The sequence below is a fragment of the Mobula hypostoma genome, unplaced genomic scaffold (genome assembly GCF_963921235.1).
Source record: "Mobula hypostoma unplaced genomic scaffold, sMobHyp1.1 scaffold_60, whole genome shotgun sequence".
Taxonomy (NCBI): Eukaryota; Metazoa; Chordata; class Chondrichthyes; order Myliobatiformes; family Myliobatidae; genus Mobula; species Mobula hypostoma.
The window spans coordinates 164,633-270,377 of record NW_026948213.1 but is presented as its reverse complement, the minus strand read 5'-3'; the positions used below and the strand labels follow the sequence as shown (position 1 = coordinate 270,377).

General features: G+C 46.8%; 2 protein-coding genes across 10 annotated transcripts; one reads left to right on the top strand and one right to left on the bottom strand.

Moving 5' to 3' along the window:
* Positions 1-32,635: 32,635 nt before the first annotated feature.
* On the bottom strand, positions 32,636-46,839 carry LOC134341888 (zinc finger protein 239-like). Of its 5 annotated transcripts, none has more exons than XM_063039826.1 (3): positions 46,417-46,839; positions 43,826-43,994; positions 32,636-36,248 (listed from the first exon to the last, which is right to left on the bottom strand). In XM_063039826.1, the coding sequence occupies exon 3, from the start codon at positions 35,846-35,848 to the stop codon at positions 34,976-34,978; it is 873 nt and encodes a 290-aa protein (XP_062895896.1). In that variant the 5' UTR covers positions 35,849-36,248; positions 43,826-43,994; positions 46,417-46,839; the 3' UTR covers positions 32,636-34,975. The 5 variants fall into 5 exon arrangements, with proteins under 5 accessions (XP_062895896.1, XP_062895898.1, XP_062895897.1 ...); XM_063039828.1 differs by having other exon boundaries at positions 43,826-43,990; XM_063039827.1 differs by having other exon boundaries at positions 46,437-46,839.
* Positions 46,840-47,917: 1,078 nt separating this feature from the next.
* LOC134341883 (zinc finger protein 239-like) lies at positions 47,918-85,977 on the top strand. Of its 5 annotated transcripts, XR_010016898.1 has the most exons (6): positions 47,918-48,204; positions 50,808-50,955; positions 57,816-57,911; positions 69,269-69,415; positions 83,276-83,332; positions 85,537-85,977. XR_010016898.1 is itself a non-coding variant. In XM_063039822.1 (4 exons), the coding sequence occupies exon 4, from the start codon at positions 62,208-62,210 to the stop codon at positions 63,009-63,011; it is 804 nt and encodes a 267-aa protein (XP_062895892.1). In that variant the 5' UTR covers positions 47,918-48,204; positions 50,808-50,955; positions 57,827-57,911; positions 61,801-62,207; the 3' UTR covers positions 63,012-65,046. The 5 variants fall into 5 exon arrangements, 3 of the variants coding, with proteins under 3 accessions (XP_062895892.1, XP_062895891.1, XP_062895893.1); XR_010016899.1 differs by lacking the exons at positions 69,269-69,415; positions 83,276-83,332; positions 85,537-85,977 and adding an exon at positions 67,875-69,254; XM_063039822.1 differs by lacking the exons at positions 69,269-69,415; positions 83,276-83,332; positions 85,537-85,977 and adding an exon at positions 61,801-65,046 and having other exon boundaries at positions 57,827-57,911.
* Positions 85,978-105,745: the final 19,768 nt, after the last annotated feature.

The window sequence follows — 105,745 nt, the reverse complement described above, 5'->3', positions numbered from 1 at the left end:
CCCTACAACTTATGTTAACCACATCACCCCTCCTCCCACACTAGCACTAGCAAGCCTTACCACTAGGATATTAGTCCCGTCTTGTTCTGTTTCCCTAACTAACAAATCCCCTGTCACCCCTTTGACTTTCCTCTGCCAGGTAATCCCCCCAACAGTTTCTAAAGTGGTCCACCTTTTGTTGTGCGGGATGACCACAAGAGTACTCTGCAATGGCTATTTAAACTCATTCCACTTCCTGACACTCACCCAGTTTCCTGTGTCCTGCACCTTGGGTGAAAATCACCTCTCTTCATGTCATAGCTATCACCCAACCCCCCAAACTCCCGGATGATCCAGAATTCATTCATTTCCAGCTCCAACTCCTTAGAGTGAAGGGTTACAAGCTGCAGCAGGATGCACATCTTGTAGGTGAGGGCATCAGGGACACTGGAGGTCTCCCCACCTTCCCACCAATGTCACCTGTAATTTGTAACAACTAGTGTGCACATAAATCTTGTACTGTGCATTTTTCACCCAGTGACAACATGTGCACAGTGAATTTTATATAGAGAGGTATTTATTTTAGCAGCTGGCAAATCACTGTTGATAGGAACTTTGATCTCCTCTGGGTTTGATCAAGTTCATCTGCACTCTCAGACAACCTATGTAGCAGGCCTGTAATGAGTAATGAAGGATTTTCTCACCAGAGCTTTTGCACATTGTCCATATGTGGTTTGCTTGCTAAAATACGCTTCAAAAAGTTAGATTTCCACATATCACTACACTTCTTCCCAGCTGCAAATTGTCCAGCAACTTTTGCATCACCGCAATACACACAGGTAACAGCAGTTTCTGTATTGTACATAAATATTTCCCCTGAACCCTCCCCCAAATATGGTGAACTCATTAATGGTAATGCCAATGAATATAAAGGGAGGCGCAGTAGTCTGTCTCATTGGAGTCTGGCACATTTGTGATGTGAAAGCTATTTGTTGCCCAGGACAAAGGTGTTTGATATCATTATGTACCCAGAGAGAATGGGTCAAAACATGCTCTCACGGGTAGAAAGGTCCAGAACAAGAGGAGGTAGAACAAGCAACACACACAGAATGATGGAGGAACTCAGCAGGCCAGGCAGCATCTGTGGAAAAGTGTACTAATGCTGAATTCCGGCATTTTGTGTGTGTTGCTTGGATTTCCAGCATCTGCAGATTTTCTCTTGTTTGTGATTGGAGGTAGAAGAAAGGTGATTTTCCCAACAGCTGATGTAAAAGATTTTGTTCCCTTTCTCCGAGTTCCCAAACCTTGCATTTAGACAGCTGGAGCTCAGCTCTGTCTGAGAGATCCATCGGTTCCCATTCCCTCATCAGCCAGAAGCTCCCCGGGGTCCGTGTAGGGATCGTGGGGCTGAGAGACAGGGAAGAGAACAGGACTATCCCGGGATTGCGGGTCACAGTTTCCGGAGTCACAGCAATTGCCCCGCAGTCGGTAGTGAAAACGGTCTCACGGAGAAACACTCACCGGCAGCGATATCCGAGGCCTCTTGTGTACTGCGCATGCGTGATATTCGGGACCAGCCGCAACCCTGACGCCTGCGCATTCGGTCGGTGCTTCAGCGACGGTGAAATTTGTTGAAGAGCTTTCAAATTAATCTCGGTGCCATTGAAAGTTTCTGCAAGCACCGGTTCAAGTACATACCTCAGTTTCTTTTTGTGTAGAAAACTCAGCACCTCTTTTAAAGCAGAAAGCACTCCCTTAAAACAATACAATTAATATCAGCAAAGTTTCCGCGTGTTTAATGCCAAAGCAGAACGTTCTTACAAATGCAGATATAAAACACAAGAGATTCTGCTGTTGCTGGAAATGTAGACACATACATATAAAATGCTGGAGGAACTCTGCAGTTCAGGCAGCAACTAAGCAGAGGAGTACACAGTCAATGCATGCTGAAGGGGCTCGGCCTGAACGCTGCCCATTTGTTCTTCTCCGCATTGGCTGCCTGATCTGTTGATTTCCACCAGTATTTTGCAGACATTAACCACATTTTTTCGATCAACCAGTTTCCAAATGTTTCTGATCTTTCATTTTTAGCCGCATCCTGCTGATCTGATTCCTCTTCCTCCTCCTCCTTGTAAACTCTAGTTCCCATCTCTTCCTGGAGCCCCAAAGTCCTGACTCAGGCTGGTAACTCTTTGGTTTCTGACTCTGCTCCATCGAAGATTCACTCGTTAGTCTGCTGTCAGACTTTAGCAGTGCATTGCAACAACCCAGCTGTCTGAGGCACAGTCCTTTGAAATTAGTGAAAATGACACCAAAAGTTGAAAAGAGCAGGGAAGAAGGAGTTTAACCACCTTAGTCCGGAGCCCTGAAGAACGTGAAAACCACAGTGAGCTCATCGTCTAATTCCGTCTGGAGAAAATCATGCAGGAAATTCATGCAGGTTGTACAAGATGATGAGAGGCATTGGTCGTGTGGATAGCCAGAGGCTTTTCCCAGGGCTGAACTTCCTCCCTGATGTGAAGTTGCTGGTGCTACAGCAGCTGGGATGGTTTAGTAAAACTCTTTGCTCACTCCGGACAGAAGTGTGGCCTCTATTTATTGTGAACTCACCGGAGCATCACAAGGTGGGTTAACTGAATGAGTCTCTTCACACACACGGAGCAGGTGAACGGCCGCTTCCCAGTGCGAAGCTGTTGGTGTATCTGCGATGGCGACTGAATCCCTTCCAAAATGAGAGCCAGTGAATGACATCACACTGCTATCAACGTCATGGCGATGTATCCAATCAGATCACGGACATGGACACGTGATCGGGCTCTCCTTGTAGCGAGTGGGACGCTGTCTTCTCCAGCATCTCCACCTCCACATTCAAGGATCGGCGGCATTCAAGCGCTGGTGAACTGACAGATACAGCGGAACTAACGTGCTGTAGTGTTTGTGATCCCATACACAAATCCTTTGACTTTTCTACACTGTTAAAAGTTTACAAAGCACGTCAGTGGGTGAAGGACAACATTTCAACTTAGAAAGTTTCAGTCTGCATGGTTATTTCTGATAAAAACAATTTCACAGCTCAAAACAATTCGGAGGAACAAGAAACACACACAAAAATGCTGGATGAACGCAGCAGGCCAGGCAGCATCTCTAGGAAGAGGTACAGTCTCGTTTCGGGTCGAGACCCTTTGTCAGAACTAACTGAAAGAAGAGATAGTAAGAAATTTGAAATTGGAGGGGGAGGGGGAGATCCGAAATGACAGGAGAAGACAGGAGGGAGGGGTGGATCAAAGAGCTGGAAAGTTGAATGGCAAAAGGGATACGAGGCTGGAGAAGGGAGAGGATCAGGGGACGGGAAGCCTGGGGAGAGAGAAGCGGGAGGGGAGCCCGGAGGGTGGAGAGCAGGCAAGGAGTTATAGTGAGAGAGACAGAGGGAGAAAAAAGAGAGAGAGAACAATGGGGGAAAATAACAAATATATTTTAAAAATAAATAAGGGATGGGGTATGAAACGGAAGAGGAGCATAAGTTAGAGGGGTCAATATTAATGCCATAGGGTTGGAGGCTACCCAGACGGAATATAAGGTGTTGTTCCTCCAACCTGAGTGTGGCTTCATCTTTACAGTAGAGGAGGCCGTGGATAGACATGTCAGAATGGGAATGGGAAGTGGAATTAAAATGTGTGGCCACTGGAATAACAAGACCCTCCTTGGGCCTGCAGGATGTCCCAGTCGGTGTTGTAAGAACAGGTGATCGGAGCCCAGTTGTTCCCAAACTGTGTCAACAATTTGGCTGAGGGACCAAATCAATATTCCTCAGTATACTATTGACAAAAAAAATGTATATTTATATCCTGAAAATGACACCAACTGTATATTTGATCCCGAGAGTTTCGGGAGTTTGGATAAATTAAATGAGGGTGTCTGTGGGTTTTTGTTTCCCGGGGTTTGTTTCCACGCCCTGATATCGATGGAGTGAAGCGGGAGTTCAGAGCCGACACAGCGGGGTCCGATACCGGTCAGACGGGGTAAGTTACAGGCGACACTCCGCTCCGGGACAATCAACACCGGAGCATTTAGAGTAACGCCGCAGTAATTCGGAGCAGGTCAGGGAGAATATTAAATAAAACCAACACGGGAACTTTCTGATCCGATCCCCTGACAGAGTGTGAAGGAACCGCGGCGAAGAGTAGTTGCGGAATTTAAAATAAGCGAGCCGAGCCGGGCCCGTGTGGGCGGAAGCCGAGGAGGAGATCGATGCCTGCGAACGGGGGAAGTAAATCTGCAACGAGTTTTGGAAACTGTCCGTGGACAAAGTCGGAGACAGCGGGGCTGAGCGGTCCCGGACAGTGTGAACAGATGTGACCCGATCGCGGGAATCACTGTTGCTGAGAAAGTTGCCGAGGCTTTCTCGGCTTTGCATATCAGTCAGAAACCTGATTGACAGAGATTTACACTGATTTTCCAAAGCGTTCCCGGCCTCCTTCCCGAACCCTGCTCTCCGTGCAGTCAGCGCCCCGGACCGTAACGTTTCTCCCGGCATCGGCACCTTTGAGGCGCCGGCGATCACCGCCTTCCGCGTTTTAAACCTCCGGGAATGAGCTGCTCTCCATTTCCAGCATTTCCCTGCCCCGGGGACCCACGGAGCCGACAGACAGTAACTCACTCGCTCTCTCTGTTGTTTTCCAGTGAATTTAGTGGCGATGGTGATCCTGTCCCGGGGAAAGTGCGGCCTCTCCACCCGCACCACTCGCTACCTGGTGGCCACGGCAGCGGCGGATCTGCTGACCATTGTGTTTGCGGTGATATTGTGGCGGGTCGGTTATTATTACTTCCCCGGGACTTTCCTGGACATCACCCCCGTCTGCAGTGTGATCTCTGTCCCGGGAGAGGCAGTCACAGACTGTCCTGTCTGGTTCACCGTCACTTTTATTTTTCATCGGTTTGTCGCCATTTGTTGTCAGAAGTGGAAATAAAATATTGCACCGGGAAAACTGCGGCTGTGGTTCTGACAACAACCGGCGTTCTGCTCTATTTTAGTAATATGCCCGAATTCTTTATATATCGTCCTGTGAGAGTGGTTGACAATATATCCTGGGACTGTATTGAAATACCGGGCTACTATACGGATCCCGGGTGGGTGGGATATGACCGGCTTTCTACCGTCCTAACGCCATCACTCCCATTCGTGTTAATACTACTGTTCAACGCTCTGACAGTCAGACACATTTTAGTGACTAGTCGCGTCCGTAAGGGGCTGATGGGTCAGAGCAAGGCGGAGAACCGCAGTGACCCGGAGATGGAGAACAGGAGGAGGTCTGTGATCTTACTTCTCACCGTCTCCGGAAGCTTCATCACCCTGTGGTCGGTGAGTGTTGCCGAATTCCTTTATAAGACCATTGCTGGCTTGGATCAGAATAATTACAACGATTCTGAATACATTTTTTCAACACACAGGAGACATGCTGATGATATTAAGTTGCTGCACAAACACGTTTATTTATGGGGTAACTCAGTCCAAGTTCAGAGAGCAGTTCATCAGCGCAGCGAAATATCCGCTCACGTCAATTATTCAACGAATTAATGAACAAAATATCTAAGCTCTTCTCGGCGGCGGTTGCAATGTTTTCGATTTTAACTCTACAGAACCAATGATCATCGGAGAACGTGGCAGCGGGGAGAGTAAATCTGGTTTCGAGCCCGAGAGAAACACAGCCCAGGAACAGACTCTCCGACACCCGCACCCCGCCACCTCCACTCCTACCAATTATTAAACTCATCCTCCCTTTTATTTTCAGTTTTCCACCATATTTTCGCTCTTGTCACCGCCAGACCCCTTTCGGTCTAAGAAAGCAGGTCAAATTCTGGGGACATTCAAGACCAAATCGGCAAAAATGCAACTCATTTGTTACCTTAATTTTTTGCACAAGAATGAAATGAAAAAAAAAGTCGACACGAACTTACAGTAAAGCTTGCACTTGTCAGTCACATTAGACAACGATGTTACAGAGAAATGTTTAACACCACAGCACTCATGCATCATAGCGCAAATTGTTCCGGAAACCTCCGGTGCCTACTCTGCTTCAAGGAAAATAATGACATCTCACTTCCTGATTTCTAATAAATTTCCATCCGATCAAATTGCGTGTTGACTCTCCTCTGCATTCACTCCAGTACTATCGCATGTTGATTATTTTTTATCTCGGCTAAAACTGATAAAAATTCCGTTCTAGACGCCGACGAGCACACTCATTTCTCAATTGGTTGGAAAAGGCAATGGGCTGAAAAGTAGGAATCTGACAGCATGGGAGAGTGGATCACGGGAGAAAGGGCAGGAGAGGAGGCACCAGAGAGAAATATGAGGCAGTGGAGGAGAAGCGAGGAGGGAGGACAGAATGGGAGAGGGAAAGGAGAAGGGTGAGGTGGAAGTTAAAGAAATGGATGCTCATGACGTCAAGTTGGAGGTGACTCAGATGCAATATAAGGTGTTGATCCTCCAACCAGAGAGTGGCCTCATCTTGTTAGTGGAACAATGAACCGGCATGTCACATTGGGATGAAGCGTGGATTTTAAATGGTTGGTCATCGGGAAATACAGTTCGTTGCGGACGGAACGAATGTGCTTGATAAAGCCGTCTCCCAATCTACATCGGGTCTCACTGATGAACGGGAGGCCGCACTGGGAGCACCGGATACAGTAGATGAACCCAACAGACCCGCAGGTGAAGTGTTGCCTCACCTGGAAGGGCTGATGGTGATCCTGAATGGAGCTGAGGGAGGAGGTAAATAGGAAGGTGTAGCACTTCCCTCGCTTGGGAGGACATGTTCCAAGAAAGGGATTAGTAGGGAGGAGAGAATGGACAGGGAAATCTCTCTGGAAAGCAGCGTGTTGGCGGGGGGCGGTGGAATAAAGGAGTGTTTGGTGGTTGGAGATGACAGAAGTTGTGGATGATGATGCCTTGGATGGAGGCTCAGGGGCTGCAGGTGAGGACAAGAGGGACTCTGTCAATGTTAAGGTGACTGAAAGCTGGCGTGAAGGCAGATTTTCAGGAAATAGAATCGACTGGACTGAGATCAGCATCAATGCTGGAGGAAGGGAAACCCATTCTGTTCAGGAGGAGACCATCTCTGATGCCGTGGAAAGGAAAATCTCATCCTGTGAACAGATCTGGTGGAGATAAAGGAACTGAGAAAAGGGAATAGCTTTTTTTTACAGGAGTGAAGTGGGAAGAGATTCAGTCAAAACAGCCATGCAGATCGTTAAGTTTACCAAGAGAAAGTGTTAGGGTGTTTTATGGGCTCTGCCATCTGCCATGGGTAGTGTCTTCCTCGGGTCTGCTGTCGCCTGAATGCACCAGGGTGGACGGTGGTGGGCTTTACTGAGATGGCGAGTGCTGTCGGGGTCGGATATGTTTACAGAAACGGGGAGTGATGTAGGGGTTGGAAGGGTTTTCACAGATGACGAGTGCTGTCGGGGTCGGAGATGTTTACAGAAACGGGGAGTGATGTAAGGGTTAGAAGGGTTTTCACAGATGGCGAGTGCTGTCGGGGTCGGAGATGTTTACAGAAACGGGGGGTTTTCACAGATGGCGAGTGCTGTGGGGTCGGAGTGATGTAGGGGTTGGAAGGGTTTTCACAGATGGCGAGTGCTGTTGGGGTCGGAGATGTTTACAGAAACGGGGAGTGATGTAGGGGTTGAAGGGTTTTCACAGATGGCGAGTGCTGTGGGGTCTGTCGGGGTCGGAGATGTTTACAGAAACGGGGAGTGATGTAGGGGTTGGAAGGGTTTTCACAGATGGCGAGTGCTGTTGGGGTCGGAGATGTTTACAGAAACGGGGAGTGATGTAGGGGTTGGAAGGGTTTTCACAGATGGCGAGTGCTGTCGGGGTCGGAGATGTTTACAGAAACGGGGAGTGATGTAGGGGTTGGAAGGGTTTTCACAGATGGCGAGTGCTGTCGGGGTCGGAGATGTTTACAGAAACGGGGAGTGATGTAGGGGTTGGAAGGGTTTTCACAGATGGCGAGTGCTGTCGGGGTCGGAGATGTTTACAGAAACGGGGAGTGATGTAGGGGTTGGAAGGGTTTTCACAGATGGCGAGTGCTGTCGGGGTCGGAGATGTTTACAGAAACGGGGAGTGATGTAGGGGTTGGAAGGGTTTTCACAGATGGCGAGTGCTGTTGGGGTCGGAGATGTTTACAGAAACGGGGAGTGATGTAGGGGTTGGAAGGGTTTTCACAGATGGCGAGTGCTGTTGGGGTCGGAGATGTTTACAGAAACGGGGAGTGATGTAGGGGTTGGAAGGGTTTTCACAGATGGCGAGTGCTGTTGGGGTCGGAGATGTTTACAGAAACGGGGAGTGATGTAGGGGTTGGAAGGGTTTTCACAGATGGCGAGTGCTGTTGGGGTCGGAGATGTTTACAGAAACGGGGAGTGATGTAGGGGTTGGAAGGGTTTTCACAGATGGCGAGTGCTGTCGGGGTCGGAGATGTTTACAGAAACGGGGAGTGATGTAGGGGTTGGAAGGGTTTTCACAGATGGCGAGTGCTGTCGGGGTCGGAGATGTTTACAGAAACGGGGAGTGATGTAGGGGTTGGAAGGGTTTTCACAGATGGCGAGTGCTGTCGGGGTCGGAGATGTTTACAGAAACGGGGAGTGATGTAGGGGTTGGAAGGGTTTTCACAGATGGCGAGTGCTGTCGGGGTCGGAGATGTTTACAGAAACGGGGAGTGATGTAGGGGTTGGAAGGGTTTTCACAGATGGCGAGTGCTGTCGGGGTCGGAGATGTTTACAGAAACGGGGAGTGATGTAGGGGTTGGAAGGGTTTTCACAGATGGCGAGTGCTGTGGGGTCGGAGATGTTTACAGAAACGGGGAGTGATGTAGGGGTTGGAAGGGTTTTCACAGATGGCGAGTGCTGTTGGGGTCGGAGATGTTTACAGAAACGGGGAGTGATGTAGGGGTTGGAAGGGTTTTCACAGATGGCGAGTGCTGTCGGGGTCGGAGATGTTTACAGAAACGGGGAGTGATGTAGGGGTTGGAAGGGTTTTCACAGATGGCGAGTGCTGTCGGGGTCGGAGATGTTTACAGAAACGGGGAGTGATGTAGGGGTTGGAAGGGTTTTCACAGATGGCGAGTGCTGTTGGGGTCGGAGATGTTTACAGAAACGGGGAGTGATGTAGGGGTTGGAAGGGTTTTCACAGATGGCGAGTGCTGTCGGGGTCGGAGATGTTTACAGAAACGGGGAGTGATGTAGGGGTTGGAAGGGTTTTCACAGATGGCGAGTGCTGTCGGGGTCGGAGATGTTTACAGAAACGGGGAGTGATGTAGGGGTTGGAAGGGTTTTCACAGATGGCGAGTGCTGTCGGGGTCGGAGATGTTTACAGAAACGGGGAGTGATGTAGGGGTTGGAAGGGTTTTCACAGATGGCGAGTGCTGTCGGGGTCGGAGATGTTTACAGAAACGGGGAGTGATGTAGGGGTTGGAAGGGTTTTCACAGATGGCGAGTGCTGTTGGGGTCGGAGATGTTTACAGAAACGGGGAGTGATGTAGGGGTTGGAAGGGTTTTCACAGATGGCGAGTGCTGTCGGGGTCGGAGATGTTTACAGAAACGGGGAGTGATGTAGGGGTTGGAAGGGTTTTCACAGATGGCGAGTGCTGTCGGGGTCGGAGATGTTTACAGAAACGGGGAGTGATGTAGGGGTTGGAAGGGTTTTCACAGATGGCGAGTGCTGTTGGGGTCGGAGATGTTTACAGAAACGGGGAGTGATGTAGGGGTTGGAAGGGTTTTCACAGATGGCGAGTGCTGTCGGGGTCGGAGATGTTTACAGAAACGGGGAGTGATGTAGGGGTTGGAAGGGTTTTCACAGATGGCGAGTGCTGTTGGGGTCGGAGATGTTTACAGAAACGGGGAGTGATGTAGGGGTTGGAAGGGTTTTCACAGATGGCGAGTGCTGTCGGGGTCGGAGATGTTTACAGAAACGGGGAGTGATGTAGGGGTTGGAAGGGTTTTCACAGATGGCGAGTGCTGTCGGGGTCGGAGATGTTTACAGAAACGGGGAGTGATGTAGGGGTTGGAAGGGTTTTCACAGATGGCGAGTGCTGTCGGGGTCGGAGATGTTTACAGAAACGGGGAGTGATGTAGGGGTTGGAAGGGTTTTCACAGATGGCGAGTGCTGTCGGGGTCGGAGATGTTTACAGAAACGGGGAGTGATGTAGGGGTTGGAAGGGTTTTCACAGATGGCGAGTGCTGTCGGGGTCGGAGATGTTTACAGAAACGGGGAGTGATGTAGGGGTTGGAAGGGTTTTCACAGATGGCGAGTGCTGTCGGGGTCGGAGATGTTTACAGAAACGGGGAGTGATGTAGGGGTTGGAAGGGTTTTCACAGATGGCGAGTGCTGTCGGGGTCGGAGATGTTTACAGAAACGGGGAGTGATGTAGGGGTTGGAAGGGTTTTCACAGATGGCGAGTGCTGTTGGGGTCGGAGATGTTTACAGAAACGGGGAGTGATGTAGGGGTTGGAAGGGTTTTCACAGATGGCGAGTGCTGTCGGGGTCGGAGATGTTTACAGAAACGGGGAGTGATGTAGGGGTTGGAAGGGTTTTCACAGATGGCGAGTGCTGTCGGGGTCGGAGATGTTTACAGAAACGGGGAGTGATGTAGGGGTTGGAAGGGTTTTCACAGATGGCGAGTGCTGTCGGGGTCGGAGATGTTTACAGAAACGGGGAGTGATGTAGGGGTTGGAAGGGTTTTCACAGATGGCGAGTGCTGTCGGGGTCGGAGATGTTTACAGAAACGGGGAGTGATGTAGGGGTTGGAAGGGTTTTCACAGATGGCGAGTGCTGTCGGGGTCGGAGATGTTTACAGAAACGGGGAGTGATGTAGGGGTTGGAAGGGTTTTCACAGATGGCGAGTGCTGTTGGGGTCGGAGATGTTTACAGAAACGGGGAGTGATGTAGGGGTTGGAAGGGTTTTCACAGATGGCGAGTGCTGTCGGGGTCGGAGATGTTTACAGAAACGGGGAGTGATGTAGGGGTTGGAAGGGTTTTCACAGATGGCGAGTGCTGTCGGGGTCGGAGATGTTTACAGAAACGGGGAGTGATGTAGGGGTTGGAAGGGTTTTCACAGATGGCGAGTGCTGTTGGGGTCGGAGATGTTTACAGAAACGGGGAGTGATGTAGGGGTTGGAAGGGTTTTCACAGATGGCGAGTGCTGTCGGGGTCGGAGATGTTTACAGAAACGGGGAGTGATGTAGGGGTTGGAAGGGTTTTCACAGATGGCGAGTGCTGTCGGGGTCGGAGATGTTTACAGAAACGGGGAGTGATGTAGGGGTTGGAAGGGTTTTCACAGATGGCGAGTGCTGTCGGGGTCGGAGATGTTTACAGAAACGGGGAGTGATGTAGGGGTTGGAAGGGTTTTCACAGATGGCGAGTGCTGTCGGGGTCGGAGATGTTTACAGAAACGGGGAGTGATGTAGGGGTTGGAAGGGTTTTCACAGATGGCGAGTGCTGTCGGGGTCGGAGATGTTTACAGAAACGGGGAGTGATGTAGGGGTTGGAAGGGTTTTCACAGATGGCGAGTGCTGTTGGGGTCGGAGATGTTTACAGAAACGGGGAGTGATGTAGGGGTTGGAAGGGTTTTCACAGATGGCGAGTGCTGTCGGGGTCGGAGATGTTTACAGAAACGGGGAGTGATGTAGGGGTTGGAAGGGTTTTCACAGATGGCGAGTGCTGTGGGGTCGGAGATGTTTACAGAAACGGGGAGTGATGTAGGGGTTGGAAGGGTTTTCACAGATGGCGAGTGCTGTCGGGGTCGGAGATGTTTACAGAAACGGGGAGTGATGTAGGGGTTGGAAGGGTTTTCACAGATGGCGAGTGCTGTCGGGGTCGGAGATGTTTACAGAAACGGGGAGTGATGTAGGGGTTGGAAGGGTTTTCACAGATGGCGAGTGCTGTCGGGGTCGGAGATGTTTACAGAAACGGGGAGTGATGTAGGGGTTGGAAGGGTTTTCACAGATGGCGAGTGCTGTCGGGGTCGGAGATGTTTACAGAAACGGGGAGTGATGTAGGGGTTGGAAGGGTTTTCACAGATGGCGAGTGCTGTCGGGGTCGGAGATGTTTACAGAAACGGGGAGTGATGTAGGGGTTGGAAGGGTTTTCACAGATGGCGAGTGCTGTCGGGGTCGGAGATGTTTACAGAAACGGGGAGTGATGTAGGGGTTGGAAGGGTTTTCACAGATGGCGAGTGCTGTTCGGAGATGTTTACAGAAACGGGGAGTGATGTAGGGGTTGGAAGGGTTTTCACAGATGGCGAGTGCTGTTGGGGTCGGAGATGTTTACAGAAACGGGGAGTGATGTAGGGGTTGGAAGGGTTTTCACAGATGGCGAGTGCTGTCGGGGTCGGAGATGTTTACAGAAACGGGGAGTGATGTAGGGGTTGGAAGGGTTTTCACAGATGGCGAGTGCTGTCGGGGTCGGAGATGTTTACAGAAACGGGGAGTGATGTAGGGGTTGGAAGGGTTTTCACAGATGGCGAGTGCTGTCGGGGTCGGAGATGTTTACAGAAACGGGGAGTGATGTAGGGGTTGGAAGGGTTTTCACAGATGGCGAGTGCTGTCGGGGTCGGAGATGTTTACAGAAACGGGGAGTGATGTAGGGGTTGGAAGGGTTTTCACAGATGGCGAGTGCTGTCGGGGTCGGAGATGTTTACAGAAACGGGGAGTGATGTAGGGGTTGGAAGGGTTTTCACAGATGGCGAGTGCTGTCGGGGTCGGAGATGTTTACAGAAACGGGGAGTGATGTAGGGGTTGGAAGGGTTTTCACAGATGGCGAGTGCTGTCGGGGTCGGAGATGTTTACAGAAACGGGGAGTGATGTAGGGGTTGGAAGGGTTTTCACAGATGGCGAGTGCTGTCGGGGTCGGAGATGTTTACAGAAACGGGGAGTGATGTAGGGGTTGGAAGGGTTTTCACAGATGGCGAGTGCTGTCGGGGTCGGAGATGTTTACAGAAACGGGGAGTGATGTAGGGGTTGGAAGGGTTTTCACAGATGGCGAGTGCTGTTGGGGTCGGAGATGTTTACAGAAACGGGGAGTGATGTAGGGGTTGGAAGGGTTTTCACAGATGGCGAGTGCTGTCGGGGTCGGAGATGTTTACAGAAACGGGGAGTGATGTAGGGGTTGGAAGGGTTTTCACAGATGGCGAGTGCTGTTGGGGTCGGAGATGTTTACAGAAACGGGGAGTGATGTAGGGGTTGGAAGGGTTTTCACAGATGGCGAGTGCTGTCGGGGTCGGAGATGTTTACAGAAACGGGGAGTGATGTAGGGGTTGGAAGGGTTTTCACAGATGGCGAGTGCTGTCGGGGTCGGAGATGTTTACAGAAACGGGGAGTGATGTAGGGGTTGGAAGGGTTTTCACAGATGGCGAGTGCTGTCGGGGTCGGAGATGTTTACAGAAACGGGGAGTGATGTAGGGGTTGGAAGGGTTTTCACAGATGGCGAGTGCTGTCGGGGTCGGAGATGTTTACAGAAACGGGGAGTGATGTAGGGGTTGGAAGGGTTTTCACAGATGGCGAGTGCTGTCGGGGTCGGAGATGTTTACAGAAACGGGGAGTGATGTAGGGGTTGGAAGGGTTTTCACAGATGACGAGTGCTGTCGGGGTCGGAGATGTTTACAGAAACGGGGAGTGATGTAGGGGTTGGAAGGGTTTTCACAGATGGCGAGTGCTGTTGGGGTCGGAGATGTTTACAGAAACGGGGAGTGATGTAGGGGTTGGAAGGGTTTTCACAGATGGCGAGTGCTGTTGGGGTCGGAGATGTTTACAGAAACGGGGAGTGATGTAGGGGTTGGAAGGGTTTTCACAGATGGCGAGTGCTGTCGGGGTCGGAGATGTTTACAGAAACGGGGAGTGATGTAGGGGTTGGAAGGGTTTTCACAGATGACGAGTGCTGTTGGGGTCGGAGATGTTTACAGAAACGGGGAGTGATGTAGGGGTTGGAAGGGTTTTCACAGATGGCGAGTGCTGTTGGGGTCGGAGATGTTTACAGAAACGGGGAGTGATGTAGGGGTTGGAAGGGTTTTCACAGATGGCGAGTGCTGTCGGGGTCGGAGATGTTTACAGAAACGGGGAGTGATGTAGGGGTTGGAAGGGTTTTCACAGATGGCGAGTGCTGTCGGGGTCGGAGATGTTTACAGAAACGGGGAGTGATGTAGGGGTTGGAAGGGTTTTCACAGATGGCGAGTCCTGTCGGGGTCGGAGATGTTTACAGAAACGGGGAGTGATGTAGGGGTTGGAAGGGTTTTCACAGATGACGAGTGCTGTCGGGGTCGGAGATGTTTACAGAAACGGGGAGTGATGTAGGGGTTGGAACGGTTTTCACAGATGGCGAGTGCTGTCGGGGTCGGAGATGTTTACAGAAACGGGGAGTGATGTAGGGGTTGGAAGGGTTTTCACAGATGGCGAGTGCTGTTGGGGTCGGAGATGTTTACAGAAACGGGGAGTGATGTAGGGGTTGGAAGGGTTTTCACAGATGGCGAGTGCTGTCGGGGTCGGAGATGTTTACAGAAACGGGGAGTGATGTAGGGGTTGGAAGGGTTTTCACAGATGGCGAGTGCTGTCGGGGTCGGAGATGTTTACAGAAACGGGGAGTGATGTAGGGGTTGGAAGGGTTTTCACAGATAGCGAGTGCTGTTGGGGTCGGAGATGTTTACAGAAACGGGGAGTGATGTAGGGGTTGGAAGGGTTTTCACAGATGGCGAGTGCTGTCGGGGTCGGAGATGTTTACAGAAACGGGGAGTGATGTAGGGGTTGGAAGGGTTTTCACAGATGGCGAGTGCTGTCGGGGTCGGAGATGTTTACAGAAACGGGGAGTGATGTAGGGGTTGGAAGGGTTTTCACAGATGGCGAGTGCTGTCGGGGTCGGGGATGTTTACAGAAACGGGGAGTGATGTAGGGGTTGGAAGGGTTTTCACAGATGGCGAGTGCTGTCGGGGTCGGAGATGTTTACAGAAACGGGGAGTGATGTAGGGGTTGGAAGGGTTTTCACAGATGGCGAGTGCTGTTGGGGTCGGAGATGTTTACAGAAACGGGGAGTGATGTAGGGGTTGGAAGGGTTTTCACAGATGGCGAGTGCTGTTGGGGTCGGAGATGTTTACAGAAACGGGGAGTGATGTAGGGGTTGGAAGGGTTTTCACAGATGGCGAGTGCTGTCGGGGTCGGAGATGTTTACAGAAACGGGGAGTGATGTAGGGGTTGGAAGGGTTTTCACAGATGGCGAGTGCTGTCGGGGTCGGAGATGTTTACAGAAACGGGGAGTGATGTAGGGGTTGGAAGGGTTTTCACAGATGGCGAGTGCTGTTGGGGTCGGAGATGTTTACAGAAACGGGGAGTGATGTAGGGGTTGGAAGGGTTTTCACAGATGGCGAGTGCTGTCGGGGTCGGAGATGTTTACAGAAACGGGGAGTGATGTAGGGGTTGGAAGGGTTTTCACAGATGGCGAGTCCTGTCGGGGTCGGAGATGTTTACAGAAACGGGGAGTGATGTAGGGGTTGGAAGGGTTTTCACAGATGGCGAGTGCTGTCGGGGTCGGAGATGTTTACAGAAACGGGGAGTGATGTAGGGGTTGGAAGGGTTTTCACAGATAGCGAGTGCTGTTGGGGTCGGAGATGTTTACAGAAACGGGGAGTGATGTAGGGGTTGGAAGGGTTTTCACAGATGACGAGTGCTGTTGGGGTCGGAGATGTTTACAGAAACGGGGAGTGATGTAGGGGTTGGAAGGGTTTTCACAGATGACGAGTGCTGTTGGGGTCGGAGATGTTTACAGAAACGGGGAGTGATGTAGGGGTTGGAAGGGTTTTCACAGATGGCGAGTGCTGTCGGGGTCGGAGATGTTTACAGAAACGGGGAGTGATGTAGGGGTTGGAAGGGTTTTCACAGATGGCGAGTGCTGTCGGGGTCGGAGATGTTTACAGAAACGGGGAGTGATGTAGGGGTTGGAAGGGTTTTCACAGATGGCGAGTGCTGTCGGGGTCGGAGATGTTTACAGAAACGGGGAGTGATGTAGGGGTTGGAAGGGTTTTCACAGATAGCGAGTGCTGTTGGGGTCGGAGATGTTTACAGAAACGGGGAGTGATGTAGGGGTTGGAAGGGTTTTCACAGATGGCGAGTGCTGTTGGGGTCGGAGATGTTTACAGAAACGGGGAGTGATGTAGGGGTTGGAAGGGTTTTCACAGATAGCGAGTGCTGTCGGGGTCGGAGATGTTTACAGAAACGGGGAGTGATGTAGGGGTTGGAAGGGTTTTCACAGATGACGAGTCCTGTCGGGGTCGGAGATGTTTACAGAAACGGGGAGTGATGTAGGGGTTGGAAGGGTTTTCACAGATAGCGAGTGCTGTCGGGGTCGGAGATGTTTACAGAAACGGGGAGTGATGTAGGGGTTGGAAGGGTTTTCACAGATGGCGAGTGCTGTCGGGGTCGGAGATGTTTACAGAAACGGGGAGTGATGTAGGGGTTGGAAGGGTTTTCACAGATGGCGAGTGCTGTCGGGGTCGGAGATGTTTACAGAAACGGGGAGTGATGTAGGGGTTGGAAGGGTTTTCACAGATGGCGAGTGCTGTCGGGGTCGGGGATGTTTACAGAAACGGGGAGTGATGTAGGGGTTGGAAGGGTTTTCACAGATGGCGAGTGCTGTCGGGGTCGGAGATGTTTACAGAAACGGGGAGTGATGTAGGGGTTGGAAGGGTTTTCACAGATGGCGAGTGCTGTCGGGGTCGGAGATGTTTACAGAAACGGGGAGTGATGTAGGGGTTGGAAGGGTTTTCACAGATAGCGAGTGCTGTCGGGGTCGGGGATGTTTACAGAAACGGGGAGTGATGTAGGGGTTGGAAGGGTTTTCACAGATGGCGAGTGCTGTCGGGGTCGGAGATGTTTACAGAAACGGGGAGTGATGTAGGGGTTGGAAGGGTTTTCACAGATGGCGAGTGCTGTCGGGGTCGGTGAAGTATAGAGACACGGGGAGTGATGTAGGGGTTGGAAGGGTTTTCACAGATGGCGAGTGCTGTCGGGGTCGGAGATGTTTACAGAAACGGGGAGTGATGTAGGGGTTGGAAGGGTTTTCACAGATGGCGAGTGCTGTTGGGGTCGGGGATGTTTACAGAAACGGGGAGTGATGTAGGGGTTGGAAGGGTTTTCACAGATGGCGAGTCCTGTCGGGGTCGGAGATGTTTACAGAAACGGGGAGTGATGTAGGGGTTGGAAGGGTTTTCACAGATGGCGAGTGCTGTCGGGGTCGGAGATGTTTACAGAAACGGGGAGTGATGTAGGGGTTGGAAGGGTTTTCACAGATGGCGAGTGCTGTTGGGGTCGGAGATGTTTACAGAAACGGGGAGTGATGTAGGGGTTGGAAGGGTTTTCACAGATGGCGAGTCCTGTCGGGGTCGGAGATGTTTACAGAAACGGGGAGTGATGTAGGGGTTGGAAGGGTTTTCACAGATGGCGAGTGCTGTCGGGGTCGGAGATGTTTACAGAAACGGGGAGTGATGTAGGGGTTGGAAGGGTTTTCACAGATGGCGAGTGCTGTCGGGGTCGGAGATGTTTACAGAAACGGGGAGTGATGTAGGGGTTGGAAGGGTTTTCACAGATGGCGAGTGCTGTCGGGGTCGGAGATGTTTACAGAAACGGGGAGTGATGTAGGGGTTGGAAGGGTTTTCACAGATGGCGAGTGCTGTTGGGGTCGGAGATGTTTACAGAAACGGGGAGTGATGTAGGGGTTGGAAGGGTTTTCACAGATGGCGAGTGCTGTCGGGGTCGGAGATGTTTACAGAAACGGGGAGTGATGTAGGGGTTGGAAGGGTTTTCACAGATGGCGAGTGCTGTCGGGGTCGGAGATGTTTACAGAAACGGGGAGTGATGTAGGGGTTGGAAGGGTTTTCACAGATGGCGAGTGCTGTCGGGGTCGGAGATGTTTACAGAAACGGGGAGTGATGTAGGGGTTGGAAGGGTTTTCACAGATGGCGAGTGCTGTCGGGGTCGGAGATGTTTACAGAAACGGGGAGTGATGTAGGGGTTGGAAGGGTTTTCACAGATGGCGAGTGCTGTCGGGGTCGGAGATGTTTACAGAAACGGGGAGTGATGTAGGGGTTGGAAGGGTTTTCACAGATAGCGAGTGCTGTTGGGGTCGGAGATGTTTACAGAAACGGGGAGTGATGTAGGGGTTGGAAGGGTTTTCACAGATGGCGAGTGCTGTTGGGGTCGGAGATGTTTACAGAAACGGGGAGTGATGTAGGGGTTGGAAGGGTTTTCACAGATGGCGAGTGCTGTCGGGGTCGGAGATGTTTACAGAAACGGGGAGTGATGTAGGGGTTGGAAGGGTTTTCACAGATGGCGAGTGCTGTTGGGGTCGGAGATGTTTACAGAAACGGGGAGTGATGTAGGGGTTGGAAGGGTTTTCACAGATGGCGAGTGCTGTCGGGGTCGGAGATGTTTACAGAAACGGGGAGTGATGTAGGGGTTGGAAGGGTTTTCACAGATGGCGAGTGCTGTCGGGGTCGGAGATGTTTACAGAAACGGGGAGTGATGTAGGGGTTGGAAGGGTTTTCACAGATGGCGAGTGCTGTCGGGGTCGGAGATGTTTACAGAAACGGGGAGTGATGTAGGGGTTGGAAGGGTTTTCACAGATGGCGAGTGCTGTCGGGGTCGGAGATGTTTACAGAAACGGGGAGTGATGTAGGGGTTGGAAGGGTTTTCACAGATGGCGAGTGCTGTCGGGGTCGGAGATGTTTACAGAAACGGGGAGTGATGTAGGGGTTGGAAGGGTTTTCACAGATGGCGAGTGCTGTCGGGGTCGGAGATGTTTACAGAAACGGGGAGTGATGTAGGGGTTGGAAGGGTTTTCACAGATGGCGAGTGCTGTCGGGGTCGGAGATGTTTACAGAAACGGGGAGTGATGTAGGGGTTGGAAGGGTTTTCACAGATGGCGAGTGCTGTTGGGGTCGGAGATGTTTACAGAAACGGGGAGTGATGTAGGGGTTGGAAGGGTTTTCACAGATGGCGAGTGCTGTCGGGGTCGGAGATGTTTACAGAAACGGGGAGTGATGTAGGGGTTGGAAGGGTTTTCACAGATGGCGAGTGCTGTCGGGGTCGGAGATGTTTACAGAAACGGGGAGTGATGTAGGGGTTGGAAGGGTTTTCACAGATGGCGAGTGCTGTCGGGGTCGGAGATGTTTACAGAAACGGGGAGTGATGTAGGGGTTGGAAGGGTTTTCACAGATGGCGAGTGCTGTCGGGGTCGGAGATGTTTACAGAAACGGGGAGTGATGTAGGGGTTGGAAGGGTTTTCACAGATGGCGAGTGCTGTTGGGGTCGGAGATGTTTACAGAAACGGGGAGTGATGTAGGGGTTGGAAGGGTTTTCACAGATGGCGAGTGCTGTCGGGGTCGGAGATGTTTACAGAAACGGGGAGTGATGTAGGGGTTGGAAGGGTTTTCACAGATGGCGAGTGCTGTCGGGGTCGGAGATGTTTACAGAAACGGGGAGTGATGTAGGGGTTGGAAGGGTTTTCACAGATGGCGAGTGCTGTCGGGGTCGGAGATGTTTACAGAAACGGGGAGTGATGTAGGGGTTGGAAGGGTTTTCACAGATGGCGAGTGCTGTCGGGGTCGGAGATGTTTACAGAAACGGGGAGTGATGTAGGGGTTGGAAGGGTTTTCACAGATGGCGAGTGCTGTCGGGGTCGGAGATGTTTACAGAAACGGGGAGTGATGTAGGGGTTGGAAGGGTTTTCACAGATGGCGAGTGCTGTCGGGGTCGGAGATGTTTACAGAAACGGGGAGTGATGTAGGGGTTGGAAGGGTTTTCACAGATGGCGAGTGCTGTCGGGGTCGGAGATGTTTACAGAAACGGGGAGTGATGTAGGGGTTGGAAGGGTTTTCACAGATGGCGAGTGCTGTCGGGGTCGGAGATGTTTACAGAAACGGGGAGTGATGTAGGGGTTGGAAGGGTTTTCACAGATGGCGAGTGCTGTCGGGGTCGGAGATGTTTACAGAAACGGGGAGTGATGTAGGGGTTGGAAGGGTTTTCACAGATGGCGAGTGCTGTCGGGGTCGGAGATGTTTACAGAAACGGGGAGTGATGTAGGGGTTGGAAGGGTTTTCACAGATGGCGAGTGCTGTTGGGGTCGGAGATGTTTACAGAAACGGGGAGTGATGTAGGGGTTGGAAGGGTTTTCACAGATGGCGAGTGCTGTTGGGGTCGGAGATGTTTACAGAAACGGGGAGTGATGTAGGGGTTGGAAGGGTTTTCACAGATGGCGAGTGCTGTCGGGGTCGGAGATGTTTACAGAAACGGGGAGTGATGTAGGGGTTGGAAGGGTTTTCACAGATGGCGAGTGCTGTCGGGGTCGGAGATGTTTACAGAAACGGGGAGTGATGTAGGGGTTGGAAGGGTTTTCACAGATGGCGAGTGCTGTCGGGGTCGGAGATGTTTACAGAAACGGGGAGTGATGTAGGGGTTGGAAGGGTTTTCACAGATGGCGAGTGCTGTCGGGGTCGGAGATGTTTACAGAAACGGGGAGTGATGTAGGGGTTGGAAGGGTTTTCACAGATGGCGAGTGCTGTCGGGGTCGGAGATGTTTACAGAAACGGGGAGTGATGTAGGGGTTGGAAGGGTTTTCACAGATGGCGAGTGCTGTTGGGGTCGGAGATGTTTACAGAAACGGGGAGTGATGTAGGGGTTGGAAGGGTTTTCACAGATGGCGAGTGCTGTCGGGGTCGGAGATGTTTACAGAAACGGGGAGTGATGTAGGGGTTGGAAGGGTTTTCACAGATGGCGAGTGCTGTCGGGGTCGGAGATGTTTACAGAAACGGGGAGTGATGTAGGGGTTGGAAGGGTTTTCACAGATGGCGAGTGCTGTCGGGGTCGGAGATGTTTACAGAAACGGGGAGTGATGTAGGGGTTGGAAGGGTTTTCACAGATGGCGAGTGCTGTCGGGGTCGGAGATGTTTACAGAAACGGGGAGTGATGTAGGGGTTGGAAGGGTTTTCACAGATGGCGAGTGCTGTTGGGGTCGGAGATGTTTACAGAAACGGGGAGTGATGTAGGGGTTGGAAGGGTTTTCACAGATGGCGAGTGCTGTCGGGGTCGGAGATGTTTACAGAAACGGGGAGTGATGTAGGGGTTGGAAGGGTTTTCACAGATGGCGAGTGCTGTCGGGGTCGGAGATGTTTACAGAAACGGGGAGTGATGTAGGGGTTGGAAGGGTTTTCACAGATGGCGAGTGCTGTCGGGGTCGGAGATGTTTACAGAAACGGGGAGTGATGTAGGGGTTGGAAGGGTTTTCACAGATGGCGAGTGCTGTCGGGGTCGGAGATGTTTACAGAAACGGGGAGTGATGTAGGGGTTGGAAGGGTTTTCACAGATGGCGAGTGCTGTCGGGGTCGGAGATGTTTACAGAAACGGGGAGTGATGTAGGGGTTGGAAGGGTTTTCACAGATGGCGAGTGCTGTCGGGGTCGGAGATGTTTACAGAAACGGGGAGTGATGTAGGGGTTGGAAGGGTTTTCACAGATGGCGAGTGCTGTTGGGGTCGGAGATGTTTACAGAAACGGGGAGTGATGTAGGGGTTGGAAGGGTTTTCACAGATGGCGAGTGCTGTCGGGGTCGGAGATGTTTACAGAAACGGGGAGTGATGTAGGGGTTGGAAGGGTTTTCACAGATGGCGAGTGCTGTCGGGGTCGGAGATGTTTACAGAAACGGGGAGTGATGTAGGGGTTGGAAGGGTTTTCACAGATGGCGAGTGCTGTCGGGGTCGGAGATGTTTACAGAAACGGGGAGTGATGTAGGGGTTGGAAGGGTTTTCACAGATGGCGAGTGCTGTCGGGGTCGGAGATGTTTACAGAAACGGGGAGTGATGTAGGGGTTGGAAGGGTTTTCACAGATGGCGAGTGCTGTCGGGGTCGGAGATGTTTACAGAAACGGGGAGTGATGTAGGGGTTGGAAGGGTTTTCACAGATGGCGAGTGCTGTCGGGGTCGGAGATGTTTACAGAAACGGGGAGTGATGTAGGGGTTGGAAGGGTTTTCACAGATGGCGAGTGCTGTCGGGGTCGGAGATGTTTACAGAAACGGGGAGTGATGTAGGGGTTGGAAGGGTTTTCACAGATGGCGAGTGCTGTCGGGGTCGGAGATGTTTACAGAAACGGGGAGTGATGTAGGGGTTGGAAGGGTTTTCACAGATGGCGAGTGCTGTCGGGGTCGGAGATGTTTACAGAAACGGGGAGTGATGTAGGGGTTGGAAGGGTTTTCACAGATGGCGAGTGCTGTCGGGGTCGGAGATGTTTACAGAAACGGGGAGTGATGTAGGGGTTGGAAGGGTTTTCACAGATGGCGAGTGCTGTCGGGGTCGGAGATGTTTACAGAAACGGGGAGTGATGTAGGGGTTGGAAGGGTTTTCACAGATGGCGAGTGCTGTCGGGGTCGGAGATGTTTACAGAAACGGGGAGTGATGTAGGGGTTGGAAGGGTTTTCACAGATGGCGAGTGCTGTCGGGGTCGGAGATGTTTACAGAAACGGGGAGTGATGTAGGGGTTGGAAGGGTTTTCACAGATGGCGAGTGCTGTCGGGGTCGGAGATGTTTACAGAAACGGGGAGTGATGTAGGGGTTGGAAGGGTTTTCACAGATGGCGAGTGCTGTCGGGGTCGGAGATGTTTACAGAAACGGGGAGTGATGTAGGGGTTGGAAGGGTTTTCACAGATGGCGAGTGCTGTCGGGGTCGGAGATGTTTACAGAAACGGGGAGTGATGTAGGGGTTGGAAGGGTTTTCACAGATGGCGAGTGCTGTCGGGGTCGGAGATGTTTACAGAAACGGGGAGTGATGTAGGGGTTGGAAGGGTTTTCACAGATGGCGAGTGCTGTCGGGGTCGGAGATGTTTACAGAAACGGGGAGTGATGTAGGGGTTGGAAGGGTTTTCACAGATGGCGAGTGCTGTTGGGGTCGGAGATGTTTACAGAAACGGGGAGTGATGTAGGGGTTGGAAGGGTTTTCACAGATGGCGAGTGCTGTCGGGGTCGGAGATGTTTACAGAAACGGGGAGTGATGTAGGGGTTGGAAGGGTTTTCACAGATGGCGAGTGCTGTCGGGGTCGGAGATGTTTACAGAAACGGGGAGTGATGTAGGGGTTGGAAGGGTTTTCACAGATGGCGAGTGCTGTCGGGGTCGGAGATGTTTACAGAAACGGGGAGTGATGTAGGGGTTGGAAGGGTTTTCACAGATGGCGAGTGCTGTCGGGGTCGGAGATGTTTACAGAAACGGGGAGTGATGTAGGGGTTGGAAGGGTTTTCACAGATGGCGAGTGCTGTCGGGGTCGGAGATGTTTACAGAAACGGGGAGTGATGTAGGGGTTGGAAGGGTTTTCACAGATGGCGAGTGCTGTCGGGGTCGGAGATGTTTACAGAAACGGGGAGTGATGTAGGGGTTGGAAGGGTTTTCACAGATGGCGAGTGCTGTCGGGGTCGGAGATGTTTACAGAAACGGGGAGTGATGTAGGGGTTGGAAGGGTTTTCACAGATGGCGAGTGCTGTCGGGGTCGGAGATGTTTACAGAAACGGGGAGTGATGTAGGGGTTGGAAGGGTTTTCACAGATGGCGAGTGCTGTCGGGGTCGGAGATGTTTACAGAAACGGGGAGTGATGTAGGGGTTGGAAGGGTTTTCACAGATGGCGAGTGCTGTCGGGGTCGGAGATGTTTACAGAAACGGGGAGTGATGTAGGGGTTGGAAGGGTTTTCACAGATGGCGAGTGCTGTCGGGGTCGGAGATGTTTACAGAAACGGGGAGTGATGTAGGGGTTGGAAGGGTTTTCACAGATGGCGAGTGCTGTCGGGGTCGGAGATGTTTACAGAAACGGGGAGTGATGTAGGGGTTGGAAGGGTTTTCACAGATGGCGAGTGCTGTCGGGGTCGGAGATGTTTACAGAAACGGGGAGTGATGTAGGGGTTGGAAGGGTTTTCACAGATGGCGAGTGCTGTCGGGGTCGGAGATGTTTACAGAAACGGGGAGTGATGTAGGGGTTGGAAGGGTTTTCACAGATGGCGAGTGCTGTCGGGGTCGGAGATGTTTACAGAAACGGGGAGTGATGTAGGGGTTGGAAGGGTTTTCACAGATGGCGAGTGCTGTCGGGGTCGGAGATGTTTACAGAAACGGGGAGTGATGTAGGGGTTGGAAGGGTTTTCACAGATGGCGAGTGCTGTTGGGGTCGGAGATGTTTACAGAAACGGGGAGTGATGTAGGGGTTGGAAGGGTTTTCACAGATGGCGAGTGCTGTCGGGGTCGGAGATGTTTACAGAAACGGGGAGTGATGTAGGGGTTGGAAGGGTTTTCACAGATGGCGAGTGCTGTCGGGGTCGGAGATGTTTACAGAAACGGGGAGTGATGTAGGGGTTGGAAGGGTTTTCACAGATGGCGAGTGCTGTCGGGGTCGGAGATGTTTACAGAAACGGGGAGTGATGTAGGGGTTGGAAGGGTTTTCACAGATGGCGAGTGCTGTCGGGGTCGGAGATGTTTACAGAAACGGGGAGTGATGTAGGGGTTGGAAGGGTTTTCACAGATGGCGAGTGCTGTTGGGGTCGGAGATGTTTACAGAAACGGGGAGTGATGTAGGGGTTGGAAGGGTTTTCACAGATGCGAGTGCTGTGGGGTCGGAGATGTTTACAGAAACGGGGAGTGATGTAGGGGTTGGAAGGGTTTTCACAGATGGCGAGTGCTGTTGGGGTCGGAGATGTTTACAGAAACGGGGAGTGATGTAGGGGTTGGAAGGGTTTTCACAGATGGCGAGTGCTGTCGGGGTCGGAGATGTTTACAGAAACGGGGAGTGATGTAGGGGTTGGAAGGGTTTTCACAGATGGCGAGTGCTGTTGGGGTCGGAGATGTTTACAGAAACGGGGAGTGATGTAGGGGTTGGAAGGGTTTTCACAGATGGCGAGTGCTGTTGGGGTCGGAGATGTTTACAGAAACGGGGAGTGATGTAGGGGTTGGAAGGGTTTTCACAGATGGCGAGTGCTGTCGGGGTCGGAGATGTTTACAGAAACGGGGAGTGATGTAGGGGTTGGAAGGGTTTTCACAGATGGCGAGTGCTGTTGGGGTCGGAGATGTTTACAGAAACGGGGAGTGATGTAGGGGTTGGAAGGGTTTTCACAGATGGCGAGTGCTGTCGGGGTCGGAGATGTTTACAGAAACGGGGAGTGATGTAGGGGTTGGAAGGGTTTTCACAGATGGCGAGTGCTGTCGGGGTCGGAGATGTTTACAGAAACGGGGAGTGATGTAGGGGTTGGAAGGGTTTTCACAGATGGCGAGTGCTGTGGGGTCGGAGATGTTTACAGAAACGGGGAGTGATGTAGGGGTTGGAAGGGTTTTCACAGATGCGAGTGCTGTCGGGGTCGGAGATGTTTACAGAAACGGGGAGTGATGTAGGGGTTGGAAGGGTTTTCACAGATGGCGAGTGCTGTCGGGGTCGGAGATGTTTACGAAGGGGGTGATGTAGGGGTTGGAGGGTTTTCACAGATGCGAGTGCTGTGGGGTCGGAGATGTTTACAGAAACGGGGAGTGATGTAGGGGTTGGAAGGGTTTTCACAGATGGCGAGTGCTGTCGGGGTCGGAGATGTTTACAGAAACGGGGAGTGATGTAGGGGTTGGAAGGGTTTTCACAGATGGCGAGTGCTGTCGGGGTCGGAGATGTTTACAGAAACGGGGAGTGATGTAGGGGTTGGAAGGGTTTTCACAGATGGCGAGTGCTGTTGGGGTCGGAGATGTTTACAGAAACGGGGAGTGATGTAGGGGTTGGAAGGGTTTTCACAGATGGCGAGTGCTGTCGGGGTCGGAGATGTTTACAGAAACGGGGAGTGATGTAGGGGTTGGAAGGGTTTTCACAGATGGCGAGTGCTGTCGGGGTCGGAGATGTTTACAGAAACGGGGAGTGATGTAGGGGTTGGAAGGGTTTTCACAGATGGCGAGTGCTGTCGGGGTCGGAGATGTTTACAGAAACGGGGAGTGATGTAGGGGTTGGAAGGGTTTTCACAGATGGCGAGTGCTGTCGGGGTCGGAGATGTTTACAGAAACGGGGAGTGATGTAGGGGTTGGAAGGGTTTTCACAGATGGCGAGTGCTGTCGGGGTCGGAGATGTTTACAGAAACGGGGAGTGATGTAGGGGTTGGAAGGGTTTTCACAGATGGCGAGTGCTGTTGGGGTCGGAGATGTTTACAGAAACGGGGAGTGATGTAGGGGTTGGAAGGGTTTTCACAGATGGCGAGTGCTGTCGGGGTCGGAGATGTTTACAGAAACGGGGAGTGATGTAGGGGTTGGAAGGGTTTTCACAGATGGCGAGTGCTGTCGGGGTCGGGAGATGTTTACAGAAACGGGGAGTGATGTAGGGGTTGGAAGGGTTTTCACAGATGGCGAGTGCTGTCGGGGTGGGAGATGTTTACAGAAACGGGGAGTGATGTAGGGGTTGGAAGGGTTTTCACAGATGGCGAGTGCTGTCGGGGTCGGAGATGTTTACAGAAACGGGGAGTGATGTAGGGGTTGGAAGGGTTTTCACAGATGGCGAGTGCTGTCGGGGTCGGAGATGTTTACAGAAACGGGGAGTGATGTAGGGGTTGGAAGGGTTTTCACAGATGGCGAGTGCTGTTGGGGTCGGAGATGTTTACAGAAACGGGGAGTGATGTAGGGGTTGGAAGGGTTTTCACAGATGGCGCGGGGTTTTTGGAAGCTTCTCCAACACTGTGGAAATGTTCCTTAGTTGTGCTACCAAAATGGCACTTTTGTCTGTAACAAAATGTAACCCGTATTGTATCGGAGTGTTTTACTGATAAATTCGTGCAACACTATGCTGAGTGAACCTGAGAACCTGACTGTAGACCGCAGTCCCTACACTGTATTTCATCTGGCACTTCATTGTCTGTTCTCCAAACCTGTCCGAGTCCTTCTGTAGACACCCGCTTAACTCTAAGCTACCTGCCCGGCACCTACCTTTGTATCAACTGCAAAGCTGGTCACCAGGCTATTAATTCTGTCATCCAGATTGTTGATATCTAACATGAAAAGAAACGGTCTCAAGACTGACCCCAGCGGAACGCCATTATTTACTGGCAGCAAACAGAATAGGCTTGCAGTGTTCTGACTCTTTGCCTGCTGCCAGTAAACCAATCTTCGATCAATGGTCGTATCTTTCCTGTAATACCATGAGCTGTGATCTTGTTAAGCAGGCTCATGGGAGAAAGAATTTGTTAAAGACCATCTGAAAATCCAAGCAAACAACTTCCACTGCCTCTCCTTTGTCTATTCTGCCTGTTATTTCATCAATGAATTCCAACAGACTTCCAAGACAAGATTATCCCTCAAGGGAACCATGAAGTCTTTGCCCGATATTATCGTGTGCCAAGTACCCCGAAAAAACATCCTTAATGGACTCCACCCACTGAGGTCAGAAAATATCATATTATTTCCTTTCTTCTGCCTCCCTCCCTTCTTAAAGAATGGAGTGACATTTGCAACTTTCTTGTCTGCCAGAGCCATTTCCCAAGTCTGGTAATTTTTGAAAGGTCATGACCCATTCTTTAAGATAGACACGAAGGGGAACGTCTTCCCTCAGAGGTGGTGAGCATATGGAATGGGCTGCCAGAGCAAGTGGCAGGGGCGATTTCAACATTTAAGCAAAGTTCGAACGGGTGCATGGATGGAAGGGAATGGAGGTTGCTGGAACTAGGCAGGTAAATACTTTTTCACAGACTAGATTGTAGTGTTCTATGACTCTAATACCTTCACAATCTCTTCAGCTATCATTTTCTGAACCCTGGGATGTACACTATCTGGTCCAGGACTTTTATCTACCTCCAGCCTTTCAGCTTTCTAACCAAATTTTCTCCTTAGTAATAGTATCTATACTCAGTTCTGCCCCGATACTCTTGAAGCATTGACATTGTTGGGGAGCAAAATGATGAGAAGTGAGAGTACAAAATGTAAGGACCCCTGGGAGTGAAGTGAAATATTATCTAAGTATATATTTTCCTTAACGAAAAGTATTCTTTCGGAAAATCCTCGAGGAGGAGCAATATCCTCGCAGGTAGGTTTGCTAGCATGGTTCGGGAGGGTTTAAACTAATTTGCGAGGGGGATAGGACCCAGAGCGATAGAGCAGTGAAAGAAGTGCATGGAGTAAAGCCAGATCTAACATACAGAGAGCCTTTGAGGAAAGAGAAGCAGAATAAACGTTGTAAATACAGTAAGGTAGAAGGGCTGAAATGTGTGTACCTCAATGCAAGAAGCATCAGGAACAAAGGTGACGAACTGAGAGCTTGGATACATACATGGAATTATGATGTAGTGGCCATTACAGAGACTTGGCTGGCACCAGGGCAGGAATAGATTCTCAATATTCCTGGATTTCAGTGCTTTAAAAGGGATAGAGAGGGCGGAAAAGGGGGATGAGAGGTGGCATTACTGGTCAGGGATACTATTACAGCTACAGAAAGAGTGGGTAATGTAGCAGGATCCTCTTTTGAGTCAATATGGGTGGAAGTCAGGAACAGGAAGGGAGCAGTTACTCTATTGGGGGTATTCTACAGGTCCCCTGGTAACAGCAGAGATACAGAGGAGCAGATTGGGAGGCAGATTTTGGAAAGGTGCGAAAATAACAGGGTTGTTATCATGGGTGACTTTAACTTCCCTAATATTGATTGGCACCTGATGAGTTCCAAGGGTTTAGATGGGGCAGAGTTTGTTAAGTGTGTCCAGGACGGATTCCTGTCACAGTATGTGGACAGGCCGACCAGGGGGGAATGCCATACTAGATCTAGTACTAGGTAATGAAGCGGGTCAGGTCACAGATCTCTCAGTGCCTGAGCATCTGGGGGACAGTGATCACCACTCCCTGGCCTTTAGCATTATCATGGAAAAAGATAGAATCAGAGAGGACAGGAAAATTTTTAATTGGGGAAAGGCAAATTCTGAGGCTATAAGGCTAGAACTTGCGGGTGTGAATTGGGATGATGTTTTTGTAGGGAAATGTCGTATGGACATGTGGTCGATGTTTAGAGATCTCTTGCGGGATGTTAGGGATAAATTTGTCCCAGTGAGGAAGATAGAGAATGGTAGGGTGAAGGAACCATGGATGACAAGTGAGGTGGAAAATCCAGTCAGCATACATGAGGTTTAGGAAGCAAGGATCAGATGGGTCTATTGAGGAATATAGGGAAGCAAGAAAGGAGCTTAAGAAGGGGCTGAGAAGAGCAAGAAGGGGGCATGAGAAGGCCTTGGTGAGTAGGGTAAAGGAAAACCCCAAGGCATTCTTCAATTATGTGAAGAAAAAAAGGATGACAGGAGTGAAAGTAGGACCGATTAGAGATAAAGGTGGGAAGATGTGCCTGGAGGCTGTGGAAGTGAGCGAGGTCCTCAATGAATACTTCTCTTCAGTAGTCACCAATAAGAGGGAACTTGATGATGGTGAGGACGATATGAGTAAGGTTGATGTTCTGGAGCATGTTGATATTAAGGGAGAGGAGGTGTTGGAGTCGTTAAAATACATTAGGACAGATAAGTCCCCGGGGCCTGACGGAATATTCCCCAGGCTGCTCCACGAGGCGATAGAAGAGATTGTGGAGCCTCTGGCTAGGATCTTTATGTCCTCATTGTCCACGGGAATGGTACCAGAGGATTGGAGGGAGGCAAATGTTGTCCCCTTGTCCAGAAAAGGTAGCAGGGATAGTCCGGGGTAATTATAGACCAGTGAGCCTTACGTCTGTGGTGGGAAAGCTGTTGGAAAAGATTCTTAGAGATAGGATCTATAGGCATTTAGAGAATCATGGTCTGATCAAGGACAGTCAGCATGGCTTTGTGAAGGGCAGATCGTGTCTAACAAGCCTGATAGAGTACTTTGAGGAAGTGACCAGGCATATAGATGAGGGTAGTGCAGTGGATGTGATCTATATGGATTTTAGTAAGGCACTTTTTGATAAGGTTCTACACGGTAGGCTTATTCAGAAAGTTAGAAGGCATGGGATCCAGGGAAGTTTGGCCAGGTGGATTCAGAATTGACTTGCCTGCAGAAGGCAGAGGGTCATCGTGGAAGGAGTACATACAGATTGCAGGATTGTGACTAGTGGTGACAAGGATCTGTTCTGGGACCTCTACTTTTCGTGATTTTTATTAACGACCTGGATGGGGAGGTAGAAGGGTGGGTTGGCAAGTTTGCAGATGACACAAAGGTTGGTGTTGTTGTAGATAGTGTAGAGGATTGTCGAAGATTGCAGAGAGACATTGATAGGATGCAGAAGTGGGCTGAGAAGTGACAGATGGAGTTCAACCCGGAGAAGTGTGAGGTGGTACACTTTGGAAGGACAAACTCCAAGGCAGAGTACAAAGTATATGGCAGGATACTTAGTAGTGTGGAGGAGCAGAGGGATATTGGGGTACATGTCCACAGATCCCTGAAAGTTGTCTCACAGGTGGATAGGGTAGTTAAGAAAGCTTATGGGGTGTTAGCTTTCATAAGTCAAGGGATAGAGTTTAAGAGTCGCGATGTAATGATGCAGCTCTATAAAACTCTGGTTAGGCTACACTTAGTGTACTCTGTCCAGTTCTGGTCACCTCACTATAGGAAGGATGTGGAAGCATTGGAAAGGGTACAGAGGAGATTTACCAGGATGCTGCCTGGTTTAGAGAGTACGCATTATGATCAGAGATTAAGGGAGTTAGGGCTTTACTCTTTGGAGAGAAGGAAGATGAGAGGAGACATGATAGAAGTGCACAAGATAATAAGAGGAACAGATAGAGTGGATAGCCAGCGCCTCTTCCCCATGGAACCACTGCTCAATACAAGAGGACATGGCTTTAAGGTAAGGGGTGGGAGGTTCAAGGTGGATATTAGAGGAAGGTTTTTTTACTCAGAGAGTGGTTGGTGCGTGGAATGCACTGCCTGAGTCAGTGGTGGAGGCAGATACACTAGTGAAGTTTAAGAGACTACTAGACAGGTATATGGAGGAATTTAAGGTGGGGGCTTATATGGGAGGCAGGGTTTGAGGGTCGGCACAACATTGTGGGCCGAAGGGCCTGAAACTGTGTTGTTATATGTAAAAATATCTTGGTCCCATTCTGAAATGGAACTTTACAAAGAAAAATAAGAACTGAAATGACAAATTTAGAAAACAGTATCTACACTGAAACAGAGTTAGATCAACACTAGCTAGGACAAAAGAAGGATGAGGAATTACAGACGTTAAAAACTTACACAACTGTCAGATAAAACTCCTAAATATATATTTTCTTCAAAAATAAGCAGGATTCATCACTCCATGCAAGCATATGCAATTGTGATATGAAGTACAGACCAGAAAACTTAAATGAGAGGCCAACTCAGAAAAATGAATAATCACTATTGAAGAAAATTTTAACCAGTGGAATGATTATGACCCTCCATTGAAGACACCCCACTGATCTGAGCAGACTAGATGTTCGTCAAGGAAGCATCGAACGACTGACTCAAAGTAGGAGATGTCTTCGCAGAGAGAGAAGTTTCTTGCAGAAATACAGGACAGGGTGGTTAACATAAAAATTATCAAAAATACATAAAAAACTAATAAACAAGGTGATGAATGCAGAAAATGCCAAGAGAAACCAGACACAATCCAACACTTTCCAGGATCCTGCAGCAGTTTAACTCAACCTGCTTACTTTCAAATATACGATCAGGTGGCAAATATAGTTCACCAAAATCTTGCTTTAAGCTCGTGAATGACCACCATAACCTCATAAAGGCACCATAAATTCAAGCCTGATCCAGTTTCAGAGTCAAAATCTTACAAGTTATAGTTAATCAATATATTATTACAGATAGGACAATCCGTATTAACAATCTGGAGATAATATTACAGGACAAACAAACAGGAACAACTCAATCCATAGATATAACCATTCCCAACACACAGGTCCCTCGACCAATGGAGGTGGTCAACATCACAGGGCATTGTTTGTGTCATCAGTCAGACAACCAAATTATTTTCTCAGTCCGTCATCTTCCAAATGCTGCTACACTGTCATTCGTTGCCCCACTGCTGAATTCCCTTCTCCTCATCGTACGTTCATACCCCGACCATCATCCAGAGCCCCAAACTCTGCCCTGTGCAGACTCGCCTCTGGTTTCTGACCTTACTTCATTGAAAATCCAACTGATGGTTTCCCATTTCTGCTTACAGTCTGTAGAGGACAGTACTGTTTTCAAACAACACTTTAGAAGCAGGGAAAATGACCCATAATGTGGAAATGAGTCGTGATTAAGGAGCTTAACTACCAATGTCATTCTTCCTCAGCCCAGAGATTTGAGGGGCAAAGAACATGACAGACAGAACTGCAGTCAGCTCGATTTCATCAGTCGGCAGAAAATTCAAGGGAAACTTCTTCGCCCACAGAGTGGAGACTGTTTGGCACCACTGGGAGAGCGAGAGGTGAACAACAGGGGAGGATTTAAAAGTACTGTTGTGGAACAGAATCACTGGCAGGGTCCAACCGGCCTGAGTTGACTCTCTACTGTACACTATGTATGTCAGACATCCCAACTCTCTCGGAAGTTCCGGGAGTCTCCCGCAAATTAACAGTGGCTCCCTGATGCCCGCAAATTATATACAATGTCCCGGAAATTGATTTTTTTGAGAGCGAGCGTGACAGAACGCGCAAGGGAGAGCGAGCGCAAGAGCAAGAAAGCAAGCGCGAGAGCAAGAGCGAGAAAGCAAGTGCGAGTGAAAGCCACCACGAGCGAGAAAGAGCGCGCGCGCGCGAGTGAGAGAGTTCCAAAAAAAAGTCAGAGTGGCAGAGTGTTCCAAAAAATATATAAAATGTACGTCACCCCAGACCACACTAAAGTGTACCCCTGGCTAATAGGGGTCAAAATAATGACAGTGTTGCTCGCTGCACTGTTTGCAACAGTGACTTTTCTATTGCCCATGGTGGGTTAAGACTGTAAAAGACATGTTGAGGTGAGTTTAACAGATGTCATTCGTTCATTAGCATAGCTAACGTTATTTAAACTAGCTGGCCAGCTGCTAAGGAGCTACTCTATTGCAGACATCCCACCCCTCCCAGAAGTCTCCTGCAAATTGATGGTGCTACCTCCCTGAAATGAGTTTTTGCAGGGTGGGATGTCTGTGTATGTTATAAATTCACTAAGTACCGGAGACAGTTTAAAATAAACTGATTTATTTGTCTCAGATCCAGAATATTAAACTCCAGTCCCATTAAAGGTGAATATGCAGCAGAAGAAACTCCTCCCATGCCCAGTGACCAGGGTGCAGAACTGGGTGTGGTGAGCACCAGCAATAATTGCAGAGTTCAGCACCGACAGTCACTCTCGAAATTGCATTCAGCGACAGTGATGGTCAAATATCCAGCATGAAGCTTATTCAAACTTTCTCCCCAGTGTGAACTCGGTAATGTGTCATAAGTGTAACACGCTGTAAGGTTTCACTGCTCATGTAACGTCCTCTGTGCAGTGTTTCACTGCTGAGGTAATGGTTTCTCTGTAGCAGCAATGTTTAGATTACAACTGGAGATAACAGGGTTTTGGAGTGTGGGGCTATCCAATGACAGAAATGTTCTTCCTTGTGAGTCTGGAAGAGAGATTTTCATGGTCTTTTGCTGGGGAGAGATGAGAAATCGCGAGTAGAGAGAGTGGGCCCTTTTTCTTTCTTTTTTGTTTACTTCACTAACCCCAGAGTCAATGTAAGAATTATAAAGCTCAATTGTTTAATCACATATTGTGTACTGTTTGTTATTTCAGGTTACTGATTTGTAGCAGCGAACACATCACACAGCATCTGCCCAACTAAGATTTCTTAAGTTTTGCCGATCTGGGGGCTATTACCCCCTATATTAAGCTGCTAGCGGAAGCAAGAGTTACATGAGGTTAGATGACTGAGTGACTCACTTCCCACATTCAGAGCAGGTGAAAAGTCACTGCCCAGTGTGAACCTGGTAGTGTGCCATAAGGATAGACAACTGAATGAATCTGTTTCGTACACGCAGCAGTTTAAATGAACCACTAGCAGTAGACCTCACCTGGAGTCTGGTTTTGATGTTAAAAACCTTTATATATTAGTAACTACTTAATATAGTAACTTAAACCAGGTAAATCAAATGTTAGCAGTGTTATGCATATATATGTGTATAAACATAATTCCCAAAATGGTTAAAGCTCGGGTGGCAAGAGTTAAAGTCTTACAATGGTAATGTAAGGAAGTTCAGTTCAATGCACGGAACTGGTGTGAGAGGGAGAGACGTATTTGTAATCCAATGTGAAAACCACAACAGGAGAAGAACGAGCAAACATGTGACATTGATCTTCCATCATCGGGCTCCGAATCCACTTTCGAGTCAGCCAAACATAGCTTATCACTCAGGGGACCGTCTTCGAGGGTAAGCTACCACCCAGGCAGGGGTAGACACACCGGTAGCCTCCACAGGGTCACCCTTCTACACACCATGATAGCCACTGATCGATTCTTCTGATCGATCCTCAACGCACCCTTGTGAGCACTCAGAAGTTCCCCCCAGTGACTCTTCTGGTACTGGCCTCCTTTCGCTGACCGTTTGCCTTAACTGGTGTTCCACTGTGTGTCTCTGGGACCTTGCTAAAATAAACACGCTGTGAAGCAACTGTGAACATCAAACTGTCCATCACATAACTCCACCTCTCTCTCACCATAGCAACCAAGAAGCAGGCAGCAGTACTGTAGTCAGTTTCTCTCTCTCTCTCTCTCTTTTAAAGGCACAGTCCATGTCCATCACAAATCCTTCACCACATTCACAGCAGGTGTATGGCCTCTCCCCAGTGTGAACTCAATGATGCACATTTGGTTGATTTGGCTGAGAAAATTTCTTCCCAAAGTCTGAGCAGGTGAACAGCCTCTACACAGTGTGAACACACTGGTGTCTCTGTAGTTGAGATGACGAAGTGAATCCATTTACACAGTCTGAGCAGGTGAATGGCTACACCCTAGTGTGAACTGACTTGTGTCTCAGTAGGTGAGATGACGAAGTGAATCCCTTCCCACAGACTGAGCAGGTGAATGGCCTCTCCCCCGTGTGAACTCGCTGATGTACCTTCAATTGAGATGACTGAGTGAATCCCTTCCCACAGTCTGAGCAGGTGAATGGTCTCTTCCCGGTGTGAACTGACTGGTGTCTCAGTAGAGCAGATGACTGAGTGAATCCCTTCCCACAGACTGAGCAGGTGAATGGACCCTCCCCAGTGTGAACTCGCTGATGTACCTTCAGTTGGGATGACCAAGTAAATTGCTTCCCACAGTCCAAGCAGATGAACGGCCTCTCCCCAGTGTGAACTCGCTGGTGTCTCTGCAGGGTGGATGACAGAGTGAACCCCTTCCCACAGTCGGAGCAGGTGAATGGCCTCTCCCCAGTGTGAACTCGCTGATGTACCTTCAGTTGAGATGACAAAGTGAATCCCTTCCCACAGTCTGAGCAGGTGAGTGGCCTCTCCCCAGTGTGAACTGACTGGTGTCTCAGTAGGTGTGCTGACCGTTTGAATCCTTTCCCACAGTCTGAGCAGGTGAACGGCCTCTCCCCAGTGTGAACTCCCTCGTGTGCCTTGAGTTTAAATGTGTCAGTAAATCCCTTCCCACAGTCTGAGCAGGTGAACGACCTCTCTCCAGTGTGAACTGACTGGTGTCTCTGTAGGGAGGATGGCAAAGTGAATCCCTTCCCACAGACTGAGCAGGTGAGTAGCCACTCTCTGGTGTGAACTGACTGGAGTCTCAGTAGGCGAGATGATAAAGCGAATCCCTTCCCACAGGCCGTGCAGGTGAACGGTCGCTCCCCAGTGTGAACTCGCTGGTGAGCCATTAGGTCAGATGACCGAGTGAATCCTTCCCCACAAGTTCAGCAGATGACCAGCCTCTGCCCAGTGTGAACTGACTGGTGTGTCCACAGGTGGGATGACCAACTGAATCCCTTCTCACACACAGAACAGGTGAATGGCCTTGTCCCAGTGTGAACTTGCTGATGTACCTTCATGAGATGACCTTGAATCCCCACAGTCTGAAAAGGTGAACGGCCTCTCCCCTGTGTAAACTGACAGGCCTGCCAGTCGGTCAGATGATCGAGTGAATCTCTCCTCACAGTCTGAGCAGGAAGGATGATCGAGTGAATCCCTTGCTCCACTTCTTATATACGTGGACAGAGACAGCAAAACTGGCGTGTTTTGTTTGAGATTCCCGTAGATAAATTCCTTGTCGTTTTTAACCTGAAAAAAAGATTTATAAAATCCATCAATGAGTGAAGGACAACATTTTAGATGAGATCACTTGAGTTGCCAAGGTGTGATCTGACATCACACTGTTACAGTGAGGTTCAACACAAGTTGGAGAGAGAAATCATCTTCTAACTGGGCACAGTACTGGTATCTGGAATGACCATCAAACTCTCTGATGCTCTTCCTGTCTCTATAAGAATGGGATATTTCTGCCATTTCCAATCTGTGACCTGGCTCAGTTTAACACTCCCCATTGGTATTATTCCCTGTTCCCACTGAGCTGCATGGGTGCCTGGCCCCACAGTAACTGAAACACTCTCACGCAAATAGACTTTGTTGATGTGCAGCTGGGATTTTCTTTTATCTACTGTCAATGTAAAGTGCCACAGTTTTATAGCCATGTAAACATTTCCTGCCCAGATGAATGGTTGGTAGGTACAGCTGTTAAAAGGAATTACATGAATAGTGGTATTATTTCATGTCCTTGTCACAGAGTCATAGAAAAGTACAACACAGAAACAGGCCCTTTAGCCCATCTAGTTTGTGTTGAACTATTTAAACTGTTTACCCCCGTACCCCTACCATCCAGGTACTTATACAAACTCTTAAATGTTGAAATTGAGCTCACATGCACCAGTTGGGCTGTCTGCTCATTCCACACCTGGATGACCGTCTGTGTGAAGAAGTTTCCCCTCATGTTCCCCTTAATGTTTCACCTTTCACCCTTAACCCATGGCCTCTGGTTGTAGTCCCAACCAATCTCATTGGAAAAAGCCTTCTTGCATATACCCCATCTATAACCCTCATAATTTTGGTACACCTCCATCAAATCTCCCCTCAATCTTCTACATTCCAAAGAATAAAGCCCAGACCTGTTCAATCTCTCCTTATAACCCAAGACCTCCAGGCAAAATCTTTGTGAATTTTCTCTGAACTCTTTCAAACTCTTTTATTTCTTTCTTGTAGGTTGGTGACCAAAACTGCACATAATACTCCAAATTATGGCTCACCAATGTCTTGTACAAAGTCAACATAACATCCATCTCCTGTACTCAGCACTTTCGTTTATGAAGGCCAATATGCCAAAATCTTTTTTTCCGTCCTATTGAACTGTGACACCAATTTCAGTGAAATATAGACCTGTATTCCCATATCCCTTTCTTCTACAATACTTCTCAGTGCCCTACCAGTCACTGTGTCAGACCTACACTGGTAGGTCCTACCAAAGCACAACACCTCACACTTCCATTTTCCATTTCTCATCCCATTTTTTCCAGCAGTCCAGATTGCACTGCAAGCCATGATAGTCGTCCTCGCTGTCCACTGCACCACCAATCTTGGTGTCATCCACAAATTTGCTGATCCAGTTAACGACACTATCGTCCAGATTACTGATAGAGATGAAAAACAACAACAGATCCAGCACTGATCCATGTGGCACTCCACTAGTCACAGGTTTTCAGTCAGAAAGGCAACTATCTGCTACAACACTCTGGTGATGAAGTTTTAAGGGTATTGGGGGATGTAAGAAATGATTCTTGGACTCTTGTAAATAACGGGTTAAAACTAAGTCCAAACTTATGTGTGCTCTGTTCCAGATAGTGTGCAAATTTCTGTTCTGTCCTTCACTGAGGAACCTGCTAGCAGCTTGTTTAGATTAACGACTCTCAGATGTCTCTTGGGAACGTTATGTAGAGTTGAGTTCTCATGAGACACGAATTCAACTAAGTGTCTAACAAAAGAGAATAACTGATAAGGATTGGACAGAACATTCATTTGTAATTAAAACCCTGATTTAGTGGACTCTCTTATCTAAAAAAAATAAGTTTTGCTCCAACAGACTTGGTAGGAATGGAGCCTCCCCTCCATGGACTCTCTCTATACTTCCTGCAGCCTCAGTAAATCAGACAATATAATTAAAGATTCCCAGAACTCCAGACCAGACATTCTCGATTCTCAACCACCCATCGGGTCGAAGATAAATGAAAACAAACAAAAAAACAGAAAATATACCACCAGACAGCATCTCTAGGAAGAGATGCAGTCGACGTTTCAGGCCGAGACCCTTCGTCAGGACTAACGAAGGACTAAGGTTAGTCCTGACGAAGGGTCTTGGCCTGAAACGTCGACTGCACCTCTTCCTAGAGATGCTGCCTGGCCTGCTGCATTCACCAGCAACTTTGATGTGTGTTGCTTGAATTTCCAGCGTCTGCAGAATTCCTGTTATTTATTGATATACCACCAGACCTAGGGACATTTTCCATTCTGCTTTTATAAGCAAACTGAATATTCCTCAGCAGTATAAGATGGACTCTTCACTTCATAATGTAACTTGATGTGACTTGCACCATACGTCCACCTGCAATGGATTTTCTCTGTAACCATTACACTCTGTTAATGTTTTACCATTATCTACTGTTGTAATGTGTTGATCTGAGAGGATGGTATGCAAGACAAGATTTTCACTGAACCTTGGTACATGACAATAATAAATGATTCCCCACTTTAATTGTGTGGAAATATTAGACAGACTGAGCTTCTCCTCTGGAACTTCTGGAGGAAGATTTCACTGAAGTGTACAAATGTTTGAGAAGCCCAGAAAAACAGAAAAGGCTTCCGTCTTGCATTAATAGGGCTATATACCTCGAAACATTGGCTGCACTTCGGCAATTTGTAACAGTGGAATGAAGTCAATGAAAAAAATCCCCACCCACAATGAGAGAACGTGACAGATCTGGATCTGTCTCCCTTGTCTGAATGGAAAAAAAGATTAAACAGCACAAACACGAGAAACAAACCCGCAGACGTAAGGCAGTGGTCCCCAACCACCGGGGCGCAGACCACTGGAGATGAGAGAGAGTGAGGGTGAAGGACACAGAGAGACAGGAAACGATATGATTTGGTGATATGAGTGAGCTGCACCTTTCCTCATTCCCTGTCACACAATGTTGAACTTGAACATGCCCCCTACACCCTCCCCCGTCGGCCGATATTAAACCGGTCCACAGTGCAAAGAAGTTTGGGGAACTCTGACATAAGGAACCACACACATGACACCAGACCCTGGTGTAGCAAACCCATGCATGACATTAGGCTTGTGGCCGGGGGAGGGAAGGAGAGGGGTAAGACTTTTTGTTCCATGGCTCTCTTCCAGTGAAGGTGGGACCTGTACAGAAAGGACCACAGCAAAAGAGAAGGTTCTCAGGAAACTGAAGATCTGAAGGCAGATAAGTCACCTGGACCTGATGGGTTATGCCCACAGTTCTGAAAGAGGTGGCCAGAGAGATTGTGGAGGCATTAGGAATGATCCTTCAAGAATCACTTGATTCAGGAATGGTTCTGGAAGACTGGAATATTGCAAATGTCACTCCTCTCTTCAAGAAGGGAGAGAGGCAGAAGAAAGGAAACTATAGGCCACTCAGTCTGACAGTGGTTGGGAAGATGTTGGAGTCGATTGTTAAGGATGTGAGTTCGAGGTACTTGGAGGCACAAGATAAAATAGGCCGGAGTCAGCATTGTTTCCTCAAGGGAAAATCTTGTCTGATAAATTTGTTGGAATGCTTTGAAGAAATAATAAGCAGGGTAGACAAAGGAGAATTGGTTGATGTTGTGTGCTTGGATTTTCAGGCCTTTGACAAGGTGCCACACGTGAGGCTCCTTAACGAGCTCTGAGCCTATGTTATTACAGGAAAAATGTAGTGGCTGATTGGCAGGAGGAAACGAGTGGGAATACAGACAACCTTTTCTGGCTGGCTACCGGTTTCTAGTGGAGTTCCACAGGGGTCTATGTTGGGACCGATTTGTTTTATGTTATATGCCAATGATTTGGATGATGGAACTGATGGCTTTGTTGTAAAGTTTGCAGGGGATGTAAAGATAGGTGGAAGGGCAGGTCGTTTTGGGGAAGTAGGGAGGCTACAGAAAGATCAGGAAAATGGGCAAGGAAATGGCAGATAGAATACTGTTTTGGGAGGTGAATGATTATACACTTTGCTAGAAGAAATGAAAGGGTTGACTATTCTCTAAATGGAGAGAATGTACAGAAAAAAATCTGAGGTGCAAATGGACTTGGGAGTCCTTGCGCAGGATTCCCTAAAGGTTAATTTGTGGGTTGAGTCTGTGGTGAGGAAGGCAAACATGATGTTCACATTCAGTTCAAGAAGACTAAAATATAAAAGTGACGATGTAATGTTGAAACTTTATAAAGCTCTTGGATTATTCTCAGCAGTTTTGGGCCCCTTATCTCAGAAAGGATGTGCTGACACTGGAGAGAGTTCAAAGGAGGTTTATGAAAATGAGTACAGAACTGAATGGCCTGTCATATGAAGAGCATTTCATGGCTCTGGACCTGTATTCAGAGGAATGAAGGATGATTTCTTTGAATCCTATCAAATGGTGAATGGCCTTGATTGAGTGGATGTGGAGAGGATGCGTCCTGTATTGGGAGAGTCTAGGACCAGAGGACGCAGCCTCAGATTAAAGGAGGCAGTGGGACATCCTTTTAGAAAGGAGATGAGGGGGAATTTCTCTACCCACAGAGTGGTGAATCTGTGGAATCCTTTCCCATGGGCAGCTGTGAAGGTCAAGTATTTATGGATATCAAAGGCAGAGGTCACTAGATTCTTGATTGATGATGGTTTACGGGAAGGAAGGAAGGAAACTGGGAATGAGGAAAATTGGAACAGACATGATTAAATGGCAGAGCAGGAGTGATGGACCAAATGGCCTAATTTTGCTCCTATGTTCTATGGTTTTATGTGGCGGCAGCAGAATGATGTCACATGTGGGTGAGAGCTTGTATTCAAAGTCTGCTTAATGGACATTTTTTATGATATCAGGGGGTGAACAAAGGAAACTTTATGGTTTTCATCAATTAATCCAACGTTGTGTGATTTAAAGTCCCTTGTTTAATGAAAGATTTTAATGTTTTCAGGGGGGTGAACAAAAGTCCCTTGCAAGATACCCTGCTCTGCCATGTTGTCCGTAGAGTGGGAGGTGTGGTGCTTCTCTCGAGTTGGGTCACAAAACCCCAATGTTTCTGAGGAGGACTTTCCAGGATGATCTGGTCTGGGGTGGTTAAGTCAGTGCAGTGTCTCGTTGTTTAGTATTTTCAGAAACAACAGTTTTACGAATATACACTGGAATTGCCAGCAGGGTAAAGACAGGTTCATAGCAGTTAACTGAAGATCTCTCATCCCTGTGGTCCTTGTCTCCTGGCAATCTAAACACCCCGACAGTGTAGGTACCCCTTCATCTAAAAGTGAGTGAATCATTCAGTTAGCTGATTGCTGAGAGGAATTATATTTGTTGGTCATTAAAGTTGGTCCAGATTTGGCTGGATGGAGTTAATGCAGAGTTCGGGGGTGTCACACTGAAAGAACCCAACAGCCAGATCCTCTACGTTGTCCCTCCGACCTCCGGCCACTGGTGGCGCCGTGGGGACCTCCTGCAAATCACAGCACAGTGCCGACCCCAGCTGTTGCCGGCGGATCTCCTGGTTGGGCGGCGATGAGGAAGGGTCTGATCTTGGGTTTCTGTAAATCGAAGGTTGGTTGCAGTGGGAAAGGGCCGGGACCGAGCCAGACAGCTGGACAGTCTGGGCCGAGAATGTAGGATCAGTTAGTTGTGCTTCCCCAAGCTGTGAGAGCGGATGTCGGTGATGTGGATCTGTTTACGTGTACGGGAGTGGGGTAAATGGTGGGAAAGTTGTGGGGCTACTGGCGGGGTGGAGGGAGGTTGGGGATGTGGGTTATCGGACACAGTGTTACCCGGGAGAATGGGTCTGAGGGCAGATTAAGCTGTAAGCAAGGGCGGGATCTGGTCCATTGCATCAGACAGCTTTTAGGAAGCAACAAATCTCTCTTTATGTTAATTACTGTCTAATCTTGCTGCTAACATTGTGTTTGTCACAGAACCCAGAGTCTGGGAACAGCTAGATGGTAGGAAGCAGATGGTGATGATGGGAGGCTGTTTATTGGAGTGAAGGCCCATGCCTCCTGGAGTTCCCCAGCGTTACACCCATTGCTATTTGTCATCTATGTCAATAATCTGGTTAAGAATGTACAGGGCATGGGTAGTGAGTTTGCAGCAAACAATTTCAAACAATTACTTCGTTTTGCAAGACAGTAAATATAAACACCCCTTCACTTTACTTTATTGTCGCCAAACAATTGTTACTAGAGCGTACAATCATCACAGCGATATTTGATTCTGCAACTTCGCACGGCCTGGATTACAAATCAATAGTAAATATTAAAAATTTAAATTATAAATCATAAACAGAAAATAGAAAAGGGAAAGTAAGGTAGTGCAAAAAAAAACGAGAGGCAGGTCCGGATATTTGGAGTGTACGGCCCAGATCCGGGTCAGGATCCGTTCAGCAGTCTTATCACAGTTGGAATGAAGCTGTTCCCAAATCTGGCCGTACTTGTCTTCAAGCTCCTGATCCTTCTCCTTGAGGGAAGAGGGACGGAAAGTGTGTTGGCTGGTTGGGTCGTGTCCTTGATTATCCTGGCAGCACTGCTCCGACAGCGTGCGGTATAAAGTGAGTCCATGGACGGAAGATTGGTTTGTGTGATGTGCTGGGCTGTGTTCACGATCTTCTGCAGCTTCTTCCGGTCTTGGACAGGACAACTTCTATACCAGGTTGTGATGCACCCTAGAAAAATGCTTTCTACAGTGCATCTATCAAAATTAGTGAGGGTTTTAGGGGACAGACCAAATTTCCTTAGCTTTCTCAGGAAGTAAAGGCGCTGGTGGGCCTTCTTGGCAGTGATGTCTGCTTGGTTGGGCCAAGTCAGGTCATTTGTGATATTGACCCCGAGAACTTAAAGTTTTTGACCTGTTCCATTTGCACACCACCCATGTAAATTGGGTCGTGCGGTCCACTACTGCTTCTGAAGTCAAAAACCAATTCCTTCGTCTTGCTGACGTTGAGGTATATGTTATTGTCTTCGCATCATGCCACCAGGTTTTTAATTTCCTCTCTACTCAAACTCATCATTACCCGAGATACGGCCTACAATTGTCATCATCAAATAACTTATATATTGAGTTTGATGGAAACTTGGCTACACAATCATGGGTGTACAGTGAGTACAGCAGGGGTCTGAGTACACAGCCTTGTGGGGCACCGGTGCTCAGAGTGATTGTAGAGGAGAGCTTGTGCCCTATTTTTACAGCCTGGGTCCTGTCTGTGAGGAAGTTGAAGATCCAGCTGCAGATCTGAGTGCTAAGGCCCAGGTTCCGGAGCTGAGGAATCAGTTTATTTGCAATGATGGTATTAAAGGCCGAGCTTTCCCTCTCCCCCTCTCCACACTCAGAACCGACCAAAAGCTACTTCAGAAGATGCAAGTTCTTCAAATGACAAACACTGAGGGAATGTGTGTGAGTTTAAAGAGCTGGGATACTCACAGAACATTACCAGACCTGGAGTGATTGCAACTGGGTCTGACAGAGGCATAGCTGATACTTCTGAGCACATTCATTCTCACCTCAACTATTCTCTACCTTACTTTGAGCAGATATATAATGTCTAAAGGACCGGTGTTTGAGCAAATGAGACTCACCAAGCTTGCTCCTGACTGAATCAATGGAAACCCTGATTCAGAAGGGTTCTCTCCAGTTGGTGCTCTCAGTCCTCGGGCTGGTTCACTTGCTGCTGTTCCCTTATCTTCAGTCGTGGTTCGCTTCCAGTCGTGGGCTTTTCTTCCAATAAACCTCTCACCGCAGGTCTAACTTTAACATGAAAGATAATGAAGCATGTTAACGATACAAAGGAGAACAAAATATTTCTGCTCACTGAAATCTAAACATTGAAGACAAATATAATGATCTCAGTGAACAGATCTGTAATTGCCCCTGACATGTCACAAAACCTGATAAGGGATAGGAAGGAGTCATCGTTCAGTCATGGTAAGACATGAGATGTAGGAACAGAATTAGGTGATTCGATCCACCACTCAACCATGGCTGATTTTTATTCCAACACCATATTCCTGCCTTCCTCCTGTAACCCTGAAGCTACTTAGCAATCATGAATATATTAATCTCTGCCATAAATATACCCAAATGACAGCCTCAACCAACCTCTGTGGCAACAAATTCCACAGATCAGCCATCTTTTGGCTGAAGAAATTTTTCTCATCTCAGTTTTAAAGGGAAGCATCTTTATTCTGAGTGTGTTGTCAGATCACAGAGTCTCCGTCGAATGGAAACATCCTCTCCATGTCCACGGTATCCAGGCCTTTCAGCATTCAGTAGGTTTACTTAACCACCTCCCCTTTCATCACCCCGTCTGAACTCCACTGAGCACAGCCCCATAACCATCAAATGCTGCTCATACATAAAGCCGATCGTTCCTGAGATTATTCATGTGAACCTTGTGAGCAACAATTGCACTGAACACATTCCCAAGTATAACAGACAATCAGGAAATTTAAACCATTCCAGAGTCAATGTAATAATAAAAAAACTGGAATCACCAGAATCGCTCGACAGGAGAGGAACTGCTGTGGGGAGAGCAACAAAATTAACGATTCAGGTTCACAATCTTCTGTCCGAATGGATTCTGAATTTTCCATTTTTAGTGCAGATCTCCAGCAACTTGAGTTTCTGTTTGATTTCCACTGCCTGACAGACAGGTGACAGTGAGGAGGAATTTCCAAACACAGTTCGAACACTGAACCCCCAGGTCTATTTCTACCGGTGCAAACACAGAACAGCCCATTTAATCACAGCCTCTCCTTGTGAGGGATGGAATACACACTCATTCTCTCCTCAGATTAACAGCCATTGCTTCCAGAGGAACTCCAGAAACAAACATTTGATCCCATACCAGAAATACTCACTCAACACCTCATAAACCCTGGCAGCTTGATCCCCGGGTCCATTTTACTTGGATCTAAAACTGTGATATCCCAGGACCCAACCTCACAGGGTCACACAGCTGAACCTGCTACTCACCGACCCTGAGAGCCTCACACATCGTCCTCACATCTCACACTGGGTAGTGCAATCCGGGATTTCTCCACAACCAATGTCCAGCTGCTCAAAATTTCTGCTTCACTGCAGAAAGACGACCATCCAGCCCCATCTGTAGAAGCACTAACCAAAGTCAAAACCAAAACACCAACAGTTCCATATGCCTGGAATGTAGATCACAGGATTATAGCCCAAGCACCAACTCTCCTAGTAATCTTTACTGCCAGTAAAATGCTGCAGTGTGTCAGACAGTCACAGTTCAGAAACTAGCACCTCCACACCAATGTACAACAGAACTGGTTCCTGATGACCCTCTGGCATTCCAGCTAACAAAAACTGATTCTGGAAATAACTCAGCGAGGCCAAAGGTGCAAAAGAACACTTCACAATGAAAACAAGGGTTAGAAGAAAGATTGCTGATAAATAACATTGAGGAGGTGGGACACAGGGTGGACCAAGGTTGACCCAGATGGTTGATGTACATCACTGAAGTGGGGGTGGGGGTGGGAGTGGGAGGGTGGGGAGATAGGTCAAAGGTTGAACAAGATGGGCAGGAATGAGCAGACGGAACCACGTGGGGAAGAAATCTAGGATGATCACTGATGCAGACATCCCACCTCTTCCTGGAGTCTCCCGCATATTAATAGTGGCTCCCTGATGCCCGCAAATTATATACAATATCACTGAAATCAATTTTTTTGAGAGCGAGCGAGAGAGATAGCAAGAGCGAGCAAGAGAGAAAGCAAACGTACGTCACCCCAGACCACACTAAAGTGTACCCCTGCCTAATAGGGGTCAAAATAATGACAGTGTTGCTCGCTGCACTGTTTGCAACAGTGACTTTTCTATTGCCCATAGTGGGTTAAGACTGTAAAAGATATGTTGAGGTGAATTTAACAGATGTCATTCGTTCATTAGCATAGCTAACGTTATTTAAACTACCTGGCCAGCTGCTAAGGAGCTGCTCTATTGCAGACATCCCACCCCTCCCGGAAGTCTCCTGCAAATTGATGGTGCTACCTCCCTGAAATGAGTTTTTGCAGGGTGGGATGTCTGCTGATGATCCTCCAGCAATACACAGATACTGAATGAATAGTACATACTACTGCACAAAAGATCCTAAAATGACAAAATTAGAACAAACAATAAGAACTGGCATATGAACTTTGACCCTCACCGAATTTTTAATCAACACACCATTGAAAGTTTCCCATCCGGACACTTCATGCCGGTATTAACTCTGGTAATGGTAATTACTCTGCCCGTGACTGCGAGGAATTGCACAGACCTTCGGATACAGATCAGCCAAACCCCCTCCCAGCCTGGGAACCACAACGAACTGATCTGACAGCCCGGGCTCGGGCGCAAAGTTAAAACAAGGCCTGCGGGACCGGAGAGCCCGGAGTCTGCAGCCGTCCGGCAGAACTCGGTCCCGGGCCTTTCCCACTGCAGCAAACCCACGATTCACACAATATCGGGATCAGATCCTTCCTCACGGCCGCCGGCGACGGCTGCGGTCGGCACCGCGCTGCGTTCAGCGGGAGGTTCGTAACAGCACCAACCGTGCCCGGAGGTCTGCAAATCGCCGCCTGGAGCCGGAGGTCCACACACCGCCACCAGTGGCCGGCGGTCCGCACAGCGCCACCGGTGGCCGGAGATCGGCAAATCGCTGCCGATAGCCGGACATCCACACAGCGCCACCAGTAGCCGGAGGTCCGCACAGCGCCACCCGTGCCCGGAGGTCTGCAAATCGTCGCCGGTAGCCGGACGTCCACACAGCGCCACCAATGGCCGGCGGTCCGCACAGCGCCACCAGTGGCCGGAGATCTGCAAATCGCCGTGGGTGGCCGGAGGTCCATGCAGCGCCACTAGTGGCCGAAGCTGGAGGGACAACGGAGAGGTAAACCACAAACATGAGAAAGTCTGCAGGTGCTGGAAATCCAGAGCCACATAAACAAAATGCTGGCGGAATTCAGCAGGTCAGGCAGCATCCATGGAAAAGAGTCAACAGTCGACGTTTTAATTTGAGACCCTTCTTCAGGACCGAGAAGGAATGTGGGAAATATTTGAATAAAAACAGGGCGGGTGAGGAAGGGATATCTATGATCCATATTGTCAGGGTGTTGAGTTTACCAGGAGACAGAGACTGCAGGGACGGGAGGTTTTCTGTTGACTAATACACTGTGTGTGGACCCCGCTGGCAATTCTGGTGTTGTGACCCGAATCGAGACAAACACCACGCTGCCCACTCCACCAACAACACGGCACAGCCGGACACATAACAGGGGACTTTACATCTCACAACACTGGATTCAGTGATGAAACCCGTGATTAATGTTGTTATCCCACTGAAATCATAAGAAACCTCCATTAAGGTGTTTTTAAATACGAGCGCTCGCCCACAGGTGACGTCACACAGCCACCTCGCCCCCCCCCACGCGCCTGACGTCACACTTGGGTTCCCCACACCGGGATCTTCCCTCACTTGCGCCGTGTCTTACGTCACGCACGCACACGCTGCTGTGCTCGAGCTTGGTCGGTTTAACGGCTGAACTACTAATCGAGCGATCACCCCCCCCCCCACCGCTGAAACAAACGCTTCAGGAACTGCCCTATTTCCATTGGTGGGCAGGAATGTCAATCACTGGTTACAACCAATAGCAGTAGCGGACCAGCCGAGTAGGTGGTACCCCCGCTGAATCCGTCTTCCGCTCCGCGGCCGATCTCTCCGTCGAAGCGAACAAATCCCAAAGTAAATGTCCGCTTTCTGATTTATTTCCATTTCCTTCCGAGGGAAGTTGGGGCGTTTGTGAAGCGTCTCCTGCGGCCGGAGTCCGATGCATCGCTGAGAGGTAGGAGGAGACATACGAAGGCGTGAAGTATCGACAAGAAGCTCGGAGACCTCGGCCTTCACCCGGCCTTGTGTAGCTGGATCCTGGACTTCCTGTCAGATCGCCGGCAGGTGGTAAGAGTGGGCTCCCTCACCTCTGTCTCTCTGTCTCTCTGACCCTCAGCACACAAACCCCACAGGGCTGTCTCCTTGGCCCCCTCCTTTACTCTCTGTATTCACATGACTTGCGTCGCCACCCACAGATCCAATCTGCTAATTAAATTTGCTGACTGATTAGCCTAATCTCAAATAATAACGAGGCAGCCTACAGAGAAGAAGTCATCATCCCGACACAGTGGTGTCAGGAAAACAACCTCTCCCTCATGGTGACAAAAACAGAGGAGCTGGTTGTGGACTACAGGAGGAATGGAGACAGGGACCAAATTCAACATTTCCAAGTCCGTTATTGCACATTTTAATATTGATCACGACACAGTGTATTTTATATATTGTTAATGACATAAAATGTATTTATAGATTGTTACTGACAGAGAATCGTATAATAATTTGTGTTCCGTGTGTTATCTGAATGTACTTGCCTGTGATGCTGCCACAAGTCAGTGTTTCTCTGTACCTGTACCTTCCCGTACTTGTGCACTTGACAATAAATTCAACAGGACCTGAGAAATCTCAGTGAGATTTGATTAGTGATGATCATCTTGGCAGCTCAGTAGGTCGAATGTATGAGCCAATACACTGTTAAATACAAAAACCCTGAACAGTGTTGATGATCAGAGGGATCTTAGACTCCAAGTTCATTGCTCCCTGAAAGAGACTGCACAGATTGATTGGGTGGTTAAGAAGGCAAATGTCATGGTTGTCTTTATTAGTTGAAGCATTGAGTTCAAAAGTCGGGAAGTTGTGTGGCAGGTTTATAGAACTCCAGTTTGACCACATCTGCAGAGTCTCATACAGTTCTGGTCGCCCCCATTCTCGGAAGGATGTCGGAGTTTGGAGAGGGTGCAGAAGAGGTTTACCAGGATACTGCCTGGATTAGAGGGCATGAGCTGAAACGAGAGGTTGAACAAACTTATGTTGTTTTCTCTAGAGTGGAGCGGGCTGGGGTGAGACTGGATAGACGTTTATAAGATTACGAGAGGAATAGATAGAGCGGACAGAGGATATATTTTTCCTGGGGGTTGAAATGTCTAATACATTTAAGGTGAGAGGAGATGTGAGCGACAACTTTATTTCTTTCCACGGAGTGGTGGGTAGCCGGAGTTCAAGCAGCTGGACATTGGTTGTGGGGAAATCCCGGATTGCACTACCCAGTGTGAGATGTGGGGGTGATGTGTGAGACTCTCGGGGTCGGTGAGTGGCAGATTCAGCTGTGTGACTCTGTGAGGTTGGGCCCTGGGATATCACAGTTTTTGATCCAGGTAAAATGGACCCGGGGATCGAGCTGCTTGGGCTCATGAGGTGTTGAGCGAATATTTCTGGTCTGGGATCAGATGTTTGTTTCTGGAGTTCCTTTGGAAGCAATGACTGCTAATCTGAGGAGAGGATGAGTTCCCATTCCATCCTGACAGGGGGAGGCTATGAGTAAATGAGCTGTTCCATGTTTACAACAGTAGAAATAGACCCGTGAGTTTGGTGTTCAAACTGTGTTTGGAAAACCCCCCTCACTGTCACCTCTCTGTGACTCGGTGGAAATCAAGCAGAATCTCAAGTTGCTGGAGATCTGCACTAAAAGCTGAAAATGTTTGAAGTCATTCTGATGAAATGTTATTAACCTGAATTGTAAAGTTTGTTTCTCTCCCCACAGCTGTTCCTTACCTGCTGAGTGTTTCTGGAAATTCCAGTTTCTTTTTATTACATTCACCCTGGAATGGTTTATATTTCCTGAAATGGACCTCATCTAATCTGGAAATGGAAATGGCTCGTTCTGTGATAGTAGAGCAGTAAAGAAACCACAACTTTTCCCTGTAAATTACCCTGGTACCAATTTGTCTGTTATTCCTGGAAATGTGTTCAGTACAGTTGTTGCTAACAAGGTTTACAAGAATTATCTCAGGAATGTTTGGCTTTATGTATGAGGAGCATTTGATGGTTCTGGACCTGTGCTCAATGGAGTTCAGAGGGACGGTGGGGGTGGTGGAGGGATGTATGGTTAAGTAAACCTACCGGATGCTAAAAAGCCTGGATACAGTGGACATGGAGAGGATGTTTCCATTAGATGGAGAGTCTATGATCTGACAACAGAGTCTCAGAATAAGATGCTTCCCTTTAAAACTGAGAAAAAAATTTTGGCGCGAAGATGTTTGATGTGTGGAATTTGTTGCCGCAGAGGTTAGTTGAGGCTGCCATTTGGGTATATTTATGACAACGATTAATATATTCATGATTGCTAAGTAGCTTCGGGGTTACAGGAGGAAGGCAGGAATATGGTGTTGGAATAAAAAGGCATGAATATGCTGTTGAGTGATGGGGCAGACCAGATGGATCGAAACACCTAATTCTGTTCCTGTATCTTGTCTCTTACCATGACTGACTGATGACTCCTTCTTATTCCATATCGTTTTGTGACATGTGAGGGACAATAAAAGATTGCTGACCGAGATCATTATATTTGCCTTCAATGTTTAAATTTCAGTGAGTTTTGTTCTTAGTAACATTAAGCAGAAATGTTTGGTTCTCCTTTTTATTGTTAATGTGCTTCATTATCTTTCATGTTAAAGTTATTGGAAGAAAACCCCCAACTGGAAGCAAACCACGACTGAAGACGAGGGAACAGCAACAAGTGAACCAGCCCGAGGATTGAGAGCATCAACTGGAGAGGACCCATCTGACTCGGAGATTCCAGTGATTCAGTCAGGAGAAAGTTTGGTGAGTCTCATTTACTCAAACACTGGTGCTTTAGACATTACATAGCTGTGCAAGGGAAGGTAGGAAATAGTTGGAGTGAGACTGAATGTGTCCAGAAGAAGTTATGCCTCTGTCAGACCCAGTTGCAATCATTCCAGGTCTGGTAATGTGCTTCCAGCAGCCCAACCCAGCCCTTTAAAACCACTCCAATTCTGTGGAAGTGGAATCCGGATAAAGTCACTCAGAGACCATATAAGTACAAACTCTTTATTCCAAGCACCCAGGGCTTACTCAGTTAGTTGCTCAAACAGGAACAGTCTATGACTGTTCCCGCCCAATCCACCAACTGACTAACAATTCCTCTTATGCCACAGGTATATCCATCCAGATACCCCCCACACAAGACAGGCTGGAGCCAAAGTTATTTACTACATGACAGCCCCTAAAGAGAAATTACAAAATAGTCATAATGGCTTACACACACAGAACAGACTGAAGCTGTCCTATCCCTACGCATGAGTGTACAGGGAGATAAGCATCCTGAAACCCCAGCTAGCAACCCTCAAGAAGAAATATGGCTCAGCGTGGCTTAGCACATCTGTTGATCATCAGCAGTTTCTTTCAGAAAAACAGGCTGCTATTATTTAATGAAGTGTTAACCCTTTTACATACTTTATCATTCCCTCCTTTTGATCATTACATGATCAACAAAGCAGTCATTTTTTTACAGAGAAAGCAACCGAGTACAGCATTGACTCATCAGTGCGTAAAAACAGCATACAACAGTAATGATAACAATCATATGTACAACTATTAGGCCAAAACAGTATCTATAACAATGTACTCTCGGCAAGTCAATAAAATCAACTCGGAGACATGAAAGAGGTCCACCTGTCAAGGGAGTTGTACCCGGTGTGCAGGATACAGGTTACCAACCATTCCCTCCTTTCCCAGGTGTGTACAGTTATGTATATAATCGACCAATATTGGGGAAAAACTGTGCAGGAACACAAACCTGTCCCACTGGGGTGATCCAAAAACCTAAGTCGGGGTACATCTGGGACCACAGTTTGTGCTGCTCCTCAGAGGCGTCCCCTTGAAAAGTACGTACCTCCCGCATGGCTGGCAAACCCATTCTGCTGAAGTCACGGAGGGTTGATTGACGGGAACCCGAGGGGACTACAACTACAACTACCGAGGATTGTGCCACACTTTTCGCTATCTTATCTGCTAAAGCATTGCCTTTAGTGACCCAGTTGGACATGCACATTTAATAATAGCCAAAACTCGAGGTAGCTGTAGAGTGGTGAGTACGAGGGGTGATTGATAAATTCGTGGCCTAAGGTAGAAGGAGTCAATTTTAGAAAACCTAGCACATTTACTTTTCAGCATTGTGCCCTCCTACATTTACACATTTAGTCCAGCGGTCATGGAGCATATGGATCTTGAACCTCCAGAAAGTGTCCACAGCAAGGGTGATTGATAAGTTTGTGGTCTAAGGTAGAAGGATATGAGTTATACATCTCTTGTTATTTAACATATTTACCTTTAATATTAGTTCCTTTCGGGGTTGATTGGGATTTGAAAACCAGGTCCCAATAATATGTCGCATTCGATTTTGGTCATTGTCAGGCTAATCCATATTATTTGTTTTAATCAGGTTGGCTAACTTAATTGCTAAGCATTGGAGCAGTAAGATCTTAAACTGGGGGGGATGGATTCCCATCATTAAGGGCTTGGTCTCCTGCGAAAGTGCCGTAGCAGGCCACAAATCGCTCCTGATAGTCTGGTCCCGATTCCCCAGGCTTAGGTTTGCAGTCAAGTACTTTTGTGATGTATTTTCAAGTACTACTCTCAACAACAGGTATACCGCATTGGATACTGTTGGGGGGGATGACTTACCTGGGACAAGCTGCAGCAGCCAAATCTCTGGCACTTAATCTGATTTTGCAGTGCAGAAGGGAGGGTGGAAAAAGAGGAGAACGGTAGTGATAGGGCACTCGATAGTTAGAGATACAGATAGGAGGTTCTGTGGTCGGGACAGAGAATCCACGATGGTTTGTTGCCTCCCGGGTGCCAGGGTCAAGGATGTCTCTGATCGCTTGCATGACATTCTGACGTGGGAGGGTGACCAGCCAGATGTCGTGGTGCACATCGGTACCAATGACATAGCAAGGAAGAGTGAGGAGGTCCTGGAGAGTGAGTATAGAGAGCTTGGTAGGAAGTTGAAAAGCAGGACCTCAAGGGTGGTAATCTCAGGATTGCTACCTGTGCTAGGTGCCAGTGAGGGTAGGAATAGGATGCTCTGGAGGAGGAACAAGTGGCTGAGGAACTGGTGTAGGGGGCAGGGTTTCAGATTTCAGGATAATTGCGACCTCTTCTGGGGCAGGTGGGACCTGTACAAGAGAGACAGGTTACACTTGAACTACAGGGGGACCAATATCCTTTCAGGGAGGTTTGTTAGTGCTATTGGGGAGGCTTTAAACTAGATTTGCAGGGGGATGGGAACCAGAGTGCCAGAGCTGACAGTGAGGCTGGGGTGAAAATAAATGATGTTAAAAGTTCAAGCAAATCCGCAAATAGAAAGGTTGTGAGTGGTGGTAAAAATCTTCTGAGGTGTGTATATTTCAATGCTAGCAGTATTGTGGGGAAGGCAGATGAGTTGAGGGTGTGGATTGACACATGGAATTATGACGTGATAGCAATTAGTGAAACTTGGCTACAGGAGGGGCAGGACTGGCAGCTTACTATTCCAGGGTTCTGATGTTTCAGATGTGATCGAGGCAGAGGAATGAAAGGTGGGGGGTGGGGGGTAGCATTGCTTGTCAGGGAAAATGTTACAGCAGTGCTCCTACTGAGTCCTTATAGGTGGAGCTGAGAAACAGGAAAGGTATGGCCACATTAGTGGGGTTGTATTATAGACCACCCAATAGTCAGCGAGAATTGGAGGAGTAAATCTGCAGAGAGATAGCAGGCAACTGCAGGAAACATAAAGTTGTGGTGGTAGGGGATTTTAATTTTCCACATATTGATTGGGACTCCCATACTGTTAGGGGTCTAGATGGAGTAGAGTTTGTAAAATGTGTCCAGGAAAGTTTTCTAAATCAATATATAAAGGTACCAACTAGAGGGGATGCAATACTAGATCTCCTGCTAGGAAACAAGTTAGGGCAAGTGACGGAAGTGTGTGTAGGGGAACACTTTGGTTCCAGTGATCATAACACCATTAGTTTCAACTTGATCATGGATAAAGATAGATCTGGTCCTAGGGCTGAGGTTCTGAACTGGAAGAAGGCCAAATTTGGAAGAAATGAGAAAGGATCTAAAAAGCGTGGATTGGGACAGGTTGTTCTCTGGCAAGGATGTGGTCGGTAAGTGGGAAGCCTTCAAAGGAGAAATTTTGAGAGTGCAGAGCTTGTATGTTCCTGTCAGGGTTAAAGGCAAAGTGAATAGGAATAAGGAACCTTTGTTCTCAAGGGATATTGCAACTCTGATAAAGAAGAAGAGAGATTTGTATGACATGTGTAGGAAACAGGGAGTAAATAAGGTGCTTGAGGATTATAAAAAGTGCAAGAAAATACTTAAGAAGGAAATCAGGAGGGCTAAAAGAAGACATGAGGTTACCTTGGCAGTCAAAGTGAAGGGTAATCCAAAGAGCTTTTACAGATATATTAAGAGTAAAAGGATTGTAAGGGATAAAATTGGTCCTCTTGAAGATCAGAGTGGTCGGCTATGTGCGGACCCAAAAAAAATGGGGGAGATCTTAATTAGGTTTTTTGCGTCTGTATTTACTAAGGAAATTGGCATGAAGTCTATGGAATTAAGGGAAACAAGTAGGGAGATCATGGAAACTGTACAGATTGAAAAGGAGGAGGTGCTCGCTATCTTGAGGCAAATTAAAGTGGATAAATCCCCAGAACCTGACAGGGTATTCCTTCGGATCTTGAAGGAGACTAGTGTTGAAATTGCAGGGGCCCTGGCAGATATATTTAAAATGTCAGTGTCTATAGGTGAGGTGCCGGAGGATTGGAGAATGGCTCATGTTGTTCCATTGTTTAAAAAAGGATCGAAAAATAATCCAGGAAATTATAGGCCAGTTAGTGGGTAAGTTATTGGAGGGAGTACTAAGATACAGAATCTACAAGCATTTGGATAGACAGGGACTTATTAGGGAGAGTCAACATGGCTTTGTGCGTGGTAGGTCATGTTTGACCAATCTATTGGAGTTTTTCAAGGAGGTTACCAGGAAAGTGGATGAAGGGAAGGCAGTGGATGTTGTCTACATGGATTTCAGTAAGGCCTTTGACAAGGTCCCGCATGGGAGGGTAGTTAGGAAAATTCAGTCGCTGGGTATACATGGAGAGGTGGTAAATTGGATTAGACATTGGCTTGATGGAAGAAGCCAGAGAGTGGTGGTAGAGAATCGCTTCTCAGCGTGGAGGCCTGTGACTAGTGGTGTGCCACAGGGATCAGTGCTGGGTCCATTGTTATTTGTCATCTATATCAATGATCTGGATGATAATGTGGTAAACTGGATCAGCAAATTTGTTGATGATACAAAGATTGGAGGTGTAGTGGACAGTGAGGAAGGTTTTCAAAGCTTGCAGAGGGATTTGGACCAGCTGGAAAAATGGGCTAAAAAATGGCAGATGGAGTTTAATACAGACAAGTGTGAGGTATTGCACGTTGGAAGGACAAACCAAGGTAGAACATACAGGGTTCATGGTAAGGCACTGAGGAGTGCAGTGGAACAGAGGGATCTGGGAATACAGATACAAAATTCCCTAAAACTGGCGTCACAGGTAGATAGGGTCGTAAAGAGAGCTTTTGGTACATTGGCCTTTATTAATCAAAGTATTGAGTATGTTCTGAATGGAAGTAAACATTACACAATTATCTGTAAATATGCCAATTTGGGCCCAGTGATTTTGAAAAGATCATTGATGAAGCAGTAAGAGCTGGAATGTTATGATGAGGTTGTATAAGGCATTGGTGAGGCCAAATCTGGAGTATTGTGTTCAGTTTTGGTCACCAAATTACAGGAAGGATATAAATAAGGTTGAAAGAGTGCAGAGAAGGTTTACAAGGATGTTGCCGGGACTTGAGAAACTCAGTTACAGAGAAAGGTTGAATAGGTTAGGACTTTATTCCCTGGAGCGTAGAAGAATGAGGGGAGATTTGATAGAGGTATATAAAATTATGATGGGTATAGATAGAGTGAATGCAAGCAGGCTTTTTCCACTGAGGCGAGGGGAGAAAAAAACCAGAGGACATGGGTTAAGGGTGAGGGGGGAAATGTTTAAAGGGAACATTAGGGGAGGCTTCTTCACACAGAGAGTGGTGGGAGTGTGGAATGAGCTGCCAGACGAGGTGGTAAATGCAGGTTCTTTTTTAACATTTAAGAATAAATTGGACAGATACATGGATGGGAGGGTTATGGAGGGATATGGTCCGTGTGCAGGTCAGTGGGACTAGGCAGAAAATGGTTCGGCACAGCCAAGAAGGGCCAAAAGGCCTGTTTCTGTGCTGTAGTTTTTCTATGGTTTCTATGTTTACAGGTTGTTGGAGAGCCCTTTCCAAGGCTTGAATAATCTGGTCTGTCTGTTCATTCTCATTATGGTTTCCCGCCTGTAACTGCTGATAGATTTGGTATCTCAATTCTGCCTTCCATTTCCACCCCTCATCAGCTGACAGAATCATGCAGCAGAGACCGAATAAATCTTGTGGGGTCACATTATACATTTGTATAGTACTGCGGACATAACTGAGTAAACTGTGCTGGTTTTTCTTTTCTGTCTGGGGCTGGAGTTATATTTCTTGAGACTTCCAGGGTGCATACACAGGAATCACTGAAGGCTTTCCCTCCTCCGCTGCTAGTGGATTAGGCAGCTTTCGGGTAGGCAATAGTCTTTGTGGAGCCATTAACTCTGGGGTTTTATTGGATTCTTCCCTCCAACTCAGAATAATCCTTGGCATTCCCTTTCTGGATCTCAGGGTATAGGGACCTCCCCTTCCCTGTCACCGCTGTTTTACCCAAGCAGCCACCATATCTGAGTACTGGGAGGATTGGGGTTCGGGAGCACTGGGTGTACTTAGCCCCTGGTAGGGTGGGGGTGGTACGGCGGGTGCCCACTCCTCATCACGGTCACTGTCCTCAAACAGGGTTGGTATGCCAGGCATGGGTTCGGGACCCCTTGTTTCCCTATCAGTTCCAACTTTAGACTGACGTTCCTGCCCTTCTCCTATCTAGGCCAGCCTTGGTTTGCTTACATTGTTTTTCCTGCTCTCGTTTTTGGTGCTCATCCACCCAGTCACGCTCCGCTTTTAGCGTCTCCCAACCTTTGGCGTTCCTTCTGCAGTACGTACCTCTATCCCTTTGCCACATGCATTATTCCTCCAACTTCCACTTTACTTTTCCTTTCATTCCCTTTTCAACAGTTTCCACTTCTTTCCACAGTTCTTCTTACATATCAAATTTACTGCTTGTTCTCATGAGGTAATATCCCAGGTTCCTCCCCCAATTGCTGCATTTTGTTCCCCAATTTCTTATTCACCACTGCACTCAACATTCGCAAACCTTTTTCCTTGTCTGGAAAACTCTCATGCAAATTGTGTAGGGCTTCTCCTGGCCCACTCGTACCAATCAGCTGCAATTGACCCATGTTCTCTAAGAAATTTACCCGGCACAAAGCCTCCTGCTCAATTAACAATCAGATAAATTTACTCAGTACCACCTCCTGCCCACTTAATAAATTTACCCGGCTGGCACCTCCTGCTCAATTGATAAATTTACCCGGTACGTCTGCCTCCTGCCCACTTAGTAAAATTTACCCAGTACTGCCTCCTGCCCACTTAATAAAACTTTGCCTACCTTCTACAAGTCTCCCAACAGATCCTTTCCCGATCCCGTCAAGTTATGAAATCAGCCTTGGGCGAGGGACCGTACCTCCAGAGGAACTGACGAAGAGTGAGAAAAGGTAAAATACCTATTGGGCGCCCGGTCGGTCTCCGCAGTCCCAGAGTGGTCCAGCCACTTACTCAGTCCGTCTGCTTGGCACTCCCTATATTGGAATCCTGTTTGTGACGCCAAATGTTAAAGCTGAATATGAATAAAACTTGGGAGACCAGCTTCTTATCGTCACCACAGTTTATTGTGCATTTTCCTGCAGGGTCTTGAGTCCCAATTGCCAAAGGGAAGGCATTTGACAAGTGGACTGACTTAATCAGGTTACAGCCGTATATTTATACATAGTAAGCCCCATACATTACTCTTGCAAGATGTTATTTGAACTGGTACGCCCACAAATCTGTTGGTGCAAAACTTAATTACTTCGATAAGAGAGTTTGCTAAATCAAGGTTTTAATTACAGGTGGATATACAAAGGCCCTGCCTTAATTACAGACAGATGTTCATTCCTGTCCTTATTGGCGAGTTCTCCTCCCTTTACTCAAACGAGGGTACAATGTATAATGTTATCGGCTCACATTGTGTCTTACTGCATGCCGCAGAGAAATGGTAATGAGCTCGTCTTAGGTGACCGCTGAAGGCAGAGTTTACTTCAGTTCAAAAATTCCTATTCAGTCCCAATTATTCTTTTAGCCAGAGGCTACATAGTTTCAAAATGATTTTTTTTATATATCCTCAATTCCTCAGAAGGGTTCAGGGGAAATATTTATGTCCAGTATAGAAATTGGTGACCTCCAGTGTCCCTGATGCCCTCACCTACAAGATGTGCATCCAGCTGCGGCTTGTAACCCTGCACTTTAAGGAGTTGGAACTTGAAATGGATGAATTCTGGATCATCCAGGAGTTGGAGGGAGTGATAGATATGAACATGAAGAGAGGTGAGTTACACCCAAGGTGCAGGACACAGGAAACTGGGTGAGAGTCAGGAAGGGGAATGAGGTTAAATAGCCATTGCAGAGTACTCTTGTTGCTATCCCACACAACAACAGGTAAACCACTTTAGAAACTGTTAGGGGGTTTACCTGGCAGAGCAAAGTCAAAGGGGTGATAGGGGATTTGTTAGTTAGGGGAACAGAACAAGAGGGGACTACTATGCTTGTGCTAGTGTAGGGGGAGGGGGTGCTGTGGTTAAAACAGGTTGTAGGGGAAATGAGAGCCAGAATGACAGAACAGATAGTGGAGAAGGTGAATTGAATTGCCTTTATTATATACATCCTTCATATACATGAGGAGTAGAAATTTTAACGTTACGTCTCCATCAAAAATGTGCAATGTGTAAGTTATAGTTATTTATAGTAAATAGTTTGTTCATAGGACATTCAATATAACATAGAAATGCAATTTTATCAGCATGAATTAATCAGGCTTATGGCCTGGTAGAAGATGATGTCCTGGAGCCTGTTGGTCCTTTTGCTGTGGTACCATTTCCTGGATGGTAGCAGCAGGAGCAGTTTGTGGTTGTGGTGAATTCGGTCCCCAATATCCTTTGGGGCCTTTTTTACAGAGCTATCTCTGTAAATGTCCTGAATAGTGGGAAATTCACATCTACAGATGTGCTGGGCTGTCTGCACCACTCTCTGCAGGATCCTGCCATTAAGGGAAGTACAGGTCCCATACCAGGCAGTGATGCAGCCAGTCAGGATGCTCTCGATTGTGTCCCTGTAGAAAGTTCTTAGAATTTGGTGCCTCATCCCAGACTTCTTCAACCGTCTGATGTGAAAGAGGTGCTGCTATGCTCTTTTCACAACACAGCCGGTAAGTACAGACCATGTGAGATCCTCGGTGATGTTTATGCTGAGGAACTTAAAGCTGTTCACCCTTTCAACCCCAGATCCATTGATGTCAATAGGGGTTAGACTGTCTCCATTCCTCCTGTTGTCCACAATCAGCTCCTTTGTTTTTGTGACAATCAGAGAGAGGTTGTTTTCTTGACACCAGTCAGATGTTGTTCAGACCTCAGACAGAGTCAGCAATCAAATGGTTGAGCATGGTGTGATGAAAGTGCTGAGCTGTGTATATCACAATGCAAGAAGCATCGTAGGAAAGCTAGATGAGCTCAGGACAGGGAATTATGATATTGTAGCCATTATCAGAACTTGATTGCACCCAACAGTCTGAGGGATTTAGAGGAACAAATTTGTAGAGAGATCGCAGACCATGCCAAGAAACGAAGGTTGATTCAGTAAGTGATTTTAACTTTTCATCTATTGACTGGGACTCCCATACTGTAAAAGGACTAGATGGGGTAGAGTTTGTGAAATGTGCCCTTAATCAGTACATAGAATTCCTGATGTAAAAGTGTGCAATAAGCTGTTAGGAAATGATCCAGGGCTGGTGACAGAAATTAGTGATCATAATTCCATAAGATTCAAAGTAAATATAGAAAAAGTGAGGTCTGGACCATGGGTTAAGATTCTAAATTGGAGAAAGGTCAATTTTGATGGTATCAGAAAGGATCTGACAAGTGTGGTTTGGGACAGGCTGTTTTCTGCCAAAGGAGTACTTGGCAAGTGGGAGGCCTTCAGAAGTGAAATTTTGAGGGTGTCAAGTTTGTATGAGCCTACAAAAATAAAAGTTGAAAGGTAACTGGTGCAGGGAACCTTGATTTTCAAGAGATATTGAGGCCCCAGCTATTTTGTTCCTCTAAATGCCTCAGACTGTTGGGTGCTACCAAGACTCATTAAGGACTGCAATATCATACATAATTCCACACCCAGAACTCATCACACTTTTTAAAATCATCTTCTGTTGGTTCCTAAAAGATTCCCAATAGTTTTTGCTCTTTTATTTGCCCTCTCTTTGACTTTCATGTTGGCTTTGGCTTCTCATTTCAGCCATGGTTGTGTCCTCCTGCCTTTCCAATGCTTCCACTTCTTTGGGATGTATCGATCACTCAGCTCCCGAATTGCTCCCAGAAACTCCAGTCATTGCTGCTCCGTTGTCACTCCTACCTTTTCCCTTCCAAACAAGTTTGGCCAGCTTCTTTGTCATAGAAACATGGAGAAGTTCAGTACAGAAACAGGCTATTTGGCCCATCTAGTCAATGCCGAAAAACATTTAAGCTGTCAAATGCAACCAATTGCACCGGGACCATTGTCCTCCAGACCCCTACCATCCAGGCCCCCATCCAAACTTCTGTTAAATGGTGAAACTGAGCTCATATTCACCACTTGTGCTGGCATCTCATTCCACACTCTCACGACAATTTCAGTAAAGAGCTGTTCCAAATGTTCCCATTAAATTTTCCCCTTCCCCACTAACTCATGACCTCTGGTTGTCATCCCACCCAAACTCTGGAAAAAGCTGCTTGCATTTACCCTATCTATACCCTCATAATTTTGTACTTCTAACAAATCCTCAAAGTAATGTGTTAATTTCCCTTTCAGGTGTATATGATGATGAGGGGCATTGATCGTGTGGATAGTCAGAGGTTTTTTCCCAGGGCTGAAATGGCTAACACAAGGGGGCATAGTTTTAAGGTGTTTGGAAATAGATACCGAGGGGGATGTCAGGGGTAAGTTTTTTACACAGAGAGTGGTGGGTACATGGAATACACTGCCAGCTATTTGTGTGAGAGTGTTTCAGTTACTGTGGGGCCAGGCACCCACACAGCACAGTGGGAACAGGGAATAATACCAATGGAGAGAGTCAAACTGAGCCAGGTCACAGATTGGAGATGGCAGAAATGCCCCATTCCTAATGAGACAGGAAGAGCATCAGAGCGCTTGATGGTCATTCGAGATACCAGCACTGTGCCCAGTTAGAAGATGATTTCTCTCTCCAACTTGGGTTGAACTTCACTGTAACAGTGTGATGCCAGATCACACCTTGACAACTCAAGTGATCTCATCTGAAATGTTGTCCTTCCCCACTGATGGATTTTGTAAATCTTTTTACAGGTTAAAAATGACAAGGAATTTGTCTACGGGAATCTCGAACACAACATGCCAGTTTTGCTGTCTTTGGCCAGATATTTAAGAAGTGGAGCAAGGGATTCACTCGATCATCCTTCCTGCTCAGACTGTGGGGAGGGATTCACTCGCTCATCTGACTGATTGGCACGCCCGTCATTTTACACAGGGGAAGGGCCATTCATCTACTCAGACAGTGGGAATGGATTCACTCGGTCATCTCAACTGAAGGTACATCAGCAAGTTCACGCTGGACAAGGCCATTCACCTGTTCTGTGTGTGAGAAGGGATTCAGTTGGTCATCCCACCTGTGGACACACCAGTCAGTTCACACTGGGCAGAGGCTGGTCATCTGCTGAATTTGTGGGGAAGGATTTGCTTAGTCATCTGACCTGATGGCTCACCAGCAAGTTCACACCGGGGAGCGTCCATTCACGTGCTCGGAATGTGGGAAAGGATTCACTCGGTCATCTACCCTAATGGCACACCAGCGAGTTCACACCGGGGAGCGGCCGTTCACCTGCTCAGACTGTGGGAAGGGATTCACTCGGTCATCTACACTGAAGGAACATCAGCGAGTTCACACTGGAGAGAGGCCGTTCATCTGCTCAGACTGTGGGAAGGGATTCACTCAGTCATCTACACTGAAGGAACATCAGCGAGTTCACACTGGGGAGAGGCCATTCACCTGCTCAGACTGTGGGAAGGGGTTCACTTGCTCATCTAAACTGAAGGTACATCAGAGAGTTCACACTGGGGAGAGGCCATTCACCTGCTCAGACTGTGGGAAGGGATTCACTCAGTCAACCGACGTACTGGTACACCAGTCAGTTCACACTGGGGAGAGGCCGTTCACCTGCTCAGACTGCGGGAAGGGATTCACTCGGTCATCCGAACTACTGGTACACCAGTCAGGTCACACTGGGGAGAAGCCATTCAACTGCTCAGTCTGTGGGAAGAGATTCAGTCGGTCATCCACTCTGCAGAGACACCAGCGAGTTCACACTGGAGAGAAGCTGTTCAACTGCTCAGTCTGTGGAAAAAGATTTGCTCAGTCATCCCACCTACTGAGTCATCAGCGAGTTCACACTGGGGAGAAACCGTTCACCTGCTCAGAATGTGGGAAGGGATTCACTCGGTCATCCCAACTACTGGCACACCAGTCAGTTCACATAGGAGCAGCCATTCACCTGCTGTGAATGTGGGAAAGGATTCATGTGGTCATCTCATCTGCAGAGACACCAGTGAGTTTACACCAGGTTGAGGCTGTTCAGCTGTTCAGACATTGGGAAGAGTTTCTCTCAGCCTTCTCAATCAAATGTGCATCATTGAGTTCACACTGGGAGAGACAGTTCACCTGCCGTGAATGTGGGAAGGGATTCACTCAGTCATCTATCCTCGTGACACACTTCCGGGTTCAGACTGGGGAGAAAGTTTCAATGAGCTGCATGCTGGATATTTATCCATCACCGTTGCTGAATGCAATTTCGAGAGTGTTGGTGCTGAACTCTGCAATTATTGCTGCTGCTCACCACACCCAGTTCTGCACCCTGGTCACTGGGCATGGGAAGAGTTTCTTCTGCTGCATACTCACCTTTATTGGGACTGGAGTTTAATATTCTGGATGTGGGACAAATAAATCAGTTCTATTTTAAACTCTGTCTCCGGTACTTAGTGAATTTATAACACACCCTAGTGTACAGTAGAGAGTCAACTCAGGATGGCTGGACCTTGCCAGTGATTCTGTTCCATGACAGTCCTTTTAAATCCTCCCCTGTTGTTCACCTCTCGCTCTCCCTGTGGTGATGGGTTCCAAACAGTCACCACTCCGTGGGTGAAGAGGTTTTCCTTGAATTTTCTGCAGACTGAAGAAGTCAAGTTGACTGCAATTCTATCTGATGTGCCCTTCTCCCCTCAAATCTCTGGGCTGGGGAAGAATGACATTGGTAGTTAACCTCCTCATTCATGGCTGATATACACATTATGGGTCATGTTCCCTGCTTCTGAAGAGTTAACATAGAAACACAGAAAACCTGCAGCAGAATACAGGCCCTTCGGCCCATAAAGTTCTGCTGAAAATGTCCCTACCTCAGAAATTACTCGGGTTACCCATAGCCCTCTATTTTTCTGAGCTCCATGTACCGATCCAAAAGTCTCTTAAATTATCCTATCGTATCTGCCTCCCCCACTGTTGCCGGCAGCCAATTCCACCCGCTCACGACTCTCTGTAGAAAACACTCACCCCTGACATCTCTGCTGTACCTACTCCCCAGCACCTTACACCTGTGCCCTCTTGTGGCAGCCATTTCAGCCCTGGGAAAAAGCCTCTGACTATCCACACGATCAATGCCTCTCATCATCTTATACACCTCTATCAGGTTACCTCTCATCCTCCGTCTCTCCAAGGAGAAAAGGCCGAGTTCACTCAACCTATTCTCATAAGGCATGCTCCCCAATCCAGGCAACATCCTTGTAAATCTCCTCTGCACTCTTTTTATGGTTTCCACATCCTTCCTGTAGTGAGGTGACCAGAATTGAGCACAGTACTCCAAGTGGGTTCTGAATAAGGTCCTATATATCTGCAACATTCCCTCCCGGCTCCAAACTTCAATCCCACAATTGATGAAGGCCAATACACCTTATACCTTCTTAACCACAGAGTCAACCTGCGCAGCTGCTTTGAGCGTCCTATGGACTCGCACCCCAAGATCCCTCTGATCCTCCACACTGCCAGGAGTCTTACATTAGTACTACATTCTGTTATCATATTTGACCTACCAAAATGAACCACTTCACACTTATCTGGGTTGAACTCCATCTGCCACTTCTCAGCCCAGTTTTGCATCCTATCAATGTCCTGCTGTAACCTCTGACAGCCCTCCACACTATCCACAACACCCCCAACCTTTGTGTCATCAGCAAACTTACTAACCCGTCACTCCACTTCCTCATTCAGGTCATTTACAAAAATCACAAAGAGTAAGGGTCCCAAAACAGATCCCTGATGCACACCACTGGTCACCAATCTCCTGGTTGTTCCCAGCTGGGGATCAGCTATTCTGGATTTGGTGTTGGGTAATGAACCGATTTAGAGCATAAAAAAACAAAAGAACCCTGAGAGGCAAGCGATCTTAATATAATTGAATTCACCCTAAAATTTGAGAAGGAGAAGCTCAAGTGAGACGTATCAATATAACCATGGAATAAGGACAACTGCAGAGGCATGAGAGAGGAATTGGCCAAATTTAATAAGGGAAAAAAAAAACACTGGCAGGGATGATGGCTAAGCATCAGTGGCTGTAATTACAGGAAGCAATTTGGAAGACATGGAATATATACATTCCAAAAAGGAAGAACTATTCTAAAGACAACATCATACGACCACGTCTAATAAGAAGGCAAAGCCAAAGGGCGGGCAGATAACAGAGCAAAAATTGGTGGGAAGTTAGATGATTGGGAAGCTTTTCTATACCAACAAGAGGCAACTAAAAAAGTAATTAAGAAATAAAGGATGGAATATGAAGCTAGCTAATTACATCAAAAATGATACCAAATGTTTCTTCAGATACATAAAGTGTAAAAGAGAGGCAAGAGTGGATATTGGACCAGAGGGAAATGATGCCTGGGGAGGGTGGGGTGGGTAGTAATAGGGGACAAGGAGATGGCAGGTGCACTGAATAAGTATTTCATATCAGTCTTCATTGTGGAAGCAACCAACGGGATGGTGGAAGTCCAGATGTCCATGGTCAGAAGTGTGTGAAGTTGCCATTACTCGAGAGAAGGTTCCTGGGAAACAGAAAGGTCTGAAGGTAAATAGATACCTGGACCAGATGGTGTACATCCCAGATTTCTGCAAGAGGTGGCCGAACAGATTGTAGAGGTATTAGTAATGATGTTTCAAGAATCAATGAAGTCTGATATGGTTGCGGAAGACTCCAAATTTGGACATGTCACTCTGCTATTCAAGAAGGGAGAGAGATAGAAGAACGTAAGTTTTAGGACAGTTAGTCTGACCTCATTGATTGGGTAGATATTAGTGTTGGTTGTTGAGGAAGTGTTTTCAGGGCATTTCGAGGCATGCGTTCAGCATGTTTGCCTCAAGGGAAAATCTTGCTGAAAAGTGTGCTGAAATTCTTTGAATTTATTTAAGTGGTAATAAGTAAGATAGACAAAGGAGAATCGGTTGATGATGTGAACCTGCAGTTTCAGAAGGTCTTTGACAAGGTGCCAGACATGAGGCTGGTTAACAAGTTATGAGCCCATGATATACCTCATGGATATCTTGTGACTGTCTTATGACCATGATGTAATTCAGTATGTGATAATCATGATGTAATTTTCCCACCGATGTGAGGTCACGTGATGGCACGTTCTCACCAGGTATATAAAGGGAGACCCCTGGTGTGATGCAGTTAGTTTTCCAGTTGAGTTTTAAGTTTAGTTTGTTATTTAATTCGTCAGATACTCCGTTATGCTGCATATTCGTCTTATGGCGCAGTTTCATTTTAAAGTGGAGTTCTACTTTCTATTGTAAGTAGTATTGGAGAGTGAAGACCTTACTAAAGTACAGGAACTCGCAGAGTCAAGTAAAGCTGATGTCGTTCGGCTGTATTAATAGAAACATAGAAAATAAGTGCAGGAGTAGGCCTTTCGGCCCTTCGAGCCTGCACCACCATTCATTACAATGATGGCTGATCATCCAACTCAGAACCCTATACCTGCCTTCCCTTCATACCCCCTGATCCCTTTAGCCACGAGGGCCTTATCTAACTCCCTCTTAAATATAGCCAATGAACTGGCCTCAACTGTTTCCTGTGGCAGAGAATTCACAGATTCACCACTCTCTGTGTGAAGTAGTTTTTCCTCATCTCGGTCCTACAATGCTTCCCCTTTATCTTCAAACTGTGACCCCTCATTCTGGACTTCCCCAACATCGGGAACAATCTTCCTGCATCTAGCCTGTCCAATCCCTTTAGAATTTTATACGTTTCAATCAGATCCCCCTTCAATCTTTTAAATTCCAGAGAGTATAAGCCTAGTCGATCCAGTCTTTCATCATATGAAAGTCCTGCCATCCCAGGAAGCAATCTGGTGAACCTTCTTTGTACCCCCTCTATGGCAAGAATGTCTTTCCTCAGATTAGGGGACCAAAACTGCACACATTACTCTAGGTGTGGTCCCACCAAGGCCTTGTACAACTGCAGTAGAACCTCCCTGCTCCTGTACTCAAATCCTCCTGCTATGAATGCCAGCATACCATTTGCCTTTTTCACCGCCTGCTGTACCTGTATGCCAACTTTCAATGACTGGTGTACAATGACACCTAGGTCACATTGCACCTCCTCTTTTCCTAATTGGCCACCATTCAGATAATAACCTGTTTTCCTGTTCTTGCCACCAAAGTGGATAACCTTACATTTATCCACATTAAATTGCATCTGCCATGAATTTGCCCACTCACCTAATCTATCCAAGTCACCCTGCATCCTCTTAGCATCCTCCTCACAGCTAACACTGCCGCCCAGCTTCGTGTCATCCGCAAACTTGGAGATGCTGCATTTAATTCCCTCGTCTAAGTCATTGTATTGGAGAGGATTGACCTTTATTGAATCTTTGTTCAAGAAATAGTGACCTGCATCTGAGATATCCTCTGCTGAAGCAGGAAGAATTGTGCAGTATCTATTCTCCAGAGGAAAAGGTCAGTTCCTCCAGCATTTTGTGTGCGTTGCTTGGATTGAACCTGGAGTGCTGGATCCATGACACAGTAGTTCTATCAACTGTAACACTGCGGTGCCCTTTTATCTGAATTTACATGATAATCACGATCTTAAAGCTACTTTTTGAAAAATTGGTGGATACTGTTTCAATAGAGAATTTCTAAGGGAATTAATTTAGGAATGGGTCAAATAGATTGTTCCAATAAATTGTATGGGAGTGATACACTAAGTGACCTTGTTCTATGATAACAACTGTATCAGCAGCACATTCAAGACTTCCTTTAGACCTGCCTCAGGGGTTCTTCTCTTGGTCTAGATTCACAATATTCATTCTTCACTTTTTAGTAATTCCCTGAAGAATGACAGATGTCCACAGCCTGGTTAGATCAAGAACTCCAGAGGGATCTGCCATGGAAGCAGGTGGTAAATGGATCGGACTGATCATCGTCCAGTGTTATGAATATTTTCAACCCGATGAATTTACAGGAGTGTCAGCAAAGAGTACACTTTCTCTCATGCGGAGTGATCTCCATTTCTGTCTTCAACAAAACAGTTGAGTTCCCATTCCATCTTCACAGGAAGAGGCCATGAGTAATTGGGCTGTTCGGTGTTTACAACAGTAGAAATAGACTCGTGAGATTGGTGTTCAAACTGTGTTTGGAAATCCCCTCCCTCACTGTCACCTGTCTGTCACTCGGTGAAAATCAAGCAGAATCTCAAGTTGCTGGAGATCTGCACTAAAAACTTAAAATGTTTGCAGTCATTCTGATGAAATGTTATTAACCTGAATTGTAATGTTTGTTCCTCTCCCACAGCTGTTCTTTACCTGCTGAGCGTTTCTTGTAATTCCGGCTTCTTTTTATTACATTCACCCTGGACTGGTTTATAATTCCTGAAATGGACCTCATCTAATCTGGAAATGGAAATGGCTCGTTCTGTGATAGTAGAACAGTAAAGAAAGCACAACTTTTCCCTGTAAATTGTCCTGGTACCAATTTGTCTGTTATTCCTGGAAATGTGTTCAGTACAGTTGTTGCTAACGAGGTTTACAAGAATAATCTCAGGAATGATCAGCTTTATGTATGAGGAACATTTGATGATTCTGGACCTGTGCTCAATGGAGTTCAGAGGGACGGTGGGGGTGGTGGAGGGATGTATGGTTAAGTAAACCTACTGAATGCTGAAAAGCCTGGATACAGTGGACATGGAGAGGATGTTTCCATTGGACGGAGAGTCTGTAATCTGACAGCACAGTTTCAGTATACAGATACTTCCCTTTAAAACTGAGAAAATTTTTTTGGTGAAAAAATGTCTGATCTGTGGAATTTTTTGCCGCAGATGTTGGTTGAGGCTGCCATTTGGGTATATTTATGACAGAGATTAATATATTCATGTTTGCTAAGTAGCTTCAGGGTTACAGGAGGAAGGCAGGAATATGGTGTTGGAATAAAAATCAGCCATGGTTGAGTGGTGAGGCAGACCAAATAGATTGAATCACCTAATTCTGTTCCTGTGTCTTATGTCTTAGCATGACTGACTGATGACTCCTTATCCCATATCGTTTTGTGATAAATGAGGGACAATAAATGATTGTTCACTGAGATTATTATATCTGCCTTCAACTTTTAAATTTTAGTGAGGTTTGTTCTTCGTAACATTAAGCAGAAATGTTTGGCTCTCCTTTTTACTGTTAATGTGCTTCATTATCTTTCATGTTAAAATTTGACCTGCGGTGAGAGATTTATCAGAAAAACCCCAATAAGAAGCAAACCACAACTGAAGACAAGAGAATAGCAACAAGTGATCTAGCCCGAGGATTGAAAGCATCAACTGGAGAGAACCCATCTGACTCGGAGAATCCAGTGATTCAGTCAGGAGAAAGTTTGGTGAGTCTCATTTGCTCAAACACTGGTCCTTTGGACATTACATACCTGTACAAAGGAAGGTAGGAAATAGTTGGAGTGAGACTGAATGTGCCCAGAAGAACCAGTTATTCCTCTGTCAGACCCAGTTGCAATCACTCCAGGTCTGGTAATGTGCTGTCAGCAGCCCAGCCCTTTAAAACCACTCCCGTTCCCTCACTGATTACTCAGTTCAAGATCTTGCATCTTCTGAAGTAGCTTTTGGTCAGTTCTGAGTGAAAGAGAGGGCAGTGTTTATACATACTATCTTTGAAAAAAAGTAATTGTTTGAACTTGCTGCAAACTCTCTACCCATACCCTGTACTTTCTCAGCCAAATTATTGGCATAGATGACAAGTAGCAATGGTCGTAAACCCAGGGAACATCACTAAGCATGGGACTCGAGTCCAAGAAACAGCCTCTCACCATAACCCTCTGCTTCCTACCAATCATCTGTTTGCAGACTCTGGGGATCTGTAACAAGGTCAATGTTAACAGGAAGTTTAGTCAGTAATTAAGATGAAGAGAGAACTGTGGCCTCCTGAAAGGACATGCAAGCTGAGCTGTCTGATCCAATGGACCAGATCCACCCTCGTTGACAAGTTAATGTACCCCATGCCCATCCACCCAGGTCATGTTGCGTCCGATAACCCACAGTGCCCCAGCCACCCTCCGTCCCGCCAGTGGCCCCACACCCTTCTTACCATTCACCCCACACCGACACACAGACAGGTCCCTTTCACCCACATCCACCCTCCCAGCTTGGGGAACCAGAACAAACTGATCCTGCAATCCTGACTCAGGTGCAAAACTGAAACCAGGGATGCAAGACTGGAGAGCCCAGAGCCTCCAGCTGTCCGGCTCGGTCCCGGCCCTTTCCCAATGCAATCGGCCCTCGATTTACACAGACCCCGGGATCAGTTCCTCCTCACCACCACCTGAACAGGAGAAACACCAGCATCAGCTGGGGTTGACATTGTATGGCGATTTGCAGTAGGTCCGCACCACACTCTGCAGAGTCCTGCGATTGAGGGAGGTACAATTCCCATACCAGGCAGTGATGCAGCCAGTCAGGATGCTCTCAATTGTGTCCCTGTAGAAAGTTCTTCGCACTTGGGGGCACATTCCAAACTTCTTCAATCGTCTGAGGTGAAAGTGGCACTGTTGTGCCTTTTTCACCACACAGCCGGTACAGACCCTGTGAGATCCTCGATGATGTGTATGCCAAGGAACTTAAATCTGTTTACCCTCTCAACTCCAGATCCATTGTGGTCAATAGGGGTTAGCCTGTCTCCATACCTCCTGTCATCCACAACCAGCGCCTTTGTTTCTGTGACATCGAGGAAGTGGTTGTTTTCTTGACACCAGTCAGATGTTGTTCAGATTTCAGACAAAGTCAGCAATCAAAAGGTTGAGCATGGTGCGGCAAATGTGCTGAGCTGTGTAAATCAAATGCAAGAAACATCATGGGAAAGCCAGATGAGCTCAGGGCATTGAATGGTGATATTGTTACCATTACTGGGACTTGGTTGCACCCAACAGTCTGAGGGATTGAGAGGAATAAAGTTACAAAGCCTATGCCAGAAACAAAGATTGATATAGTAAGTGATTTTAACTTTCCATATATTGACTGGGAGTCCCATACTGTGAAAGGACTAGATGGGGCAGAGTTTGTCAAATGTGCTCTCAACCAGTAGAATTCCCAAAGTAGAAGTGTGCGATAAGCTATCAGGAAATGATCCAGTGCTAGTGACAGAAATTAGTGTATGGGAACACTTTGTACCCAGTGATCATAATACCATGAGATTCCAAGTAAATATGGAAAAAGAGAGGTCTAGACCACAGGTTGAGTTTCTAACTTGGGAAAGGTCAATTTTGATGGTATCAGAAAGGATCTGACAAGTGTGAACTGGGACAGGATGTTTCTGGCAAAGGAGTACTTGGTAAGTGGGAGTTCTTCAGAAATGAAGTTTCGAGGCTGTAGAGCTTGTATGTGCCCGTCAAAATAAAAGTTGAACGGTAACTGGTGCAGGGAACCTTGGTTTTCCAGAGATATTGAGGCCCCGGATATTTTGTTTCTCTGAATGCCTCAGGCTGTTGGGTGCAACCAAGAATCATTAGCGACTACAATAACATAATTCCACGCCCTGAGCTCATCTGACATTTCTTTTTCGTTGTCTTCAGTTTGTTTCTGAAAGCTTCCCAATGTTTTATATTCTATTATTTGCCCTCTCTTTGGTTTTTACGTTGGCTTTGGCTTCTCATTTCAGCCACAGTTGTGCCCTCTTGCCTTTACAATTCTTCCAGTTCTTGGAATATATCTATCACTCAGCTCCCGAATTGCTCCCAGAAACTCCAGCCTTTGCTGCTCTGTCGTCATTCCTACCAGTTTCCCTTCCAATCAAGTTTGGCCAGCTTCTCTGTCACAGAAACATGGAGAAGGTCAGTGCAGAAACATGCCCACTCTGGACGATCAGAATGGTAATCTATACGAGGAGAGAAAATATATGGGGAGATTTTAAATATTATTTTTGCACCTGTATTTACTCAGGAGATGGACACAGAGTCTATAGAAGTGAGGCAAAGCAGCATCAACTTCATGGACCCTGTACAGATTACAGAGGTGGAGGTGTTTCCTGTCTTAAGGCAAATTACCGTGGATAAATCACCAGTGCCTGACAAGTTGTTCCCTAGGACCTTGCGGAAGACAAGTGCAGAAATTGTCAGGGCCCAAGCACAGATATTTAAATCATCCGCAGTGACAGTTGACGTACTGGAGGATTGGAGGACAGCCAATGTTGTTCCGCTGTTCAAGAAATGCTCTAAAAAATAAACTAAGAATTTGTACGTTGGTGAGCTTGACATCAGTAGGGGGAAGGTTATTGGAACGTATGTGCAGGAACCAGATATACAATTATTTACATAGATGTGGACTGATTAAGGATAGGTAGCATGGGTTTGTGCACAGTAGGTCATGTCTAACCAAACTTATCAAGCCTCACGAGGATGTTATCAGGAAAGTGGATGAAGGCAAGTCAGTGGATGTTGTCTACATGGACTTTAGCAAGGCACTTGACAGAGTCTCATATGGGAGGTTGGTCAGGGAGGTTCAGTCACTCAGCATTCAAGATGAGATAGTAAATTGAATGAGACACTGTCTTTGGGAGAAGCCAGAGTGTGGTAGCAGATGGTTGCCTCTCTGACTGGAGGCCTGTGACTAGTGGTGTGCCACAGGGATCAGTGTTGGATCTGTTGCAGTTTGTCGTCTATTTCAGATATCTGGATGATAACATGGTTAACTGGATCAGCAAATTTGTGGATGACACCAATATTTGTGGTGTAGTGGACAGCAAGAAATACTATCATGGCTTGCAGTCTGATCTGGACCTGCTGAAAAAATGGGTTGCGGAATGGGAAAAGGAATTTAATGCGGACAAGTGTGAAGTGTTGCATGTTGGTAGGAACAAGGTCTTACACAGTGACTGGTAGGGCTCTGAGAAGTGTTGTAGAAGAAAGGAATCTGGGAATTCAGGTCCATAATTCACTGAAAGTGGTGTCACAGTTCGATCAGGATGGAAATAAAGATTTTGGCATATTGGCCTTCATAAATCAAAGTCCTGAGTACAGGAGATGAATGTTATATTGACATTGTACAAGACATTGGTGAGGCCTGATTTGGAGTATTGTGTGCAGTTTTAGTCACCAACCTACAGGAAATGTAAAAGTGGAAAGAGTTCAGAGAAAATTCACGAGGATGTTGTCACGTCTGGAGGAATTGGGTTATAAGGAAAGAATGAACAGGTGAGGACTATATTCCATAAGACCATAAGACAAAGGAGCAGAAGTCGACCATTCGGCCCATCGAGTCTGCTCCGCCATTTTATCATGAGCTGATCCATTCTCCCATTTAGTCCCACTCCCCCGCTTTCAGATACCTATCAATCTCTGCGTTAAATACACCCAATGACTTGGCCTCCACTGCTGCCCGTGGCAACAAATTCCATAGATTCACCACCCTCTGACTAAAAAAATGTTTTCCGTATTTCTGTTCTGAATGGGCGCCCTTCAATCCTTAAGTCATGCCCTCTCGTACTAGACTCCCCCACCATGGGAAACAACTTTGCCACATCCACTCTGTCCATGCCTTTCAACATTCGAAATGTTTCTATGAGGTCTCCCCTCATTCTTCTAAACTCCAAGGAATACAGTCCAAGAGCGGACAAACGTTCCTCATATGTTAACCCTCTCATTCCCGGAATCATTCTAGTGAATCTTCTCTGTACCCTCTCCAACGTCAGCACATCTTTTCTTAAATAAGGAGACCAAAACTGCCCACAGTACTCCAAGTGAGGTCTCACCAGTGCCTTATAGAGCCTCAACATCACATCCCTGCTCCTATACTCTATTCCTGTAGAAAAGAATGCCAACATTGCATTCGCCATCTTCACTACTGACTCAACCTGGAGGTTAACTTTAAGGGTATCCTGTACGAGGACTCCTAAGTCCCGTTGCATCTCAGAACTTTGAATTCTTTCCCCATTTAAATAATAGTCTGCCCGTTTATTTTTTCTGCCAAAGTGCATAACCATACAGTTTCCAACATTGTACTTCATTTGCAATTTCTCTGCCCATTCTTCCAATCTATCCAAGTCTCTCTGCAGACTCTCCGTTTCCTCAGCACTACCGGCCCCTCCACCTATCTTAGTATCGTCAGCAAACTTAGCCACAAAGCCATCTATTCCATAATTCAAATCGTTGATGTACATTGTAAAAAGAAGCGCCCCCAACACGGACCCCTGTGGAACATCACTGGTAACTGGCAGCCAACCAGAATAGGATCCTTTTATTCCCACTCTCTGTTTCCTGCCAATCAGCCAATGCCCTATCCACGTATGTTACTTTCCCATAATTCCATGGGCTCTTATCTTGTTAAGTAACCTCATGTGTGGCACCTTGTCAAAGGCCTTCTGAAAATCCAAATATACAACATCCACTGCATCTCCCTTGTCCAGCCCACTGGTAATTTCCTCAAAAAATTGTAATAGGTTTGTCAGGCAGGATTTTCCTTTAAGGAATCCATGCTGAGTTCTGCCTAACTTGTCATATGCCTCCAGGTACTCTGTAATCTCATCCTTGACAATCGACTCCAACAACTTCCCAACCACCGATGTCAAGCTAACAGGTCTATAATTTCCTTTTTGCTTCCTTGCCCCCTTCTTAAATAGCGGAGTGACATTTGCAATCTTCCAGTCTTCCGGAACCATGCCAGAATCTATCGACTTTTGAAAGATCATCGCTAATGCCTCCGCAATCTCCACAGCTACTTCCTTCAGAACACAAGGGTGCATTCCATCTGGTCCAGGAGATTTATCGACCTTTAGCCTATTCAGCTTCCTAAGTACTTTCTCTGTCGTAATTGTGACTGCGCACACTTCTCTTCCCTGCCACTCTTGAGTGTCCGGTATACTGCTGTCTTCCTCAGTGAAGACTGATGCAAAATACTCGTTCAGTTCCTCTGCCATCTCCTTATCTCCCATTACAATTTTTCCAGCATCATTTTCTATCGGTCCTATATCTACTGTCACCTGTCTTTTACTCTTTATATACTTGAAAAAGCTTTTAATATCCTCTTTGATATTATTTGCTAGCTTCCTTTCATAGTTAATCTTTTCCCTCTTAATGACCTTCTTGTTTCCTTTTGTAAGGTTTTAAAAACTTCCCAATCCTCTGTCTTCCCACTAATTTTTGCATCCTTGTATGCCCTCTCCTTTGCTTTAACTTTGGCTTTGACTTCTCTTGTCAACCACAGTTGCATCCTTTTTCCACTTGAAAATCTTTTTTGGAATATACCTGTCTTGCACCTTCCTCACTTCTCGCATAAACTCCAGCCACTGCTGCTCTGCTGTCTTTCCCGCCAGTGTCCCTTTCCAGTCAACTTTGGCCAGTTCCTCTCTCATGTCACTGTAATTTCCTTTACACCACTGAAATACCGACACAACAGATTTCGGCTTCTCTTTTTCAAATTTCACAGTGAACTCAATCATGTTATGATCACTGTCTCCTCAGGGTTCCTTCACCTCAATCTCTCTAATCACCCCCGGTTCATTACACAATACCCAATCCAGTACAGCCGATCCCCTAGTAGACTCAACAACAAGCTGTTCTAAAAAGCCATCTCGCAGACATTCTACAAATTTTCTCTCTTGAGATCCAGTGCCGACCTGATTTTCCCAATCCACTCGCATGTTAAAATCCCCCACAATTATCATAATACTGCCCTTCTGACAAGCCTTTTCTATTTCCTGTTGTAATTGGTAGTCCACATCCCTGCAGCTGTTTGGAGGCCTATAAATAACTGCCATCAGGGTCCTTTTACCCCTGCTATTTCTTAGCTCAGCCCATAAAGATTCTGCACCTTCCGATCCTATATCACCTCTTTCTAATGATTTAATATCATTTCTTACCAATAAAGCCACATGTCCTCCTCTGCCTACCCTCCTATCCTTCTGATACACCGTGTATCCTTGGACATTCAGCTCCTAGAGACATGCATCCTTTAGCCAGGTCTCAGTGATGGCCACAATATCATACCTGCCAATCTGTAGCTGTACGACAAGATCATCCACCTTAAGACCAGTATTTGGTACTTTCCGCTTTGATTTCACTGCAACTTTATTGCACTGCAACTCATCCCAATGGCTACAAATTTGCCCCATCACCTGCCTGTCTTTCCTGACATCTTTACTGCTCACTATCTTAGATTTATTTCTGTTTTCCCCTTCCTCCGCTCTGTCATTCCGGTTCCCATCCCCCTGCCAAATTAGTTTAAATCCTCCCTGACAGCTCTGTTAAACTTTCCCGCCAGGATATTGGTCCCCTTCGGGTTCAGATGTAACCTGTCCTTTTTGAACAGGTCATACTTCCCCCAGAAGAGATCCCAATTATCCAAGAATCTGAAGCCCTGCCCCCTACACCAGTCTCTTAGCCACGCATTCATCTGCCTGATCCTACTATTCTTGCCGTCGCTAGCACATGGCACAGGTAGCAATCCCGAGATTACTACCCTGGAAGTCCTGCTTCTCAGCTTCCTTCCTAACTCCTGGAAATCTCTCTTCCGGACCTCCTCCTTTGTCCTATCTATGTCATTGGTACCAACATGTACCAAGAGAACTGGCTGCTCACCCTCCCCCTTCAGAATATTCAGGACCCGATCCGAGACATCCCGTACCCTGGCACCTGGGAGGCAACGCACCATGTGGGTATCTCTATCAGGCTCACAGAATCTCCTGTCCGTTCCCCTGACTATGGAATGCCCTACGACTACCGCATTTCTCTTCTCCCTCCTTCTCTCCTGCACAACAGTGCCAGGCTCAGTGCCAGAGACCCCAGTCACCATGGGCGTCCCCTGTCAGGTCATCCCCCTCAAAAGCATCCAGAACAAGATGTTTGTTGCTGATATTTGTTCCTTGGAATATAAATGATTGAGGGGAGGTTTGATGGAAGTGTACCAAAATTATGAGGGTTATAGATGGGGTAAATGCAAGCTGGCTTTTTCCACTGAGATTGGATGAGACTACAACCAGAGGCCATGGATGAAGTGTGAAAGGTGAAATTTTAAGGGGAACATGATGGGAAGCTTCTTCACACAGACGAACATCCGCATGTGGAATAAACAGCCCGCACAAGTGGTGAATGGAAGCTCAATTTCATCATTTAAGAGGTTTGTGTAGGTACCTGAATGGTAGGGATATGGGAGTAGAAAGTTTAAATAGTTCAGCACAAACTTGATAAGCCGAAGGGTCTCCAGATTGATTCCTGGGATGGCAGGTCTTTCATATGAAGAAAGACTGGATGAACTGGGCTTGTACTCGTTGGAATTTAGAAGATTGAGGGGGGATCTGATTGAAACGTATAAGATCCTAAAGGGATTGGACAGGCTAGATGCAGGAAGATTGTTCCCGATGTTGGGGAGGTCTAGAACGAGGGGTCACAGTTTGAGGATAGAGGGGAAGCCTTTTAGGACCGAGGTTAGGAAAAACTTCTTCACACAGAGAGTGGTGAATCTGTGGAATTCTCTGCCACAGCAAACTGTTGAGGCCAGTTCATTAGCTATGTTTAAAAGGAAGTTAGATATGGCCCTTGTGGCTACAGGGGTCAGGGGGTATGGAGGGAAGGCTGGGTTCTGAGTTGGATGATCAGCCATGATCATAATAAATGGCGGTGCAGGCTCGAAGGGCCGAATGGCCTACTCCTGCACCTATTTTCTATGTTTCTATGTTTCTATGTTTCTGTGTTGTACTTTTCTATGACTGTGACAAGAACCTAAAATGATACTAATATTCACTCTGATTCCTTTTAACAGCTGTGCAGACCAACCATACATCTGAGTCGGAGTCATTTACATGGTGTCAAAACTGTGGCACTTTAAATTAACAGAACATAAAAGAAAATCCCAGCAGCACGTCAACAAAGGCTATTTGCATGAGAGTGTTTCAGTTACTGTGGGGCCAGGCACCCATGCAGCTCAGTGGGAACAGGGAATAATACCAATGGAGAGAGTCAAACTGAGCCAGGTCACAGATTGGAGATGGCAGAAATGCCCCATTCTTATAGAGACAGGAAGAGCATCAGAGAGTTTGATGGTCATTCCAGATACCAGCACTGTGCCCAGATAGAAGATGATTTCTCTCTCCAACTTGGGTTGAACTTCACTGTAACAGTTTGATGTCAAATTACACCTTGACAACTCAAGTGATCTCATCTGAAATGTTGTCCTACACCCACTGATGGATTTTGTAAATCTTTTTACAGGTTAAAAATGACGAGGAATTTGTCTACCGGAATCTTGAACACAACACACCAGTTTTGCTGTCTCTGTCCAGATATTTAAGAAGTGGAGCAAGGGATTCACTCGATCATCCTTCCTGCTCAGACTGTGGGGAGGGATTCACTCGGTCATCTGACCGACTGGCACATCCGACATTTTACACAGGGGGAATCCCATTCATCTGCTCAGACAGCAGGAATGGATTCACTTGGTCATCTCAACTGAAGGTACATCAGCAAGTACACACTGGGCAAGGCCATTCACCTGTTCTGTGTGTGAGAATGGATTCAGTCAGTCTTCCCATCTGTGGACACACCAGTCAGTTCACACTGGGCAGAGGCTGGTCATCTGCTGAATTTGTGGGGAAGGATTCACTTGGTCATCTGACCTAATGGCTCACCAGCGAGTTCACACCAGGGAGCGGCCGTTCATCTGCTCGGACTGTGGAAAGGGATTCACTTGGTTATCTAACCTGAAGGTTCACCAGAGAGTTCACATTGGGGAGCGGCCGTTCACCTGCTCAGACTGTGGGAAGGGATTCACTTACTCATCTAAACTGAAGGGACATCAGCGAGTTCACACTGGGGAGAGGCCGTTCACCTGCTCAGACTGTGGGAAGGGATTCATTTTGTCATCTAAACTGAAGGTACATCAGCGAGTTCACACAGGGGAGTGGCCGTTCACCTGCTTGGACTGTGGGAAGAGATACACTCAGTCATCTGACCTAATGGGACACCAGCGAGTTCACACTGGGGAGCGGCCATTCACCTGCTCAGACTGTGGGAAGGGATTCATTCGGTCATGTCAGCTGAAGGTACATCAGCGAATTCACACTGGAGATTGTCCATTCACCTGCTCAGACTGTGGGAAGGGATTCATTTCATCATCTAAACTGAAGGTACATCAGCGAGTTCACACTGGGGAGAAGCCTTTCACCTGCTCAGACTGCGGAAAGGGATTCACGTGGTCATCTAAACTGAAGGTACATCAGAGACTTCACACTGGAGAGAGGCCATTCACCTGCTCAGTCTGTGGGAAGACATTCACTTTGTCACCTCACCTACTGAGACACCAGTTAGTTCATACCGGGGCATGGCCATTCACCTGCTCAGTCTGTGGGAAAGGATTCACTGAATCATCCTTCCTACAGAGACACCAGTCAGTTCACACTGGGAAGTGGCCGTTCACCTGCTCAGTCTGTGGCAAGGGATTCAATCGGTCATCTCACCTCGTGACACACCAGTCAGCCCACACAGGGGAATGGCCATTCACCTGCTCAGACTGTGGGAAGGGATTCATTTCGTCATCTCAACTGAAGATACATCAGCGATTTCACACTGGGGAGAGGCCGTTCACCTGCTCAGACTGTGGGAAGGGATTTACTATGTCATCTCATCTGAAGGTACATCAGCGAGTTCACACTGGGGAGAGACCGTTCACCTGCTCAGACTGTGGGAAGGGATTTGCTTCGTCATTTCAACTGGTGGCACACCAGCGAGTTCACACTGGGGAGAGGCCGTTCATCTGCTCAGTCTGTGGGAGGGGATTCACTCGGTCATGTCAACTACAGAGACACCAGCGAGTTCACACTGGATAGAGGCCGATCTCCTGCTCAGACTTTGGGAGGAGATTCTCTCAGCCATATCAACCAAATGTGTGTTATTGAGTTCACAGTGGAGAGAGTCCGTTCACCTGCTCTGACTGTGGGAAGCGATTCGCTTAGTCATCTAACCTTATATAACCCCCGCTTCGGCTAGCAGTTTAATATCGGGGGGTGATAGCCCCTCAGCCTGGCCAAACTTAAGAAATCTCATTTGGGTGGATGCTGCGTGATGTGTCCCCTGTTACAAATCAGTACCCCAAAATAACAAACAGTAAACTATATGTCATTAAGTGATTGAGCTTTATAATTCTTACTTTGACTATAGGGTTAGTGATGTGAACAAAAAAAAAGGGCCCACTCTGTCCATTCATGTTTTCTCATCTCTCCCCGACAAAAGACCATGAAAATCTCTCTTCCAGACTCAAAAGAAAGAACACTTCTGTCATGGTATAGCCCGCACTCCAAAACCCTGTTATCTCTAGTCGTAACCTAAACATTGCTGCTACAGAGAAACCATTACCCCAGCGGTGAAACATTACTGAGAAGCCGTTACATTAGCAGTGAAACCTTACAGCTTGTTACACACTACCGGGTTCACACTGGGGAGAAAGTTTCAAAAAGCTGCAGGCTGGATATTTGGCCATCACCGTTGCTGAATGCAATTTTGAGAGTGACTGTCGGTGCTGAACTCTGCAATTATTCTTGCTGCTCACCACACCCAGTTCTGCACCCTGGTTACTGGGCATGGGAAGAGTTTCTTCTGCTGCATATTCACGTTTAATGGGACTGGAGTTTAATATTCTGGATAAGAGACCAATAAATCAGTTCTATTTTAAACTCTGTCTATGCTACTTAGTGAATTTATAACACAACTAGTGTACAGTAGAGAGTCAACTCAGGCCAGCTGGACCCTGCCAGTGATTCAGTTCCACAACAGTCCTTTTAAATCCTCCCCTGTTGTTCATCTCTCACTCTCCCTGTGGTGATGCGTTCCAAACAGGCACCACTCTGTGGGTGAAGAGGTTTCCCTTGAACTGTCTGCAGACTGAATAAGTCGAGGAGAAGGGAATCAGCAGCAGGTCGTGGCAACGAATGACAGAGTAGCAACATTTGGAAGCTGATTGACAGAGAAAATCTTTTGGTTGTCTATCTGATGACACAAACAATACCTGTGGTGAGGTGCTCCACTGGTCGAGGATGTGTGTGTTGGGAATGGTTTTATTTATTGAGGGACTTGTTCCTGCTTGTTTATCCTGTCATATTATATCCGGATGGTTATTATGGATTGTTCTGTCTGAAATAATGTATTGATTATCAAATAATTTGTAAGATTTTGACTATAAAACTGGATCAGGCTTGAATTTGTGGTGCCTTTATGAAGTGATGGAGGGCATTCATGAGTTTGAATTTTAAAGCAAGATTTTGGTGAATGATATTTGCCACTTGATTGTGCCTTTGTAAGTAATCAGATTGAGTTAAACTGCTTCAGGATCCTGAACTGTGTTGGATTGTTTCTGGTTTCTCTTGGCATTTTCTGCACTTACTGCCTTGTTTGTTTGTATTTCATGTATTTTTGATTTTTTTTTTCCTTTTGTTAACCAACCTGTCCTGTACAGGTGTCCCCTGCTTTTCGAACGTTCGCTTTACGAAACCTCACTGTTACGAAAGACCTACATTAGTTCCCTGTTTTCGCTAACAGAAGGTGTTTTCACTGTTACGAAAAAAATCAGTGCGCATCCCGAGCAGCTGCTCTCCCCCCGGATTTGGAATGGCATTCTCGCCGGCATTGCTTAATCACGTTGCATTGAGCAGCCGTTAGCAAGATGAGTTCTAAGGTGTCGGAAAAGCTTGAAAGAGCTCGTAAGGGTGTTACACTTAGCGTAAAACTAGACATAATTAAGCGTTTTGATCGTGGTGAACGAAGTAAGGACAACGTGAGTTTGGCTTGTGGAAGCTGATGAAGCTGTTGAAGAGGTTTTGGCATCCCATGACCAAGAACTGATAGATGAAGAGTTGATGCAATTGGAAGAGGAAAGGATAACAATCAAAACCTAATTCATTAGCGAAATGAACGTGAAGCAACTGCGTGAGATTTTCACTGCAATGATAAAGTACAACTTTAATTTTGAAAGGGTACGTCAGTTTGGAGATATTTGCAGGATGGTTTGAGTGCTTACAAAGAACTGTATGATCTAAAAATGCGCAAGGTTCAGCAGTCAAGCAAACCTTCCGCATCAGCCACAGCAGACGATGAATCTCGACCTTCGATATTGAGGCGGGCAGACATAGGAGAAGATGAGCTGCCTGCCTGATGGAAACAGACGACACCCCAGTGTCCCACCACCCCAACCCCCAGACCGCAGATAGATAGTGATTCGTGCAGAATGCAGCGGTAGCCGGGGGCACACAGCACACCTTTAAGAAAAAAACCAAAATAAACATGCTAATTAATTAGATGCCGCCGACACGTAATTGTCGGCCCAGATCATGGAGGGTCATACTCATTCCACTGGTTAATGTTTTCTTTCATAGTGATGATTCATTTTTCTGAGTTAGTATCTCATTTAAGTTTTCTGGCCTGTCTTTCTTATCATGACTGCTTATCAGATACTTACATGCTTCTTGAAAGAACAAGCTGGTAGTGGGGTTGTGTGGCTCTGTTGGTAAAATATTAAATAAAATCATTAGAAAGAGATGGCATAGGGTTGGAAGGTGTCGAATCTGTGGGTAGAATTAAGGAACAGCAAATGTAAAAAAAAAATCCCTGATGAGAATTGTATAGAGACCCCCAAACAGTAGTAAGTATGTGGGCCACAAATTACAATGGGAGATAGAAAATGTGTGCCAAAAGGGCAATGTCATGAGGGATTGTCATGCAGATGATTAGGAAAATTAGGATGGTGTTGGTCTCAAGAGGAGAAATTCCTAGAATTCCTACAAGGTGGTTTTTTAGAGCAGCTCGTGGCTGAGCCCATTTGGGGATCAGTTATTCTGGATTGGGTGTTGTAATGAAGTGGAATTAATTAGGTCACTTAAATTCAAAGATCCCTTAGGGGCAAGTGATCTTAATATGATGAAATTCACCCTGACATTGGAGAAGGAGAAGCAAAAGTCAGATGTGGAATAAAGAGAATTAGAGAGGCATGAGAGATAAATTGGTCAAAATTGATTTGAAGAGAACACGGGCAGGGATGAAAACAGAGCAGCAATGGCAGGAATTTCTGGAAGCAATTCGGAAGGCACAGGATATATACAGTGGCATGTAAATGTTTGGGCACCACGGGTCAAAATTTCTGTTACAGTGAATAGCTAAGCGAGTAAAAGATGACCTGATTTCCAAAAAGTATAAAGTTAAACATGACACATTTCTTTAATATCTTAAGCAAGATTACATTTTTATTTCCATCTTTTACAGTTTCAAAATAACAGAAAAGGAAAAGGGCCTGAAGCAAAAGTCTGGGCAATCTGCATGGTCAGTACTTAGTACTTTGGCAAGTATCACAGCTTTTAAACACTTTTTGTAGCCAGCTAAGAGTCTTTCAGTTCTTGTTTGGGTAAATTTCTGGGTTCTATCATTAGCAGCAAAGCACTGACTGTGGAAATTACAGATCAGAATATTATTACAGTCACAGAGCCCAGCAGCACTGAAACAGGCCCTTCGGCCCTTCTAGTCAATGCTGACCTGCTTTTGTTTTTACTGCCGCGTTCCAACTACCTGCACCATAGCCTCCATAAACCTCCCATCCACGTCATCACCCAAATATCTCTTTAGTATCTCAATCGAACCCACATCCACAACTTCCACTGGCAGCTCATTCCACACTCCCACCAAACTCGGAGTGAAGAATTCCCTTTCAGACTCCCCTAAAAGAATTCACTTTCACCAGGACCTTATGTCCAATGTGGGGGTGAGAGGGAAGACGGGGCAGAGAGGGAAGGCAGTAAGGCGAGCGGGTGGTCAATTGCGGAGAGGGAAATAGTGGAGAGTTTAAACTTAATATATTTCAGAAAAGGTACGTGTTTGAACTTACTTGCTGCAAACCTACCATCCATACCCTGTACATTCTCAACCAAATTATTGATCTAGATAACAAGATGATCAGTGAAAGATCAAGTAGAGCAGAGAATTCAACAACTGTGTAAATGCAAATATAAGTAAATATCAATAAATAATGAGAGCAATGGTTGTAACCCTGGGGAACATTACTAGGCACAGGCCTTGAGTCCAATAAACAGCCTTTCACTTTCACTCTCTGCTTCCTACCATCAAGGCGACTGTGCATCCAGTTAGCCAGCTCTCCGTAGATCCCATGTGATCTAACTTTCCACAGCAACTTGGAGTACTGTGTCCAGTTCTGGTTGCTTCACTATAGGAAGGATGTGCAAGCATTGGAAAGGGTACAGAGGAGATTTACCAGGATGCTGCCTGGTTTAGAAAGTATGCATTATGATCAGAGATTAAGGGAGCTAGGGCTTTACTCTCTGGAGAGAAGAAGGATGAGAGGAGACATGATAGAGGTGTACAAGATAATAAGAGGAATAGATAGAGTGGATAGCCAGCGCCTCTTCCCCTGGGCACCACTGCTCAATACAAGAGGACATGGCTTTAAAGTAAGGGGTGGGAAGTTCAAGGGGGATATTAGAGGAAGGTTTTTCACTCAGAGAGTGGTTGGTGCATGGAATGCACTGCCTGAGTCAGTGGTGGAGGCAGATACACTAGTGAAGTTTAAGAGACTACTAGACAAGTATATGGAGGAATTTAAGTTGGGGGCTTAGATGGGAGGCAGAGTTTGAGGGTCGGCACATTGTGGGCCAAAGGGCCTGTACTATGCTGTAGTATTCTATTTTTACCATGCTGAACCTTGTCAAAGGCCTCACTGATGCCCATGTCGGCCACGATCCTGGGACAGAGGTGTCACTGATCAGAGGGCATAGATTTAAACAGAGGACAAAGAGGTTTAGAGGGATCTGAGGAAGAGATTTTTCACTCAGAGGGTAGCTGAAAACTGGAACACACTGTCCGAGGTGGTGATGGAGGCAGGTCCCTTCACAACATTTATGAAGTGGGTGAGCACTGAAACTGCCGAGATACAGTCAGCTATGAACTAAGTGCTGATAAATGGGACCAGTGCAGACAGTGAGTGGATGGTCAGAACAGGTATGGCCGGCCAAAGGCCTGTTTCCGTGCTGTGTGATCCACCACTCCAGACATGACAAATTAACGATGGTGACACCACAAGGCATTGACTTCAAAACCCCTCACCCCTCTCCAATCTGAAATAAACCAGACTGAACCCCTTTGTCACCACTATGAAAATCTGTTTCTGTCAAGGTAACATACAAATTGGTCACTTCTGCTAAACAACTGGAAATTGAATAAGTTCCTGTGTGGTCTTCCACTAATGTTGCTTCCTTACAACAAAACTAACCCTCTCACTGTGTCAGAATCAATGATTAAATCCAGCACCAAACACTGTGTTTTCATTCCTGCACATTGTAACTTGAACCATCTCACTGAGGGTCTGATGGAGACACAACCCCTGCCCTCTGCACATGTGATCACATCTCCCCTGATTCTGACATCTCAAATACCCTCAGAATGGTTTTCTGATTCAGTCTGAAGGTTATGGTACATTCAGCTCATCGTCAGACCTGACAAACCATGTCTTCCCACAGCTGGTTCCACCTGTTGGTGTGTCCTCTTTCCTCCACCTCCAGGGAAGCTGCATCTTCACACAAACTCCTCACCTGAGACGACTGTCTGTACCCGTGACACAGGAAATCACATCACTGTCACTCTCCTGATACCATCCGGGAAGCGGTACCGCAACATAAAAGCCAGGACCAACAGGCTCCGGGACAGCTTCTTCCACCAGGCCGTCAGACTGATGAACTCACGCTGATTTGAGTGTACTCTATGTTACATTGTCTGTTTTATTTATTATAAACTATTATAAATTACTATGATTGCACGTTGCACATTTAGATGGAGACGTAAGGTAAAGATTTTTACTCCTGATGGATGTAAGAAATAAAGTCAATTCAATTCAATTCCTGATTCCGTATCTGAGCTGCTCGCCTCCGGGTATCCTCCGTCAACAAGCTTCTTCCTCAGTCACCATCTGTCAGATTATAAAAAACAATTAAAACGATCTATCAGACAGCTCCTGTACCCCTCCACCCCTGAACAGGTTCCCCTGTTACAACTCTCTGCTCAGCCCCTTCCCTATTCCCTTTCCCTTTCAGACTCCCGATGTGCCAGCAGATCCGAATTCACCGTGTGGACATTTCTACCCCACAGGAGGCTGTACAAACCCGTGTCCTTCTCTGATGCACAGCTCAGTGACCCCAATCCCTGTCTGCACTCGCAGCCCATGACGGTGACAGCTGTCCTAGACTCTGTAACTCACAATCTTGTAACACAGAATCTTGTTCACAGCAAGTTTAGACAGTCATTAATATGAAGAGAGAATTGTTGTTTCCTGAAAGGACAGGCGAGCGAAGCTGTCTGATCCAATTCACCAGATGGTCCGGTGTTTACAAGTTAATTTGTCCCGGGACCCACACCCACACCCACACCCACTCATAACCCCGACCCACACAGACAGACAGACTGTCCCTTCGCCCCAAACCCCCTGCACAACCACAAGGAATTGATCCACGGCCCGGGCTCGGTCGCAAAGTGAAAACCGGGGCTGAGGAGAGCCCGGAGACAAACACCCCGCTGCCCACTCCACCAACAACACGGCACAGCCGGACACATCTCACAACACCGGATCCGGTCCCGATGAAACCCGAATTTAATTTTGTTGTTCCAGATCGGACCCAACAAAAGGTGTTTTAAAACTGAAGTGCGCCCCCTCACGTGACGTCACACAGCACCCCCCCACGCCTGACGTCACCCATGGTCTCCCCGTATCTGCTTCTGCTGTGACGAGCACGGTGCCTTACGTCACACACGCGCTACTGTGCTCGAGCTTTTTCGGTTTAACGGCTGAGCTATTCAGCACGACCCACGCCCGCCCCCCGGACAGTCAGCAGAGGAATTGCATTGATTGCAGAGCTGCGCTATTTCCATTGGTGCGAAGCGATGTCAATCACTGCTTACAACCAATAGCAGAGCTGGACCGGCCGAGAGGGCGTTACCCTCGCTGATTCCGATCTCTCCGTTGAAGCGGGATAAACCTGAAAGTAAATGTCCGCTTTTTGATTTATTTCCATTTCTCTCCGAGGGAAGTTGGGGCGTTTGTGAAGCGTCTCCTGCGGCCGGAGTCTGATGTATCGCTGAGAGGTAGGAGGAGACCGCTCGGCCCGTCGGTTTGATGCCGGTTCCCCGGGGAGGGAGAGGGGGATTTTATTGAAAGGATGAAGACGGTGAGAGAGGGGGCGGACAGGATGTTTGTCCCGGTGGGGACAGGAGGGGCTCATCTGTGGAAATGTCTGAGCCCACGGTGGTGGCGATTCACCACATTGGGGGGCAAACACCGGCAGACTGTTGCCCTGCAAGCGGGGCCAATGGTCCGGGCAAAGTGACAATTATTTGTGTTTTGTTGAGATTGTACCGGGAATATGGTGTAAAATCCCGCTCCCCACACTAACACGGGTTATACAGACCAAAGAACAAACTGCCGGAGGAACTCAGTGGGTCGGGCAGCATCTGTGGAGGGAAATGGCCCGTCAACATTTCGGGCCGAGACCCTCCCTCTGGACTGAGAGTGGACGGGAAATAGTCAGAGAAAAGAGGTGAGGGGTGGGGATGGGGCAAGAGCTGGGGAGTGAGAGGTGGATCCAGGTGAGGGGGAGGTGGGAAGGTGGAAATAGTGACGGGGTGGGAGGTGAGTGTTTGGGGCAACACGGGGCTGCAGAAGATGGAAATTAATACCATAGAGGGTTAACAAAGGGGTTAGAGAGTATTTGTTATAGAGAGTGCAATGAAGATTCACCAGACTGATCCCTGGGGTGGTGGGGTCATCATATGAAGAAAGATCAAATGCGATAACCCTTTCATTTAGAGAATCAAGAACTGAGAGGTGATCACATTGAAATGCACAACATCATTACCGGTTGAACCAGGGATCCCAGTCTCTGAAAAATGGGGTGGACTGTCCGGGACTGAGATGAGGGGAAATGTCTCCACTCCGAGGATAGTGAATGTCTGTAGATCCCCACCACAGAGGGTGGTGAAGACTCAGTGATCGTCCTCACATAAAACAGAGGCCGGCAGATGTGTGGAGACCAAAGGGATCGAGGAAATGAGGATCAAGCAGAAACATGTGGCTGAGATGGGAGAGCAGCCATCATCTCGTTGATGGTTAGAGGGGCTGAATGGCCACTTCTTGCTGTTTCTGACGTGATGTTTCAGTGTTCCTGTCCAGTGAGGCCGGAGCAACGTGAATAGAAATTAGTGCTTATGTACATGGACTGATTTAAATGAAACCTGAACAATTCTGGTTTGGTCTGAATTGAGTGATTAGATCAGACTAGATGCAACTTTATTGTCATTGTGCCGACTACAGATACAAAGCCAATGAAACGCAGTTGGCATCTAACCAGAAATGCAAAGAATGGTGTTATTTACAAAATAACTGTGAATAAAAAAAGTGAGTCCACAGTACACAAATATAAAAGTTCTGAGACAGTACAATATGGGTGCAATACTGCTTAGTGCTGTGATGTGAGATTCAGCAGGGTCACAGGGGAGGAGAGTAAAAAGTCCATAGTTAGGGTGAGATGCATCCTTGACAATGCTTTTCACCCCTCCCAGGCAGCTTTTATGGTGCTGTATTCCGGTTCATGCTCCTTATTCCACGTTTTCTGGTTTCCCCAGTTTCTGGTGAGGCAGCTGATTCTCGTTTGGGCTGGCTTCATAAATAGCTTCAGGATTCAGCCGCTGGCCTCTGGATTGTTCCTGTCCAAACCCCCTGTCTGTATCCCTTCCCTTCACCTTCCTCCTGAAGCTTTGCTTCGCTTTGCCTCGCTTTGCCTCGTCTGAAGCCTTGCCTTGCCTGCACTGCTGTCAATTTCCTGTCTCTCCCTCAATCAAGTCAAAGCTTCGGGGTCTCGTCCAGTCCTAGCCACGTCCAAGTACCTTGTCCTGTCCAAGCCATGGCTTTGTGTTCTCGCCTTGTACACGTGTCTTGCCCAGCCCAAGAGTACCTTGCCCAGGCAGATGCTGGTGTTCCCTTGTCCTGTCCAGGAGTCTGACGTCCAGTCCTGTTACCACTGCTCATCCTGTAGCCACGTCTTGTCCTCGCCTAGTTCTGGATTCTGAGCCCGAGTCAAGTCCCAGGTTCTGGGTCCTTGCCCAGTCATTGGCTAGGTGTCCATACCCAAGCCTAGAAGTACCCTAGCCTCGAAGAACCCAAGCCTCGTCAGTCTTTGCTTCGATCCGGGGTCGGAGCCCGTGTCAAGACCCAGGTTTCGGGTCCTTGTCCAGTCTCTGGCTCGGAGTCCAAGTCCAGGCGCCTAGTTCCAAGTTCCATGTCCTGGTTCCGCTATCCTAGTCAAGTCCTAGCCCAGGTCCTGTATCCGTATCTCATCCAGGGCCTGTGTCATGTCCAGCATCCTTTCTTCCCCACTTCCCTTGCTTTCTTGATTAACCTAGTACGTCAGTGTCTGTGTCTTGCATTTGGGTCCGCTCCCAGTGGCCCCCTTATGACAAGATGTTCTCAACCGGGATGGGAATCAAACCAGTATCTTTGTGAGCCAGGGCTGTGAAGGGATGGGACGGGGAAGATACAGAGGGAAAAATTTAAAATGTTGCTGAAACTATAACTCTGAGTAATCTGTGACCTGGGGGTGGAGGGAAAGGGACAGGGAAGGTATGGAGGGAGAAACTAAATATCTGGTAAAAATATGGCAGTCTGTTTCATTAACCTCCAGGTTTGAGTCAGTGGTGAAGAAGGCGAATATAATGTTGGCATTCATTTCTGGAGGTCTGGAATATAAGAGCAGGGATGTGATGTTGAGGCTCTATATGGAAATCGTGAGACCACACTTGGAGTATTGTGTACAGTTTTGGGCTTATTTTAGAATGGATATAATGACATAGGAGAGGGTTCAATGATAATTCACGAGAATTATTCCAGGAATGAGAGGGTTACCGTATGAGGAACGTCTGGCAGCTCTTGGGCTGTATTCCCTGGAGTTCAGGAGAATGAGGGGGGATCTCATAGAAACATCCCAAATGTTAAAAGGCCTGAACAGATTAGACATGGCAAAGTTATTTCCCATGGTAAGGGATTCTAGAACAAGGGGGCATGACTTCAGGATTGAAGGACGTCCTTTTAGAAATGAGATGTGGAGAAATTACTTTAGTCAGAGGGTGGTAAATCTGTGGAATTTGTTGCCATGAGTGGCTGTGGAGGCCAAGTCATTGGGTGTATTTAAGACAAAGATAGATAAGTTCTTGATTAGCCAGGGCATCAAAGGGTATGGGTGAAAGCAGGGGAGAGGGAATGACTGGATGAAATGGATCTGCCCATGATTGAATGATGGAGCAGACTTGATGGGCCGAATGGCCTGCTTCTGCTCCTATATCTTATGGTCTTATAGTCTTTTCCACTGTTTTGGCCTGCCAAAGTGCAACCAATGTTTCTGGGTATATGACCCATTCATATGAGAATTTAGCCTTCTCTATTTTTCTGAGCTTCTCATAAATGTGTATGGTTTAGTTAAGCTTTGATCCAGAATTTCTACACCATTAAAAGAGTTGTGTTACTTTTTTATTTTTATTTTTGCACTACTTATATAATTTATCTATTTAATATATATATTATTTTAATTCATAGTTGTTTAAATGTATTGTTATGAAGTAGGTCCTACTGCTGCCGCAGAGACAACGAATTTCATGAGGTATGCCGGTGCTATTAAACCTGATTCCAATGTTGATATGGGAGACCCACCACTGGTCACCTGATCCCAGTTACCGCAGATCGTAATGCGAGATTGAAGCATTTTCTATTTATATGCATTCCTCAGAAATAACAACGATTCAATTAAGTTTCCTTCTGAGGTTCCAGATCAGAAGCTCAGCCTGTCTAATATTTCCACACAATTAAAATGGGGAATTTGTTTATTCTTATCACGTACTGAGCTACAGTGAAGATCTTGCCCTATGTACCATCCACACAGATCGATACATTACAACAGTACATTGAGAGATCTGACACGTCATTACACATGTTGTCACCACCCCTTCCTTTCCTTAAAAATAAGAACAATAAGCAACATTAACCAGAACAAATGTGTAATTTAACATGTCTCTATCAGTCTCTCTGGGGGTTCATGAACACGAGTAGAACTTCTAAGTGGTTCAAACGGATCTTGTGTTTCACTGTTATTTCCATGTTTTGTCTGGTCTGCATCAGTTTACTGAATCTCTGAGGTTGGCTCTTTCTTTAGGTCTTTGCGATTTCTTCTTAACACTGATCCTTCTTCTGTTTGGACCATGTATGATCTGGGTTGTACTTCTTCAAGTACTGTAGCTTTCAGTGTCCATGTGTTCATTTTGTCTTGCATCCTTACTTCATCGCCTTGTCCTTCAGACAAGCGTCTCCTTAGATCAGTCAAATCTCGTTCCACTGCTTCCTTATACTGTGCCCACTGTGAGCGTTCTTGCTCTAGATGGTGATGAAACTGAATCTCATATTCTCTCAGTGTCTCTTCCATTGACCATAAATTATTATTAACAAAATTAGAAATTTATGGTATTAGAGGGGTGGCACATCACTGGTTAAGTAGTTATTTGGAAGATAGGTATCAGTACATACATATAAACAACTCGAATTCAAAACTTTTGAGGGTAACTTGTGGGGTTCCACAAGGTTTAGTGTTTGGTCCATTGCTGTTCATTTTGTATATAAACAATATATGTATGGTTTCTCAGACATTAAAATGCATATTGTTTGCTGATGATACAATTATATTTTGTAGTGGGGAACATCTGAAACAAGTTTTGGATAAAGAAAAAATAATTAAAAATGATAAAGAAATGGTTTGATGCTAACAAATTATCACTGAATCTAAGTAAAACTAAATTCACAATATTTGGAAACTGTGCACCAAATTCATATAGTAAACTTAGAATAAGTGATGGTGAAATTGATAAGGTATCTGACACCAAATTTTTAGGAGTGGTAATAGATAATAAATTATGCTGGAAACCACATATAAATTATGTCAAAATGATCAGAATTGTCAAAACCTATTGCAATACTGTACAAATCGCAAGATTTCTTAAATCAGGAATATTTGTATACATTATACTGTTCACTTAGAGTCCAATACATGACTTACTATGTAGAGGTATGGGGAAATACATACAAAACAAATACAAACTGATTTTTCTACTCCAAAAGAAAGCCATGCGAATTGTAAATAAGACAAGTTATTATGAGCCAACCAATCCACTATTTAGTCAACTAAACGCTTTAAAATTCAGAGACTTTGTAGATTTTAAAATAATACAGATTATGTATAAAGTAAAAAATGGACAGTTAACACAAAGTATCCAAAGGTTGTTTAAAATGCGAGAAAGTCAACATGATATGAGAGGAACCTATATATTTCAAAAACAAAGGATAAGAACAAATGTAAGAAATAAACATTGTATTTCAGTCAGAGGGGTGAATCTATGGACCAGTTGTCGTGAGAATTTAAAAACATGCACCACACTTAACTAGTTAAAAAAATTATTTAAAAATAATTTAATGAAAAAATATAAAATACACAATTTAAAATGAATGGGAGTAATGTAAATAAATGATACTTGGAATTGGATTTTTGTGTTAAACGATTATGATATTTTTTGTTTTGATGCGATGATTGACACCAAATGTGCTTTTGTATAAGTAAGAGTGGTAGGGGTCATAAGCTGCAACTTCAGCCTACACCCTTTCAGTCTGTTTTACAGAATATCTATGTTTTTCTTGATTTGTATTATTTAATTTTATCTTATGAAAGCATCATTGAAAATGATGCTTTTTGTTATGTTTGTTCTAACTGAAATAAAGATTCATTGTCGCTTGCATTGAAGCAACCTCCTCCTGCCATTGCTTTTTCACATCATCAATTGCCTCCTGTTTGGTCGTCTCAGAAACTGCAGCTGCTGCTTTTATATCCTCCATGTCAGCATTTGCCTCCATGAGCTGGACCTGCAGTCGAGTTACATCACCTTCTGCCGACTGTCATTCAACATTCTGTCGCTTCAGCTCTGTTTTCAGTTGATCATGTAATGCAAAAGGCACTTTTCCACATGGATGTACTGCGGGTGGCACTGTGTTGTCAATTTTAATCGTGTGATCTCCTGGAAGACAACAAAGCTCTTGAACAAGTCCTGATACTCTTTCATCAGGTCACTGTATTCTGACTCTGTATCACTTTCCAGACTCTTTTCACCAAATTACGTCTCTCACAGCCAGATAGACCCAGTATTGACTGTACATCCTTTGACACCACCACAAATGAAAGCGTGTGCACAATAATTTTGAGCGATACTTTTGCCACACATGTTCCTTTAACTGGAATGCCTGCGTGTCTGTTTCGGAAGCCCCGCCCTCCGGATGACACATCTACCACTTTGCGCATGCTCACTATCTCTGAATGGGCTGTGTTTTCCTTTCCGCTTAGTGTGAAGGGATACGTCTGCCGTATCGGGAAGGGATCCTCGCCTCCAGGGTCGGGAGACCGGGGTTCGGGATCACTGTCTGCGGGCCGAAGATACCACTTTCCCATCGGTGGGTATTCAGACCGATCCCGAGCGGGGAGGTCTGATGTTGGCCGTGAGCCCCGAAATCAGAGCCAATTACTCATTTAGTACACAGTTATCTGGGCTCGTCGGAAATATGTCGACTTCACTTAATCTTCATTGAACGATCCAAACCGGGAGCCCAGGCTGTCTATTTCCGCAGAATTGAAATGGAAGTCCCACCAACAGGTCACGTGAGGCTGTTTACCGCAGATCTGCCCCGCCCTCCGTTTTGTGATGCAAGATCACGTGGTGTGTGCTCACGGACCTGCATACATGGGGATGCTTCCTCCCTGTTGTGTTGAAGAATTTGATGTCGGCCACTGAGTCCCGTTAACTTCCCCCAGCTCGCCTCGCTTCCTGAGGCTCCTCGCATTTGTCCTTGAGCTTTATGGCTGTTGTGTCTTCTCCCTGACTGGGGTGGGTGAGAAAGGAAGATGTCCCAGGTTGTGGGGATCTTTGATTTCACTGCCTTCTTTACTGAGGGACTGGGGGGTGGGAAGAATGGTTTCTGTGATGTGCATGTGGCCAAGTGGTTAAGCTGTTGAACTAGCAATCTGAAATTCCCGAGTTCAAGCCTCAGACCAGGCAATGTATCGTGTCCTTGAGCAAGGCGGCACTTAACCACACATTGCTCCTGCACGTTTATAACCCAGCGACAGCTGTTGGTTCAGCATGGACAGGACAAGATCTTTATCCAAAGGTCTCTGCAATTCCTTGCAGTCACGGGCAGAGAAGTTACCATACAAAAATGTGAAGTGTCCGGATGGGAAATGTTCTATGGTGTGTTGATAAAAATTTGGTGGGGGTCAAAGTATATATGGCAGAGTTCTTGTTGTTTGTTCTAACTTTGTCATTCTATACAGTAGTATGTACTATTAATTCAGTATCTGTGTATTGTTGGACGACCATCAGTGATTGTCCTTGATCCCTTCTCTCACCTGGTTCCATCTGCTCATCCCTGCCCATCTTGTTCACCCTCTGTCCAGTCTCCTAACCACACCTGCCCACCCCCTCCCCACTGCTTCAGTGATATGCATCAACCATCTGGGTGAAGCTCGGTCCACCCTGTATCCTACCTCCTCAATGTTATATATCAGCAATCCTTCCTCTGACCCTTGTTTTCATTGTGAAGTGTTCTTTTGCACCTTTGACCTTGCTGAGTTATTTCCAGAATCAGTTTTTGTTAGCTGGAATGTCAGAGGGTCATCAGGTACCTGTTCTGTTGTGCATTGGTGTGGGAGTGTTAGTTTTTAAGCTGTGACTGGCTGACACACTGCAGCATTTTACTGGCAGCAAAGAGTACTGGGAGAGTTGGTGCTTGGGCTATAATCCTGTGATCTACATTCCAGGCATATGGCACTGTTGGAATTTGACTTTGGTTAGTGCTTCTACAGATGGGGCTGGACGGTCGTCCTTCTGCAATGAAGCAGAAATTTTGAGCAGCTGGACATTGGTTGTGGGAAAATCCCAGATTGCACTACCCGGTGTGAGATGCGGGGACAATGTGTGAGGCTCTCAGGGTACCGACCTCACACACTCTCACACTGAGAGTGGCAGATTCAGCTGTGTGACTCTGTGAGGTTGGGTCCTGGGATATTACAATTTTTGATCCAGGTAAAATGGACCCAGGGATCAAGCTGCTTGGACTTATGAGGTGTTGAGCGAGTATTTCTGGTCTGGGATCAGATGTTTGTTTCTGGAGTTCCTTTGGAAGCACTGACTGCTAATCTGAAGAGAGGATGAGTTCCCATTCCATCCTCACAGGGAAAGGCTGTTAGTAAATGCGCTGTTCCTTGTTTACAACAGTTGAAATAGACCCGGGAGTTTAGTGTTCAAACTGTGTTTGGAAATCCCATCCCCCCTCACTGTCACCTGTCTGTCACTTGGGGAAAAACAAACAGAATCTCAAGTTGCTGGAGATCTGCACTAAAAACTGAAAATGTTTGAAGTCATTCTGATGAAATGTTATTAACCTGAATTGTAAAGTTTGTTCCTCTCCCCACAGATGTTCCTTACTTGCTGAGTGTTTCCTGTAATTCCAGCTTCTTTTTATTACATTCACCCTGGAATAGTTTTATAATTCCTGAAATGGACCTCATTTAACCTGGAAATGGAAATGGCTCGTTCTGTGATAGTAGAACAGTAAAGAATGCACAACTTTTACCTGTGAATTATCCTGGTACCAATTTGTCTGTTTTTCCTGGAAATGTGTTCAGTACAGTTGTTGCTAACGAGGTTTACAAGAATAATCTCAGCAATGATCATCTTTATGTATGAGGAGCATTTGATGGTTCTGGACCTGTGCTCAATGGAGTTCAGAGGGACGGTGGGGGTGTGGTGGGGGGATGTATGGATAAGTAAACCTACCAAATGCTGAAAAGCCTGGATACAGTGGACATGGAGAGGATGTTTGCATTAGACAGAGAGACTGTGATCTGACAGCACAGTCTCAGAATAAAGATGCTTCCTTTTAAAACTGAGATGAGAAATTTTTTTTTGGTCAGAAGATGTTTGATCTGTGGAATTTGTTGCCGCAGAGGTTGGTTGAGGCTGCCATTTGGGTATATTTATGGCAGAGATTAATATGTTCATGATTTCTAAGTAGCTTCAGGGTTACAGGAGGAAAGCAGGAATATGGTGTTGGAATAAAAATCAGTCATAATTGAGTGATGGGGCAGACCAGATGGATCAAATCACCTAATTGTGTTCCTGTGTCTTATGTCTTACCATGACTGAATGATGGCTCCTTCTTATCCCATATCGTTTTGTGACGTGTGAGGGACAATAAAAGATTGTTCACTGAGATCATTATATTTGCCTTCAACGTTTAAATTTCAGTGAGTTTGATTCTTAGTAACATTAAGCAGAAATGTTTGGTTCTCCTTTCTATTGTTAATGTGCTTCATTATCTTTCATGTTAAAGTTAGACCTGCGGTGAGAGATTTATTGGAAGAAAAACACCAACTGGAAGCAAACCACGACTGAAGACGAGAACAGCAACAAGTGAACCAGCCCGAGGATTGAGAGCATCAACTGGAGAGGACCCATCTGACTCGGAGATTCCAGTGATTCAGTCAGGAAAAAGTTTGGTGAGTCTCATTTACTCAAACACTGGTCCTTTAGACATTACATACCTGTACAAAGGAAGGTAGGAAATAGTTCGAGTGAGACTGAATGTGCCCAGAAGAACCAGTTATGCCTCTGTCAGACTCAGTTGCAATCACTCCAGGTCTGATAATGTGCTGTCAGCAGCCTAGCCCTTTAAAACCACTCCTGTTCCCTGACTGTTTACTCAGTTCAAGGTCTTGCATCTTCTGAAGTAGCTTTTGGTCAGTTCTGAGTGAAAGAGAGGGGAGTGTTTATACTTACCATCTTTGAAAAAAAGTTATTGTTGAACTTGCTGCAAACTCTCGACCCATACCCTATACTTTCTCAAGCAAATTATCAATGCACATGACAAGTAGCAATGGGCATAACCCCAGGGAGCGTCACTAAGCACGGGACTCGGGTCTAAGAAACAGCCTCTCACCATAAGCCTCTGCTTCCTACCAAACATCTGTTTGCAGACTCTGGGGCTCTGTATCAAACTCAATGTTAACAGGCAGATTAGTCAGTAATTAAGATGAAGAGAGAACTGTGGCCTCCTGAAAGGACAGGCGAGCTGAGCTGTCTGATCCAACTTAATTTACCCCGTGCCCATCCACCCAGGTATGTTGCGTCCAATAACCCACAATACCCCAGCCACACTCTGTCCCGCCAGTGGCCCCACACCCTTCTTACCATTCACTGCACACTGACACATAGACAGGTCCTCTTCACCCACATCCACCCTCCCAGCTTGGAGAACCACAACAAACTGATCCCGCAATCCTGACTCAGGCAAAACTAAAACCAGGGATGCAAGACTGGAGAGCCCGGAGCCTCCAGCTGTCCGGGTCGGTCCCGGCCCTTTTCCAATGCCTCCCGAACCCTCAATTTACACAACCCTGAGGTAAACCCCTTCCTCACCACCAGCTGAACAGGAGAAACACCAACATCAGCTGGGGTTGACATTGTACAGCAATTTGCAGTAGGTCTGCCCTACTCCCTGCAGAGTCCTGCGATTGAGGGAGGTACAATTCCCATACCAGGCAGTGATGCAGCCAGTCAGGATGCCCTTAGTTGTGTCCATGTAGAAAGTTCTTCACATTTTGGAGCACATTCCAAACTTCTTCAATCGTCTGAGGTGAAAGTGGCACTGTTGTGCCTTTTACATCACACAGACGGTAAGTACAGACCACGTGAGACCCTCGATGATGTGTATGGCGAGGAACTTAAATCTGTTCACCCTCTCAACTCCAGATCCATTGATGTCAATAGGGGTTAGCCTGTCTCCATTCTTTCTGTAATCCACAAGCAGCTCCTTTGTTTCTGTGACACTGATGAAGTGGTTGTTTTCTTGACACCAGTCAGATGTTGTTCAAACTTCAGACAAAGTCAACAATCAAAAGGTTGAACATGGTGCAATGACTGTGCTGAGCTGTGTATATCAAATACAAAAAGCACTATAGGAAAGCCAGATGAACTCAGTGCAGTGAATTATGATATTGTTACCATTACTGGGACTTGGTCACACCCAAAAGTCTGAGGGATTAAGAGGAATAAAGTTACAGAGAGATCACAGACTATGCCAGAAACAAAGATTGATATAGTAAGCGATTTTAACTTTCCATATATTGACTGGGACTTCCATATTGTAAAAGGACTACATGAGGTAGAGTTTGTCAAATGTGCTCTCAAATAGTAGAATTCCCAAAGTAGAAGTGTGCAATAAGCTATTAGGAAATGATCCAGTACTAGTGACAGAAATTAGTGTATGGGAACACTGCACCTGGTGATCATAATAGTCATAGTCATACTCATACTTTATTAATCCCAGGGGAAATTGGTTTTCGTTACAGTTGCTCCATAAATAATAAATAGTAATAGAACCATAAATAGTTAAATAGTAATATGTAAATTGTGCCAGTAAATTATGAAATAAGTCCAGGACCAGCCTATTGGCTCAGGGTGTCTGACCCTCCAAGGGAGGAGTTGTAAAGTTTGATGGCCACAGGCAGGAATGACTTCCCATGACGCTCTGTGCTGCATCTCGGTGGAATGAGTCTCTGGCTGAATGTACTCCTCTGCCCACCCAGTACATTATGTAGTGGATGGGAGACATTGTCCAAGATGGCATGCAACTTAGACAGCATTCTCTTTTCAGACACCACCATCAGAGAGTCCAATTCCATCCCCACAACATCACTGGCCTTACGAATGAGTTTGTTGATGTTGTTGGTGTCTGCTACCCTCAGCCTGCTGCCCCAGCACACAACAGCAAACATGATCGCACTGGCCACCACAGACTTATAGAACATCCTCAGCATCGTCCGGCAGATGTTAAAGGACCTCAGTCTCCTCAGGAAATAGAGACGGCTCTGACCCTTCTTGTAGACAGCCTCAGTGTTCTTTGACCAGTCCAGTATATTGTCAATTCGTATCCCCAGGTATTTGTAATCCTCCACCATGTCCACACTGACCCCCTGGATGGAAACGGGGGTCACTGGTACCTTAGCTCTCCTCATGTCTACCACCAGCTCCTTAGTCTTTTTCACATTAAGCTGCAGATAATTCTGCTCACACCATGTGACAAAGTTTCCTACCGTAGCCCTGTACTCAGCCTCATCTCCCTTGCTGATGCATCCAACTATGGCAGAGTCATCAGAAAACTTCTGAAGATGACAAGACTCTGTGCAGTTGTTGAAGTCTGAGGTGTAAATGGTGAAGAGAAAGGGAGACAAGACAGTCCCCTGTGGAGTCTCAGTGCTGCTGATCACTCTGTTGGACACACAGTTTTGCAAGCACACGTACTGTAGTCTGCCAGTCAGGTAATTGAGAATCCATGATACCAGGGAAGCATCCACCTGCATCACTGCATAATGCCATGAGATTCCAAGTAAATATGGAAAAAGAGAGGTGTGGACCACAGGTTGAAATTCTAACTTAGAGAAAGGTCAATTTTGATGGTATCAAAAATGATCTGACAAGTGCGAATTGGGACAGGATGTTTTTGGCAAAGGAGTACTTGGTAAGTGGGAGATCTTCAGAAATGAAGTTTCGAGGCTGTAGAGCTTGCATGTGCCTGTCAAAACAAAAGTTGAACGGTAACTGGTGCAGGGAACCTTTGCTTTCCAGAGATATTGAGGCCCTGGATATTTTGTTTCTCTGAATGCATCAGGCTGTTGGGTGAAACCAAGAATCATTAGTGACTACAATATCATAATTCCATGCCCTGAGCTCATCCGACATTTCTTTTTAGTTGTCTTCTGCTGGTTTCTGAAACCTCCCAATGTTTTTTGTTCTATTATATGCCATCTCTTTTGCTTCTACGTTGGATTTGGCTTCTAAATACAGCCACGGTTGTGTCCTCCTGCCTTTCCAATGCTTCCACTTCTTTGGGATGTATCTACCACTCACCTCCCGAATTGCTCCCAGAAACTCCAGCCATTGCTGCTCTGTCATCATTCCTACCAGTTCCCCTTCCGATCAAGTTTGGCCAGCTTCTCTGTCATAGAGACATGGAGAAGGTCAGTGCAGAAACATGCCCACCCTGGACGATCAGAATGGTAATCTATATGAGGAGACAAAATAGATGGGGGAGATTTTAAATAGTATTTTTGCATCTGTATTTACACAGGAGATGGACACAGAGTCCATAGAAGTGAGGCAAAGCAGCATCAACTTCATGGACCCTGTACAGATTATAGAGGTGGAGCTATTTGCTGTCTTAAGGCAAATTACCATGCATAAATCACTAGGACCTGACAAGTTGTTCCCTATGACCGTGCAGAAGACAAGTGCAGAAATTGTCAGGGCCCTAGCACAGATACTTAAATCATTCTCAGTGACAGGAGAGGGACTGGAGGATTGGAGGACAGCCAATGTTGCTCCTCTGTTCAAGGCAAGCTCTGAAAGTAAACTAAGAAATTGTATGTTGGTGAGCTTGACATCAGTAGGGGGAAAGTTATTGGAACGTATGTGCAGGAGCTGGATATATAAGTATTTGCATAGATATGGACTCATTAAGGATAGACAGCATGGCTTTGTGCATGGTAGGTCACGTCTAACCAATCTTATCGAGTCTCTTGAGGAAGTTATCAGGAAAGTGGATGAAGGCAAGGCAGTGGATGTTGTCCACATGGACTGTAGCAAAGCACTTGACAAAGTCTCATCTGGGAGATTGGTCAAGAAGGTTTGGTCATTCAGCATTGAAGATGAGATAGTAAACTGGATGAGACACTGTCTTTGGGAGAAGCCAGAGTGTGGTAGCAGATGGTGCCTCTCTGACTGGAGGCCTGTGACTAGTGGTGTGCCACAGGGATCAGTGCTGGATCTGTTGCTGTTTGTCATCTATGTCAGATATCTGGATGATAACATGGTTAGCTGTATCAGCAAATTTGTGGATGACACCAAGATCGGTGGTGTAGTGGACAGTGGGGAAGATTATCATGGCTTGCAGTATGATCTGGACTCGTTCAAAAAATGGGTTGAGAAACGGTAAAAGGAATATAATGCAGACGTGTGAAGTGTTGCACGTTGGTCAGAACAAGGTCTTACACAGTGACTGGTCGGGCACTCAGGAGTGCTGTAGAAGAAAGGGATCTGGGAATACAGGTCTGTAATTCACTGAAGGTGGTGTCACAGTTCGATAGGGACGGAAAGAAAGATTTTGGCACGTTGCCCTTCATAAACCAAAGTACTGAGTGCTGAAGATAGATGTTATATTGACGCTGTATGAGAAATTGATGAAGACTAATTTGCACTATTGTGTGCAGTTTTGGTCACCTACCTATGGGAAAGATGTAAAAGAGGTTGACAGAGTTCAGAGAAAATTCACAAGGATGTTGCCACATCTGGATGACTTGGATTAAAAGGAAAGATTGAACAGCTCAGGCCTTTATTCCTTGGAATGTAAAAGATTGAGGGGAGATTTGATGGAGGTGTACCAAAATTATGAGGGGTATAGTTAGGGCAAATGCAAGCTGGTTTTTTCCACTGAGATGGGGTGGGACAACAACACGAGGCCATGGGTTAAGTGTAAAAGGTGGAATGTTACGGGGAACATGACGGGAAACTTCTTCACACAGACGGTCATCCGGGTGTGGAATGAGCAGACAGCACAAGTGGTGAATGTGAGCTCAGTTTCAACATTTAAGAGGCTTGTGTAGGTACCTGGATGGTAGGGATATGTGAGTAGAAAGATTAAATAGTTCAGCACAAACTAGATGGACGAAGGGTCTCTTTCTGTGTTATACTTTTCTATGACTGTGACAAGAATATGAAATAATACTAATATTCTTTCTAATTCCTTTCAAGAGGCCAACCATTCATCTCAGCAGCAAATTTTTACATGGCATTTTAAATATGGCACTTTAAACTGTGGCACTTTAAATTAACAGTGCATAAAAGAAAATTCCAGCTGCACGTTAACAAAGGCTATTTGTGTGAGAGTGTTTCAGTTACTGTGGAGCCAGAGACCCACATAGCTCGGTGGGAACAGGGAATAATACCAGTGGAAGAGTCAAACTGAGCCAAGTCACAGACTGGAGATGGCAGAAATGCCTCATTTTTATAGACACAGGAAGAGCATCAGAGAGTTTGATTCTCGATGCGAGATACCCTTCAATTCCAGATACCAGCACTCTGCACAGTTAGAAGATGATTTCTCCTTCCAACTTGGGTTGACCCTCACTGTAACTGTGATGTCAGATCACTCCTTGGTGACTAAAGAAATCTCATCTGAAATGTTGTCCTTCACCCACTGATGGATTTTGTAAATCGTTTTACAGGTTAAAAAGGACAAGGAATTTCTCTACAGGAATCTGGGACACAACACGCCAGTTTTTCTGTATCTGTCCAGACATTTAAGTATTGGAGCAAGGGGTTCACTGGATCATCTTTCCTACTCGGACTGTGGGGAGGGATTCACTTGATCATCTGACTGGCTGGCACACCCATAATTTTACACAGGGGAGAGGCCATTCACCTGCTCAGACAGTGGGAATGCATTCACTCAGTCATCTCAACTGAAGGTACATCAGCAAGTTCACACTGGGCAAGGTCATTCACCTGTTCTGTGTGTGAGAAGGGATTCAGTCAGTCTTTCCACCTGTGGACACACCAGTCAGTGCACACTGGGCAGAGGCTGGTCGTCTGCTGAATTTGTGGGGAAGGATTCACTTGGTCATCTGATCTAATGGCTCACCAGCGAGTTCACACCAGGGAGCGTCCATTCACCTGCTCGGACTGTGGGAAAGGGATTCACTTGCTCTTCTAAACTGAAGGTACATCAGCGAGTTCACACTGGAGAGAGGCCGTTCACCTGTTCAGACTGTGGGAAGGGATTCACTCAGTCACCCGACCTGCTGGTACACCAGCGAATTCACACTGGAAGAGAGGCCATTCACCTGTTCAGTCTGTGGGAAAAGATTCAATCGAGCATCCCACCTACAGAGGCACCAGCGAGTTCACACTGGGGAGAAGCCATTCACCTGCTCAGACTGTGGGAAGGGATTCACTCAATCTTCCGACCTACTGGTACATAAGCGAGTTCACACTGGGGAGAAGCCATTCACCTGCTCATTCTGTGAGAAGAGATTCACTAAGTCATCCCACCTACTGAGTCACCAGCGAGTTCATACTGCGGAGAAGCCGTTCACCTGCTCAGACTGCGGGAAGGGATTCACTTGGTCCTCAGACCTACTGGTACACCAGCGAGTTCACACTGGAGAGAGGCCGTTCACCTGCTCAGACTGTGGAAAGGGATTCACTTGCTCATCTAAGCTGAAGGTACATCAGAGAGTTCACAGTGGAGAGAGGCCTTTCACCTGCTCAGACTGCGGGAAGAGATCCACTTGCTCATTCCAACCGAAGGTACATCAGCGAGTTCACACTGGAGAGAGGCCATTCACCTGTTCAGACTGTGGGAAAAGTTTCACTCAGTTATTCCACCTACAGAGACACCAGTGAGTTCACACTGGGGAGAAGCCGTTCACCTGCTCAGACTGTGGAAAGGGATTCACTCAGTCACCTGACCTGCTGGTACACCAGCGAATTCACACTGGAGAGAGGCCATTCACCTGCTCAGACTGTGAGAAGAGATTCACTCAGTCATCCCACCAACAGAGACACCAGTGAATTCACACCAGGGAGACGCCGTTCACTTGCTCAGACTGTGGGAAGGGATTCACTCAGTTATCCAAACTGCTGATACACAAGTCAGTTCACACTGGGGAGAGGCCATTCACCTGCTCGGACTGTGGGAAGGGATTCACTTGCTCATCTAAACTGAAAGTACATCAGAGAATTCACACTGGGGAGAGGCCATTCACCTGCTCAGACTGCGGGAAGGGATTCGCTTGCTCATCTAAACTGAAGGTACATCAGCGAGTTCACACCGGAGAGAAGCCATTCACCTGCTCAGACTGCGGGAAGGGATTCACACAGTCGTTCCACCTACAGAGACACCAACGGTTTCACACTGGGTCGAGGCCATTCACCTGCTCAGACATTGGGAAGAGTTTCTCTCAGCCATCTCCACCAAATGTGCATTGTTGAGTTCACACTGGGGAGAGGCCATTCACCAGCTGTGAATGTAAGTAGGCATTCACTCAGTCATCTAACCTTGTGACACACTGCTGGGTTCACACTGGGGAGAATGTTTCAATAAGCTGCATGCTGGATATTCATCCATCACAGTTGCTGAATGCAATTTAGGGAATGACTGTCGGTGCTGAACTCTGCAATTATTACTGCTGCTCACCACACCCAGTTCTGCACCCTGGTCACTGGGCATGGGAGGAGTTTTCTGCTGCATATTCACCTTTAATGGGACTGGAGTTAAATCTTCTGGATCTGAGACAAATAAATCAGTTCTATTTTAAACTCTTTCTTCTGTACTTAGTGAATTTATAACACACCTAGTGTACCGTAGAGAGTCAACTCAGGCCAGCTGGAACCTGCCAGTGATTCTGTTCCATGATGGTCCTTTTCAATCCTCGCCTATTGTTCCCCTCTCGCTCTCCCTGTGGTGATGGGTTCCAAACAGTCACCACTCTGTGGGTGAAGGGGTTCGCCTTGAATTCTCTGCAAACTGAAGAAGTCAAGTTGACTGCAGTTCTAGCTGACCTGTTCTTCACCCCTCAAATCTCTGCGCCGAGGAGGAATGACATTGGTAGTTAACCTCCTCATTCACGGCTCATTTCCACATTATGGGTAATTTTCCCTTCTTCTAAAGGGTTAACATAGAAAGATAGAAAACCTACAGCAGAATACAGGCCCTTTGGCCCACAAAGTGGTGTCAAACATGTCCCTACCTTAGAAATTACTAGGGTTACCCAGAGATCTCTATTTTTCTAAGGTCTATGTACCGATCCAAAAATTTCTTAAAATGCCCTATCGTATCCACCTCCATCACTGTTTCCAGCAGCCTATTCCACGCATTCACCACTCTCTGCATAAAAAATAACCCCTGAAGTCTCCTCTGTACCTACTCCCAAGCACCTTAAATCTGTGCCCTCTTGTGGCAGTCATTTCAGCCCTGGGGAAAAGCTTCTGACTATCCACATAATCAATGCCTCTCAGCATTTTATACACCTTCATCAGGTCACCTCTCATCCTCCTTTGCTCCAAGGAGAAAAGGCCGAGTTCACTCAACCTGTCTTCATAAGGCATGTCCCCCCAATCCAGGCAACATCCTTGTAAATCTCCTCTGCACCCTTTCTATGGTTTCGACATCCTTCCTGTGAGGCGACCAGAACTGAGCACAGTACTCCAAGTGGGTTCTGATCAGGTTCATATATAGCTGCCAGGTTTGTAAGGAAACACCACTGTTCTCTAAAGACTGAAAGCAGAATGGGAAACCATTAGTTGTATGTTGAATGAAGTAGGGTCAGAAGCCAGAGGCCGGTCTGCACGGGGCAGAATTTGGGGCTCTGGACGATGGTCAGGGTAAGAACGTATAATGAGAAGGGAATCAGCAGCGGGGCGTGGCAATGAATGACAGAGTAGCAACATTTGGAAGCTGATAGACAGAGAAAATAATTTGGTTGCCTG

Coding starts and splice junctions, on each gene's coding strand:
- LOC134341888 (XM_063039826.1), bottom strand. CDS start 35,848: ATGGCTCACCAGCGAGTTCACACTGGGGAGCGACCGTTCACCTGCACG.
- LOC134341883 (XM_063039823.1), top strand. CDS start 62,208: ATGGCTCACCAGCAAGTTCACACCGGGGAGCGTCCATTCACGTGCTCG.